Source organism: Leiobunum rupestre, chromosome 9 (assembly GCF_980474605.1).
Source record: "Leiobunum rupestre chromosome 9, qqLeiRupe1.1.hap1, whole genome shotgun sequence".
Taxonomy (NCBI): Eukaryota; Metazoa; Arthropoda; class Arachnida; order Opiliones; family Sclerosomatidae; genus Leiobunum; species Leiobunum rupestre.
In genome coordinates, this window is record NC_143392.1 from 32,121,378 (window position 1) to 32,241,630 (window position 120,253).

Here is a 120,253-nt window from a genome sequence, read left to right on the forward strand (position 1 = left end):
AACTACTCAACACAAAAACCCCGCAATTATTTGAAAAAAAAACATCAGTTCCTATTCTGAATCTGTTCGGTTGTGAAACGTTATTAGAAAATAATTCAGACAACAGGCTGTCACGAGGGAAATTTAAAACAATAACGGATTATCTTCAAAATACAAACAGTGCCACGAAACTAAGAAATCTTCAATCAAATCCTATCAGATTTTTGGGAATTTTAAATTCTAGTTATATTACTGTAACTTAAGACCAAAAATAAATAGACATATCTATTTATTTTTGTTAAGACGTACCTGATATTGTGAATCTTATCAAAGTTCCTAGATTACTGAAACCAACAATGTTACGTATGAAGTTCCCAGTATCACTGAAACATGCAAAGTTTCTAAAGTTAAATCGTAAGACTTCTGCCGCTAGTTTTTCTTCCAATTTAAACAATTCAATTATTGACTAGTTTTTCATACAATCAAAATAACTCGTCTAGCTTTTATCCAACCTGAGTGTTTCAACTATTGAATTTTATTTTTCACTCAACCTTATTAATTCCACGGGTGATGGAGATAGTGAAAGATGGAAAAAAATTTAATGTTTTTACAAAAGCATATCTGTAAAAACAAAGTTCGGCCGAAAATTGGGGTCCCGTAAATTACCCTGAAAACTATACTTGGATTTAATATTTACTGATATAACCGAAGTTGTTGGTCCGCTGAGTCCTAACCTATCCAAAAATATATTTTTTAACGTTATCGGACTTAATTTTAATGAAAAATCAACCACACAAAGCCAAACTACCGGAAGCGGTAAATTGGGCAAATGCCCAACTTCTTGGGCTTCGATTTCAAAAATGTATGAAAGGCTATCAATGGCGATGCATGTACACTCGAACGAGATATCATTTACTCTAGGAGGATTCAAGTGTACCTGGAGAAGAATTCGGGGGGCCACGGGACAGGCGGCTCAAAGCCTCAAACCCTTGGACATAAAACTACAACGGAGCCATCTAGTGGGGAAAATGTGAACTATGACCACGTGGTTGGTTTAGGAACTGGATAAAAAATTATATTTTTATGGCACCTAGAATCGCTACGACAGTTGTCAAAGCAACAATATTTCCCCATAATTAAATTTAAAACTTAACATCAGGGCCATTTTTACGCACAGGCTATCTAGGCTGCAGCCTAGGGGCCCGCACCACAAAATGAAAATGTTAAAAATTTCATATCAGGTTCTTAGTCATAAATTTTTTTTTTAAATACGATTTCAGGATTCCCCCAGAAAGGCCTGCACCACAGGTCAGCCTAGGGGTCTACAGATCCTAGATTCGGCCCTGCTTAACATTCATTGCAACTTTCTTTGAAATTATATAGTTTTCGGGCAAATTTCTTCGACGTGGCCTAAGCTAAAAACCGTTAAAGTTCGAAATACTGTCTAGCAGGCGAATGTTTTGGTAACTCCTAGGTTACTTTGAAGCTTTGTAGGTGGCGCTAAAAACGTTATGTATAAGTATTTGACACACCAGGGCTACGTTCAGTGAAGCTTAACGGTCTTATACCGTTTTACGTTTGCGTTGATTCCGTTGATACTTTTTATCCTGGCCTGTTGAACGCTTTTTTACGATTGTTGTAATTTTTATAAAATATCGTCTGTTGTGTCGTCCGCAGCTAGCCTTCCCGCGTGCTGTGACGTCACGATTCCGTTTAACAACGAAGAAACCGACTGGAAGAGCAGGTTCAAATGTTTCAGCAACGCTACGTCACACCGGAAATGGAAAAAAGCGTACAGTAGAAAACCGGTTCCGAAATACTGCAACGTTTAATTTGTTGCAAGCTACTGAACGTGGCCAGGCGACAGCTGTAGCCGAGCCGCGAGGGAATACAAATTTCTTCTCCAGGTACACTTGAATCCTCCTAGATTTACTCTTCTGGCCCTAACCAAGGATCCTATGCCCTAACCGTTGAAGATATATGCGCGACACGGCGCCATCGGCGGCATCGGCTACACTGTACGTGAAACTAATACACACAAATCCTTAGGATTGTGTGTAAAAAGGGCCAAGTCTAGATTCACACCCCGTGAACGTAACCAACTTTCTGCATCCACACCCCGTGGATCTAGCTCGTATGCTATGTTCACAGTCCCAACCACGTGGCCTTGCATTGACCAATGAAATATCTTCCTTCAATTCTAATTGTTTGGCAGTTTCTTTAAAAATATTTTTCCACGTTTCTGCCTTCTCTTGTCAGACTTTGGGTAAGTAACACCAAAAGTGACATAATTACCAATTGTGTTGCAAATCTTTATACTTTCGTATGCTAAAGGTTTAATGAATGCTCGACTCAAGATCGACCACATAAAAGACTATTTTATTTATTGTCGCCTTTCTGGATCTTTTTTTAGTCTATGGTATTATATCGTAGGTAGATGGCGATAGCATTTCCACAGAACGACGAATAATCAAAAAATACGCTAACTTTGACCAGTGCTACTTAGTTCCTCCGTTCCTCACTACGAGGCGTTATTGGTTGGTTTTAACTTCCTTCCCACCCCAAGGCATACTTTCCCTTCTCCCCTCCCAACTTGTATTTCGCTCGTAACATTCATTAAGAAATAGGTCCGATTGACACACTTTTGGTAATTATGTCACTTTTGGTAACACATATTTTTTAATCCTCTCTAACATAGGTTATTTTAACCAGAGAGTGTAAAGTCGCTTCGCTACAGAGAGGCGCCTCTCATTAAAAAATCCGTGGTACGATTTTATTCGCCGAGAATGTCCACAATTCCCGGGCGTTTGATGGCGCTAGTAGTATCTCCGGCGCGCGCTAGATTAGAGTTTGAGAAGACGCAAAAAAGGAAGTGTTTTAGGTATGTTTGCAAGTTTAATTTATTTTGAAATGTCTTGTTCGGCTAAAAATTGTAAATCGAATAAAAAGGTAACCACGCGTCTGTCTTTTTTATTTTTCAAGTTTCCAAGGGATAAAGACCGGTGAATACGCGTTTTAATTTAATAAGCATTAACATTTCTTAAAACTTAATAGTTCTGCAGTGGCTGCAAAATGTAAACAGTGAAAAGCTCCAAAATAAAACTACAAATTACTTGCACTTTAACCACGTATTTTGCGGTCTTCATTTCACTGACGATTGTTTTATGAATATCAAAACCAAAAACCGGCTTACACCATTAGCTACACCTACTATTTTTTTTGGAAAATTCCAATGAAACCACGGTTTTCCCTAGGTAAACTGAAGGCAAAAACATATCCCGCCATGGTCTCTTACTGCCTTATGTTCATTTATAATTAATTCAAATAGTAGCAAATATAAATGCACCTGAAGATCATATTACAACTACAATCTTGTGTAAGGTAAACGCAGCACTACAAATGCCAAATTATGCCCTCCAAAATCAATTCAACGAAGAAAATGATAATTTATATAAAATATTCACAATGATGAACACTAGCTTTAAATGAATTTTTTTTTACTGGATGAAGTCAATTCCTATGAATTTAAACCCAGAACTATATATTGAATTCTATTCCATTTAAATATATTTGTACTTAACATAATTATAGCCATTCAACTAAACATTTTGACAATAATGAAAACGATAACATTGAAGGTTTCGTCGAGGGGGTAGGCACTTGGAAAAAAATTGTACACCAGATTTCCAAATATTTCCAATATTTCTTGTGGATTTCTAGGAATGTTTATTTTTATTTCTCGCTATTTGTACACCATATTTCTTAAGTGGCTACCCCCTCGGGTTTCGTAGACTTCGGTCCATATGGAAGGTCAAAATAGTACGCAAATCAGGCCCTAGTGTTCATGGTGAATGACATAAAACTGAAATTCAAACCACCAATTGGTTACTTCCTCACAAAAGATGCTTGTCACGAACAGACTTTGAAGATATTGCTTCATGATTGCGTAACTCACCTAAAACGTATTGGCCTTATTGTCAAAGCTGTAGTCTGTGACCAAGGAACAGGCAATCAAAATTTGTTCAAAAGTATGGGGATATCAGTGGAAAAGCCATTCATTGAAATTGATCCTCCACATCTCTTGAAAAGTGTGAGGAACAATTTCAAACGGTATCCCATAATAGTGGAAGGCAATCTAGTTTCTTGGGCAGTCCTAGAACATTTTTTCAAAATAGACCAAGAAATTGGTAAGTTTCAAAGCACACATATGCTGAAACGTAAACATATCAAGTTACCAGCATTTTCTAACATGAAAGTCAGTTTAGCTGCCCAAATTTGCAGTCAAAGTGTTTCTAATTCAAATGGCCTGTTCAATGGGATTAGGAGAGTTTTAACAATTGAAAGCACATACACAGCAGAGTTCCTCTTACACATAAACGGCCTTTTTGATTGCTGCAATAGCAGGACATTAAACAATGAAACACACTGTAAGAGAGCAATGACTGATCAATCCATCCACATACCAATGCTGAAAGAAAAATTGGAAAGGTTTAATACATGGTAGCTTCAGAACTGTAGGTATAAAACCTTACCTTGTATTGAAGGGTGGAAACTATCAATTCAGTCTTTGCTACTCCTATGGAATGATATAATGGATAATTTTGGTTTTAAGTTCTTAGTAACTGGAAGAATTAGTCAAGATTTTTAGAAAACTACTTTGGTTCCATTTTCCAATAAGGAGACAATTGAGATCTTCCAAATCCTCAACAATACCAGGCAGCGTACAGAGCTGCATCAGTCAATAGCCTCTTAAAACCATCAGATTCATATTGAATTGACAATTTGGATGACTTTATTTTAAACAGACTCGTTTAAAGTACCAGCTCCTGTACCATGATGAAAAATTGTCCAAATATGATAACCATTGGGTTTTGCAAGGTAAAGGACAATTCACTGACAAAGATTATATTTAATTAAGATTTGGACAGCCCATAAAATATTCCACTTTAGATTCCACGAATTTCTTTTGATATATTAAAAAAGTACAGTTGATAATAATGAAATGAAATAGGGAGGGATTTTTCTTGTACTTACTTTTATATTTCTTACGAAATCAACTGTTTTACTTAAATAGTTAAAATAATTCAACATCACAGCTGACTGAGCTGAATTCAACTTTAACCTACTGAGAGCAAATTTTATTTTTCTTTGATAAGCAATTTTACAGTGCCATCGTGTGTCCGGGAATTGCAAACACCGTCGTCTGCTTCTTCAACGCTCTCATGGGGAAAAAACGTACCACGAAATTTTAACATTACGGGGATAGGAAGAGGCGCCTCTCTGTAGCGAAGCGACTTTACACTCTCTGTTTTAACTATGTATATTTTAATACCATTCCGTTTTAAATTTTTATAAGTACTTTAAAATAGCCTGTAAGCTTAGGTTGTATAATTTAGATATTATTTTAACTCACAAGGAGTTTAAAATTAAGAAATCCAAACGGTTAATTTCTACGGAACCCCACGCCACGTGTATTCGAATTAAACAAAGGACGTTTAATTCTAATTTAATAATTTCATCCTTTATTATGCCTATGCCCTTTTACATCCTTAATTATTTATATTTAAAACTCCTTGTAAATATAATTTCGATAGAGATTTTGGTCCGCGAGAGAGGGCGCCACGCTATAAATTTTTACCAAGGATGCCTTTTTTTTATTCCCCCCTTCTCTCCCACTAGTGGGTGTGAGGTATTTCTCCATGATTGAATGCACCCCCCTTGCCCGGAAGGTGATGCTTTTGGAAGCATTTCATTTTTACTCTTTTTGATAGAGCCGCCACTTGCTTTAAATTTTTGATGAAAGGTCAGATTGAAACCCAGGAACTTCTTGTTGAAACATGGACCACGGCCATATGATTTTCAGCATATCCTCGATCGAAAATACCCTCTTTCGGCGGCTGTCGAAAATTTCGAACTGCTCGTTGTTTATTGCTGATGGAATGAGAAAGCACTGACTTCACAGCGCCATCTAGATGTTGATAGTTGATGACGTAAAAAATGCGTAATATGTTTTCTAATATGGTGTAACATAATATTGGTGCCACATTTATAAATACAATATTTAATGAAATTTAAACTCAATGAGGATAAAAAAAAGACAATTTTTACTCCTAGATGGCGGCTGCAGTCCACCCAAAAAACCAGTTTTATCTATTTTCATTGGCTCATTCAAATTCCAAGAAAGCGTCTGCCTCATCCATCGCATCACTGATTTTCGGAGACGCATAAAATTGCAGCCTCATTAGTTTTGTTTTAAACTATTTTTTACCTTTTATTATGTATTTAAGTTGTACTTTTAATGTTCCCACGAGTATATTTTAGATACTTTTCGCACGGTAAGATATAAAACAATCCACTATATCTTTGAAAAGTTATAATGTAAGTCGTTAACACGTTATGTATGCAGTCTATTTGCAGTAGGCCTATGCCTTGGCTACTTCTAACTTTCTGTACCTTGTTTGATTCGAACAAAAATTGGCTTTAATACTGATCGCATTTTTAATTTACAGAATTTGTTTGTTTTTCGCCTGAGCTGATGAATGAAGATGAGGGCATGCAATTATGTTATGGAAATTTCATTTTGCTTTGAAATGAATATATAATGCCAACGTTTATAATTTGCATGAGAACCCGCTCAAAACCTAATCACATTGCTATTTATTTACGAACTTACATTGGAAATCCAAAATTTATTTCTTGAAGTACTATGTCTGGCTACAATGACATAATATTTATTAATAGTTTAAAGAAAGATCTGGAATGTAGAAATACAGAGGTAACGTACTAACAATATTTTAGTTACACAAATATTTTGGTAATAACTAAATTAAATTTGTATACAGGATTTGCAAGTTATATACTCATATTTGCATGGCTTGGAAGCCCTATCTTCCTTAAGAGAAGCATCTCTAAGAACCCTTTGCAAGAGTGTGCGGTACGAGTTCCATGAAGCCAATGAAATTTTATATTGGTAAATGTTTTGCTATAATTAAGAAAAATAAGTGAGGGACAGATCATTTCTTTAATTGTTGATTGGTAATTTTGAATCCTGATTCAAATTTCAAAATATGAGTCTGATTTGAAGAGTTGAATGTTAATTTCAAATATTTGGAGCATAAATTGGCTCCATTTTTTAATATAACCAGTTTCTGTGAATCTTAGAATAACATTCTAGATTTTTACCAATTTTTACCTCTAATATCAAAATTTTCAATATTATTTTCTGAAATATAAAGAATGACTGACCTTCTCATGATTTTTGTGTAAATTCTTTGAAGATATACTTTTTATTTGTTTATTGTAGTCGTGGACAACTAAGTACTTGTTGGTATATATTGCTGTCAGGTTCCGTTTTTATTGATGGCTCTATGTTTTTACCACGAACTAGGTATGTCCCAAACTGCACGTTTTGCTTATCTCTACCTTTTACATTGTGGTGGGTGTTTCATAAGGATTGGAACGATTTAATCCAGCAACGAAACAATCACACCAATTTATTAAGTGTTTTTATCATTTTTGCTTCATTTATTTCTGCTTTTAATTAATTGTAAAAAATAGATAAGGGAATGAGCTTATCTAATTAAGAATGTTATTGTTTTAATGGTTTTTTTATTGGTTGCTCTTACTAGGAACTATGTATTTCCTGAAAAAACGCCTGTTTATTTCTGTTTTTAAATCTGTTGGTACATAGACCATCTACCCCAAAAGGGACATATATCGCTGGTAGTAATTTAGATTTTATTATTTCTGGAAAGTGATGCGGCTTGTTTAAGAGCGCGACATCTCACGGCAAGTAGAGGCAGTTTTGAATGTCCAAAGACGAGCACGCTCGACAATAATAAAAAAATTATTGTAGAAACTGGCTCACGCACGACTTTTTTATTTTAATTTCCTTAAAAAAAAGAATTTTCTCGAGCTATTTTCTGTTTGCTGTATAAAAAGCCGCATCACTTTTGATACACCTTTTTTCGAGGTTGATGCGAGTCCTTCTTGGGGCAGGTGGTCTGTGGCTGGTAGATGGCGACACATTGCGAAAAATGAGGTATCGATTAATAAAGAAATAGATAGATGGCGGTAGCTGTTCCTATTTTTAACCGTAATATTTTAAAACGCCGCGTAACCTGTTATCGGAATTACCTATTGTATTTTTTTGTACTATGAAGCCTTCTTATTCGTAATTATTCTACGAATAATATGAAAAGTTACGAAGTGCTTTTCCAATAAGCTAGGCTTAAATTTGTTTTTACCTTTAATTTTTTCAATTTGTAAATAATTCCTAATGCGAGCTCATTATATTTCTTAGGAAATAATGATTTTTAACTACATCATTTTGACCAAAATATTAGTACTCCAAAAAGTAGCTGAACCAGTTAAAATCAAGGTTAAATGAAAATCCGGTATTTTAATATTTTTCGTATCAGTACACAGATTTGTAGATTGAATTCTTTCATGGGGAAACAATTTTTTTTAGAGCAGACTGTTGGAGAACCGAAAATTGATCCTTCACCACCCTTGTGTCTCTTTAGGGAGGTTTTTCGCGCGTTCTAATTCAGAGCCACCCCCTTCTTCAACATATTTCTTTGATATTTTGTTTTCATCTGTATTGGCCCTGGGCCAACTGTACCTTTTCTGCCTATAAACAGTTGCCTCTTCATGTATGACCTTGTTATGTAACTAATATTTCAACCCTGCTAGGACGAAGCTGTTATACTCTTTTCCCAAAATCCCAGTTTTGTGTTTCCCTTAATTCAAACGTATTGGCTAGTTAATTGACTTCCAAAGTATTACCAGAAGTATATAACAAATCTCATAGGAAAAAGTGTGCATCATCCTATGTTATTCGCCGGAGATATCTAGCTGAGCTGGCTTTCTTTTATTTTTCTAAATATTATTCTGATGAAAAAATGGTGCCGGTGTAAATACAGTATATTGTGGTTAAAGGGGTTTTACCTCGAGTTCTTTGGTTTCCTCTTCCATAAAAGCTTCTTGAGGTTAGCGGTAATACTACTTTCCATAAATTCTTCATCGACTGTCTTGTCCCCTTGCTGAACGTTACTGCCAGAACTTTGACAATAGCTTTGGCAGTACAATGATGAAATGGTTTTCAGTCCAGTCGCGGTACCACAAACTCTATATTTGACTTTGTTGGTGAGTTTATGGAAACATCTATTGTAATTGTAGGGAACTGTTGGCTCGCGTGGCATGCAGGGCTTGCCACCATCCTCCAACACATTGTAACCCTTCTGAATCAAAGGCATTGAAAGTCGCTAGATGACTTGGGCCTAATGTGGTGCATAGGGTATTAGCCTAGCTGATTATTGGGAAAATATTTCTACGAATTTTAATTTCTTTGTTTTAAGAATTTTAATTTTTTTATTTCTACGAATTTTAATTTCTTTGATTTAAACTTTTTAATTTTTTAATTATACGAATTTTAATTTCTTTATTTTACGAATTTTAATTTCTTTATTTTACAAATTTTAATTTCATTATTTTACTTATTTTAATTTCATTATTTTACGAATTTTAATTTGTTTATTTTTCAAATTTTAATTTGTTTATTTTTCAAATGTTAATTTTTTTATTTTACAAATTTTTATTTCTTTTTTTTACATTTTAAATGTAGTTTGCACTAAAAATTAACCCACTAAAAAGAATATACACCCCTGGACGTAGGCAATCCTCGTTACATCGGTGCTTAGGTGTAACTGAACAAGACAACACATCAGGGGTGTATTTATAACAACAAGGACGGTTATAACAATGCTTATAAATAACCCCTAATCCTATTGTTTCCGTGGGGAACTTTTTGTTTCGCTCGATGCCTTCGCAATGGGGAGGGGGGAGTAACGAAACCCCCTGTCTTTCTGAGGTAACATTTCTCCCGAAACCCCCCTCCCAAGTCTCTCCTCCGTGCAGTTAGTGTCAGCGGGTAGACTGACTCGTGGTTAGTTACCTGTTTGACCAGACTGGTACCGCGTTTTTACGCGAAGCTGCCCAAGGCGAGAGGAAAGTTTTCGTGTCTGCAGCGATTCCAGCGGAGTAATATTTCCCTCTGGTAGCGGGCGCCAGTTAGATTCGCGCGATTTCAGTCCGGGTCTGGAGAAATTTTATTTTGGAACATCTCTCCTCTTTAAAACGGCCAACCTTTTGCCAAAAAGTGAACTGTCGCTTTTTGGGCCCGAAACATCTAGATTTTTAGGATTAAATCGTGGAATCCGAATGGCTTCTCTGTCTCGGCATGGATAATTTCGGAGTTTCCGAAATGATTTTGCGGGCGTCCCGACTGTAGTCGCGTGTGGTGCTACAACGGACATTTTGCGCTTTTGGGTGATTTTAGTTTGAAGGTCGTTTCGAAGGTCCCTAATCTATTTTGCGCGCCAAAAACTCTCAGGACCCCCCGTCCGAAGGATATGATGTGCAGGTTCGTAGTTTTAATTTCACCGCAAATTAAGTCGGAATAAGTTCTTAAATTATTCAAATTCAAATATTTTTTATTATTTGATTTATTGCTTTTGTAAACGGGCAATTTGGGTTCTGCCAAGTTAATTCTTTGACAGTTTTGTGGGGGGTGTAAATAGGCCTAATAGGTTTTAAAAGTGGACGAAAGTAGCGCTGGTCGAAGAAAATGGACGGTTACGATAAACCTCGTTACGTTTCGTAATAAATTTAGAAGTCTTTTAATGCCTGGTGGGTGTAACTTTATTTAGTGTTACACTCGGATGCACTGCAAACGGCTCTACGCATGACCACTTAAATTTAGGAAATTCCAACGGTTTTACTATACAATAGTAATATTTGTTATACTATTGGAATTTAAACTAGTAGACTAAACTGTTTTTATAGATTTAAATCCTTATCTGCATAAACGAAGGCAAGCTGGTAGCGAATACTATGACGTTATAATATTGAACTGCATTTGACTTCAGTAGCAGCTAGGGGGCCTTGACATCAGGCGTACGTTTGAAAATATTTTCCGAAAATTCAAACTTGTTTCAGCGAATTTTTAATGTTCCCAAATCCCGAATTTAGCCGCTACAAAAAACTCCACATAGAAAATATTATTTTTAACCCGCGGTATCTTGTACGTTAAAATTTTATTTCTCGAAATACTCCTTTGGGCAAATTCCTTTTATCAGCTGGCGCCACCTAGTTTTATTATGTAGTTTTCTTTTCCGACACTCGCTTATCTTGAATAATTAGTCCGGATAATTTAGCAGAAATTAACACGGAAATGTAACGTACTGAGAATGTTTAGAAACGATAAGCCGTAATTATGAATTAATTATAAATCTGGTTAAAGTTGTCTGCTTTCCACGAAATTGAAATTGTTATGATAATTTTATGGTTTCCTAAACACTGTATATTTTTTTAATATTTCGTAATTAAAACGAAGTGATACACCTTTTCTTGTCAGTTTTATTGGCGTTAACGATTCAATCAATTTTATTATTTCATAAATTATGATAGTTAAAATAAAAATAAAATTTCCTGACAATTTTAAATATATGCATATTGTGTCTATTTCGAAATATTTTTAATTTGCGTTAGTCTATTTGTGGATATTTTTATTAAAATGTTAATATTAAATAAATTTTAAATAATTTCTTAATATTTTAATTTAGAAGGTTAGTAGACTATTAAAGGTATACTATTTTTTAATATCTATTTCATTTATAGATCAAAAGTATTTTTCATTCCTTAACTTCAGTCATTCGTGTATAGATGGCGCTAGTAATCCATAAAGGGAATGGATTTTTTTTCTTCAATAAAAACAACCGAGACTTAACTCGTATAGATGTCGCCAGGTGTGACGTTGATATTTAATTATTTTGGTTGTCCTAGAAAGGGAGAGCAGCTAAATTTTGAAGTACTGGTTTCCGTCTTTTACTACGGAATGATATGTTAAGCCATTGAAATAAAACATGTAACTTCGCACGCTAGTGCCAGGTAACATTCTCCCGGTATTGCAAGTTATATTTTATATTGAATAGAATTTTATATTATATCGGGTATTTTATATTGAATTTAATTTTATATTATATCTGGTATTTTATATCGAATTTAATTTTATATTATATCTGGTATTTTATATTGAATTTAATTTTTTTATTATATCTGGTATTTTATATTGAATTTAATTTTATATTATATCTGGTATTTTATATCGAATTTAATTTTATAATATATACTTCCGGAATTTAATATTGAGTTGAATTTTATATTATATACTTCTGGAATTTAATATTGAGTTGAATTTTATGTTATATACTTCCTGAATTTAATATTGAGTTGAATTTTATATTATATACTTCTGGAATTGAATATTAATAAAGATGTGTAAGTTGAAGGCAAATTCTGGTTCGTAAGGAAACTGAATTTCGCGTACCCTCTTAACGAAGCCAGAAGGTAATATATCTTATAATAGATAATAGAATTGCCTATAATGGATCGGGAATGGGGGGCCATTGTTATCTGTAATAACACGCATTGAGTGGCTCCGAGTAAGACGGTAGAACACTCGAGAGATAAATAAAATGTTATTTCCGCACGGACGATCAAATGGCGAAAAATTCCCCCTCGACACTTTCATTCGTAATATTTATTATCTTATTTTGGAGCCTCTTTATAATTGCGCGAGGGGAACTTTCACAATGAGTTCTTTAAACTTTCACTCTCCGATTCCAAAAAGTCTCTCTTTTTAATATATTAGTCGTGAAACAATAGATTTGGATTCGTATAATACGGACGTGGACGTTTCCAAGCTTTGAACTCGCTTTCGGGGGTTCTTGACCTTTTTAGATCGTATCAGGTTCGTCGTTGTCCAGGTGTAAACAACAGCACCCACCCCCTCTCCTACCTCAGCCCCCACCCCCTCTCCTACCTCAGCCCCCACCCCTCTCCTACCTCAGCCCCCGAATTTATATAAAAATAAATAATTGCTGGACTAAAATGTATCTTATTTATGTTAAATATTAAAAAAAAATTAACGTGTATTTTTATTTTCAATTTTCCTATTGTGGTGTTTATTTTTGTAACGTTAACGGTAAATGCGTTGCATACTGTGGTAAAAAAACGGGTAACGATTTGATTTTATTCGAAACATTAACTTTCTTTCGTTTTTATTTCCTTGTAGAAACAGATAGTAATTTTCGTTGTCTACCCTTATAACTATTTTCTTTTTGGAACCACACTTCGGTTTAAGTATTATGTTATTTCATTCAGTTTTCGAAGAAATATTGGAATACTGCCAAATATAAACTTAATAATGCGAATGGCTAGTGCCAAGTCTGGAAATTATATGTTTTTTTAGCTTAAAGGCCGACTACATAAATCTTCGGTTTACTCTGTCTTTCACTGGAAGTAGGCTGCCTGCATGTCACACGTGTATTGCAGTAAGCCTACTTCCAGTGAAAGACAGTAAACCGAAGATTTATGTAGTCGGCCTTTAAGTTCGATTTTTGATAAATAAACTACCGTACGCGAATCTAGAGAACAAGCTTGGTTCTTTTGGGCAGCGCCACGGTGTCTGATTTTGGAAATATTTCTACTCAAATATAAAGAAATATGAACAAAAGGGTTGTTGATTTTTTGATTTAAAAAAATTATTTATTTGATTCAAATCGGATTTTTATTGATTTTAATTGATTTTTTATTTTATTGATTTATGACTGTTTTCTTGATAAATAATTTGAGTGCAGTAATAACGTAAACTATATTTTAAATTAATCTTTATTAAATTTAAGTATCAATTAATAATAAAATTGAATTGCATTTTCTCTGAATTGAAATTTCTAAAGAACCTACTTTCGTACGTTTTCATAAATACATTGATTTAAATCTGATTATTTTATTAAAAAAATCACTGATTTAAATCAATTTGATTTAAATCAGACCACCCTGTTCCTAATATTTTTAGCGATGGTTTTACGATTTGTATTTGGGTAGAAATGTTTCGCGATTCTCCCGCTAGGAGCGCTCGCGGGCGATGCAATTTCAAGATGGGAATCCAAATCAATTTTTTTATCAATTTTAATCATTTATATTACACATGGTAATCGGGCAAAGTCATCCGCGCAAGCCCGAAGTTAGTTAATTGTCCAAGGTCTGATTCTGGAATCTTTCTCCTTCAAAGTGACGTCATTTTCGTCGTGTGTTTTATGTGTCAATTAAGCTCGTGACATCCCTTTGTTATTGTTCTTATCAGTTGTAATCGTGTTTCAAGTAATGCCACGAATTTCTTGCTGTTTCTTCGTTATCATGCCATAATCTATCTTCAAAGGGGAAGTTTTGATAGAGATTACGACCGAATTTCCAAAGAGTTAATGTGGCAATGTTTTGGTTAGGAAGACCTTAATCTCCTAATCTACGCAATTTACACCTGCTGTTGGCTGTTTAGGTTCCGATAAGGCTATATAACTCCCTCGATAATCTCTCACGTGCCATCATAAAACAGTGTTTAATTTTATCAGTTTCACTTCACTTTTAATACGACGTAATTTATTATAGTACTAAACGCGAGATCTGTTAACACGGCATGTTGAATTTGAAATTTATCATTGTTTCCTATTAAAACCAACCGTCCATGTTTCCATGGTGAGTTTTCTACAATTTATCATAGATAATTTTGTATCATTTTTATTTAATTATATTTATATAATTTATAAAATGAAATGAAATGTTTTGTTTAAAGTGCACTATAACAGTACAAAAAATACCTACAAGTTAATACAGTGCAAAGAGGTTTTCAAACAATATTTTTCAGAGCAAAGTTATGTAAAGTAGAGATGTGATAATTTAATAAGGTACAATTTAAATAATGTAATGAATATAATATATAACATTTTTATAATATAATATAATATAATATAATATAATGTATAAAGTAATATAATATAATGTATAAAGTAATATAATATAATATAAGGTAATATAATATAGTGTATAAAGTAATATGATATAATATAATATATAATATATATCATGTAATATACTATATCATGTAATATATTATATCATGTAATATACTATATCATGTAATATACTATATCATGCAATTTAAATAATGTAATGTACTATATTATTATGTAATTTATATTATAGTAATATCAAAGATATTACAACCATTAATTTTCATAGAGGCCTCTGTGGAGCTCAATCTTAAGTTAAATTTAAAACGAAGTCGTCTTTTATTGAATAAAAAATGCTGGGAATATATTTAAAACAAATTCTAAAAAAATAACAATAGTTTGTACAGTTTTCCCATGTCTCTGTCTGTCTCGTGTTCTTTTTTCTGTTGCTTTAAATATTTTTTCTGTTTCGAACTAAAATAAGAAACGAGAGAACCGACCATGCAATGAATGGTAAATTGCGCGCGAGGAATTTGACCTCCAGATGCCTGTTCCGAAAACATTTGGGGGCAAATTTTGCTATGTCACGAGTTTAGTTCGCGCCTAGGAAATAATGTTTTGTAGGAATTGAGGACACCTTATTATAGGAAGGAAATATTGTTATATTTATATTAGTCATATCCCAATATCGAAACGCTTTCTACATAGTGGTGTAGCCGCATTAATGTATTCACATTGATGGGGAGGTGAATAACTTAAATCAAATCTAATCTTCAAATCAGCTACGATGAAATAGACAAAACTCCATTCATTACGATAAATTATAAGTTATAGGTTTATTCGTAAATTTAGTATCCAATATGTTGGGTTTGAAAATTGTGGTATGCTTTTTCACGCTGTTGAAATTTCGCCTTTATCACATTGTATCATCATTTTAGATTTGGAGATCCGATGGGGATTGAAGCGATATTACGAATTAGTTCATGGGAAAAATAGCTTTGATTTTTTAATTAGTTTCTGAATGAAATTTCGATATGCGAATAAAACCCTATGGGTTATTGAACAATATTTTTTTCGAGTACAAGCGGTAACATCGCTCCTATAACACATACCGGTTTAACCAGCTCGAGCATTTTTTCCAAAGGTATTTAAAAGTTCTATATTTTAACTCTGATTTTAAGGTATTAAGAATACCGCCCTGGTTTTGTGCTTACGCTTTTAAAATCCGTTTCTGTCTTGTAGATAATTTTGCAAACAGGGTAGATGTAGAATGAATTACGAAGCGTCTATTTTTCAGTGGTCTTTTTAAATAGAGTGGATTTTAATTTTATTTTTTTAATATACGGAAAACGCTAACTCTACTGAAATTTCTGCTCTACTAGAATTGGCAACAGGGTAGATGTAGAACGACTCGCGACGCGTTTGATTTATTTTTCAGTGATCGTTTTAAATAGTAGGCATTTTAATCAAAAGAAAATATATTGAATATACAGACCCTTATTTTTCAAAATGATAAATGTATTCATTCTACTGATATTTTATTTATTTTATTAGAATTTGGCAACAAGGTAAATGTAGATCAAATCGCGACTCAATTGATCTATATTTTCGATTGATCATTTTAAACAGTGGGTATTTTTGATCAGTAGAAAAATCTACGCAATTTACTGTTCGCAAACCGTACTTCTCAAAATTCCCGAAATTTTGATCGTATTGCTTACGAATTTGTAATATCTAGATGGCGCCACCTTCGATTAGATCTGACAAATCGTCCGTTTGTTTGTTCTCCGTTTAAAATGCCGAGAACACAACAATCGACCTTTAAAGGAGTGGAGTTCAAAGCGTTTATAATTGCGAACTGTCGGGCATTGTGTCCGCTATCCCGCTTAAAGGACAATTTTTTGCCGTCTTCCGGGAGAGCCCACCAACAAAGGTTTTAATAATCGATTCGCGTTCAATAAGTGGTCAGTCGCAGTTGACCAGTACTCCGAGAAGGGGATCGATAGTAACCAATCGTTAATGAGACTGCCAAGAAAGGATGTCGGCTAATGGAAAAGCGTTATAACGAGCCTTCCTTCCGCGACTGTCCGTCAAGCGTCTCAAAATCGAAACTGAAGCCTTTGTTGGGAGGAGGCTCGCAGCCCCTTTTATCTCGCGGGAATCGCGCTAGGTGGCGCTCGACGATAAAGAAAGGGGGTGGCCACGAATGGATGGCCTTTGAAAAGTGACTTTCTCTCAATGGCCGCTTGATGACGCTTTTTTCCTACCGCCGAGAGAGCGAAGGGAATAGCCAGAAATTACTTTAGAAAGACGTTTAGTTTCGAAGCGGTGGGCGGGGCCTTCTCACTCTCTCTCGGCTTCTCCATCGCGTGGTTGTCATGGAAACGACGAATTTACGTCTTACGCTTCAGACCCGGCCTCCCTTTCGAAACCGGTGCGATTGAAACCGTATAGTTTCTGCCTATTTTTAGGATTGTCGTGATTATAAATATAAATGACGATCCGCTTTTAGTTTGCCGAAAGTTCTGATAAATTTATTTTCTCATTAAGACGAAAATTTCATTAAAATTTATAATTTATTTGCCTTTTCATATTTGTTTTTAATTTTAATTCAACGCCAGAATTTTGGAAGGTTACGAAGAATTCAAGGTTGACTAATTAATTTAAATCGGGATTCGAATGTAAGGGGTCGGTACATTGGTTCGAATTTCAATCGTCCGAACGGTGAAACAAATGTTCGAATTTCATTCGTCCGAACCGCCGAAATAACAAATGTTTCAATTGTTCGAATTGGACAACTTGTTTGTTTCATTCGTCCGAATCGGTAGCATCACTTGTCCGAATTCTGTCGCTAAATTAGTATTTCTTATTGCTGTTTTTTTTTGTCCGGATTTTTATTATGTCTAATCATTTTATCCTATTATGTCAATTTTTCCTTTGTCCGATATAGTAAGTGGGAATTGCCTTGAATGTTGTGGATATTTTAGGTTAGGTTAGGTTAGGTTCACGTTAATGTTACTATTTTCTTATTTTAACAATATTTAAAAAAACAACCAATTCCTAATGTTCGAAAAAACGGACAAACGATTATTCGAACAAATGAAATTCGGCAGTAAAGTTAATTTAAATTGAACGACTAAATCACCAACAAAAGTTGTGATAAATTTTTCGGGCAAATGAAAAACGTTTTCGGACACACGATCCTGTTTTCCGGCATTCGGACAAATGTTCATTCGGACATTTGTACCACCGTTCGGACGAATTAAATTCGAACAAATGTACCCAAATCGAATGAAATATGTATTTTTAATAAATCAATGAAAACAGAACAGCTTGATAATTTCGATTAAAATCCTTATATAATGTACTTTAATAGATTATTTATGAAAAAGTCGAAAATAGATTCTGTAAAATTTCTATTCTAAATAAATCAAACAACTAATAGTTATTAAATTTATTTTATATTAAAAACCTGTGTAAGCAAATTAATAATTTTAACAGGATAAAGAATCGTATAAATGATTGAATAAAATGTTTAAAAATCCGTTAGCGTAGCCAGATATTCGATTAGAGTGAGGACTTTTTAAAAATACCGAGTGGTCGAAAAGGGTTGAAAATTTGGTTCAGTCAAAGCTACGAGGGTCAGGTCGAATGGAGGGGGGTGCACATTGAAGACGGTTTTAATCTACTCCACTGAAAATTCTTTAAAAGCAAGTGGCGCCTCCTGTCTAGTTGCACTCGCTCGCACTAGATGTCGTTAGCGTATAAATCAAAACAAGTTGAGTAAGCATAATAATCTAGCCTAAAAGATGTGGCAAACTGGGTCCTTCTCGCGTTGATTGGCTTTTCGGAATCACGTGATTATTAACTTATTAATCACGTGGTTTCGGGAAGCCAATAGATCGCGGACAACTCGCATTTGCTTTAAATTCCTGGAAGGTGCTGCCACCTAGAAGCGCTTTTAGAATCATTTCTGTAAACCTTTTTGCACTTTTTTTTTTATAGAGCCGCCACTTGCTTTATGTAATGAAAACCAATAGCAACCAAATATTGCCAATCAGGTTAGTGTAGTGCGCGTGAAATACTTTTAAGGGTGTTCGCAGTAGAGTTAAATTTTTCCTGTTATAGCAAGTCGCGGCTCTATCAAAAAAATGTAAAAAAGTGTTTACAGAAATGCTTCTAAAAGCGCTTCTAGGTGGCAGCACCTTCCAGGGACTTAAAGCAAAGGCGAGCTGTCTGTAATCTATTGGCTTCCCGAAACCACGTGTTTAACAAGTTAACAATCACGTGATTCCGCAAAGCCAATCAACGCGAGAAGTTCCCAATTTTCCACACCTTTTAGGCTAGATTATTATGCTTACTCAACTTGTTTTGATTTATACGCTAACGACATCTAGTGCGAGCGAGTGCAAGTCGCCGCTAGCTTTAACGGTAATGTTTATTTTGAAGCACGTCAAAACTCCCCCCTTTTTATGACGTCTCGTGATTGAACTGTGTCCGGTAATGTGCTTCAGTGTGTATAATTAACACATAATAATTCAGGCTCATAAATCCTCTAATACATTGACGCTGTAAAACATTAGAGCTCATTTTGCACGCGTGAGGGAGCTCACTTCGTTGGCTTTCGCAGTATACTCTGCCGCCATTTTGTTCCTCCATTACGGAGATGTCTTCGCGCGCGAGATACACGCCGGCGGAAGCGGGACCCTCTTTATCACTCACGCTTCCGTGGCTCCCTCTCTCCGTGAAAATATCGTCCCCTCTCTTCCGCGACTAAGCCTATTTTTAAAGCTCGGGATATTATTAATGTCGCTATCTCCTGCCTTTTTCGCTACAGTTATTTCTCTCCGCGTTTTGACATCAACTGTATTTCCGATTATACCATCATCTCAAGTTTTATAGATTTCGGGCCCATTTTTCGCCGCTCTCTGTCTCGCCTACGTGCGCGGTTTTCCCGTCGTACATACGCGCTACGCGGGGAAGTGGTTTTCCGCGCGAAGGGTGGATTTTAAAAATAGGATATCATGTTTTATAGAGAGGTCAGTCTGCGCTATGTGATTGGATTTAGGGTGGCTCGGATACCTCTTATTTGGTTTTGATCCCCTCCCCACCATTGCCAGTAGTTCCCCTATATTTTTTATATCAGAGCCATCTTCCGGGAAAAATCGTAAGCTCTAGTCGACGAAAATTCACCCGGTAAAAAGCTTGGAACTTAGGCCGGGAGATTTCTGAAGCGCGTTTTACGTAAAAGCCATCTCACGGCAAAAATCGTAAGCTCTAGCCGACGAAAATTCAAACGGAAAATTAGCATGGAATTTTGTCCTGGAATTATCTTACACACTTTTTATATCAGAGCCATCTTCCGGCAAAAATCGTAAGCTCTATCCGTTAAAAATTCAAACGGAAAATTAGCATGGAATTTTGTCCTGGAATTATCTTAACACACTTTTTATATCAGAGCCATCTTCCGGCAAAAATCGTAAGCTCTAGCCGACGAAAATTCAAACGGAAAATTAGCATGGAATTTTGTCCTGGAATTATCTTAACACACTTTTTATATCAGAGCCATCTTCCGGCAAAAATCGTAAGCTCTAGCCGACGAAAATTCAAACGGAAAATTAGCATGGAATTTTGTCCTGGAATTATCTTAACACACTTTTTATATCAGAGCCATCTTCCGGCATAAATCGTAAGCTCTATCCGTTAAAAATTCACCTAGAAAAGAGCTTAGTATTTGGACCGTGAGATGTCTCTACCGTACATACAGAAAATTATTTACGGTTCCACAGTTTTTGTATTTACAATGTTAGGGGGGTTACCATGTTCCCACCCCTTTTACGGAATTTCGAGTTCACGCTTTTGGGAGCGAATACATAATAATAATAATAATGCTCTTTCTAAAAACTGGTTTTACTAGTTAAACATTCTGAAATAATTTTCCAGCTTCTCCACAGCGGTTTCTCGCGGCGCAACCACCATTTGCCAAAATGTAAAATATAGGACTGGACTCGCTTAACGTTCGATTTTCCCTTCGCCCCCCTCTTTCACCCCCCTTTTTTTCCTAATTATTAGTCAATTTTTTTTACTTGGTGGTTTTGAGTGATACGCGCTAGGAATTAAGTTTGAGTAGCACCCCCGTCTCGACCTCTTTTCCCAACTTGAAAAAATGATATCGTACCTGTCTAAGAGGTCCTGCACATTTTCGTTTTGAAATTTACTGTGTCAAGGGCCCTTGGTGTTATATATATATATATATACTTCATTTTGCTTTGTTTTCCGTCTATTATAACGTTTCGGCGTTTTAAACTTTATATAAATATTCATAGAAGATAATAATTTATTTTTAAAACGTGCAGGTTCTAAGTCGAGTTTTCCCTCCGTTTTTGACGGCTGTTAAACTCGGTGGTAATTAAAGATGTTTAAACGATTTCACCTTCGAACGTCGGAGATATAATTCATTATGCAATCATTTAAGGTCTCTATCTTTAAACATTTAAGCTATATTTACGGTCAGTGGCGGATTTACTAATAGGCTTAGTAGGATTAAGCTTAAGGGCCCGCGGATATTGGTAAAAGGTAGGGGCCCCGAGACGAGGGTATAGAGGTAGCAAGGCCAGTACAAGGGGGCCAGTGTTCCTAAAATGGCACCTATTTTGGAATAAAGGTCGGCTAATTTGACGTATAATGGCAAATAGGAAAAATATTTTATTTTAGAATGGAATATACAGGGCTCCCACCAGGTCCCTAAAATGCCTAAAAGCCCCTACTTTTTTTCGAGGTCCCTAAACCACCATTAAATCGGGATTTGGTCACTAAATGACCCTATTTCTAATACATTCGGTGAAAAGTACCATCGGCCTAAAATATTTCGTAGAAAAGCTAAAAAAAAACCCGATTTAATGTGATAGAATTATTACAAAAAATTTATAGTCATTTTTGGGATTGATAAAAGTTTTTTTAGAAATTAAAACTAAGTACTTAGTAATTATAATTATTATAAGTACTTAATTTTTGTGATAAAACATTTTTTAAATTAAAACTAAGTCAGTTTTAAAAATTTGCTGCTTTTAAAAATTTAAATAAAGATCTTATTTTTGTTTATTAAATTGGTCCCTATTTGGTTCCTATTTCACCCTATTTCTAGCCAGAAAAATCCCCTATTTCCCTATTTTTTTTTTTTTGAGATTTTGGTGGGAGCCCTGAATATAACACAAAAATATTTTATTGTTTTACAATTTTTTTCCAAATTTCAATCATCTATCTTCACTTTCATAGCGATTGTCATTACTAAAAATGTTTAGAAATTCACTGAAACGCAGTGCATGTTCACTTAAAACGAAAATAATCATTGCTGAAAATAAATAAAAATATAAGAGAAACAAAATAGCCAAATATGTCATATATTTACGGAAAAAATATAATTATTGGCAACCCTGCTTTGGATAATTACAGAAATAGCCAAAAATTTGTTTATACCGTATTTATTTTGAGAAATTTATTATATTTTAACATTATCTAATATTTGCCACAAAAATCATTATTTTCCATGACACTTTTTGCCATTATTTACCACAATAAATATCAGGTGGTATTTCCCACTCCGGAACACCTATAGGGCCGTAAGAAAACCCAAGCCTAGGGGCCCCTGGAAGAAGTTCATCCGCCACTGATTACACTTATTTATTTTCAAAGTTGTTCCAGGTAGCACCGCGATCGTATAATTCCTATAAAATACTATATTTTGAACCATATTTCAAGAAATTACAATAGGATATAAGATGTTTTATAATGTCCTGTAAGTTTGAGTTAGTCTATGCTTCAGAATTACTTTTATCTAGTTATGGTTGAATTTCCCCCGAGCACGAGAGGGGGTAGGAAAAACGTCGCAGGGGTCAGTTTTAGGGAACCAATGGGAAGAGTTTACTTACAATGCTAATAATCGTCTCAAGGTAGTCATTGTCCATAAATAATAATAATAATCAGCTAAGCTAATACCGAGCTAACACCCAAGGAATTACACAAGTCTAAGTCGACCAGGAGCTTCGACTGAATTAATATATTTTAACAGGGTTCGTACACGACCTGGAAAAGTCAGGGAATTTTAAAATGTTTCCAAAAGGTCAAAGAAAAGTCAGGGAATTTGGAAATGATTCCAAAATGTCAGGGGAAAAGTCAAGGAATTTGAAAATGGTCCCCAAAAAGTAAGGGAATTTTAAAACGACCCCAAAAAAATCAGGCAAATAAATTTTTGAAATAAAATATTTTTCAAGATTTTTACCTCAAACTTTTCATTTATTCTACAAAAATGGTCAGGGAAAACCTGGAAATGTCAGGGAATTTAATTCCGGAAAGATTGTACGAACCCTATTTAATTTAAAATGTTTTATTTATTAATATCGAGGCGAAGTTTGCAATATATAAGTAAATAAATATTTCTTATCAATAGCTATAAACGTAAATTCTGGCATATTTGATTTGGGCAACGGAACTCTACGAATAATAATTCAATTAAACGTCGCTAGAGCCTCGTATAGACGCGGTGGGTACAAAATAAGCCAATTAATCAAAGCATACAGGGTCCAAAATTAATCTCCCTTAATTCCTGACTTCATAATCATCGTGGTTCATTTAGCAAACTTTCGCAATTGGCGATTGGAGTCACCCCCTCATCTGACAGTTCCATTCAAGTCCTAGCTGTAGGGTAAAGTCTGCGCGTTCGGGAGCGACGTCAATTTCGAGTACCTTCCGAGTGTGTTTGCTCGGTGAAAAACCCCCTACAGACTGGCTTTACCTTCTGGCTGGAAAAATATTGGCTTAAAAAGCGGCAGTGGCGATCAATTTGAACGACACGCGCGCCATCTATTTGTTGGGACGCGAGGCAATATTGGGGGGGGGGGGGGTAGGAAGAGGGGACGTCCCTATTTTCTTAGCATCCTCTCTGGCGTTTTCCATCTCCTCTCTATTTCCCATACGGAGGAAGATGGGGAGGAAATGATGGGAAGGTTTTACGTATAAGGGGGGTCGCAGTCCGCTTGGGAAGAGGTGAAGCCCCTGCCATCTCCCTCCCCCGCGAAGACGGCCCTAGCATCCGTGATCAACCCCACGCAGCGGGCTTCAGGGGCCCCCGATAAAGGACCAGAAACGTTTGTCTCTTCCTCTACACACGCGGTTATTTATTGACTACGTGGCTTCTCTTATTTAACGGCTGAATTTGCGCTAAAACTACGTGTACACATTTAGAAAGTCTACTTTTTCAAAGAACCCGGAAAGTTTTTTTTATTCGTTTTATTGAGAACCATTTCTATTCCAGTAGCGCCTGTAGAAGTGTTACCGCCGCGATACACCGGTGTTGAGGAGGGAAGTTAATATCCGGGATATTGACCTACTATTGGGGGTTTTTTGGACTCTGTAGAAGTTCTCAATTTGAACTCTCGTAACCCATAAGCGTAACCGTCAAATATCAAATTTTGCAATCGGTAAATCATTAGATTTTAAAGAGATTAATTTCATTGTGGAAATTGTTCATTATATCGAATACACCCTATTTTATAAAAACTGATTCTATTTTTATACCTTCGTGGCCTCAACTGAATTAGATAAGGTAATCTAAACGTGTGTTAATTCTCGCCAGGAATCCAATAAAAAAAGCATATTAATAGTTGCTGTTTAGTTTGCGAAAGCTTGAGAGATAACGCTCTACGTTATTCTCTAATTAATCTGACATCTTTTTTTTTTTCAAGCTCGTTTTCGCACGCTAAAATAGAGCGTGAGCTGAAGATTTCCATTCATGCCCAGATCCAGCTCACGCTTCGTATTAGCTTGATAAAGCGGTTTATTTTCACGAAACTAAATTTAGCTTTAGCGTTAATTTTTTTTATCACTCGCGCTTGGCGGACATTTAACCTTATCGACAGGTTTATTTTATTTAAATTCCTTAAAGCAATTGGTGGCTCTATCAAAATAAGTAAAAATGGGTTTTCAGAAATGCTTCTAAAAGCGCTTCTAGGCGGCAGCACCTTCCGGGAATTTAAAGCAATGGCGAGTTGTCTGCGATCTATTGGCTTCCCGAAACCACGTGTTTAAAAAGTTAATAATCACGTGATTACGAAAATCCAATCAACGCGAGAAGTTCCCAATTAGCCACACCTTTTAGGCTAGATTTTGATGCTTACTCAACTGGTTTTGATTTATACGCTAACGACATCTAGTGCGAGCGAATGCAACTAGATAGGAGCCGCCACTTGCCTTAAGACAAAATATTAAATATAGATTTTAAATACTTAACAAGACGTATAAAATTGAAAATTTTAAGGGGCAAATCTAACGAAAAGGGGCCCTAAATATTTAAAATTTGCTAAAATTTTCGCTGCGTAACTTTTTAATTAATCAATACTCTACTGAAATTTATTATAGAGAGCATCGAAATTATGGGGTTTTTTTAGAATGAAACACAATATTTCTAAAAGGGCCCGAAAATCCTTCTTGGGCCTCAAAGAAATGAAAATAGAGGGCCCCACGTTCTTGATATACCTCGCCAAATATTCCTGGCACTGACGTTAGTACATTTTTCAATTAGAAGAATTATTAGATAATTTTTCTAATTGACATAATAATGTAAATTAGGCCTAATCCAAACTGTTGCTTGTCTTGAAATTTTTCGTGGCAAATTACTCTTAAGATCTAATTTTGAGACCTCTAGCGACCATGAAAATAACTTTTTCAAAAGCACGAGCTTGAATTGGTGCTTAAAGGGCAACAGAATCTTTTGAAATTTTCCTGTCCTACTCTCGGAGACTACCGCGGGAAATTTTAACGCTTCTGTGTCCCTTAAATCAGAACCGCATTATCCATAAGCAGGGTTCATACAGACCTGGAAAACCTGGAAATATCTGGAATTTCGATTGTCGACAAAAAACACAGGGATATATCAGAGAAATTCCCATTTTTTTTTTTGTAAAAATCGGGGAAATCAGGGAGTTTATGAGGGTTCAGAAAGTTTTCCGTAATAAGTTAACATGAATAAGTTTTCTTATACAAAATTTATCTTCCTTTTTGCACAAATAATCATAATATTTGACTTAATTAATTACACCTTTTATTTGATAATATGGAACTAATTTAGTTTAAATAATAATTATGAAATGAGCAACTGTGTAAATCTGTAGTTAAGTATAGGGAGCTGTTGGCTCGCTTGGCATCCTCCTAGGTGGCATGAAGGGTTTGCCACCACCCTCCTACGCATTGTAACCCGGCCACCCGCTTAAAAGGCATTACAAGGCGCTAGATGACTTGGGCCTAAGGTGGTGCCTCGGGTATTAGCCTAGCTGATTATTATTATTATCATCTTAGTTTTAATTGTGGTTATCTTGCACCTGAAAAAATCAGGGAAATCGGGATGCCATTAATACGACCCTGCCTTAAATTTGATCCATTTTAGAGAGGGTAAAAGATAAAAATAACATTTGTTTTCACCATCCTCTCGCCACCGGTCTCTTTGTTAATTTCTTAATTTTGTTATCTTGTTTTTAATTAGACCACCCACATACGCCAAATCCCAGTTTTTTGTTCGACGTTTTTCAAGTCCTGTATTTTCCCTACCATTGTATGTGACTGAGTTTCAAACAAGGCGTGCGGGAAATTTTTTCCCGAAAATCTATTTCCTGAATGAAATCGATTTTTCGGAACAAGTCGTGATCAAACAAAACAAACTCGATAAATTCGTTATTTTTTTTGTTTCCCACATTCCGTTTTGCTTCGACGAAAATTATTACGGTTATTTTTTATAGCTTTTACAAAAGAATTTTAATCTTTTAGATTTGCAACTATTTATCGCGTAAATTTTGCCTTTTGTAAGGGTTTTGTATTTTGATGGTTGAAGTTGTACCGAAGAGTTACGTAGTGGTACAATAGGTTTTCAACCGTTTTGTGGTCGTAGTTGCACGCTTGGTTAAATGCTTTATAATTTTGGTAATTATGGTTTAATTTTGAATGATTTTTGTTTGCATTTTAGTGGCATGTATAGAAATTCTGATCTATTAGTAGGAATCTTCCTATATTGGTATGAAACTACTATTTCGCAACTTATTCATAGTAGTTCACGTCGAAAGCAACATTTTATTACTATCGGTAGTTTTTTAGTATAATAAATTTCTATTAATCCCAAGTAGTTTAAGACTGATATAGTGTTTAGAATTTATTGGTAAAAAACTACCAATTTGCATACTTTCATTTAGCAGTTTTATTTTTACACGTAGTAGTTAACGTTTTGGTAATTTCGGTATGAAAAGTATTTTATATTATCATTATAAAATTGGAAAATATTTCGAAAATTACAAAAATTCCGCGTTATTAGTAGAAATGTCACTATATTGGTATGAAACTACCAATTTCCAAAATTTATCTTCGTTGATTTATTATTAGGCGTATTCGCCTAGTAGTGAATTCGGTAGGAAAAGTTTATTTTTTATAATACCAAAAATAGTTTAAAATCCGAAACAGGTCAATTGCCATTTTAAACAGGGTTGCCACGATACCTGGAAACCCTGGAATACCTGGAAAAGTCCGGAAATTTGAATATGGATCTAAAAATCAGGGAATTTTAAAAATTAGTCTAAAAATCAGGGAAATTTCAGGGAATTTTAAAAATTAGTCTAAAAATCAGGGAAATTTCAGGGAATTTTGAAAATTAGTCTAAAAATCAGGGAATTTTAAAAATTAGTCTAAAAATCAGGGAAATGTCAGGGAATTTTAAAAATTAGTCTAAAAATCAGGGAAATTTCAGGGAATTTTAAAAATTAGTCTACAATGAGGGAATTTTAAAAATTAGTCTAAAATGAGGGAATTTTAAAAATTAGTCTAAAAATCAGGGAAATTTCAGGGAATTTAATTTGGTTGAAAATAGGAAACTTACTAAAATATAGGTTAAAAAATATAACATTTTGGTACAAAATAAGTTAAGGGAAATCTCCTGAGATGGTCAGGGAAAACCTGGAATAGTCAGGGAATTTGAATCTGTTAAAAATCTGGCAACCCTGTTAAAATTTGTTATATCCATTTTGTTTTCTATTGAATTCGGGATGACACGCGCAATTCATATTTGATTCACCAATTTATTTTAAATTTATCCCCGTACATACATTCCGCGATTTTCCATAAATTATTACCGTTCTAAAAAAATAAATTCTTAAAATAATCCGCGCAATGATTACACGAAGCTAATTCCGAAAACAAAAGCAAACCTACCTCCGTAATGACCTAACATTAAACCCGAATTGAGACTGAGAAAAACCCGCTTTGATCGTCCCCATTACTGTTTCACGAGGATACAGAAGCTGGCCTTTCCTTTTCCATACCAGCGCAAACATCATCATAATCTCATAACCCATTAAAGTTTATGATCCTTTACAAAGTGACATCCCCCTCCGCGCGCGACGAGACAAAAAAGGCAGCGAATTACGTTCGATGTAATCTATTTATATCGCGAAGATAAGTGCAATTAGAATGAAGAATCCATCTTTGGCTGGCTGGCAGCGGGGATCCCCAACCGTGATAGAAAATCGACGGTTCATTAACTTTTCATAATTTTCAACGTCAACAAAATATTCCCTGTAAAATTGTTTCTACTTCCGTACGAGGCTTCACGGCAGTACAGTCTGCGCGTATTATATTTATGGTGTTTTATGTACAGGGTGACCACGTCTACATTTTTTTTTTCTTTATTTTCAGTGTTTAAATATACTTACGCTATTCTCCTATAACTTTCTATACTTACAATATTCTCCTATAACTTTCTATACTTACAATATTCTCCTATAACTCTCTATACTTACAATATTCTCCTATAACTTTCTATACTTACAATATTCTCCTATAACTTTCTATACTTACACTATTCTCCTATAACTTTCTATACATACAATATTCTCCTATAACTTTCTATACTTACAATATTCTCCTATAACTTTCAATACTTACAATATTCTCCTATAACTCTCTATACTTACAATATTCTCCTATAACTTTCTATACTTACACTATTCTCCTATAACTTTCTATACTTACAATATTCTCCTATAACTTTCAATACTTACAATATTCTCCTATAACTTTCTATACTTACAATATTCTCCTATAACTTTCTATACTTACACTATTCTCCTATAACTCTCTATACTTACAATATTCTCCTATAACTTTCTATACTTACACTATTCTCCTATAACTTTCTATACTTACAATATTCTCCTATAACTTTCAATACTTACAATATTCTCCTATAACTTTCTATACTTACACTATTCTCCTATAACTTTCTATACTTACAATATTCTCCTATAACTTTCAATACTTACAATATTCTCCTATAACTTTCTATACTTACAATATTCTCCTATAACTTTCAATACTTACAATATTCTCCTATAACTTTCTATACTTACAATATTCTCCTATAACTCTCTATACTTACAATATTCTCCTATAACTTTCTATACTTACAATATTCTCCTATAACTTTCTATACTTACACTATTCTCCTATAACTTTCTATACATACAATATTCTCCTATAACTTTCTATACTTACAATATTCTCCTATAACTTTCAATACTTACAATATTCTCCTATAACTCTCTATACTTACAATATTCTCCTATAACTTTCTATACTTACACTATTCTCCTATAACTTTCTATACTTACAATATTCTCCTATAACTTTCAATACTTACAATATTCTCCTATAACTTTCTATACTTACAATATTCTCCTATAACTTTCTATACTTACACTATTCTCCTATAACTCTCTATACTTACAATATTCTCCTATAACTTTCTATACTTACACTATTCTCCTATAACTTTCTATACTTACAATATTCTCCTATAACTTTCAATACTTACAATATTCTCCTATAACTTTCTATACTTACACTATTCTCCTATAACTTTCTATACTTACAATATTCTCCTATAACTTTCAATACTTACAATATTCTCCTATAACTTTCTATACTTACAATATTCTCCTATAACTTTCAATACTTACAATATTCTCCTATAACTTTCTATACTTACAATATTCTCCTATAACTCTCTATACTTACAATATTCTCCTATAACTTTCTATACTTACAATATTCTCCTATAACTTTCTATACTTACACTATTCTCCTATAACTTTCTATACATACAATATTCTCCTATAACTTTCTATACTTACAATATTCTCCTATAACTTTCAATACTTACAATATTCTCCTATAACTTTCTATACTTACAATATTCTCCTATAACTTTCTATACTTACACTATTCTCCTATAACTTTCTATACTTACAATATTCTAATATAACTTTCTATACTTACCCTATTATTTTTTTAACTTTCTATACTTACAATATTATCTTTTGAACTTTCTATACTTACACTATTATTCTTTAACTATCTATACTTACAATATTCTCCTATAACATTCTATACTTACAATATTCTCCTATAACATTCTATACTTACAATATTCTCCTATAACTTTCTATACTTACCCTATTATCTTTTTAACTTTCTATACTTACAATATTATCCTATAACTTTCTATACTTACACTATTCTCCTATAACTTTCTATACTTACAATATTCTACTATAACTTTCTATACTTACAATATTATCTTTTAACTTTCTATGCCTGCAATATTGTCCTATAACTTCCTATACTTACCATATTATCTTTATAACTTTCTATACTTACAATATTATCTTTTAACTCTCTATACCTGCAATATTGTCCTATAACTTAATATACTTACCATATTATCTTTATAACTTTCTATACTTACAATATTATCTTTTAACTCTCTATACCTGCAATATTGTCCTATAACTTCCTATACTTACAATATTCTCCTATAGCTATCTTTACTTACAATATTATCCAAGAACTTCCTATACTTACCCTATTCTCCTAGAACTTCCTATAATTACCCTTTTCTCCTAGAACTTCCTATACTTACCCTCTTCTCCTATAGCTTCCTATACTTACCCTATTTTCCTATAACTTCCTATACTTACCCTCTTCTCCTATAGCTTCCTATACTTACCCTATTTTCCTATAACTTCCTATACTTACCCTCTTCTTCTATAGCTTCCTATACTTACCCTATTTTCCTATAACTTCCTATACTTACACTATTTTCCTAGAACTTCCTATACTTACCCTATTCTTCTAGAACCTCCTATACTTACCCTATTCTTTTATAACATCCTATACTTACTCTATTCTTTTATAACATCCTATACTTACTCTATTCTCATATAACTTTTAACTATTATACTTTCACAACTCTCCGGTCACTACGGATGCTTACAATATATTTTTTTTATTTTGGTAAATCTTTCGTACTTTGCCCGTTGCTTCACGCGTATTTAAATTAATCATCTTTCTCTCAGGCAATTATTCCACCAAAGCCCCTTTAAAATCCTTCCATTTTCCCTGCATAAATATTAGAAATAATTATTTTCTGTAATTCCCACAGAAAGTATCCTATATTTCCTTTATTTTCCCAAAAATGATCCTACAAATCTATTTAAAATTTCCTATTAATTGTTGGAATATCGTCGCGGTCACCCTGTATAAAGGCCAGTATTTAAATGTCTAAGAACGGGAACGTAATCGAGTTGGACGACCCCCTTCATAAACGCATCTTCAAACGGGGTAGCCGCGCGGGGGGGCGGAAGAGGAAGCATTTTCGTCGCGGAATAGAGGAAAGCTAGCGAGGGGGGGGGGGGGCGGGGAAGCGAAGCTCCGAGAGCCTGTTTCGAGAGCTGCACACAATCGACGTTGCTCGCTGGATTCAGTCCGCGAGATTTCAATCTCTCCGCGCGCCTACAGATTTGCCATTGCCGAAGAAAAAGCGGAATCTAAACCATTTTATCTTCGCCTAATCTGATCTGATCTGGGATGAAATGACGGATTGGTCCACCATGGACTTTCACTCTTTGGTCACTTTGGTCACCGGCCTGAATCGCCGGCCAACTTTGATCTCGGAAGGATAATTTTCGATCGATTGTCGGTCCGTGTTTTTCTCCACTTAATCGCGTTTTAATTAAGCGTTTTTTACCTTAATTGCCGTTGTCGTCGGAGGATTTTTTTTGGTCGTGAGAATGGAAGCTTTCCGGAGGAGACACAATTCGTTTCGCGACACCAGCAGCGCTAGTCGGAAGGCGGCGATGAGCGCCTCCAACGTCGCCTCGCAACAACCTAAAAGGAGGTTCTCCGTATGGTAAGGGACATACTTCGTTACTTTCGTTTGTACGTTGTGTATTTTTAATGGACGTTGTTGTCAAACCGTACCAGGATGTTATCGCTATATCGAGCTGTCTTTAAACAACCTTGACAATAATCTCTGTTTTTTTAAATAAATAGGTATTAATAATAGCGCGATTGTCCGGATTTAGATTGATTGAACGACTGTCAATCAATGTCACGTCGAATTAATGTTAGGAACGGATTTATCCTTTGGTCAATTAACTTAAATTAGACGGTATCTATTGTACGTGTCAATTTTATGGTATCTTCCCATTCGACCGAATAATTTCATTTTTCCAGCCCAATGGGTTAGGTTAGGTTGGGTTAGTTTACGATTGTACGTGTCAATTTTATAGTATCTTCCCACTCGACCGAATTATTTCATTTTTCCAGCCCAATAGGTTAGGTTAGGTTGGGTTTAGTTTACGATTGTACGTGTCAATTTTATGGTATCTTCCCATTCGACCGAATTATTTAATTTTTCCAGCCCTATAGGTTAGGTTATGTTTTTTTTTAGTTTACGATTGTACGTGTCAGTTTTATGGTATCTTCCATTCGACCGAATTATTTCATTTTTCCAGCCCAATAGGTTAGGTTAGGTTGGGTTAGGTTTAGGACCTCCGTAGACGGTAGGTAGTAAAATGGAATGGAATTTTGGTCGAATGGGACCAAAAATATATTTCATTAAAAATCTCACTGTGTTAGGTTAGGTTTAGGACCTCCGTAGACGGTAGTAAAATGGAATGGAATTTCGGTCGAATGGGACCAAAAATATATTTCATTAAAAATCGCACTGTGTTAGGTTAGGTTTAGGACCTCCGTAGACGGTAGTAAAATGGAATGGAATTTCGGTCGAATGGGACCAAAAATATATTTCATTAAAAATCGCACATTTGGGCTACTTTCGATCGAATGGGACCCCAGAAAACCGTATTCGGTCAAATGGGAATTCGGTCGAATGGGACCAAAGCAATTTAATTGGGTATCCTCGTAATCCGATGTGAAATCTGTCGTGGATTTTGAAATAAGTTTCATTGATTTTCCAATTGATTACCGGCGGTTGAGAAACCCAATGGTGAAGAGTCCTTGGGCAGTTGCGCTGGATAAGCCATTCTTGTTATAGTAAAGAAACTGTATTAGCAAATCTTGCCACCTCATTCCAACAGCATCAACAACGCTTCTTTTATAAATACGTAATGTCCTCGCGGCCTCCCAGCCCGTATATTGATCCTAACGCCAAGGTGCTCTCGCGTCTGGAGAGGGGCCACACTTATCCCAGCGGCTATAGTTTATTAGGTTAACTCCGGAAAGGAAAGACGTTATTTCCTTTTTTCTCGGTCGGCCATGGGAGAAAACGGGCTTAATCAACCTTTGACCTTCTTCTTCCGACTCGGACGCCGCGTGCCCTCTATTGGCGTCGATCGAGAGGGAGGAGGGCTGCACCAAACTGACCCTCCCTTCGGAATATCTGAATCGATTTAGCTCGTATGAACTCCTATTGTCATTGACAGCCATGATCCGGACGCGTTGTCGCTTGACAGTAACGGTTATAGGCGGAGAGCGGGTTAAGTCACCTTTTCCCCCCGCTGCCGGCGGACTGGTCATTAGGTCTTGGCTAGTTGGGCGTCGATTTTACGGGCTACGGAACACTACGCGGGTACAGCCTTTCCGTTTGGTTGTCGAGTGTTTCTCGTACTATTTCCTTCTCGTTATACCACTATTCCATTTATTATGACGGCGATGTTATCCCTGATAGATCATTACCCGTAACCATAAATCTCTCGTATTATCGGCGATGGCCGCAGCGCGTTTTCTTCCGTTTCCTTTCATCGAAGTGGCTGGCTGGCTACCGTCGACGAACGGCTATTCGGATCTCAGTTATCGGTTTTCGATGTTTGTACCTTTATTACGATGCCTATTGGAAGGAAATTTTGTATTTATTTAGCGCGTTTTCAAGCGTGTATTTCGGATTTTAATGATCGGCTGTTAGGGTGGGGTAACTTCCTCGATTAGTCATTTATGACATGTTGTTTTTATATCTTTTCCTACCCGAGTTATCATATGTTGAACCTTTTAATATATTTATCAATTTTACAACCGTTGAACTAGGCTATATAGCTTTGCTGGAACTTAAATGTCAAATATTTCGTAGTGGTGTAGTTCCAAACCAAGGGGTCTGATATTGGAAAATTTTGCATCTCAAAGTGATTTCAGAAATTAGAAACTGATTTTGGGTTTCAGAAATTTGAAACTGATTTTGGGATTTCAGAAATTCGAAACTGATTTTGGGATTTCAGAAATTAGAAACTGATTTTGGGATTTCAGAAATTAGAAACTGATTTTGGGATTTCAGAAATTAGAAACTGATTTTACATTTAAGATTTTTGGAACAGATTTTCGCCCTGATTTCGGGATTTTCAAGTGGATTTCAAGATTACTCCACTTGACTTTGTAAAATGAAAAAAATACGCTTTGTAGGAATATTTACTTATTTATTAGCAATATTTTATCTATGAAATAGTTTTCAAAAATAAACTATATATAACGAAAAAAGGACCGCACTACGTATTCTTTCAAAACGCCTTTTTGTAAAATCTAAGCTAGCCTAGGAAAGTACATATTTCGAGCGAATAATATTAGTATTTATTTTAATATTTCGCTCTAAATGAAACACTTCTGTCTGGATAATCCTTTAAAATTTATTGGTGCCACATCATCTACTTATCCGAAAATAGTACATCCTCCTAAATTCGAATAATTTAAGCATACTGTGTTCTTACAAAAAGATTTTTTCGCAGTCAGAAAAATTCTTAGCGGAAGATTTGATTTCAAAATGATCAAAAAGTAAGGGAATTTAAAAATGACCCAAAAAAAATCAGGTAAATAAATTTTTTAAAGATACATACATAATACAAAAATACAATCAATATTTTTCAAGATTCTATCCAAAACATTCGTTTATTCTACAAAAATGGTCAGGGAAAATTTGGCAATTTGGCCAGGGAAAACCTGGAAATGTCAGGGAATTTAATTCCGGAAATTTTGTACGAACCCTGCACTGTTTTACACGTTAAATATAATTTCTATCTGTTTCGCGATCGTATAGTGTGTCACATCAATATCAGCAACACTACACAATTTGATTTCTGTTGACAAGGTACCTCGAAACTATTCTGATTATTTGGCTCAGAATGGTCAAAAACCAATGATTCTAATTCCGGTCATAGCTTCATAAGAAGTGTCAGAATTAAAATTTTCTGAGCTTCTCAGTTAGAATTCGGACAAACTAGACGTACCTCTGGTCTTAATCAGTGTTACCTAAATGTCACTTTTTTAGAATAAAGTCCATGTCAGTGGCAAATAGTGACTAATAACCAGTAAATGCATTTAAATTATTTAAATAATATCTTTCAGATATGTAGCATCACTTACATGTGAGATAATGTTTCAGTTTTTCACAAAAGAACCATTAAAAACACCTTAAAAATCGTTGAAAAATAGCCAAAAGAAATAACTAGATTGGGCTATAATTGAGTTTCTAGCCCAAAATCTGGCAACTAATCCAGTATATTTGTCTAAAATAGCACGAACATTCGTTATCTTTATTTGTATACCCCCGTACCGTATATTTATACATATTTTTTCTTTGGTATGCTATTTATTTTTATTAAAATGTATTATTTTCCACTATTTGGCATATTAGACAGTAAAAGTCGGTATTTAACAATTTTTGCCACATTATTTTACACCTGACATTTACCACTTTGGTACACTGGTCTTAATACTTTTGAAAGTTAAGATTTTCTCCGTTACGTAACTTCCTTCTAGTTAACAGAAGAAAAAAGGGGAGACGAGGAAAGAGAAAATCAATTTTATCTTCCTCCGCCTCCCTCCCGCATCTTCCTTTTATATAGCACCGTATTATTTATCACAAGCCGTACACCTACAACTTCTCAGTTTTCCATTTTACAAGCAGAAAAAAAGGAGAAAAAGCCTCTCTATTTTTTCCACAAAGGGCAAGGGTGTATTTTGCTGTTGGCGGTGGTGTGGTTTCTGACGCACGACCTTTTTACGTCACTCAAGGTCTCTCTTTTGAAAAGAAATAACGATCGAAAGATATTTCACCTTAAACTATGGAGGGGGGTAAAGTCTGTCTTGGTTCCGTACGATGGCCGGTATCGGGTTAGCTAACCTAGAATTAAGAGCGAATAACTTGAAAACTCAATATTTCCTAGCACGCCTGATAATAATATTTCCTTTACATTGTCTACCGTTTTATTTTATAAGCCCCGCGTTATTGGTCCCGATATTTTTAAACGTATTTTATCTAGAGTTATTATTTTTAAATATAAGGTTTCTATTTGTTATCTCTTAAGCTTGGATAAAAGCTAAAATAATAAAATATTTTTTTAGGAAAGTATGAAACGAAATTGGAAATATTTTTCCTTGTTTTCCGTTTACGCGAAATAAGTTTGATTTCCGCGTTTTTCCGGAATGATGCTTCACCCCCAGCACGTGCGGAATTGGTCCATTTCCTCTCATTTCTGTCCCCTCACTTGACACTTTATTCTTTCCCCCTTTGGCTCCCCCCACTAACGGGACACTTGTATTCTAAGTGGATGTTTTTACTAGTGTAAAGCCGCGTTTACATTATTCCAAATTGCCTAAATTTTTCTTTCATCGTACCAATGAATCACGTGGTGTTGACGTGAAAGTTGGCGCACATTCTGCTTTAAATATATTAAATACCTGTTTGTTAATTATAGGTAGCCAACCATAAGACCACCCAACACCTGTATTATACCAATTTTTACGCTAAAATATAGTTATTAGTTTTTTATAAATAGCTTTTCTGTTATTTTGAAAATGTACAAAATTGTTTTTGTAGCAATGTAAATTCAAAGCCAAATAATTTCCACGACCAACTTAATTTAATTCGGATTAATTTTAATTTTATCTTAGGAAAAAGTCACGTTAAAAATTATTTAAAATCAAAATAAATCGCTTTTTTCAATAAAAATCAATAATTTTATGGTTGTTGTTTAGCAATGAAAATTTACAGAAAAGAAAAAAATATATAATCAGCTAAGCTAATACCCAAGGCACCACCATGGGCCTAAGTGAACTAGAGATTTGTAAAGCTAATTACCACTGGCCTGGTTACAAATACAAATTAAATTTAATTCAGATTTAATTACATTTTGGTGAAATTATCAAGGACTTAAATTACGTACCATGTTTAAAAATTAACCATGAAAACATTTTATTAAAAAAATCCTAATAAATCGATTTTTTTTAATTAAAAAATCAACAGCAGTGATGTACGGACAAAGACTACTAACGCGTAAGCCACCCTGTGTGTCGGAAATATACCCTTTCACCCGCTTCTTTTAATATCGGGAAAAGCGGTTATTGCAAAAATTGTTTACCGTTAGCAAAACAAAAATATTATGTATATAGTGAGATATTGCTTCGTGCTTCCAACGCTTGACATCTCTCGGGGAAATCATGGAATCGTAACTTTGCCGGAGGAACCCACCTCTACATTTCCTTTCATCAAAGCGCCGCTGACCCGTTTGCCGCAACGGTAGAACAAAACCGCTGGCCCTCTTTCCCTTACTCTTACCTAATGTATTTATTAACCCGGCAACTTTGATTTTAATGATTATCATAATCGAAAAAGAAAGACAAGAAAAACTTCAGGAATTTCCAAATTCTTTTATCGCACCGTATCATTATAATATTTTTATTTAACCGTAAACCCTTTATACAAAAAAATCCCATCTGGAAAATACTTTTCTCGACAGTATTTTTTCCTGGTTTCTTCTTCGGGCCTTGTACGGTCGAAAGTTTAAGTTTAATATCTCGCTTTTTATAATCTGTTTCTTTAGCTACCGTTTTACGTTTAACCAGTAGACTGTATACGCTCGTGCTTAAGTACCGTTATGGCGTTCTTTTTTTGTTTGGGATAATAATAGGTTTTTTAAGCCGTTGGGGGTTCATTTTTTCTATCGTGGTGCTGTAATGGAAGCGATAGGCAGTGTTTTGATTACAAGCCCTTGGCTATTTATATCAGTTCAATTTACCCGTTACCTTAGTTGACTTGTTTTGACTAGCCAGAGCTCGGTTGTCGTTTATAAACGGACTACAAAATATAGGGTGCATACTAACACGCCATTACTTGGCTTTTTTAAATAACTAAACAGTTACTGATAACGTTCGTTAATCCTGGTTGCGGAAATGTGAAATTTGGTGATATGGAATTTATGCCGTTTTTCAATAGTTTTAATAATAATAATAATAATAATAATAATCAGCTAGGCTAATTCCCAAGGCACCACCTTAGGCCTAAGTCATCAAGCCACTTTTAAAGCCAATTAATTCAGGTGGCCGGGTTACAATAATTGGTTTGAGTCTATTTGATCGATTCCCAAATGATCGAAAGCTACTGTAGGGTAAAACTACTAGTTTTTGGGAGTAAATCGAAAAGGCAACGGTGCATACGCGCCTACGGCGCGCGTACATCAACCTAACCTAACCTAACCTGACCCTATTTATATATATCAAAAACAACGGGCCGTTATCGTCGATGTCATAAAAAATGCCATCATATAGTGTATAAAGTAAAAATCTCTTCATCTTTGTGGCTTAATACAGTTAAAGCAATTAATTATTCCATCATTATTCCTTCTGCACTTAAGCAATGAATTATTCCATCATTATTCCTTCTGCACTTCATATTGACATTCGGTAAAATAAAAACATAGCAACTGGTACTATAAATACTTTGGAATTCGATCAAATAGTATTCGATCATTTGAAGGTTCGATCTTATGAAACAAATGACAAATGGGATTCGATCAAATGGAATTTCGATCAATTGCAACGTATAATGATCGACTGTCGATTACAAATTTTTCGATCAAATGGACCAACACCCAATAATTAACTATCTCAAATTTTTGTGGTGATCGAAGAGTAAGTTCATTCCGCCTAAAATCAATCAAATCTTTTCATTTTACTTGATGCATATTTTCTATCGCAAATCGAATATCGTTGTTTTTTATTTGTTTACACTCGTAATCCCCTGTCTATAAAAAAGATATGATCTAGCTTTTGAAATCTGGCGCACGTGGCGCGGCCAATCAAATAAAATATTATCATTAGTTAGATCATCGAGAATTTTCTTATTTATAAAATTTTTTCCTGAAAATATTTGACTAATACTGGTATCGGCCAATATCGGCTTAAAGGCCTAGGTTTTCTTCTGCCTGTTTTCCTGTAAGTGTACTTCCCGCCTCGCAAATATCCTGGTGGTAGGCCAACCGCACAACACGTTGGCGGCGGGAAGTACACTTACAGGAAAACAGGCAGAAGAAAATCTAGGCCTTTAAACGACGCCGATATTGGCCGATACCGGTATTAGAAAAATAGGCCGACATATCGGTGCATCTTTTATTAAAGCTCTTCTTGAAAATTAACATTAGCTTTCCTATAATAGCCAAATAGTTCTGTTTAAAGCTAGCTGATAGATTGAAATTAACTTTTATAATCTTAATAACACGGATACCACATCTTATTTATATAGGACTATCTGGTAATTGGAGGCAGTGGTATACATGAATTGTACATCGTCTCGAATAACGCGTTAATTATCGCATCCTTTAGCGGGATATTGACATTAATGGTCATGCTAATTACGAAATTATCGCGTTAATTAAGTTGATGCGCGGCGAAGATTGAGAACCGCGTATCGACTCGTAATTCCTCCCAAAAATAAATGTCATTAAATTTAAACTATTAAAAGGCCTAATTATAATCGTATACTCTGCGAGATTCGTAAAAGATTAAAGCGAGTATTCGCCGTTAATTCCGGGGAATCGTCGCTGGGTCTAATAAGATAAGTTCCATTGTGAAAAGTTTGTTAGATTGCTCTTCTAGAGTCCATAGACTGTGTTCAGTCGAGTGGAAAAGATTAAGAGCTCTCGCGTCTGCTTCTAATGGTCCGGTAGAGATCACAGCGTTGCGATTATCAATATTCATCTTCTTTAATTAGAAACGACCACGATACTCTTTACGTAAGACGAAAAGGTCTCTAGGATTAGCTAGTTTCGGGGTATTAGCGACCATATGGAATCGAAATGCATGGTTAGTTTGACACCCTTAAGCAAGGTCAGGATTAGTTTACAATTAGATTGCAAATCGCCGTGAGAGCCTCGGGGCTTAATTCAATTTGATATTTAAATCCAATTATTTTAAAAAATTCATTGATTTAAATCGTCTATTATACTTCGATGAATTTATGAAAAGGTACAAAAGTAGTTGCCCTAGCAATGCCAACTCGGAGGAAACTAAATTACAATTAGTCATTAAATTTAATTAATATTAATATTAATTTTAATTTAATTATTCGTGAAATTTAATTACAAGTAGTCATGATATATTTCTACAAGTAGTCATTAAATGTTTCTACTAGTCATGAAATGTAATTACAAGTAGTCATGAAATGTAATTACAAGTAGTCATGAAATGTAATTACAAGTAGTCATGAAGTGTAATTACAAGTAGTCATTAAAGTTAATTAACATAATTTTAAATTTTATTTCACTTTACCAGTTTACCACTGCACGTAAATCATTAATCACTTGGTCAAGAAATAAAAGGTATAAATGTTTAAATATCAAGGAAAAATAATTAATTAAATCCATTAAAACAAGAAATACAATTTAAATCAAATCCATTAAAACAAGAAATACAATTTAAATCAAATCCATTAAAACAAAAAATACAATTTAAATCAAATCCATTAAAACAAAAAAATACAATTTAAATCAAATCCATTAAAACAAAAAAATGCTATTTAAATCAAATCCATTAAAACAAAAAATACAATTTAAATCAAAACCAATAAAACCAAAAATACAATGAAATATATAATTTTTTCGGAATAAAATTAAAACCAAAATCAACATGTAGTTCAAAGCGTAGACGTGCTCGTTTCTGAAACGCCGAGTGGTTAAACTTAACCTCTTTAATGCTATTTTAGGGTGAATCTTGAAAAGTCAGGCGCCTTCGCAAATGGTAAATAATCAGCGAATTCCGTCGGCATTGTCAGTCGGCTTAACACTTATGATCCCTAAAAATAACTGGCCCGCGGCAGAAGCCGAGTGTTTTAGTTATCTCTTTTTTTTTGTGCCACTTGGCGAACTTTGCAAAGTAGGTCTGCCGGCCGTCCACACGCGGGATCCGTTCGAAAACCATAACGGTTCTCATCCGTTTCCAGCCGCCCTCGACTGATAAGTTCCTATTTTTATTCACGTTTACCAAATTCCTTCGCTTATTGTATTATTTTAGCAACAATGCGCGCCGGTCTATCAACATTCAAGCGCATCATTTATTATTTGTCCTGCATGCCGCCATCCCATCCGTTTATTTGCACTATGGAATATTCGTTTATCCGCTCTTGTATAAATTTAGGGATTTTTGTAAGCCACCTCCGCTATACTCATCACTTCCGGTTTCGTATTCGCTATCTCTTTTTCAGTTTCCTGTGACCGTGTCGAGTTCTCGTTCGATACAGTCATGTACGATATTCCCAACCACGCGTATTGCAATAAGAACATTTCAACGTTAATTTGCCACTTGTAATACCTATACTCTGTCACGATGAAAAAGCCACATATGGTCATAATATTACAAGAAATGGGGAATAAAATGTAGTAAAGGGCTGCCACACGTCAGGGAATTGAAAAATGGGCCTAAAAAATCAGGGAAAAGTTAGGGAATTGAAAAATGGGCCTAAAAATCAGGGAAAAGTCAGGGAATTGAAAAATGGCCCTAAAAATCAGGGAATTTTAAGAAAATGTAAAACGTCGGGGAATTCAGTTTAATCTTGACATTTTTAAGCTAATTTTACTCTAGATCTATAGGAAATTCTGCTATTATTATTTAGATCCTTCTAAGGTTTTTTAACATTGTAATAACTTTTGTACTGAAATATAAGTTGATTAAATTTATTAACTTTTGATAAATGTAAAAGTTAAAAACTGTCTAATTTTGGCCTGAAAAAATCAGGGAAAATAACTTAAAATGGTGAGGGAAAATAACTTAAAATGGTGAGGGAAAATAACTTAAAATTGTCAGGGAAAATAACTTAAAATGGTCAGGGAAAATAACTTAAAATGGTCAGGGAAAATAACTTAAAATGGTCAGGGAAAATAACTTAAAATGGTCAGGGAAATAACTTAAAATGGTCAGGGAAAATAACTTAAAATGGTCAGGTAAAATAACTTAAAATGGTCATGGAAAATAACTTAAAATGGTCAGGGAAAATAACTTAAAATGGTCAGGGAAAACAGATCTGAGAATATCTGATTGCTGAAACGGACACTCTTAAAATTACGTAGCTGGTTCGTGTGTCAAAGTTGAAGTTGTCTTTTTCCCGCTCAGTTGGTTCCTGAAGAGATGCCATCTCTACCTGCAGGTCCTATAATCGCGTGATGGCTGACTCATATCGGCGTGACAGGCGTTGACGTTACTTAGCAGTTCAAACAATCGTGTTATAGATCAATAAATGGAGAAAGCTTGTTCCGTAGTTTGTTCGGGATGACCACACCTCCTATATTTTATATTCAATGTCCTCGTACAACTTCCTACATAAATATATTATTTTCTTCTATTTCCCGATTTACGGGATTTTACCATAAAAGGTTTTTAGTTTCATTTTACATATATTTCAAGTGGGAATATTGTCCCAGGAAAGGGTTCATATTCTGGGTACGCTTTTTGGGTCTATTTGTCCAAACATTGTCCCAAATGTTCGAACGACCATTTCTCCCGAATACCGGGCCCCCCAGAGGTCCTATAATTCCTGTAAAAGCCTATATTTTCAAAAATGTCCTATAACATCCTATATTTTTAGCAAAAGTCCTATAAAACCACTCAGTTAAATTGCTAGATTTAGCTTTAGGATTAATTCCTATACCAAGTCATCCTAGTCTATACTTTGTTAACATGGTTAGCCACTAGTATATTTTGTGATAAAATGGTTAAATAGTTTCTGAAGTGAAAATCGAAGATTTATTTCTCTAAATATAGATTTTGTTTTTAAATGCAAAAAGTTAGTAAATTAAATAGCATATATAGTCCTATAAAATCCTATAATTTTGTAAAAACAGTCCTATAAAGTCATATATTTTTAGAAATATAATCCTATTTTTCCTATAAAAAAGATTTGAGTGGGCCTTGCAAATATTAAGGTACATTTCTTATTCTAAAATCCAGCTGAAGTAGACGCGTTTAATCTAAATAAACTAACCTATCTTGCCATACAGAACCCAACTCAACCTAACCTTTAACGTTTAATAGTTCTACAAAGCAATAATCATACCAATGCAACAAATTTAAATCAAGTTAAATGTACGAAAGTTAGTTCTTTAGAAAACACGGAACTAGAAAGTTCCTACTTCTTTGGGAAAAAAAAGTGTAAATATAATTTTTTTAAATGACAACTTTTGGTTATTGTTTAAAATAAGTGATAGTGATAGAGACACGGTAATTTTCCCCAACAATGCTTTCCCACGTGGGCGTTTCCTTTTATACGTCACCTAACAGCGCTATTAAAAGCGAAAAAGATAGGGTAAAGTCTTCGGCTACGCTACCACTTAATAGAATAGAATGGATACAGGATCCGAAATGACAAAAGTATAAAAGAAAAAGCTGTAAAAACAGAAGGGCGTCGTCTCCATTGTCACGCTGAAAAATAAAATTATTTCTTTAGGATTTTAGAATCAAAAATATTCCGACTCTGCCTTCGGGAATTTAAGTTTTTATTTTTACGATTCCCGTTATTGATTATGGATTTAAACAAGTGATAAAATGTACCTGCCCTCTGGAAATGTAATTTGGATCAAATACGCGTTTCTAAATTGGACATTCTTATTAAAGTTACTTCAGTCGCGCTTTACTATAAACCCCAAAGCTACGGCGGAGGGATACACCGCGTAATCTCGAGTATAAAAAGTTCAATGAAAAAGCCGTCAAGAAAAGACGTCAATCCAAATAAGTCTTTCCTCATCCAATTATATTTGGAAAAAATTTCTTAATTGATTTTCTTTATTTTAGTTTCACCGGTATTTTTTTCTTTAATATAATTAACGGTATACCGGTACGTTCGTTTGTTGGCTGAATTATTATCATTAGATTTAATTGGGTAGCTTCGGAAAAAAACTTATATACATTTGTACTAATAAGGTAGAAAAAATGTAAGCCTTAATTAAAGATATGGCACCCAATATTTTTTCGGGTTCTAATTAAATTGACACTACTAACACACATTCCATTCTTACACCGAATTTTTACTATTTTTTAATAGCGTAGTTTTTATTATAAATAAAAAATATTTTTCCAATAAGCTCACGCTCACGCTCACGTCTTTTAGAGCGGTAAAATTTTCGCTCTTCTCTTTCCACTCTTTTTTGAGCGGTAAAACTTTCGCTCCTCTCTTTCCGCTCTTTTTTGAGCGGTAAAATTGTCGCTCCTCTCTTTCCACTCTTTTTTGAGCGGTAAAACTTTCGCTCCTCTCTTTCCGCTCTTTTTTGAGCGGTAAAACTTTCGCTCCTCTCTTTCCGCTCTTTTTTTGAGCTGTAAAACTTTCGCTCCTCTCTTTCCGCTCTTTTTTTGAGCGGTAAAATTGGTGCTCCTCTCTTTCCGCTCTTTTTTAAGTGGTATATTTTTCGCTCCTCTCTTTCCGCTCTTTTTTGAGCGGTAAAATTTTCGCTCCTCTCTTTCCGCTCTTTTTTTGAGCTGTAAAATTGGCGTTCCTCTCATTTTTGTTTTACGCTCTTTTAAAAAGATATTTTACCGCTCATTTTCGCTCATAATAACAAATCCGCTCACAATGAGATGAGCGGTGCCCAACACTGCCAATAAGTGTGTAAAATAATTCTATGAATGTCCTATACACGTGTATAAAAAAGTAATTACATTTCTTTAACGAGACTGCGCATTTTGATGTAATCTTATACAACTATTTAATACGCTGATTGGATATTTGTAGCGGAATTTCTCGATTTTTCAGCCCAATTATAACGTACCCTCGGGCAATTTTCTTACCGAGATTTAATCACTATAAACGGTTGCCAGTTTTGTTAAAGATGGGGAAGAAAGTGTAGTCTGCGTGTGCTCTCCTGGTGTAAATAGTCAGATTAGCGAGACCACCGCGTGTCGGTGGTGGTGTGGTGAGATTGGTAATGCCTTAGTACGTCACCCGAAAACGCAATATTTCTTAAGATTTTTTCCTAGAGAAAATAGCCAAATATCCCATTCCCAATATCTTTTAAATTTTCTTATCGAAATTCTACTTTTTTGAAAACCGGCGCCCAAAATAGGTCACGAATGAAGTTTTTTCGCAGATTTTGTCTCTTTAAGTTCTCCATAGAGGGCGCGGCGTCCATTTAAAAAAAATACGAAAAGAACGAGACGTCGCGTTGAATGTTGGTACAAATCGCGTAAACTCTAGAGAAAAATGATTTTAGAATACTGGAAATCAACTTGAAAATTCCGATATCTGGGGAGAAAGTCAGTTTCTGATTTCTGTTATCACTTTGAGATTCGAAATAGAAGGCGCTCAAAAACCGCCAGCCTTTTACTAAAACACTAATATCATTGGCTTTTACGGCTGGCTGGTGTTTTAAAATGAAAATATAATATTACTTTAATAATGCACAAAGTTCGACGTTTTCATATTAAATGTAATATTACTATTCAAACAAAGTTCCGTTAAAAGCATGTTTTATCTTTATTAAAATTATTCCTATAATTTCCTATATTTACCTAAAAATTACTCCTATAATTTCCTATATTTACCTAAAAATTACTCCTATAATTTCCTATATTTACCTAAAAATTACTCCTATAATTTCCTATATTTACCTAAAAATTACTCCTATAAAATTTCCTATATTTACCTAAAAATTACTCCCATAATATCCTATAAAATGATTTAAAAAATTCCTATTTTCCTATAAAATTTCCTATATTTACCTAAAAATTACTCCTATAATGTCCTATATTTACCTTAAAATTACTCCTATTATTTCCTATATTTACCTAAAAATTACTCCTATAATTTCCTATATTTACCTAAAAATTACTCCTATAATTTCCTATATTTACCTAAAAATTACTCCTATAATATCCTATATATTTACCTAAAAATTACTCCTATAATATCCTATAAATTACTCCTATAATATCCTATAAAATGATTAAAAAAATTCCTATTTTCCTATAAAAAGTTGGAGGGTTTCCTGTGGTCACCCTGAGCTATGGACAGACAAACTTTCAAAGGCGTAAGCCACCCTTAAACGCGGGATTTGGACCTAAAATAGTTTGGCCTCGATTATCGGCTTCATTACTTATGGAAGAGGAGTAGAGTGTCTTCTTGGTTCCTTTTGCTTTTGCCATTTCGGATCTGGCATTACCCGCTACACTCTTTCGTCGTGACACTGTATTGCCCAGGGCTGACGTTTATCAACGTAACCCGAAATCATCATTAATGTAGAGGGCTACGCTTAAGATTCCATCCTTTCGCAACTTAGTAACTTTGTAAATCCAAGCCTTCCGCGGTACTTGACCTTTACGCGTGGATGAAGCCTTGTCAAAGGCAGGTATCAATACGTTTAAATAGTAACGAAGGAACGGGTATTTTTCCAATATAGCTCACGACCGTCCGACGTCGTTACAGATTCACGATGGCCACGAGCGAAAAAGAATTATCTAAAAAAGGCAATATCTTCTATTCTCTTATTCGCAAAGTTTTTTCCTGGGATATTTGGATCGTGGAAGCATTTTTTCTGGGGCTTAATACTTTTCGCGGCACCATTTGTCTATCTTATTGGACAGGCACTGTCATTGTAAGCTGGCCAGGCTTCAAAACCATTCGAGAATCGAGAAAAAAAAACCCCGTTGTCAGATCAATCTGACTTTTTATAGAGAAGCTTAGGTATGCTTTTGCGGTCGCGGGATGGAAAAAATATGAAAGGTATTAAGCCCATATCGACAGACATATTTCTCTAAGCTGGATTCACTCCAATACGGTCGTGTATTGCGTGTGGTATACTTATACAGGCGCTCCGTAGTGTTGGTTTTAGAAGGCCTACCCCTGTAATTTAACTTCATCTAGAACACGCGTGTATCGCGGTTCTAACACTTTTACAGGCGTCAGTAGACCCAATATAGACTATAAATCTTGAATTAGTCATTACTTTTTTTAAACAATAGTAACTTAATAACAATACGTATAGCGCTTGTAACATTATCCTTGGCTGTTTTCTTACTACTAGATTTGTTCACCACTGACGAATTAGTAGAAGGATTAGCGCAGGCATAGTCTGGAAATTTCATATTCTTTGATGATTTATTTATTTTTTTATTTTCAGACAATTTTAAACTTAGCCAATAAAAGAATACAGGGTTATGTTGAGAAATTCTACACAAAACACATTTACATCTCAAATTCGAAAAATATTACTTCTCTAATCGAAGCAATAATTTTTTATGGCCACCATTATTTTGCCAAAGTAATCGTTAGTTTTCATCATTTTGAAAAAGTTTTATATTTCGTTAGGCCTTGGCCTACAGTGTAGAAAGCGATTACATTTCCTCGCTATCGTGTGGCGCTATTTCAATATTCTTTTGATGTTATTGAAGAAAGAATTACCATAGTGCGTTCCTTACGTTACTTATGAAAATTAAATAATTGAATATGTAAATAATGTTAATTTAATATAATTTAAACTGTAAATAATGTTAATTTAATATAGTTTAAACTGTAAATAATGATAATTTAATATATTTTAAACTGTAAATAATGTTAATTTAATATAATTTAAACTGTAAATAATGTTAATTTAATATAATTTAAACTGTAAATAATGTTAATTTAATATAATTTAAACTGTAAATAATGATAATTTAATATAATTTAAACTGTAAATAATGATAATTTAATATAATTTAAACTGTAAATAATAATGATCAGCTAAGCTAATAAACCCAAGGAACCACACAAGACTAAGTCAACCAGTGACATCTATAGCCAATTACCGGTGCCCGGGTTAAATTGCCCTACAAGCAGCTCCTTAGACTTACTATTACCGTTAACCTCAACAAGTTTTTATGGAAAGAGGAAACCGGGGAGCTCGTGGAAAACGCCTCTAACCAGTAGGGAGATAACTCACAAACTCAACGCCGAAGGACTCAGGAGTGGTGTCGAGTTTTTACCCAGTGCCACAAGCTGGGATCAAACCCGGCGCCTCTTGCTGCGAGGCGAGAGTATTCACCACCTCAATGTAATTCCAACCGAGGGGTCCAACATTTGCAAGATCTTGAAACTGATTTTTAGCCAGATTTCGGGATTTTCAAATTGCTTTCAAGAAAATCATTTTCCTCTAAGAGTGTACGGGATTTATACGAATGTTGGACCCCTCAATTCTAACTGTAAATAGTAATAATTAATTAATATTTTAGCGAAACGTCGTTAATTACGTTTAGATTAGATAGTTATAACCTTGTTTATTAGATTACGTCATAGATACATTCCGATATGAAAACTCGTTATAAATGAGACGTAAACCTCTGTGTCCACGACCAGACTAATCTATTTTCGATTAAGGCAACCGTGGTGAAGGGGGGGGGTGACAAGGGGTATTAAAATAATATCGTAATGACGAGCCCGGAATCTATAGCAGTTGAATGCGGAATTCCCATTAACAAAGACACCCTTTGAGTCGCCGAGTCACGCTGCGCTATTGCCTTTCGATACAATTGCATTCCTCAACTGAACGCCTTTCTTAGGTGGCCCTCTCCCGAGTCTTCAACGTCGCTTCAGTCAAAGGCGGGACTCACTAAGCCTCGGCGCCCGTATTGATTGGCCGGGAAAGGGATCGCTTTCGTTTAGTTATCTTCGATACCGGTAGAGGGCGGTCATTCTAATCACGAGCCTTTCACGATCTCCACCCCCGGCTTCGCGCGTGCTCTTCTATCTCGCCCCCCCTCCCTCCCCCTTCGCATCTCATTTTTTTTATCTTCGGTTTAATCTCTCAACCCTTTCGCTAGATGTCACTGCGCGTGCCGTAACTCTAAACTCTGGGAGTTTTCCCCTTCGGAATTTCATCCGGTTATCCGATCTCCCGCACCAATAACAATTTGTCATCGAAGATTCCCTCCCCCTCCCCCCTCCCTTATCTTCCTTTCTGGCATATCGAGTTCGCTGATCTCATCTTCCGTATTTTTAATTGGAATATATCTTTTTCGTGGTAGGCAGACATTAGGGAATTGATATTAAAAGAGTATGTTTGTACCGATTGCTTTAAGACTCTTTCGTTGGGTTCAGTCCACTTTATATTTTAATATATAATTCATAATAGATGGGGTGGCGGAGTGGCTAGCACTTTCGCCTCGCAGCAAGAGGAGCCGGGTTCGATCCCAGCTTCTGGCACTGGGTGAAAACTCGGAACAACTCCTTCCGCGTTGAGTTTGCAAGTTCTCTCCCCACTGGTTTAAGGGGTTTTCCCCCGAGATCTTCGGTTTCCCCTTCCATAAAAACTTGTTGAGGTTAACGGTAATAGTTAGTGTAGGGAGCCGTTGGCTCGAACGCGTGGCATGCAGGGCTTGTCACCACCCTCCTACGCATTATAACCCGGCCACCTGAATTAAAGGCTTCAAAAGTCGCTTGATGACTTAGGCCTAAGGTGGTGCCTTGGGTATTAGCCTAGCTGATTATTATTATTATTATTATTATTATTAATCAGCTAGGCTAATACACTAGGCACCATCCTATGCCCAAGTCATCTAGCGACTTTTGTCGACTTTGATTCAAGTGGCCGGGTTAAATGGCGTAGGAGAGGCAAGCCCTTCATGCCACAGGAGACAACAGCTCCCTAATTGCTAATTCAGGGTTGCCACAGGTCAGGGAAAAGTCAGGGATTTAAAAATGGGCCTATAAAGTCAGGTTTTTAAAAATGGGCCTAAAAAGTCAGGGAATTTAAAAAAAAATAAAATTTCAGGGAATTAAATTTTATTTGGACACTTTTTGAAGTCCATTTTACTCTAGATTTATGACAAATTCTATGATTATCATTTATTACCTTTAAAGTTTGGCTAAATTTTTCAACATTTCAATAACTTTTTTACTGAAATATAAATCCATTTAAATTTATTAACTTCTGATAAAAGTAAAATAGGAAAATCTCCTAAAGTGGTGAGGGAAAACAGGGAATTTGAATCTGAAAATTTGGTGGCAACCCTGTAATTTGCGTTTCTTATTTCCCCTTTAATATTGGCTTACTATTTCATTTCAGTCGTCTGCTACAAATTATTTAAAGATGAGATAAGAACTATTTAAAAAATACTGAAATTAAAACCAATAATAAATAAATTTAACTAGGATACACGAAGAAGAGAAGTTATTATTTTATTATTCGATCAATGAAAATGAAATCAGGGAATTTTAAAATGGGCCTTAAAATCAGGGAAAGGTCAGGGAATTTCAAGAATTTGTAAAAGGACAAGGAATTAAGTTTTATCTTGACACTTTTTTAAAGTAATTTTACTTTAGATCTATGACAATTTAATTAAATTATAAAGTTAAAAATTGTCCAATTTTGTCAGGGAATTTGAATCTGAAACTATTGTGGCAAACCTGATGTTCAAATTTGTATCCAACTTGAATCAAGACACGTCCAATTAAGATGCAATTAAGTTTAGATCAAATGATTTTTACGATTTCATGCATCGTAATTGGATCGAGTATAGCGCAATTTTGGATTGTAATTTCAGAATCAAATTTGATTCACAATACTCGTAGTCCATGCTTCAATTTCGTCGTCGTGTACCCTGCTGTACCATACAATATTAGACGGGCATATTGAATACTAGTCGTTTTCTAAAGGCCTTTTCACACGAGCCAACTTTTCAAATCAAAATGCTGAGTCAGCAAAAATGGATCAGTGATCCATTTTTTACTCGCGTACTTTTTTGGTGGATCAACTCATCGAACTTTTATTCACACGAACCAACTAGTTAACTCAACTCAAGTTGACTCATCTAGTTGGGTCAAAAAGTTGGCTCGTGTGAAAAGGCCTTTTGTCTCATGTTAACTACTTTGAATATTTAATGTCGAAATTGTTTTCAATATCTCATGTGATTATTGCTTCAATTTGGTTTCGTTCAAATTACCCCTTCGTTGATTTTAAGTGTTTGGCTATTTCGCCCTAAATATGTACCTAGTCCTATATTTTCCTTCGTATCAGCTGCCACTGTTTATTAAAGATGCACGGATATATCGGCCTATTTTGCAATTATCGGTATCGGTCAATATCGACCGATACCGGCATTAGGAAATATTTTCAGAAAAACATTTAAAAAAAACAAAATTATCAATTAATTAACTATTGATAATATTTTATTTGATTGACCGCGCCACGTACGCCAGATTTCAGAAGCTAGATCATACCTTTTTTAGAGAGGGGGTTACGAGTGTAAACAAATAAAAAGATCATACCTTTTTTTTAGAGAGGGGGTTACGAGTGTAAACAAATAAAAAAACGATATTCGATTCGTGATCGAAAATATGTATCACGTAAAATGAAAAGAAACATATTCGGATATGCTCTGGCAAAATTTTTATCATGAAAAATGAGAATAAAATGGTATAACAGTGCACTGAACCGTCTTTTACAATGATTTCATCATATACACTACTGTTATGATAGATAACTTTGTTAACATCGGCCACGAATAGCCGATATATCGACTGTAACCCATATCGGTGCATCCCTACTGTCATAAGTCTATAATATTGTTCCATTAGTTTGTCACTTTGCGGAATATTTTACTGAGAACTAGTAACGGAGTGACGTCATCACGAGAAGAAAATCTCCCCCTGGCGAGGCGCTGTCAAAGGCTACGTGTGACGCGTTAGCAACAGGGTTCGAATTAAAAAAAAACCCAGCCCAAAAAAACCCAGATCATGAAGCAGACGACACTTGCCTTGAGAATTAAAAGAATAAGGGCTAGATATGCGCAAAGTGTATTCAAGAAACATAATATATTTAATAAACAATAATAATTTAATAAACATAATATATTTAATAAACAATAATAATTTAATAAACATAATATATTTAATATTTTTAAAATAAAAAACCCATAAATACCAAAAAAAAACCACTGATCTGGGTATTTTTTTAAAAACACGTTTTTTTTATCTGTCTTGCGAATAGCTCTCAGTAAAACTTTTGCGTGTGAAGAATAGCAAGTGTCACACTTATGTAACAATATTATACACTTATGCTACTGTTTATTGACATCAACCAGATCTTTCCACGCCATACCTTCGAGAGAACAGTCTCTAAATAAGCGACTATATTTTACGGCGCGTTAAGCTCTGTTTGGCTAGTTTCCCGTAGCATTCAACGACGCCATTGACTAAGAAAGTATACGTATAAACGTTCAACCTTTAAAAACGAGGGGGCGCTGTACGCGTAACGTTTATAGCCACCTTCGCGCGCGCCTAAAGATAAGCCCGAGAAGAAGCGAAAAAAATAAATGAATGCCTACTGGTTTTCATTCACGATTTTGGATCGATGCTAAAGCCAGGCGCTCACTGCAGTTCGTGACGTCTCCGTCCGACCTTTCACGAGCCTTTGCTTCGTAACGGAGACGATGCCTTGTGGAAGGCAGGACGGATACGACACGGAGAGCCAGTGGGCGCCCAGCCTTACAGCGTAGTCTTAGCGAAAGTAAAATACGCGGATCGTACATCCCACGTAATGTCAATTGACGCGGGTTGGTATCCGTTATGGCGTAGTGTGTCGCTGCGGCGTGTCATTGGAGGCTGTCAGTGAGGGTGACGAAGATGTCCTTAGCCTCGTTGGCGTCGTCAAGCCAATCTGTCATAGCGACTAGACAGATTCCGTTTATCTCTCGCTCTTTATCCAACCTACGTCATAGGGCCGCTTAATTTATACAATCATTGCCTCGTCTCCTACGCGCTTTTTTATTCTGTTATTTTTCGTGTCATTTTCATTATTTGTTTTATTGTGGGCAGATCTTTGCCGGTTACGCTCAATTCTCTCTGTACGAAGGGAGGAGATGTTTGCCTAAATTGGACCATTTATTTCGTCAACTTTTTAATTTGCGTTGTTTGGTTGGAGAAAAGGTTTTCGTAAACGGGGGTTTGTGGATGACGTCGTTTTTGTCTGTACGTTAATATTGAAAAGAGTCAGTGGTGTCAAAAAAATGGAAGAAAAATCAGAAATTAAAGGAATGAAAATTTAAGAATGGTTTCGGTATAGTTCGGAATGCCAAGAATGGTCTGAGGATAGCCCGGAATGTCAAGAATGGTTTCAGGGTAGTCTGGGATGTCAAGATTCTTGTCAGGGTAGTTCGGAATGTCAAGATTCTTGTCAGGGTAGTTCGGAATGTCTAGATTCTTGTCAGGGTAGTTCGGAATGTCTAGATTCTTGTCGTGGTAGTTCGGAATGTCAAGATTCTTGTCATGGTAGTTCGTAATGTCTAGATTCTTGTCAGGGTAGTTCGTATAGTCAAGATTCGTGTCATGGTAGTTCGGAATGTCTAGATTCGTGTCAGGGTAGTTCGTAATATCAAGATTCGTGTCAGGGTAGTTCGTAATGTCAAGATTCGTGTCAGGGTAGTTCGGAATGTCAAGATTATTGTCAGGGTAGTCTAGGATGTCAAGAATCTTTTCAGGGTAGATCGAAATATCAAGATTCTTGTCAGGGTAGTTCGGAATGTCAAGATTCTTGTCAGGGTAGTTCGGAATGTCAAGATTCTTGTCAGGGTAGTTCGTAATGTCAAGAATCTTGTCAGGGTAGTCTAGGATGTCAAGAATCTTTTCAGGGTAGATCGAAATATCAAGATTCTTGTCAGGGTAGTTCGGAATGTCAAGATTCTTGTCAGGGTAGTTCGGAATGTCAAGATTCTTGTCAGGGTAGTTCGTAATGTCAAGAATCTTGTCAGGGTAGTCTAGGATGTCAAGAATCTTTTCAGGGTAGTCTAGGATGTCAAGAATCTTTTCAGGGTAGATCGAAATATCAAGATTCTTGTCAGGGTAGTTCGGAATGTCAAGATTCTTGTCAGGGTAGTTCGTAATGTCAAGATTCTTGTCAGGGTAGTTCGTAATGTCAAGAATCTTGTCAGGGTAGTCTAGGATGTCAAGAATCTTTTCAGGGTAGATCGAAATATCAAGATTCTTGTCAGGGTAGTTCGGAATGTCAAGATTCTTGTCAGGGTAGTTCGGAATGTCAAGATTCTTGTCAGGGTAGTTCGTAATGTCAAGATTCTTGTCAGGGTAGTTCGGAATGTCAAGATTCTTGTCAGGGTAGTTCGTAATGTCAAGAATCTTTTCAGGGTAGATCGAAATATCAAGATTCTTGTCAGGAACGTCCAGTTCTCTAGAATTCAGGATGGCCCAGAACGTACTGAAAATCCCTTGACTTACAGAAGATGCTAAACCAGGAGCCCACACCACTGCCGAGAGTGTGGTATCTACATGTATATATCATCCACGACATCTTGTTTTCATCCATTCCAGTAATAAGTAGTGTCGTTGCGTGTTTGGAGCAGATTGGGCTTTATTTGTTTTCGTCCAGTCCATCTCCCCGACGTCGTCAAACTAACTTGACTGTCGTCAAAGCATTCTACGGGACCACGCTTAAGCTCTTTAATAATAACTCTTAAAAAAGGGAACCGCGATGGGAGTCTCCTTGGCCATTAATATCAATTCCACTCGCTTTGCTTTAGAAATTGACTTTCCCAACATATTCGTACACTCCCACAGAACTAAACTTTGACGATAGCCCCAACACCAACGCAACCCCGAGACGTCTAACTCGAACCGTCGTGGGTTTAACAAGCCCCCCGTTCGGGACTGACGACGAACTTTCGCTTTTCCGCGAATGCAAATGGGAGAAAATTTTAAATACTCTTATTGGGCACGTATTCATTTCAATTGCGCGGGTTTTATTAGTCGCTAAACCCGCCGCTAGGGCCGACAGATGGAGCCAGGTTCGCCCCCGTAATTAAGAAGCCAGTCCGAGCCCATTAATTAAGCGGAGCATTAGCATAGAAAATTACTCTCTGGGAAAAGGGGGCCGTTATGAACGCGCCTCGATCTCGCCCCCCCCCGCCCCCTCGCTGGCTAGCGCGCGCTTTAATTTAGCAAGAAAAGGAAAACGGGGGGGGGGGGGGTCGCTATTGCGTAAGCTGTAAATATTAAGATCGGAATGTTTGCCTAATTTCAACTGGGGATGATAGCTCTGCCAGATATATTTTAACCCCGGGACCCACTTCAATACGCCCTCTCCCTTTCGTAATCATCTCCGGCCCAGACCATTAAGGATAAACTGGCCCGTGCGTATTTCATTACCGTGTACCAAGAGGGCGCTACTTACCTCTACCGTATCCTAATTACGCTTCATAATGGAATTTATGTGTGCCAAGATTTTATAGTCTGCCTTTTTCGGAGATTAAGCTTATTCATCGGGATTCTCGGTAACATGGAGGGTCCCAGAGGTCCTATAATTCCTGTAAAATCCTATATTTTCAAAACGTCCTATAAAATGCTATAATTTTGATATTTAGCCCATTTCAAATCCCGCCTCTTACAAGGAGATATCCCGAGACGTTGCTCCCCGATTTGTTTAAAACTCGGGGGTGAAGTAGACCTTCGTGTACCTTGAAAGCTCCCAAAAGTTTCGATGGCCATTCGTTTTGCCATACCAACCAAAAATGATTTTCACAACTCAAGTTTAAAATTTATTTACGTAGAATGCGAACCCTTACTATTTTACCGAATTTTATTGTTTTGACCATTTTTATCGATTTTACCCAATTTTATCGATTTTACCCAATTTTATCGATTTTACCCAATTTTATCGATTTTACCCAATTTTATCGATTTTACCCAATTTTATCGATTTTACCCAATTTTATCGATTTTACCCAATTTTATCGATTTTACCCAATTTTATCGATTTTACCCAATTTTATCGATTTTACCCAATTTTATCGATTTTACCCAATTTTATCGATTTTACCCAATTTTATCGATTTTACCCAATTTTATCGATTTTACCCAATTTTATCGAATTTACCCAATTTTATCGATTTTACCCAATTTTATAAATTTTACCCAATTGTTATGCCAAAAATTAAAATTACAGCCGTGATTTTCCCATGCTATGTTACATAGAGAAAGATTACACTTGAGTTGTGAAAAACAATATTTGGTTGTCATGGAAAAACGAACGGCCATTGAAACTTTTCCCTTTAGGACCTTTCAAGGTACACGAAGGTCTACTCAACTCTTGAGTTTGAAAAAAATCGGATTTATCTATAGGATAAATTCCTATACCAAGTCATTCTAGTCTATACTTTTTGTTCTTGTTAAGATGGTTAGCTACTAGTATATGTTTGTGATAAAATGGTTAAGTGAAAATTAAAGATTTATTTCACTATATATAGATTTGGTTTTTAAATGCATGAAGTTAGTAAATGAAATGAAAAAATAATCCTATAAAGTTCTATATTTTTAGAAATATAATCCTCATTTTCCTATAACAAATTTGAATATTTGAGTGCATATGGTTGTAAACTATGGATAAATTGGTAAGGGGTGTAAACCGGGACTAAAATGGGCGGTGACTCTTGGTAAAGGGTGTAAACCGGGAGTAAAGTGGGCGGGGAAACTTGGTAAAGGGTGTAAACCGGGAGTAAAGTGGGCGGGGACTCTTGGTAAAGGGTGTAAACCGAGAGTAAAGTGGGCGGGGACTCTTGGTAAAGGGTGTAAACCGAGAGTAAAGTGGGCGGGGAAACTTGGTAAAGGGTGTAAACCGGGAGTAAAGTGGGCGGGGAAACTTGGTAAAGGGTGTTAACCGGGAGTAAAATGGGCGGGGAATCTTGGTAAAGGGTGTTAACCGGGAGTAAAATGGGCGGGGAATCTTGGTAAAGGGTGTAAACCGGGAGTAAAATGGGCGGGGAATCTTGGTAAAGAGTGTAAAACGTGGATAAAATAGGCGGGGACTCTTGGTAAAGGGCGTAAAGCGTGGATAAAATAGTCGTAACGATGTGTACCTTTAGATAATCAGTAGCAGGTAGGCTCTTGTATAAAATTAATGGCTAGTATACTTTGAAATAATATTTGACTTCTTCGAGAAAATCGTGGATTATCTTTAACGAAATATTTTGTTATAAACATTAAAACTTAAGTTCCTTTCCGAGAAAAAAACTAAACACCAAAGCTCAGAAAGGAAAAAATAATTGTAAAGTTTCCGAAAAACGTTTCTGTAAAAACTTGAAATAAAACTTATTTGAAGCGCATCCTACGGAGAAGCCTCCGCTTTTATAAGAGCGTCTCTCCGGGTTATCCATTTAGGGCCACATTTGATTACCCCCGGAAAAGTGGCGGAGAGGCCCCAGCGTCGAAACGAGCCAACATCGTGGGCATCTGCTGGTTCCGACTCGCTGCGGGAAAAAGGTGCATTTTATCGCCTCTTTCTTTTAATACCGGCCAAAGGTTTTTACTGTCAGGGATGACTCACCTACTCCCCAGATGGCTCTGTACGCGCGAGGAGGCTTCTGGTCCGCTATAAATAGACCCCTCCCTCTTTTCTTTCTCTTCTCTTTGACCCCCCCCCCTCCGTCCAGTACGTAACTTTCTTTGTGTGATACGCCGCTAGAGGGAGGTTGGTGAGTAGGCTCAGCAGACGACAGTCATCCTCGAGACGGAAAAGGCGCTCTTTTGTTTTATATTCGCTTTCGATGGATAACGGTATATCACCTAAGCCAAGGACGAAACTAAAAATATATTGTAATTTTTCTTTCGCCACCCCGCTGTGGTTATGCTTCGGTTACTCCCCTTAAGAATTACGCTTTATTTATCGTTCGCGTACGCCGCGCCATCTGTATTTTATGGATCGAACTAGGGACGTTGAAGATAGGGAAGAAATTTAACATGAATTGACGCGCCTTGTACGCGTAAAAATAGGCTATTTGCAGCATACCGATGTTCGGGGAGAAGATTATTTACAGGGTTTGGTCTACAAACGCTATTTTTAGGTGATTTTTATTAACGTTCCACAAACTTGGTGTTTTAACTACCATCCGGGCCCCTAAGTTGAGTTTTAGTAAGGTCCCCTTTATTTACTTTACTTTACGGCCCCCACTTACTCTCCTACCTACCGTACCTATCGCCTATGCCTTAAACGAAGATAAATATTTGAATTTAATAAGCCTTTCTATAAAGTAACAATGGCCTTATTGTTTTGATGTTTCTGTTGCGTCACGGGAGACGTATAGATGACTTTTTCAGGAACCCCAGAGGTCGTATAATTCCTATAAAATCCTATATTTTTAGCAAAATCCCCCAAAAGTCCTATAAAATCCTATAATTTTGATATTTTTCCCATTTCAAATCCAACCACTCAGTTAAATTGCTAGTATTAGCTATATTATAAATTCCTATACCAAGTCATTTTAGTCTATACTTTTTGTTCTTGTTAAGATGCTTAGCTATATTTTGATGATTAAATGCTTAAATAGTTTCTATTTTTTAAGTGCAAATCAAAGATTTATTTATCTAAATATAGATTTTGTTTTTAAATGCATAAAGTTAGTAAATTAAATAGCATATATAGTCCTATAAAATCCTATAATTTTGTTAAAAAAAAGTCCTATAAAGTCCTATATTTTTTGAAATATAATCCTATTTTACCTATAACAAATTTGAAGATTTGAGTGGGGGCCCTGGTCACGGGTGACGTATCGATGACGTTTTACTACGAAAAGCCTTGGACATCAGGGTAAATTCGACGAGGCACCCTGTTTTTAAGCATAAACTGAACTGAATGCGCTACATAAAAACCAGTTCAGCAAGCGTAGCTTATTTTATAGAAAGGCCTATTAATTTTAAATGGATTTCAGAACTATATCCTAAATCAAGAATTTACTCTGTAAATAGTTTTTAAATTAAAAAACCTTATTTTGGAATCTAATGAACAATCTTTTTATTTATTTATGGATTTGGTGTACCTAAGAGCCGGTAGTCGGCGCCACATTCTTTCCAGTTTATTTCCCCGTAAGTCGGTAATCCCCAAAGGCTGTTGTTATTTTGCGAGGCCCCTTTGGAAAAATTCCTTAAACTTCTTTGATCCACTTCGAGTTTGTTTTACGGGGTAATACGATTTCTTACCCGCCCACTATACGCGTTATACGACTATATGATATCGTCCGAAAAACCGGCTTAGCCCTAAAAATACCGAACAAAATAGGATCACCAAACTCGTGGAGAGCGAAATTTTGATTTAGTTTTCTGTAAAGGGGGAAAATAAAAATAAAAAATCAAATATACAAGGCGTAAAACGGGAATAGCGCTTCTGGGTAAGATAGGAGTAAAAAAAACCTCCTTTGATATAAAAAATTAAATTATTATTGTAATTTCACGACCGCTTAAGCTCCTAAGTACATTCCAGGACCCAAGAGAGGGTATTGACTTCAAAGAGTATACATAGTTATTTCTCGAAATGTATATTATAATAATAAAAATACGAGCGACCTAGTTTGGAAACTTATATTTTACGTTTTCCTATTTTATCCCACTTGTCGACATCTCGTAGTGTTATGGATTTTTTTGTACGTAATAGTTGACGGCGGTTGTCAATAATATTATGTTACAAGAACAATTGGTTTTTATCTTTTGCCTCAATCGTTCATCATGCGTCGTATTGATTTGTGGTATACAAATAGATAAATATTAATAAGCTGTGGTTTTAAAAAGGAATGTTTATTTGCGTAATGTAGTTAATTTTACTTCCTGGTTTTTCGGCTGAATTCTTCGTAATTCTAAAGATAGCTCGGATGTATTTGTTTATTTAAAGGACGTTAGATACGCGATTCAAACAGGCCTTTTTCTTTTAAATCGGTAAACAACTTATAGTTTTCTTTGAATCGCTTAGTTTAACATTGAAGTATGTATAAAAATAGCGTTTTTGCTACGTTTAAAAAACCACCAGAAAGATTTTAATTTTCATGACGCATTTTGTCGGGGTGGCTTACGATGGTCTTTTGAAATGTCTGTCTTTCCAAACGCGTTTTATAACCTTGAACGTTTCTTCTTGACAACAAAGAACCTTCATTCTTTCGCTTCCGAATCGGAAATGACTAAAACTGACGAAGCTCTCATCCGTCTTTTCAATTCTCATTTATTTTTCGTTAATTCTAAGAGATGGCGCTCGCGTCGATTTTCCGGCTTTTAGCGCGCGGCAGTCTTTGAAAGTCTCCCGTTAAAGGTTAGAGGTTATTCCGTAGATGGGTTTTTAGGCTGTATTTGCATAAAGGATCCATTGGCGTTTCCCCGTTTAATTCAATTATCCCTCACCAGGAGACTCACTTTATTTTAGTTTCCTTTTAAGCGTGGAAATGAAGCAACGTTTTTAGTCTACAGATTACCACCACTTTACATTCTTTTCCAATAAATAAATTAGAAAGATTTCCGGATCATCACGTTTTATTGAACCTTTTCGATATTGAATTTGAGTTCCTGATTTTTAAGATATTCAAAACTAAATTATCAATTTTTATATGAATATTTAATTCCTTAATTATAACCAAAATAAGTAATATTTTGTACTATTTCATAATATTTTTATGTCCCAATAATAAATAATATTTCTTTATATTTAATATTTTTTGATGTTCAGAAAAAAATAATATTTCATACTATTTAATATTATTTTTGATATGCAGAAATAAGTAATATTTCATACTATTTAAAATTATTTTTTGATATCCAGAAATAACTAATATTTCATACTACTTAATATTAATTCTGACTTCCTAAAATAACTAATATTTCATACTACTTAATATTAATTTTGACTTCCTAAAATAAGTAATATTTCGTACTATTTAATATTTTTAATGCCAGAAAGTAATATTTAACTATATTTATTTTTTACCTCCAGAAACAAGTAATATTTCGTACTATTTAATATTATATTTGGATACGCAGAAATAAGTAATATTTCATACAGTTTAATAACTAATATTTTATACTTTTGAAATTTATTTTTGACTTATAAATATAAGTAATATTTCGTGCTATTTAACAATATTTTTTATGTTTGAAAATAACTAATATTTCGTGCTATTAAATATTATTTTTTGATATCATTTATAGCACATTTTTATCGTAATTTTTTTCATTTATATAAAAGTACATCATTATTTATCTGCAAATACATTACCAAGCACATTGTATAGCACATTTTTATTAAATGTTATACAACATTGGGAAGTGTTCCAGGTTAAAATATATGCATCGTGAATATTACAGCGCGCGTAGGACGTCGAGAGCGTGGTTTGATCAATAATTTACCTCCTTGGAAACCGCCTCTCTCTCCACTGCCTTCCCACCGCGACGCGGACAACTTGACTTGGCAGTTAACGAGGTTGGGTTTGTTATCTCCCACCCACCTTCAAGAACACTGCGAACTATGACTGACTCACGGCGCCACTGGCTGGCTATTGTCAAAGACACATATTGCGTGCTTTTATTAGTTGAAGCCTGGAAAGCGAATGAACTTCTAATAGGCTGGCCGGGTTTTCCCGCTCCGTTTGATTGTTTTTTTCTCGCTTAACCGCGGCGCAATGGATGGAAGCTTCACTGCCCGGCTTTTACGCCCTCTCGCCTTGGTCCAAGCTCTCGCCATCTACCGGGAAAAAGAGTAACTACCCAGAGCGCTTTTAGAAGCTGGCCGATGTTTCCTCCGGGGACTTTGCAGCTATAATCAAAGATTCTCTAATTTGATACGCGGGTTACGTATGAACCGCGTAGACCGCGCCTTGTCCCCGCCTTTAACGGTAGAGTACGGTAAGGGCGGATGACGAAGAATACGTCCATTAATTCTAGAGGCTTAGATGACAATTAGTTTTGGCCCTGTTCCGGGGTGTTGCCCTTTTCTAGACTCAAAGCGTATTTTCACTGTCAATTCGTTTTGTCCACTAGAAATAAAAAGTTAACTTTTTTACTATCGTCGAACAAGCCAAGCCGCTAAGGGAGATTTCGCCGGACTCGCTACATCGTTACATCAGTTTCCGCTAGACTGTAGCACTCGTTGTCGATATCACTCGGCTATTTTTATTTAAACTCCCTCGATACCGTTCGCAATTAATCCAGGATCTTAATCTTGGATTCCCCATTGGAATTACACCAACGAGGGAATTGATGGAAACCAGCTTACTTATCTAACTGGCTATTAAATAAACCGATACCCTAATGCCACTAATAATAGGCGCTTAAATAAAACATCTTCCCAGAAATTGGCAAGAAGTAATATTTCCGAGAGCCAGGACTCATAAGTTATTATTTATATAGTGCTTGGTGAAGTATTGGAAAGCTGGAAACTTTCTCGAACGTAACATCGGTTTTTTGCTAAGCCTTAACATACCTGGTTAAAAGGAAACACTTGTTGCATACCGTACTGCAAACGAAATATGTTTAGTTCTAAAGGAATGAGTTTTCATCTTTTTCCAAAAGATAATTTTATACAAAATGAATTAACTCTTCCTCCATGGGAAGCTTTAAAATTGCCCGGTATTATAAAAATATTACATATAATTTTAATTATTTATACCATAAGAGGATGATAATAATAATAATATTATCTTCTTATACTTAGTTTTAAAAACATTATATATTTTACCTTAAAATATATTATCGAAAATTAACATTAGTATGTTCCTTATACACGTGAGCCGACGCGTTTCTTACCTGACGCAAAATTCTCATGAGGGCAAAAACGCGTCTCCAATAGCTTAAATATGACTTTTTGGCTAGCCATTCTAACCGTTTAACCGACCGACCGGAAATAGCTCCTTCCCAGAAGAATTTGGAGAGGGGAGTAGAAACCGAGTATCTTTTATTGAAGCGTCCATTGCCTAATAAGCAAACGAAAAGTTTTAAAAAAAAATCGTTTGCCTTATACCACTCTGTAGGCGGGTTTTTTTTCGCCTGTTCTGGTGCTAATAGGCGATAGCATAAATTGCAAGGAATAATGGGGAAAATGTTAACGCCATCAAACCGTAGAAACCTTTAAAAATGGTCACGTGGTTATAAAATTGCTTAAACGTTTGATTTGGGTACATTTGTTCGAATTTCATTCGTCCGAACGGTGGTACAAATGTCCGAATGCCGGAAAACAGGATCGTATGTCCGAAAACGTATTTCATTTGCCCGAAACATTTATCACAACTTCTGTTAGTGATTTAGTCGTTCAATTTATGTTAACTTTACTGGCGAATTTCATTTGTTCGAATAATTAGGAATTGTTTTTTTTTAAATATTGTTAATATAAGAAAATAGTAACATTCACGTGAACCTAACCTAAAATATCCACAGCATTCAACGCAATTCCCACTTACTATATCGGCCAAAGGAAAAATGGACATAATAGGATAAAATGATTGGACATTATATAAAAACAGCAATAAGAAATACTAATTTAGCGACAGAATTCGGACAAGTGATGCTACCGATTCGGACGAATGAAACAAACAAGTTGTCCAATTCGAACAATTGAAACATTTGTTATTTCGGCGGTTCGGACGAATGAAATTCGAACATTTGTTCCACCGTTCGGACGATTGAAATTCGAACAAATGTACCTACCCCAAACGTTTACTTTTTAAAGAATTTTGTGTTAAGTTATGTTTTTAAGAATTTATACTTTTTTAATAGAAAAAAAAATTGTTAAACTTAATTTAACGACGACTCGGACATAAGTATTAATATTTCGATAGTGATGAACATTTTAACAAGTTAACTACTACAAATTTATGATATCGCCTATTTATACAACATAAATTTCAGAGATTCAAGAAATGTATAAAATGCAAAATAATAATATTGTTTATGTTATTTCTCTATAACTATTTTACATTTGGTTCAAATTTAATTGTATCTAAATTAATTAAATATTTAGCATAACCTAAAATACGGACTTACAAGTCGCAAGCTGACTTAGTCTGACACTATACTACTGTGGCTGTCAATGAAATGTTAAGCCTTAGTTCACAAGGCTATAAACTGTTAAACATCAGCGAAACCGTGCAAAATTTTCTTCATATTTCAATCCCCACCTTATATGACTAGTTAAGTAAACGAAATACTTTTATACTTTAAAGATTTGATATAAGAAATTTAACAATATTAATTAATTTTAATCCGCCGTATTTTGTAAATACTTACACTCGATAGCAGACGACATACCGAGCTCAAGAATCGAGCGAGGGTAAAAACAAGGAGTAATATATATAATGTTGATCTAAATCATCCTTGCAAAGGTGTATTGTCGGTGTGGAATAAACAATTTAATAGGTAATTAATTTAATTAAGGTTCAATATAGTTGCGACTAAATGGAAATGGTAATAAAATAAAGAAGGTTTACTTTTGAAAGGATTTGGAACGAGCTCATTTATGCAATAATTTATATTCGAAGGACACCTCTTTCTCGTCAAGTCGCCGTGTGCCATTGATTAAATTAGTGGAAATTCCATCACGCGCCTCTACCGCCCTGGTTTTAGCCTATATATTCCCTCTTTCGTGGCCTTCGACAAAATCTTTCCAAAGTCATTTCGAGAATTTATCCCTTTAAAATTGCTGATTTTCGAAAATGTTTAATAGGCAGTGCCACATAACGACGTTTTGCTAAAATTATTATCTAGAGACGTTTAAGTCCATAAGCGTATTCCCTGTATTAATACTATTATTCCGTGGTGTAACACTCATTATGACCTAATTAATATTATTTTTAAAAATTACGTAAAGATTAAGCACCGTAGTTTTCGATTATTATTAAATTTTGTTACAAATTAACAGAGTTCTAAACATCTAACGTTTGCAGTCGTTGATTGGTTTTGTTTTGGCTGAGTGTAACTGAGTGGCGGCGTAAGGGGGGGGGGGGAGGCGAGGGGAGCGGTCCACCCAGGGTACTAGGGGTGCCATCCATCGTAGAAGCTCGAGGGGGGGTGCAAATCAGAACGATTAAACTTGAAGAATGTTTTTGGGCTCGAGGGGGGGGGGGTGCAAAACTTCTGCACGGTCCCGGGGGGTGTCACAAAGCATTGCCGCCCCGGGGACCCAGCTAAGCAACTGATGCTTTGCGTTTTATAATAACGAAAATCCAGTAATTTCAAAACTTCTCCCGTTGGCCGCTACGTGTTACTATGGAAACTGAAATGACTAATTATTACCCCCTCCTCCTATTTTAAAAACTCTATACTTTTTTTTGGGTAGCAAAAAAAAACTAATAATTTATTCAGCATATTTTATCAGTTTTCAATAATTTCCTAAGGCCGTTGTAATTTGTAAGACACCATCCGAGTGGGTACCCGTAATCGATATGGCAAGATTAAGTAGCGAAATGTAATACTTTATATTCCAGTGATGGGCACTTTTGTTAAAGAACCGCTCAGCTCGCGCTCGCTCGTGTGATATACGCTTTTTTTGCGGTAAAATCATAGCTCCACTCTTTCTTGAGCGGTAAATTTTTGTGGTTTTTTGAGCCGCAAAATCATCGCTCCACTCTTTTTGAGCGATAAAATTTTTGTTGTTTTTTGAGCGGTAAAGTCATCGCTCCATTCTTTTCTTGAGCGGTATTTTTTTATGTTTTTTGAGCGAGATAATTTTTGTTGTTTTTTTGAGCGGTAAAATCATCGCTCCTCTCTTTTCGAGCGTTTTTTTTTTATGTTTTTTTGAGGGGGATAATTTTTGTTGTTTTTTGAGCGGTAAAATCATCGCTCCTCTCTTTTCGAGCGTTTTTTTTATGTTTTTTTGAGGGGGATAATTTTTGTTGTTTTTTGAGCGGTAAAATCATCGCTCCACTCTTTCTTGAGCGGTAAATTATTTGTTATTTTTTGGCTCCTTTCATTTCGGTTTTCCGCTCTTTTAGAACGATATTTTACCGCTTAATTTCGCTCCAACTGATTAAAACCGCTCCAAATGAGAGGAGCTCGCCCATCACTGATATATTATCGACAACCTCTACAGCGAACGCGACGAGCGCGGGGAAAATAAATGCAAATGATCTTGGTCATCGAATGAGGCGTATCGAATTAACGTCTCGCGTCAGCTCGCCCGGAAAAAGGAGTTGTCCAGCTCATCCATGGACGAAATCCAAGCGCCGTGTAGAGAGTACGCCCCGTCTTCGCGAAAAGACGGTAACTGTACGAAATGTCGGCCCATTAAGAATTCAAATTTTCTCCCCAACGAGAAGTTCGTTACCCGTATCGAATATGTATTTATTTCAACTTCGGGATAATGACTATGTTGAAACGATTTTCAGCGTCGCTTTTAATCCACCTCACGCTCGAACCGTAGGCGCCTCCTCTTAAAAGTCAATCAAATCGGTACCGTATCTCATTGGTTCCCCATAACTGACGTCATACGACGTGATTGAAACACGCGATTTTTTTGGGCTGTGTGGAATAAAGGGATTTTGAATTGAAAATCATTGTTTTGTGGGATTTTTTTAACCTTAAAATCGTTTTCAAATTGGTTTTTGAAAAACCACTGATTTTTCGTAAAAAAGGGAACTATAAGGTTGCCTCGATCGCACGGTTTATTATCCAAATATTACGGCTTTTGCGTTGCTAGGTAAAATCGTGACGTCAGCCAGATGAGATCATATTGAAAATCAACGGAGGCTCATCTGGGTGACGTCATCAATTTTAACTCGTACAGAAATTTTTTCAAACATCTTCGTGGTCGAGACCCCCTTGGGCTAGCCCTAGCCTAGCCTAGCCTAGCCTAGCCTAGCCTAGCCTAGCCTAGCCTAGTACACAGTGATGCAGATCATGCAGCTCATAAGCATAGCTAGACACATAGAATTACACAAATTAGCAATGTATTAAATTAAATTGAAATGAATCAAATTGAATATTGTTTTTTATTTTCTAATAGTTTTTTAAATTTAATTAATACGAAACTAAAAAATATTTGGCATGTTTTCCGTTGAGTCTTGGGGTTTGGCCGAAGGGGGATAGACTATAGTACCCGCGGATCGTAGAAATCAATTGATCCATTCTATCTCGTATTCAAAGTTTGAAATGGTGGAAATATAAGTTGTAATAAGCGTCGCAATTTCCGTCCATTACCGGTTCCTAGTTTCAATGGCCATTAATAGGCGGTAATGAATCTCTGTTTCTTGGGAAAATACGAGGCTCGATTGACTGGTGTCGGGGATCGAAAACGGGTCTGCCGCGTTCTTCGGTCGTGGGAACTTCAGCCCTCTCTTGACCAAACGAGAAAATTAGAAATTCTTCTCATCCATCTCTTATAAGTCCTTCCCCTCTAGAGCCGCGCCAACTCTCGCTGGAGTATCACTTCGCTCTTAGGTATATATATATCCAGCTCGCGGTTGTTTTTCGGGGTGAACTTGCCCGCTAACTTCCCCCCCCCCCCCGTAGAACTCCCGCTTTTTTTTCGTCTTAAGGCGTTGAAGTTACGTAAGAAAAATGGCGGGCTATTACCAAAACCGAAAACTGGAGTAGAGCGCCCGCGTAAGATATTCAAACAAGAGGACACGTGTCTTAATTCAAAAGTACCCCTCTTATATATATTATCCATTCTAACTGAGGGGTCCGACATTTTGACAATATTTCGTATGGTATTTTGGATCTCAGATACTGATTTTAAGATTAGGCCACCATGGATGTATATCACAATTTCCGTGTTGAGTCTCCCTGTTAGGTTGTAAAATTTAAAAAATATATATAAATACCACGGGGCTGCCACACGTCAGGGATATCAGGGAATTTAAAAATGGGCGTAAAAGGTCAGGGAATTTTAAGAATTTGTAAAAATTCTGGGAAAAGTTTGGGAATTAAATTTTATCTTGTCACTTTTTGAAGGTAATTTTACTCTAGATCTATGACAAATTCCGCGATTATCATTTATTTTCTTGAAAGTTTGGCAAATTTTTTCAACATTGCAATAACCTTATATAAGTCCATTTAAAATTAAAATTTTTGTCTTCAAAAGTCAGGGAAAATCTCTTAAAATGGTCAGGGAATTTGAATCTAAAAATTTAGTGGCAACCCTGTACCAAGTCAGTCTAGGAATTTAGTTTAAAGGGCAACGCAAGTGACCACGCAGGGGGGTAAATTATCTTATAGATAAAAAGAACGACTGCGCATGCGCTATCTGCCATAGCCTTTCCCTCTGTAAAAAAGCGAAACCATATTTGCCGAATTTATTTTGTATAAATGCGCCTCTCGCGGTTTTTACGCAAAATCCACGCATTCTTTAGTCGCGAAAATGGCCGAGGAAAGTGAAGTCTCCGTGCTTACCGACAAATCGGATCCTAAACTTCTACAAAATAAATGTAATAAAAAAAGATAAATATTCTGTCGGGGTATAATGATAGGGAAATTGTTAAGGGAGACGGGATATAGGAGTGTGTGTGATGTTGAATTTTCTTAATCCAATGTAAGGCTAGCGGCAGAGATTTACCGCGTCCAAGGCCTAATGTTTCAACTTCCATTATTAAAAATATTCAATTCCCAAATAATTTTATTCCAAAACATTGTTAAATCGAAAATATCAAAGTCCAACTCTCGGAAACTAACCCAGTTCTTTTCTCCATAATAAATAAATTAAGCTAGGCCTAAATTCCTGGGTTCGTTGATTGCGAGCTAACTCAGCGAAGAAAATCGAAAAATTCGCGAATGAGAGCGAAATTGCGCCACGTGGCTACACCAAGAAGAATAAGGCTTTCGCGCTGTATAAAATCATCCTTGAAAAACCTACTTACGGCTTGTTGAAGAAAACATAGTTCCCCCCCCCCCCCCCCTGCATGACCACTTGCGTTGCCCTTTAAGTAAAGATCTATTTGGTTCCAATTTTGAAAAAATGTGTCCCTATTTTAAGCTATTTTTGTTGCACAAAGTACCTATTTTACCCTGTTTTTATTGCACAAAGTACCTATTTTCCATATTTAAAAAAAAATTGGTGGGAAACCTGTAATTTTAAATTTTATAACGCGAGACGTTGTCAGACAAACAGCCACCCAGCCACCATGAGACAACCTCATCAGTCGGGTTACGAAGCGAATGAAGCCGAAAATTATCCTCAGCTTCAGCAATATAGAGGGGGGGGGGAGTGAACTCTGGTACTAACGTACTGTATATACTGTGTAGAGAGAATATATAATGTATATTATAGTTGTAGTAGTGGTATGAACTGCGCGAGTGGGGGCCAAAGTGTTCTGTTGAATCTCTTATACATGATAAAGATAGAATCAGAGGGAGGCGGCCATCGTACCGAGTAGAATCTCGAAGAAAAATAAGGAGGTTGTGTATACATTTTTGCTCGACGCAGTAATAACATCGGCCGCGATGATTTTGGGAATTTCGTGGCGAGGCCAATGCCTTCGCGCAGAAGCGAGTGATTCCTCCACCCGAACGGCATTCCGAGTGATACTTACGGAGACCCCCTAGTGTCGTGTTTGCCGAAATCCCCGCTCACCCTCGAACCGCGTACAAACATCCCGATAACCATTGTTTTCGACGCGAGTTAGCCAAACGATTTACCACTTTTGACATCTTAATTTACGTACTCCGCTTCCCCTCAGTCCCCTTTGCCGCGCGCGCGCTCGTCTCCGAATGCATCGAATGACGTCACCAAACATCTGCCTCGTTCCGTACGACAAATTCGCGATGTACCTTCGCTCAGATTATTCCTAAGCGTTGCTTTTAATTCAAGGTTTTTTACCAACCATCGAAAGAATAATCGCCGGTGTACTCGCGAAACTATTCTAGCGTGGAAGTCGTTTGACTGCGGTTGCGCGTGTTCGTTACGGCGACGTTCGTTGTAATCGTCTTCGCGTTGTCCACACAAACACGGTGTAAAAATGGTTTTGGTGTCTTTCCTGTAATGGTACGCGTTGGGAGTCGGTGAAGATTTTTAATTGGTAGGGAAAATAGCGCGGCTAAAACCGAAAGGGTGTGGCTAACTAGGCCCTTTTTTCGGTGGATTTTTTTTATCTTTTTCTTTAGGCGGCTAAAACGTCGGATAAGCCAGCGTACTCAGTTTAGCGGCCGCGGTTTGCAGTCGAAGCCGTCGCGCAAGTTTTCTCGTGGCTACATTTTTTTTTTCTCGTAAAAACGTTTTATCGATTTCTGTTTAATTAACGGTTACTTTTTACATATTTTTTTTAAAAATTTGGACGTTTTCTTATCGCGGATAGTTTCGTATTTGGACAGTCGTCGAATGTGCGCGTGTCACTGTTGGATAAATTCGGTTCGCGATCATGCGTCGCCTCGAGGTGGTTTCTTCCGTCGTGTCTATTGAGAGCTGATTCTTTGGCTCGAGGGCCATGGCGTTCCCAAAAACGGGTCCTAGGAAGCAGGACCAAATTATGAATGGTCTTCTGGCTGAATTACAGAAAAATCAACTGTTTCTAAGGTTATTTATTTTGAATATTTCGATCGTACCGCTACGTCGTTGTACATTCCATTTTACGATGTCCTCGTTTACCCAACCGTTTGCGATTGTTACGGATCTTGAGTCGTGATCAGGGTCATTTTTGTATAAGTGCGGCATTGCCAGGAAGGCTTTGTTCATTTTATTGGGGCCATAAGATAAATAATGGTTGTTTATAGAGCACTAATATCTCGAAATTAATGTTTGATTTTTGCAACTTTTTTTAGCTATTTTCGTCCGCCGAATTAGCGATTAAACTCTGGAGTTAATTATTATTCATATTGGTGGTTTATAGAGCGCTAATATGTTTAAATTAAAGAATTGGCAAAAGTTAAACGTTAATTTAAACATATTAGCGCTCTATAAACCACCATTATTTAATATTTAATATGAATAATAATTAACTCCAGAGTTTAATCGGTAATTCGATGAACGAAAGTAGATTAAAAAACTTAAAAAAAAAAGTTATTTCGGCGTATTAACGCTCTATAAATCACCATTATTTAATATTTTATATGAATAATAATTAACCGTCGATTTTAATCGGTAATTCGACGGACGAAAGTAGATTAAAGAAATGGCAAAAGTTAAACGTTAATCGATTTCGTCCGTCGAATTACCGATTAAAAGCGACAGTTAATTATTATTCATATTAAATATTAAAGATTTATAGAGCGCTAATACGCCGAAATTAACTTTTGTTTTTTGAAAGTTCTTTAATCTATTTTCGTCCGTCGAATTACCTATTAAACTCGGGCGACGGGAGTTTATTATTATTCATATTAATATAAAATATTGGAGGTTTATAGAACGCTAATATGTGTAAATTATCGTTTAATACTTGCCATTTCTTTAATCTACTTTCGTCCGTCGAATTACCGATAAACTCGGGAGTTAATTGTTAATATTAAATATTAAATGGTGTTTTATAGAGCACTAATATGCTGAAATTAACGCTTATGTTTTTCCATTTCTTTAATCTACTTTCGTCCGTCGAATTACAGATTAAAATAATTTGATAAATTATTAATCTTAAATAATTAGTATTGGCTCGCGTACTCGGCATTTTTCGAAAATGACTAAAATTTATTTTTGTTTACTATCGAAAACACTGTTACATTAAGTGTCCTTTTACCTTTGAAACGAAAGAAATTATAAAGCACGTAATAAATATTTCACATAATGTTAATTTATATTTATTACGCGGATAGTTTGTACTTAATTTTATTCCCCACTTTCTTTAAATGGCTTTAAAATTTCCGCTCTACTATCGCAATCACTAATAAAATGTACAATTTATTATTCGACCTTTGAATATAATCATTAATTTTTTAAATCTTTTTCGTCTTTTTCAGTTTCGGCAAACGTTCCGGAGGTGGTGGTCGGCGTATGAACGAATGTTTGATATTGGAACCTTCCGAGATGATTGTGGTGAGTGATCAATCCTTTTTTATTTCCATACAAATATCTCGATTTGCCGTCCATTTTCTAATCAAGCTAAAAGTTTCCACGGATCGTTGAACTACTTAGCTTTCCATCCCGGTAGCGACTGCTAAGTGAAAATCGCTCCGCGCGCTATAAAACCTTTTCGATCGTTGCCCCTCCCCCCCCCCCCATTTCGCTATTTGTAGCATCATATGTAACATAATTACTCAAGTGTGCCTCTGTTTAACATCTCTGTATTAAAAATTTAAATGAGACCTTGTTTCATAGCCACCAAAGAAAATACGGACTAACGTCGCGTAAAACTGGTTTTAACTTCCTTCCCTCCCCAGAACTAGTTTTGATGACGATAGGGAAGTGACGTCAATTACGTCATATCCTCGCAACAAGGTCTCATTGAGATAAAGTTCTTTCCGGCACACTTATGAGTAATTATGTTACATATGGTAGCATCTTTTGGGGTCCCTCGATTATTAGTTTTAGGTGGAGCTATTGGCTGAATTTATCGATGGGAGTGGTTGGGCGCGCTGGACAAACATGCAACCCTCGCTATTATCACAACAGGAGGTGATGGTCCACCTGTTTTCCTCGCACGCTCTTCATTGATTATATTCCCAATTACAACGTGAGGGGATTTTACCAGAGTTCAACCCGTCTTAGAAAGCTAACCTAAACTAAACCTAAGTGTTTTGGTAAATATTATACCTAACGGTTTCTACTGAATCGCGGAAAGTGTTAGATTTCGCGTGTTTCGCTGCATTTTGGATTTGGGTTATTTACGAAGATACTTATATGGTTTTGTACCCATGAGTGTCGTATAGACTTGGAACTTTCCAGGGCCTATTTTAGTGGGCAGTTCTGCCGTATTTGGGTAGTTTAGTACTACCTAAGAATATTTAGTTTGGAAGCAATTTTGGGTAGTGGTAAAATTTGGTTTTGATAATTTAATTTTGGCAAAAGTGACATAATTACCTATCTAATCCTATTGTTGGTTAATTTTTTTTAATTTTTGGTAGTCTCAAATTATTTTTAAAATAAGCATTTTATCCTTCGTAAGGTTATTCGCGACCGAAAACTATCGCAACGCCCCCTTTGGTTCGCCATTGAAACCTAGATAGTTAGCGGCTAAAGCAGACGCTATTAGTTTTTGCTCATCGTTGTTGGTAAATTTGACTTTAAAAATAATGATACTTGCATTTTAATATAATTTTGGCATAATTTGCTTATATTTCGATAAGTTCATTTAATTTGTCTGTAGCAGACGGTAGATCTTAGGCGCTACCTCGGAGAAGCTAGCGCCGTTACGCCACCTAGTCTCGTTTCGGTCGCGAATTCCTGTTATTTTTCGTACTCCAAACACGCACTCGAATAACCAAAAGTAGAGAAGCATTTAACGAGATAATAGATTTAAATATGAAACCTCTACCTTCGGCTATTTTCCCGCAGACAAAATTTATCGCGTGTATTACTTTGTACAAAATAAAAATATTACATATTTACCGATTTGCAACACCCATATTTTTCTTTAATAATTTTTAAAAGTCACTATGATGTATTTAGCACCGCACTGCGAAGGTACATGCTTCAAACAAAATATCAGTAGCAGTAGTAATCTCCAAGATATATGTTATTTACTTCTGGTATGACTCACCGCTACCGTATTTGTTGAAAGATAAAACGCATGTGCAAACATGTGATTTCCGGGTAACCGTTTAAATATACATTTTACCTTTGTTAATAGTTGTATCTCGCGACTTTAAACGAGATGTTATACAAATTTTAAAGTGGGTTTTCCTGTTAGGGAGCGTCAATTTCAATTTCTTCATACCGTCCCGTTTAAGCAACTTCTTATCGTGAAACCTTCATATAAAATATTCATCTATTCTTAAACGTAAAAATAAGATTTTTACTGAAATAATTACTTATAAACGGGGAATATTTTACAGGGTTGCCACACGTCAGGGACATTAAATATGGGTCTAAAAAGTCAGGGAATTCGTAAAAATACAGGGAAAATTCAATTTTATGTTGACACTTTTTGTAGGTAATTTTACTTTAGATCTATGACAAATTTTCTGGTTATTAGTTCCTTGACAGTTTTGCTAATTTTTTTATCGTTGCAATATCTTTTGTACTGAAATATAGGTTACTTTAAATTTTAATTTATTAACTTTAAACAATTTTTATTTTATATTTTTCTTTTATTTTAATCTCTTAAAATGGTCTGGGAAAACAGGGAATGTCCAGGGAATTTGAAGCTGAAAATATTGCGGCAGCCCTTTTTTATCACCCGGTTACCATGGCAATTGCGATGACGTCACGGTTTTAAAGAGAAGGAATTTTAATTGTAAGGTTTCATACTAAACCATCTTTCAGCGTGATAATCAACTGTATCTCCGTGGAAAATAACACGAAATCCCACCGCCAATTCTATTCCCGACCAAATCTAAATCGCCCCCGCATTTAGCGTGTCTGTCTGTGGCGCCTCTACAACCTGTACAACGTAATTTTTTTCGCTCCTACCCCCAATGCAACTTGTCGTTGAAATCTACGTGGGTCTTTTGGCTGAGGCGTTTTTGGTCAGGGCTACCTTGTTATTGAAAGGTCGTTGCACGATGGACCTTAAATTTCGTTACTTTAATAATATTATCTATTCAGTTGGACTATAAATGGTTTCTTTTATTTGACCATAATCTAAATTTCCAAAAAGATAACGCTTTTATTATGAAAGATCAGGGTTATATATTTTCAACAGTTTTCCTTGATATATATATGCATATATTTATCTCAATAAGATAATTTTATAATATTTTTTCGATAAAACTTCCTGGTTTGCTGCAACTTTATTGACTTTATTGTAGCCAGATTTGTTATAGATAATTTTACAGATCCTCATAAATAGAATATTATAATTTTTTTTCTTAATTAATAATATACTATTTGCCAAAGCTATACCTAAATCTAGATTTCTCCAAAATGGTTCCAAGTTTTTGCGGTTGTTGTATAGGGAGCAGACGGTTCTACGTTACACGACGTCACCCATGCTTTTTCCTATTGAAAAAAATTATACCCAATATGGTAGCCACAGCCAAAGCTACAACACAATAACAAATGCCGTACAAGTTACAACACAAAACCTTAAGTGAATTTTTTCAATTTGGTTTTTACTCGATTTTTTGTCGAGGCGATTAAAAAATCGGGTCCATGGCTTAGTTTTCTGATCTGATGTTCTAAACTTTGGTACTAATGTTTTAAAGCTAGAGATGCACCGATATTAACAAAGTTATCTATCATAACATTATTGTATATCATAAAATCATTGTAAAAGACGGTTCGGTTCAGTGCACTGTCTAACCATTTTATTCTAATTTTTCATGAAAAAAGTTTGCAAGAGCATATCCGAATGTTTATTTTCATTTTACGTTATACATATTTTCTATCACAAATCGAATATTGTTGTTATTTGTTTACACTCGTAACCCCCTGTCTATAAAAAAGGTATGATCTAGCTTTTGAAGTTTAAGTTTTCCGGTGAATATTTTTCCAATATCGGCTTCGTTTAAGCCGATATTGACCAATACCGATATTACAATAATAGGCCGATATATCGGTGCATCATTAGTTTTAACCAATAGAATCGTCCCACGTCAATATTTTAAAATAACGTGACGTCACTACTATTCTTGCGGTCTACCTGTTTAATTTTATAGCAAGTGTTGCCAAATCTTAAACAAAACCTTCATGGATAGATAAACACAACTATAAATAATATTTTGTTTTATACAAATAGTTGTTTCTATTCGCGACCGAAACGAGTCTAGGTGGCGTAACGGCGCTAGCTTCTCCGAGGTATGATCTAGCGTCTGCTACAGGCAAAATAAAAAATCATGAGAACGTTTTTTATTAAATAAACTTATCAAATATAAGCCAACGATGCAAAAACTATATTAAAATGAAAGTATAATTATCTATAAAGTTCAATTTACCAATAACGATGAGGAAAAACTAATGGCGCCTGCTTTAGCCGCTATCTAGCTTTCAATGGCGAACCAAAGGGGGCGTAGCGATAGTTTTCGGCAAATATTCCTCTGGCGACTGTAGCGCGCGCTCGAAGACTTGTGAACAGTAGCGTAGCCAGGATTTTGTTTCGGGGGGGGGGGGGGGGAGCACACCATTGAAAAAAAGTAAAAAAATAAAAATATTGGTACGTACGACCATACGTTTCGGGGGGGCATGTGCCCTCTGTGCCACATTAAAAAAGGAAGAAGAAACGAACTATTAGATGACTTAGCGTAAAATAATCTTTTCCGTTGTTTGTCTAAGATCAAAGTGTAGTACCTTTTTGCATCGGTTCATCTCATCCACCATTAATATCTACAGAGGGTTAACGGTAATAGTAAGTGTAGGGAACTGTTGGCTCTCGTGACATGAAGGGCTTGCCACCACCCTCCTACGCATTGTAACCCGGCCACCTAAATTAATGGCTTTAAAAGTCGCCTAGATGACTTGGGCCTAGGATGGTGCCTTGGGTATTAGCCTAGCTGATTATTATAAAAGTAATATATGTTTAAACTTTTTAAATATCTGTCGAACAGCCAAGGCTAGAAAATGGTAAAGTATTCCTAAGCATTTTAAATGATTATTTAAAAAGGTAAACTTGGTTATATTTGTATATGATATTTACGGTGACTTGTCTGTAAATATCATTAATTTTAATTAAATACGCAAATAAAACCAAGTTTACCATTTTTAATAATCATCATTAGCATATTGGACTTACCACAAACAACTAAGCCTCAAGCATTTTTATTAATGCAGCTTTGTTTATTATTTATGTAACGACACACAACCACCTGCGTGTTCATTAAGAGTAGTTTTCAGTAATCATTCTTTACGTCCCTCATTTAATATACGTCGCATAATTTAATCTTGGCAAGCTAGGTTTTTTCTTGATAATTAACTTTGGAATGTTATAATAAAAAAGATAAATATAAAACTTTGCCGACAAACGCGTACCGTTAAGAACACTATTCTTTGTTAAGTGTAAGACTAAGGTATTTTTTCTCTTTACAAAATTTGTTTTATTACAATAGTAAGGCGTAAATATAGGAACGCCTATTGTCTTAGTTTATTACTAGGAAGCGCGGAATACTATCGAGCCGTGGTCTTATTACATAACGCGGCTCTTCGAATAATTAATTGTTTGATGATAGGGAAGACAGAACTGTGCCGCGAGCCCTAAATTTATTTCCCCTTTTTTTACTGGGTCGGGTTACATTTTTTTGTCCATTTTGTTTTTGGAAAGTTTTTTCTTTTTCAATTGAATAGTCCTTGGAGGAAGAATGCGAAAATTAATGCCTGTACTTCGGGAACAGCGCCTTTAACAACTTTAGTTCGCGCGACTCGATCTAGATGGCGCCAGTGGGCTCGTTTTTTTCTTCGTCCCTTTAAAAAAAATGAAAGGGAGTATCTTCGTGAAAGAGAACCTTTGATGGTCGATTCGCACATGGCTCTCTGCATTTTAGTCGCGCGCTGTTCGTTCTAAGAAATAAAAGTGAAAACCCGGAATTTTTGGGCGAAGGGGTAGACTAATAATTTGTTAAATTGAGATTGTTTTTAGTATAGTCTAGACTACTAAATTAGTCGTTTAAACAAATCTTAATTTTGTAGGGCGGCTTTATTACTTGATTATATCTAGAAAGTTCTCATTTTACTTCTATATTTTCGGGGGGAGGGAAGGTTGACCATACCTGATATAATTTCTAATTTTTCTCCTATAATTTCTAATTTTTCTCCTATAATTTCTAATTTTTCTCCTATAATTTCTAATTTTTCTCCTATAATTTCTAATTTTTCTCCTATAATTTCTAATTTTTCTCGTATAATTTCCAAATTTTTCTCGTATAATTTCTAATTTTTCTCGTATAATTTCCAAATTTTTCTCGTATAATTTCTAATTTTTCTCGTATAATTTCTAATTTTTCTCGTATAATTTCTTTTTTTTCTCGTATAATTTCTAATTTTTCTCGTATAATTTCTAATTTTTCTCGTATAATTTCTAATTTTTCTCGTATAATTTCTAATTTTTCTCGTATAATTTCTAATTTTTCTCGTATAATTTCTAATTTTTCTCGTATAATTTCTAATTTTTCTCGTATAATTTCTAATTTTTCTCGTATAATTTCTAATTTTTCTCGTATAATTTCTAATTTTTCTCGTATAATTTCTAATTTTTCTCGTATAATTTCTAATATTTCTCGTATAATTTCTAATTTTTCTCGTATAATTTCTAATTTTTCTCGTATAATTTCTAATTTTTCTCGTATAATTTCTAATTTTTCTCGTATAATTTCTAATTTTTCTCGTATAATTTCTAATTTTTCTCGTATAATTTCTAATTTTTCTCCTATAATTTCTAATTTTTCTCCTATAATTTCTAATTTTTCTCGTATAATTTCTAATTTTTCTCGTATAATTTCTAATTTTTCTCGTATAATATCTAATTTTTCTCGTATAATATCTAATTTTTCTCGTATAATTTCTAATTTTTCTCGTATAATTTCTAATTTTTCTCGTATAATTTCTAATTTTTCTCGTATAATTTCTAATTTTTCTCGTATAATTTTTTTTTTCTCGTATAATTTCTAATTTTTCTCGTATAATTTCTAATTTTTCTCGTATAATTTCTAATTTTTCTCGTATAATTTCTAATTTTTCTCGTATAATTTCTAATTTTTCTCGTCCTATAATTTCTAATTTTTCTCGTCCTATAATTTCTAATTTTTCTCGTCCTATAATTTCTAATTTTTCTCGTCCTATAATTTCTAATTTTTCTCGTCCTATAATTTCTAATTTTTCTCGTCCTATAATTTCTAATTTTTCTCGTCCTATAATTTCTAATTTTTCTCGTCCTATAATTTCTAATTTTTCTCGTATAATTTCTAATTTTTCTCGTATAATTTCTAATTTTTCTCGTATAATTTCTAATTTTTCTCGTATAATTTCTAATTTTTCTCGTATAATTTCTAATTTTTCTCGTATAATTTCTAATTTTTCTCGTATAATTTCTAATTTTTCTCGTATAATTTCTAATTTTTCTCGTATAATTTCTAATTTTTCTCGTATAATTTCTAATTTTTCTCGTATAATTTCTAATTTTTCTCGTATAATTTCTAATTTTTCTCGTATAATTTCTAATTTTTCTCGTATAATTTCTAATTTTTCTCGTATAATTTCTAATTTTTCTCGTATAATTTCTAATTTTTCTCGTATAATTTCTAATTTTTCTCCTATAATTTCTAATTTTTCTCCTATAATTTCTAATTTTTCTCGTATAATTTCTAATTTTTCTCGTATAATTTCTAATTTTTCTCGTATAATATCTAATTTTTCTCGTATAATATCTAATTTTTCTCGTATAATTTCTAATTTTTCTCGTATAATTTCTAATTTTTCTCGTATAATTTTTTTTTTCTCGTATAATTTCTAATTTTTCTCGTCCTATAATTTCTAATTTTTCTCGTCCTATAATTTCTAATTTTTCTCGTCCTATAATTTCTAATTTTTCTCGTCCTATAATTTCTAATTTTTCTCGTCCTATAATTTCTAATTTTTCTCGTCCTATAATTTCTAATTTTTCTCGTCCTATAATTTCTAATTTTTCTCGTATTTCTAATTTTATGGGAATTTTTCGTAATTGACCTGTTGCAATATTTGAAACCTATATTTCCCAGTAATTTTTGAAAAGTTATATATTTCCCTTGAAATATCCTGTAAAATCCTATTAATCGTCTGTATACAAATGAAATAAAATGTTTTAGGCTTTTTTGTGATTACCTTTGGTCCAGTTATAAAAAAAGATAAATAAAGCGTCTCCCCTACTCAAAGTGAATTCTCTGTAACGTACCATCCTCGTTTATCGACCCCGCCTATATTTGTAACCCCATCTAGTGGACGTCCGCGTAACTGAATCTATTTCGATTTTAATCCGAACACTGTCTTATACAATAATTGGTTAAACTGACAGTAAATACGTTTAAAAAGTCCTTTAATCTTTGCCAAATACTGTTTTACCATCGTGATACAACCTTGGCCGCCTAGCGGCGAAACCAGTAAGCCTCGGCTCCCGCTCGGATAGATTGCTCTGCTCTCGGCGGTGTCCTTTAATTTAATTTCGGCCCGAGAACACTTGTCCATCTATGGTTCTACCCGTCACTTGATTTCATTTTTCCGCTTCGTCGGGCCCGGGCTCCTTCCCTGGCCTTTCGTCCAATAGTGCCACGACACTTGGCCCAAATCTAATAAAGTCCCCAATGGATACGAGCCCCTTTCTGGCTGTTAAAAATAGCCGCTCTCTCTCTCGATTTTCCCGTCTGAGATGCTTATTGAATTAGAAAAGAATTCCCCTTTTGGAAATCACTTCCAAGGAGAGGATGTCTGCTTAGTGTTTGTAACGGCGGTATTAATAGAAGGATGACCTATATGCCAAATCAAATTCACGTGAAATTAAGCTTACGCGCGAAAGGGTCGTTTGGCCTTTGCTAGTTAATTTTTGACTAAATTTAGGTCTTTTTACCCGAAGAACGCTGATAAGACCAATGTTTCGTAGATTCCTAAATACAGGCCCCCATGGGGCGGCTTTTGGGGCCTATACCCTCCTGTATTTTTAGCGAAATCCTCAAAAAGTCCTATAATTTTGATGGTTTGATCATTTCAAATCCCGCCACTCAGTTAAATTGCTAGATTTATATATAGGATAAATTCCTATACAAAGTCATTCTAGTCTATACTTTTGTTATTGTTAACATGGTTAGCTACTAGTATATTCTTGTGATAAAATGGTTAAATAGTTTAGATTTTTAAAGTGAAAATCAAAGATTTATTTAATTAAATATAGATTTGGTTTTTAAATGCATAAAGTTATAGTAAATGAAATAGCGTATAAAGTCCTATAAATTCTGTAATTTTGAAAAATAGTCCTATAAAGTCCTATATTTTTTAGAAATATAATCCTATTTTTCCTATAAATATTTTAAGAAATGAGTGGGGGGGCTGTAAATAAATGTTGTATTATTGATGGCAATTTAAAGCCCTAAATATAATGGTTAATAGTAGGGCTGTGCGAGTACTCTAACATCATCGAGTACTCTACCTTTTTTGAGATCGAGTACTCGAACTCGACCTAGAAAAAGTTAATGGAGAATACTCGTCGATTACCGAGTACCAAAAAATTGCATATTAGTGTACCCGATTACTCTAATAAGCTGCTCTCTAAAGTCGAGTATTGGTTTTTCTATCCTCATTGTTTCAAAGTTCAAAGAGGGGTTTTTACATTTTTTTGGGGGGCCATAAACAGTACCTACGAAGTTGTGGAAACTGTGGTTCATTTAAATTAAAGGAATATTTTTCAGCAATCAGCATTGAATGTTACTTTATACACCTTTTAAATTTCCTAATTACTTGAATAAAACCAACTCCAATCAAGTTACTCAAGTACTTGATAACCCGACTGGTTAAAAATATTACTCGAGGTGTTTTTTTAGTTACTCGACTCGAATAAGAGAAAGTTTCCCCTTAATCAAGTCAATTACTCGACTCGACTTCAATATTACTCGACTCGAATACTCAATAATCAACTCGGTTGCCTAAAACCACTAATCGCACAGTCCTAGTTAATAGACTCGAAAAACTATACAGAATAAATTACAAGTTTATAGGGATGTTTTTACTTTTTATTGTTTTGATTTGATAGGTTAAACCCGCGCCAGTGTAGCTTTATTGCGCACAGACTGTTTACCCTAACCTGTCTCTTAGGTATGCTTTACCCATCGACACTTTACGCTTTGATTTGTGAAGCCTAATTGATTTTACATTGTCATGATTATAAATAATTAAACCTCTCACTGCATTGTTAGCGGATTTTCAAAACAAATTACTCGGCGAATCCTCATTTGATATATTAATATTCATGAACGAATTTGCTTCGCTAGCGTTAAATATAGGTTATCTTTGGAGGTGTATATATGCAAATTTAAAACGGTCAATGGCGTTTAACTGAAATATCACTTCATTAGTTTCAAAGCCAAGTAACTCAACTTAAGCGACTTTGGAGTTTTTCGAAAGATCAGTTCAACCTTTTCAATCCTATTTATTTAAATTATTTATTTTTGAGATGCATGATTTTATACCGCCAACGTCAAACTTTAGAAACGTCTTGTTTTCGACACGGAGCAAAGAAATTGACGCGACCTAGGACTAGCGAATCTAGTGAGCGCTATATAGTCTTTGTAAAAGTAGTTTGCTCTCCAAAACGTCGGTTGGCAAACCTGAAACGTAGGTATAGATCATCCTTGGTTTAAAAAGCGGACAAGGCTTAAGGTTTTTCAAAACGTAATGAGGAAATTATACGGAGATATCGCCTTCAGAATCACAATTATTGGTCATTAGTATGTATATTTATGATAGCAAATAATAGTTTTAACATTTATTTTACCTTTATAATGTAGAAATTAGCAAATTCAATCAAAACAGGCGAGTCTCTCAATAGTTGATTTTATAAAATAAAAAGTGGTCTTGCCCAACTTGTTAAAATGTTGCTCTTACGTCACAAGACCCAGCTTTATTAGTGTATTCTTCGCACGAGCGATTTGCACGCGCTCTAGAAAAAACTATATTCCTCGCGACTGTAGCGCGCGCTCGTAGGCTTGTGAAAGTAAGAGACTGTGACGTCAGAGCAACATTTCAACAAGAAGGCCACGTTAGTTTATAAAAAGAACTATTTAAAAATCCCCAGTAAAATCCTATGGGAATTCTACGATCTAAAATGTAAAGAACCGTCGGCATTTTTCAAATGTTTTCTCCGCTACTGCTCGCGTATGAATCCAATCATTCTAATGTTAGAAATTTTGTACATCTGTTTTCAAGTGGTTTCAATATTTAATTGATAAAAGTTATTAAAGCTACTATACGTGATTTCAAGTGCTTTCACTTCTGATTTGTACACCTGAAGTCCCGCGGTATGAATATATCGAGAGGACTATCTTTTCTGGCCACATATCGCCTTAACAAATCTGTATCCCTCCGAATACCTCTATTTCGAAAGCGAGACGTTTCACGATTTTGGGCGAGTTAAAGGCTTCTGATAATGGTTAAATTCAAGAAATACTTTTAGACGATAACTAATCGCTTATCTCGCGATTAATTAAAAGGGCCAATTTTTTACATCTTTAATTAAGTCTTTATCAAGATTTTAAGGGCAAGGTTATTGATAAGTTTTCCGTCAATAATATATATTATACTGGGCGCCATACGTTCAATTAAGCTTTCAGCCATTCAACATTTACATTTTTAAGCGGGCTTACTTTACAGTGGCTGGAAAGGAAAGGTTTACATACTATACTCTCTCCTAGGCACAAACTTTACTGTCACCTAACCCCCAATTTTGTGTGTTTAGTTGTTTACAAAGAATATTTATTATTTTGCCGTTTCGTGAAACTCATTAGTATTTTTAACGGAAATGTACGGGTTTAAATTCCTTTTAAATTGAACTAGAATGGAAATAATAATTTTTATAATTTATTTATACGTTTATTATATCCAGATTTTAAACTCGGCGTGGAAATTTCAAAGATTTTATTTCTTATTAAATTTGACATTTAAATGTCAGGGTTGTCAAATTTAAATAAATTTAATTTCATTCGATATTAAATGAATTTTTTTTCAAAAAAGCATCGATTTAAATCACTTATTGTTCAATGCATTTAATAAAAGTTGGCTTTTTAGCAATTTCAATTCGGAGCAAACTAAATTTTAATTTGATTGCAACTTAAATTTAGTCTTTAATTATAAGTTAAATTTAATAAAAAAATAAGTTTAAATGTAGATTGCTACCGCTGCACTCAAATTGTTAATCAATTTATCAAGACAAGCGTTAAAAATCATTTAGAATGTAGTTTTTTACCACTGCACTTACATTATCAATCAATTTGTCAAAACAAAGATGCACAAAACGTTAAAAAAAATATATATAAAAATAAACAATGGCAAATTTGAAACTTAGTTTTACACAATTATAATCCTTTGGAGGAATTATTTCATTTTATAAAATTTGTATTGCGAAAACAATTGAGGTGCATAAAAAATTCTCAAGGTCATTTGAAAATCGGGCCGTAGAACAATGGCTAAAATGTTCATCATCCATCATTAACCAAAAATCAAGAAATGTTTAAAGAAATATAAATTACATGTTCGAGTGAGAAGACCCCTTTTAACGTTTAAATGGGATAGTCCAAACCGCGGCGTTCATTAGTTTAGCTTTCAATATAATCACCATTCACTGTAATTGTCTTTTAATGACCCCATTTCTTCAGAAATCGAAAAATGGCAATTTCGGGTTTTTTACGTTGATAAGGTAAGGCCTTTATTCCCACGTGGATTTATATTTCGCTTCGAAAAGTTGTCGGTACAGAGGCGACATCTGCCGACAAAAGAGGGAAACTTTCTAAAAAATTTTAAAAATGTGTATCGAACTTTTCGAACCCCATGTAGACTTCCGTTAGCTTTAAAGGCTGACATCCGGACTCAAAACGGAAGGAAATTACCTAATTTATTATTTTGAACTGACGGTGTCGACGGTTTTACGTGCTGAGCTGTGATTATATTTAAAATTGATTAATAATAATAATTTAATATTTGTGCTCCATAATTTTTGTCTTTTACAAAGTTTCATATTTATGGTAGATCAACAAATTGGCCCCCAGGTTTCATAGAAGCTAATTAAGTTAAAAATAAATAATTTAATGTATCTTCCCTTTAATTGTCTATATCTTCTTGGGTGTTTTGACGGTCGATATTTATAAGGTTGTTTAAGAACGTAATAGCTTTTAATTATTATTGAATTATAAATGGATTTACAATGTATATAGTGGCAAAGTTCAGCTCTCATTTAGTAGGCTTCATTTATTGTATAGACAGGATGAAAGAAAAAATAAATCCGTTTGAAGGGGCCGAGATTTGGCAACGGAGAAGGGGCGGAGGGGGGGGGCTACTACAATAATAACGTAAAAGGGCCACCGCGGCGTTGTTAAAGTTCGGAGCGCCAGTCGGTGGAACCCGTAGCAGCAGCAGAAGCTAGCTTTAACAACAGGAAACGGATCGTTACCATTCCGCGCGGAGGAAGTCGGCGCGGGGGGTGTCCGCCAGTTACTAGACGCCATTTCTGGCAGGGGCTCTCGCCTGAGAACATTTTCTCTCTCTCTCTCTCTCTCTGGCCTTTGGGGAGGGAATCCGCGCCCCCCTCTCCTTCTTTCATCCCAAAAGAAACGCGTCTGTCTGCTATTCATCTTTTGACGAAAAGCAGGTAGGGCTTTAGCGCGAGTGTCGCGCCGGGTTTCTCGTTTTCCCGGTGCGCTTACTTGGCCCAGGAAAAAACAAATCTTTTAATGGCGAATTCATTGTTTCGGTACAGTCGGTTTAGTTGTTTTTAACGGACAGAAACGCGCGTATCTGTTGAAGTGAGACGCCGCGCATTTGGGGTTTGCCCTAACTAGGAAGTTGTTGGCTTGTCTTAGCCGCGCTCGCGCCGACTCCGATCTTTTGGGGGAAATAAAGGCGCGAACCGTGATTTCGGACTGCGAGAAGGATACGGTGAACGCGTTTTTAGTTTCGCCGTGTTCCTCGAGATTGCTGCCACTTCTTTCCAGTCGAGTTTTCGTAAGACCCGTTTTTTTCTCGCTTCCCCGTCGTATTACCATATTAAAGCGACGAATGTATCATTATGATAAGCGAGTTAGGCCTAGTGGGTCGAAAAACTGGGACGACGTGTTTATTCCAAAAACGCATATTTTCTAAGCCTCGCGACCAGTTCGGGATTCCCCGTCGAAATATCGCGACTTCTGTAAGTTTTCTTCTAAGATGCTTTCCAAACATTTTTGCGCGGTGTACTTCGATTTGAAGAAAAGTCTCGGATTAACCTAAATTTGGAATTCTTTATCCCTAGTGCGGGTTTAGCGTGTTTCTCTTTTACAGACTAAACGAGTTTGGTGTGTGAAATAAAAAATTAAGCCTTATTTTTGGATTAAAACCTTTTATCATCCGTATTTCCCAAACTTTGTTAGAAGCGTGTGAAAGATGGAGGAGATAAGGGTGAGTGTTAATTCCACGTAAATGTTTGTGTTGAACTAACAACTGGTTTCGGTAAATTATTTTTTACGAACGCGAGCCACATTTTCTCGGAACTAATGAGGGAAAGGTTGTCAGGTTTATCGAAGAGCCGTGTTTTTCACGTACACGTAAATGTTACTGTCGTGAGAACCTCGTACTTCCTGTAGGCCTTGCCTCGGTATGAATCATTTTCGGACGAGTCGAATGTATTCCCATAGGAGAGGGTGGGGAACCCTCGATACAAAAGAACGCGTGGAGGGGGGGTGAAAGCGATTTCGGTTGGCTCAAAGTTTTTGAATTCCTTCGCTTTCCTAAGTACATTTTCGCATTCTCAAAGGGTGGATGCATTTAAGAATCGTAATTTTTCTACTATTTAAATGTCGTGAAAGTCGTACATTCATTTGGTTGAGGGAGTATCTGGCTCCGTTTAATTTCTTTTTCTCGATTTTGCCATTACCCCCCTCCTCCTTTCGAGGAGTTCCGACCCCCCGTACTTCCCTGTTTCTAAGCCGCGCTTATCCAAGAGATTTTAAATATTACGATCTCCCTCCCTGCATTTTCTTATGGCGTTTTCTTTACTTCCAATAGAACTCTGATGTACGTGTATACGGTTCTTTCGCCATTGTCTGAATTCTCGTTTTCCCTCCTCCTGTTTATTTTTGTGGCAACCCCTCTGAGATATCGTTGCGCTTAAGTTTTCTTTTTAAATTATTTTGCTTACTTGTTAAAGCAAATTACATAATTGGGGCGGTTTACAACCGGTTTGAGTTCGTAATTGCCAATCATAAATTATTCTTTGAGCTTGGAATTAGATCGTAAAGATCAGTGGTTTTATGTAAGACGTCCAATTTATATATACTCCCCGTTCATTTTACAACTACTAGGTAACGGTACACTGAATTATAGTCTAAATTTGACCTATTTAATAAAACCATCTTGTACTCTTTGACCTTTAGGGCACCTTTTGTAATAGTATTATTATTACTTTCGGATTATTTTTAAGATAATTTTCAGTTACTAGGATATAATAATAATCAGCTAGGCTAATACCCAAGGCACCACCTTAGGCCCAAGTCATCTAGCGACTTATTATGCCTTTAAACAGGTGGCCGGTTTACAATGCGTAGGAGGGTGGTAGCAAGCGCTATATTTATTATAATTTCCCCCTTTAATTTTAAATTACGAGCCAATTGTAGTATTAAGTTTAACCCATTTTATTGACCTTAAGGAAACCCATTGCGGGTATTACAAAATTATTAAAAAAAATAATTCCATTCAAAGATAATATTTAGTTATTAGGATATTAATATTATACCCCCTATGTTTAATTTTATAAGAGAAAAATGTTGTATTAATTTTAACTCATTTAGTGAAACCCTCTTGTACCCTTTGACCTTTGTAGAATTATTAATAAGGGATTATTTGTAAATAATTGTCAGTTACTATTTATCCTTGATTAAGTTTAATCCATTTAGTGAAACCCTCTTGTACCCTTTAACCTTTAGAACCCCATTGCAGTATTACAAAAATTAAAAATTAAATTCCATTCAAAGATAATATATAGTTACTAGGATATTAATAATATAACCCCTATGTTTTATTAATTTTAACCCATTTACTGAAACTTTCTTGTGCCCTTTGACATTTAGGCCTCCTTTGCCGTATTAAATAATGTGCCTATTATTTTGGGATTTCGAAAATAATTTTTAATCACTACGATATTTCGTTGCTAAAAGGCGTGGGAAGAATCATACGCGTATATACATTTAATTGGAGTTTCTATGGGGTAATCTGATGGCGCTTTCGGCTGGCGCATTGATTCTTGGGCCGCCCACTCGCGTTGTATTCCTCTAATAACACAGTTCCTGTCCGTGTTTACGGCAAAAGCGATCATTCTGGGAAAAGGTCAAAGGTGACAGCTGGAAATGAGTGGGCAGAAATAAGAGCCCGAGAGGCGAAAGGTCCCTCTTCCCTTTACCATCAGTCCCAAACGCTTTTGCTTCTGGTGTAGACTGAAATCAGGTGTCCGGTAAACCCGTCTTTTAATAATTTAATACATTTTCTGGACTGCAATATGTGAGCGTGAACTCAGGGAATTTAAAAAAAATCCTAAAGTCTAAAGCAGCGTTCAGACTATGTGGAAATATTACGTTAGCATCGGTCGTGTCGTTTCGGTTATGTTGGTCGCGTCGGTTCGTTCATTTCACTGTTCAGAAAGGAACCAACCTTGCACGGAGATTAACATAAAGTGATTGTTCATCCAATCAGAGCTCAGTAATAACGGCATAAAAATTTAAATAATTTTTTATCCACCTCTGATTGGTTATAGTATTTCGATGGTTCTAAAGGTCGCCACTACCTAGAGTCAGCGCTGATGAGGCATAAGGCTAATTGTCTGCTATGAACATTTTGAGCGCAACGAAATGAAAAAATGTAAGACACGCGCGAAAATTTAAAGTCTCTGTTGAGAAGTCTGAACGGTGTAAGAAATCGAAAGAACCGACATGATCGACGCAAACGTAATATTTTCACATAGTCTGAACGCTGCTTGAGAATTTTATTACATTGGAAATTTATTGTGAAAATTGTGATCCTTAAAGGTTGCATTACATTTTTTTCTCCAGGCCCGTACTGGCCAGGTCGAAAAGGCCACCGGCTCAAGGGGGCCCCAAATTGTTTATAATAAATTTTTCCTAAAGGTCCTTTAGACGCGTTTGACGTTTCGAATTAATGTGCACGTAGAATCTAGTACTCTTTAATCGTTGTTTGTTGTCCTATAAATAACCAATTAGATTTTTATTTCAAAGGAGCCAGTCCGGGCATGTTTTTATCAAAACATAACCCGAAGAAGTCACCTTTGTACTAAAATATACATAAATTCATCAACTTTTGATAAAAGTAAAATACAAAATAGTTAAATTCTGCCCTTAAAGTCAGGGAAAATCATAATGTATAAAAATTAACCAGGAAATTTTAATCTCAATATTATGGTGACTCAAATTTCATACTCTTTTAAAACATTCCTTTGACTTTTGAAATACCAGTTTTTTTAAATAAAAAAAGTAAAAGACTATGTTTATAGACTTTTCCTGGCAAAGAATGCCGATGATATCGCATTTTTCCGATTCCAAAAATACAACTATCTAATTTATCCGTCTGGCGAATCTATTTTTACGACGTTTCTAGTTCTACACTTCTCCCATTTCTGGCAGAAATTCCTGTAATATTCTCCACGAAGAAACCGATTGTTGTCGTAATTTTTCCCTTTTCCTCAATTCGTAGCCGAAAAAAAATAGTTTTCCATACGAATCGAGGGAAATATTTGTCCAGCGCTTTTTGGCAAATAAGTCTTTGAGCCGTTACTTACAGTCTTACTACTTACAGGACATCAACCCTTACCACTTTTTATCCTTCTCGCCTGTTATTTTAACGTGTTGTTGTCTTTTCGCCTTCGGGAATATATTTTTAGGAATCTTCCCAATATAATTCTACGTTTGACGAAAAACTTTTCGAAGTACCGAAAATTCTTCGCGTTTCTTTTTCGCAATTCTATTTTTCTTTCCTTTTGCCAAAAGTGGTGTATCCGACTGCCCAGCGGTCCTATAAAATCCTATCTCATATTATCCTTTAAAGTTCCAAAAGTTCGACTTAGTATACGTTTCGGAAATATTTATTTAGCGACATAATTTGTAACCTAAATCTATCGCTTATTTCGAACTACCATTGACAATTGGATGTTATGGCCTATGTTTCACTGTCAAATAATTGTTGTAGCCGTATTAAAAAATTACGTTTAATTTTTAAAAGCTGAAATTTGCCATGAAAAATTTACCTGTTTAAAAAATGTTAGTCCTATATTATCCTATATAATAAAAAGGTGTCCTGTATAGTCCTATATTATCCTGTATAATAAAATAGTCCTGTATAGTCCTATATTATGCTTATAATAAAATGTATCCCGTATATTCTAATATTATCCCGTTTATTCTAATATTATCCCGTTTATTCTAATATTATCCCGTATATTCTAATATTATCCCGTTTATTCTAATATTATCCCGTATAATAAAATGTCCTTCATAGTCTAATATTATCCTATAAAGAATTGAAATTATTGGCTAGGCTTCCTTCTTGGGGCTAGAGACAGACAACAATATCGTAAACGCTAGACCTTATTTATTATAAAATTTGCATTTCATAGTGGTTTAAGAAATAACTTAAAAAACAATTGATGAATATAAAACGGTAACACAGCCCTTCTTTTAGGGTTAACCAAGGCTTAAGGTCTCCCTACAGTCTCAGTCGGGTAGGTTTGATAAATGACCCCTTTCCATTTTCAACAGTTTATCAAGGCAGGTCGGGGCGGAGTTTTAGCCACGCCCTCGCTTTTCCGGCGACCTCCGTGACCCCGGCGCGGGGTAACTTCCGGTCTGTCACCTAACGCGAAACGGCCATTAGGGTGTACGGGTGTATTTTTCACTCGACTCCGTCATTGGCGAGCCTTGGCCAATTAGTCGTTTGGTCGCGAGAACTTTTCCCCAGCGGCGATTATAACTATAACTAATGTCCTCTTTTATTAAAAGACTTCTGCCTCTTCCAGAAATTATCCTGGATTTTCTGTGAAAATTCTCCATATTTCAGTACAGCCCTTAGGAAAATTGCTGTAGGCTAGCTTATCAGGCTACTCTTACGACCCGATTCGTAATGTGAGAAAATAAGAATTTTCATGCCTTGTTGCGTTTTCTATATAAGGGTCTTTCTGTTTTAACAAGCTACGGATTACAGGGGGGGTTAAATCTTCTTACCCCTCCTTCAGTTGTATGTTAGGTACGATGGTATCCGCTGCGCGTAGATTCTACTGGGCCTTCGTGAACGTTTCGTCAATCTAACTTGGTATCGCTATCAATGCGTACCCGTTAAAACTTCTACTAGGTTTAATTTAAGCTCTATATTACACGCTTTCTGAATTATATTACTGGACCTATGGAGGTGTGAAATTGTCTTTTTAATATTGGAGGATGGAAGTTGTTCAAGATGGTGACCACGGCTCAAAGGCTGACCTTGTTAGGAGGGGGGTAAAGAGTAACGCTAAGCGTTCCACTATAAATATGACGTTACTTCAAATCAGAAGTATATGATATTTCTCTTACTAGAGAAGTGTCAGTATTTATCAATTATTTTAAGAGGAACATGCAATATTTTCCCGATGTTAATAGTTCATGATCATATATCAGGGTTGCCACACGTCAAGGGAAAGTCGGGGAATTTTTAAAAATGGGCCTAAAATGTCGGAATTAAAAAAAATGGGCCTAAAATGTCGTGGATTTTTTTTTAAAAATGGGCTTAAAATATCGGGGAATTTTTTAAAAAAATGGGCTTAAAATGTCGGAATTTATCTTGGCACTTTTTGTATGTAAATTTACTGTAGATTCTAAATTATCTGATTATTAGTTCCTTGAAAGTTTGGCTATTTTTTTATCGTTTCAATAACCTTTGTACTGAAATATAAGTTGATTTAAATTTAAATGTAATTAAATTTTGTCCCTAAAAATTCCGGGAAAATCTTTTAAAATGGTCATGGAATTTGAATCTGATAATATTGTGGACACCCTGTTTATCCAAAAGATTTGAATAACATGAATATTTAAAATATAGGAATAATTACTATTTAAATAATCCAAACTAAAGTTCCAATTACTTATGTCTTAAGTGTACGCTGTGTAGTTTAGACTTTAATTTTCTCCTGGTAAAGGATCACCGTTTTAATTTTTCCGCCCGACAACGTTTCGCATTTTGAATTTTGCTATTAGCTAATCGAGCGAAATAGCGAGAGATTAACGCCTTTAATCCTTTATCCTTTCATCCCCTTTTTACGTCGTCAGAGATAAAATTTATCTATAGGCGCGTTCACATTAGACACTCTGGGAACGTTTTAAATCTGTTTCCAAAGATCAAATCAGTTTTGGCAATAGCCAGCCACACTGAATTAATCCGGTTTTAACCACCGAATAAAATCCATGGTTTTACTAATTAAAAAATAATTGAGAGTTATTGAAAAAACTAAAGCACTTTTTTTTGTAAGTAATGAGAGCTAGATATAAGCAATTACTGTATCTTAAAATTCATTTTGCGCGTGAAAATGGGGTGGCTGAGTGGTTAGCACTTTCGCCTCGCAGTAAGAGGAGCCGGGTTCGATCCCAACTTGTGGCCCTCGGTGAAAACTCGAAACAACTCCTTCCGCGTTGAGTTTGCAAGTTCTCTCCCCACTGGTTTAAGGGGTTTTCCCCCGACATCTTCGGTTTCCCCTTCCGTAAAAACTTGTTGAGGTTAACGGTAATAGTTAGTGTAGGGAGCTGTTGGCTTGCAGGGCTTGCCACCACCCTCCTACGCATTGTAAACCGGCCACCTGAATTAAAGGCCTTAAAAGTCGCTCGATGACTTAGGCCTAGGGTGGTGCCAATGGTATTAGCCTAGCTGATGATTATTATTATTAAATACGCCGCCATGTTAGGGTATAAAAGGAGGTAAATAAATCTGCTATACCTTACGATGTAAAGGTACTGTAATGAGGGCTAGATATAAGCAATTTGAGCATTTTTTATTAATGTATTTAACCGTTTTAAGCCACCGGTTACAGCCGGTTTTAACCATACTGGATTTTTAAATTTCTAAAAAAGCCAGTGTTTTTTCCAACCCTGGATCAAATTAAACATTTTTAATAGGCATTCGATAAATACATTCGACATCCAAAATTTTAACAATTTAATCTTTCGAAACCTTTTCATAAGTGTCTAGTGTGAACGTGGTTTAAGTCGGCTTCTTTGCCGGTCCGGTGTTTGTCGGCCTGTACTATCGGTGCACGGGATTTAAGCGCTATTTTTAAAGCCCAATGGCATATTCACCTGGCTTTGAATGTAACGAGAGGTAGCGAGCTGGGAAGAGCAATTTTTCAGGGACAGAAATAGGAAAGCGAATGAAATTCTATTGCCAAGGTCGCGTGTGTGTCTTCTCTATCTGGGAGGTTTTGTAGCTGCGCTCGCTTTTGTTATCAAAACGCGGCTAAATCCGGGAGGCAATGTCCTATTTTTTTCCATTCTCGTTTGGGCTTAGGCCAATATCTTACCTAAAGATCGCATTTCACTTTCCACGAACGTCATTACGGTTTCCACCGTATTAGTTTCTTCCTATCGGTAGCCCGTCTGTTTTTCGCTACTCTTTTATCCTTCTTAATGAGTCTAGTCATTACTGATCATTAGAATTGGCACTTAATTCCGTGGCAGATGTTTTTGAGTGTGGTCTGGTCCGTTTTGTAAATACGTTGATGCAGATTTTGATAAATTACGGGGTTCCCAGCTATACGTTATTGTCGTATAAGGTTATAAATCTGAGATGATCCTATAAAATCCTATCGTTAAATTTTTGTTCTATAAATCTGAGATGGTCGTATAAAATCCTGTCATTCCATTTTGGTGTTAGAAATCGGAGATGTTCCTATAAATTTATATCGTAACATTTTTGGAAAATATTCAGAATTGTCTGATTTCAATCAAGAATCTTTTTAAAATCATTAATTTAAACCACCTATTACACTTCAATTCATTTATAGCAATGCTAATTAAGCGGCATATTCAATTAAATTCAATGAAGATTAATTTCAGTTTACATTACGGCTGCACTCAAATTCTTAATCAATTGGTTTAGAAAAACCAAATAATCAATAAAAATTCGATTTAAAAAAATCAACCCTAAAACTATTATTTAAAAACTATAATTTTAGGATTTATCTTAAAATTCCTATAAATATTTGTGGACTATTGATTTCTTAGTCTCAACCTCACCTAACGCCTCTGTTAAAGGCTGAAAGTAGGGTCCCTTACGACACGCTTATTCTGTAGATAACATACATTTCCAATAGCCATTGTAACGGTCCACCGAATCTTTGGAAAAGTTAACTTGGCGACTTTTAACGCGTTTTATTTATCTGTTTTGCGGTGTTTTTGGCCCTTTTTACGTTGCCGTACCGTATCCCAAACCACGTAAACACAATCGTTCAATCGGACCAGTTCCCAAACTCTGACGATTAAGGGACGAACAAACCTTTTAAACCCGGTAATTTATTGAATTGACGCGACGAAAACTGCTCTTAAGTTGGAAACGATGTAGCGCTAAAATGGACGCGATGTCTCTCTGGAGATGACGTCCCTGCGGGGGGGGGGGGGTCATTCCTTGGGTCCCTGGAGGATTAGCGCCTTTTAGTCGGCTTCTTTCCAAGGCGGCACCGGAGCGCTAGCCCTTGTCTCGTTCTCCATCACCCTATCACGCCACGAAACTTAAATATCGATTTTGTCCAACGCCCTGACCACTTGGCCTCGCCAATGGCCCTCGTTTTGGGATTTCCCCAGCCAGCGTACCGCTTAATCTGAGTCAAACCTGGTCGACTGACTGAATCACGTTAGACGCTGTTTTGCATTTAATCGAACACTGCGGGGAAGCGACTACTGTGTTGTTATTGAAACTATCATCGGCAAAGGCCGTAATTTACGGGAGGACCTTCGCGTTTTTGACATGTAAAAGCATAGCGTCTATAATAACCTAAATCCAGTGTTAGTTTGTCGTTGTTTACGTTTTGTCGGGGGTGGGTGATGTTTGGTTTGATCCTTCTGGCGAAAGGCGTCGAATCGTATCCTGGTCCGATTACGTCGTACAAAAAGGTATTTCTTACGTGCCTTTTTGCACCCATTTTTTTACATTATATATAACTGCTTTTTGGATGTTTTGGATTAGTGTTGTTCATTTTCCGGGAAAATTTTCCACAAATCGGGAAAATAAAAAATTGAAACATAAATTATTTTTTAAGGGTTTTTTAATTTTAACTTTTTATCGATATAAAATGTCTAATAACAGTAAAAATACTACAAAACATTAATACTGTTACATTGTTAATCAGTTTAAAGCTAGTCTTTACTTTTAGATTCGACAAAATGAGGCGAAAATGCCGCTTTATTTAAATTTGCAAACAATATTAGAGTAATTATAGAATGAAAACTTTTTTATTTTTCGGAAAAACCTGAAATTTTCCGGGGAAAAGGCCTCGGTCATTTTCCGGAAAATATTCCGACTTACAACACTATTTTGGATGAAATCGTGTTTGATTTTTTAACTCGATGAATGTTGTTTTCTGAGCGAAAACGAGTTGATTCAATTTAGGTTTCAATGGAAGCGCTATTGTAGTTGTTCATTCAAGGTTATTTGATTGAAAAGACGATATTTGACTAGTTTTTTTAGGCTGTTTGCATTATTAGTGTTATGTACCTCCAAGAATTTATGGTAATCTCTCCATAAATATTCCACATGGTTGCCACACGTCAGGGAATTTAAAAATGGCCCTAAAAAGTCATGGAATTTTAAGAATTTTTAAAAGTCAGGGAATTCAGTTTTATCTTTACACTTTGTTAAAGTAATTTTACTCTAGATTTATGGCATTATATTATTTAGATCCTTGAAAGGTTTTTTAACGTTCAAATAACTTAAGTACTGGAATACAAGTTGATTAAATTTATTAACTTATAAATGTTAAAGTTAAAAATTGTCTAATTTGGGCCTTACAAAGTGAAGGAAAATAACTTAAAATGGTCCGGGAATTTGAATCTGAAAATATTGTGTCCCGGATATTTATACCTTGAATAAAAAATATGTAAAATATATTTAGCGTGGCCTAGATTAAGATCTTTATTTCACACCTCAATCTTTAACAATGTTATAAGGTAGGATTCTAACAGATGTTAGTACCTCGCGCGTTAGTGTTCCCGATTTATATCGAGCAAGGTACAGACACTCACGCTGCAGTAAAAAAAAACACCTTATTTATTTGGCGCAAAAGTTTTTTCTAATATCTCCCCTTTAAAGAAAATGGTAGCGAAGGAACCTTTGCCAAAAAATGTTGTTTTCTCTCGAGAAAGAATTGTGGATTTTTTTATCTCTAGATCGATTCAGAAGTCAGCGTTGCGTGTCCAGCGCCATTAAATAACACGTTTTGCAGCGTGGCTAATGATTGCAGCATTGTAATATACTTTCGGAAAGGGGCGCGCGCTTATTTTTTACGTAGCCAAGCCCGGAAGGTTTTGTTTTTATCACCCCGAACGAACTACGAATGTACGCGCGCAAGCTTCACCCTTCTCCGCGACTTAACCTTCGCTAGCGTTTTAACTAACGCCGTAGCTGTAATGTTTCTACTACGTAGCGTATTAAGAGGCCCACTATGGAAATAATTGAATATGTATCTCATTAAATTATTATATACCCAACATTTGTATTATTTTTAGACGAATTTTTCCACATGCGAGAATAATTGGTTTTTCTCGGTTAAACTAATTTCTGGTTCAACAACTTCGAGTGACCTTCTTACCAAAGTTTGGCAATTCAATATCGCTTTATACAGGGAGTTTCAAAAGGTTATGCAAATATTTGAAGTAGTTGCAGGAGATGAGTTGGGAAGTATGCCTGTTTTCCCCCCATTTTATATTTATTTTCCTTTTGATTTTAAAAACCCCTTTTGAAACAGGGGGAAACCATTTAAATATGGATTCTCAGGAGTTAATACAGAAATAAAATTTCAGAAACATCAACACAGAGTTAATGTAGACATTATAAACCCTAAAAATTAAGAAATTAAACATATATACACAAATATACATGGTTCTTATATTCTCCAACTCCCTCTGGCAGGCCACTAGCAGAAACTGCTTGGTTTTGCGCTCTTTGCAGCCTGCTTCCTTCAAATCTTTGCATAACCTTTTGACACACTCTGTATATTAGAAAAAATATTGAATTTTTGGTTTTAAAATGAGAGTTCTTGTACGGTTGTTGACTTATTTCGATGAGCTATATTCTATGGAATTTGATATTTTAGTCTTCATTCTCGAGAATCTTGATAAAAATAAAACAAAAGTTTATCATCTTCGAAATTCTAATTTTTTTTACCCAAAGAAGAATTTTAACGTGATTCTTCTTAGCTTATCGGTTGTTCTTCGTGGATTTCCGAGTGTTGACGTCGGAGTATTGGTTCCCGCTTAGAGGATTGACCACTTTTTTTTTGCCGCGGTCCCGAAACCGATACGCTTACGAAGCACGTTTATCGGCACGACTTCTTTATCGTTTTCATTGCCGACGCTAATATCCTAACTGCCTTTAGTAGCCGTTTAGCGGATAAAAGTCCGCAGTTTCGTAGAAAGTTCGAATATTAGGGTGGGGAAAAATAGAAGTGTCCATTATGTACGGGTTTAATCGTCTTGGGGCGCAATATCGACGTGATTTTGATGTATTGAATGGAAAAGGAATCAACGAAACCAGTTGGATAGACATTGATTGGGTTCTACCTATTTTCAATATTGAAAAATTCGGAGAATATTATGTAACTTCTGTTTATAATGTTGATTGCAGGCAGCCCAGCGGTCCTAAAATTCATATAAAATACCTATATTTTTAAACCTATCCTATATTATCCTTTGGTCACCAAAATCCTTTTATCTGTGTACAGGGTTTTCAAAAGGATAGGCAAAATTTTTAAGGAGTTGTAGGAGGTGAGTTGAGAAGTATGCCTGTTTTTTCCTATTTTCCTACGATGAGTTTAAAGAGCGGTAGAGAGCTTCAAAGTGTGGCCTACTAGCCCCGGGAAGTAGGCTGCAACAAGCGCTAAACCAAGCAGCAGGGACTTTAAATATTGTTTAAGTTTACTTTTTTACGCTGGTTACCTCGATTTGTTTACAAAGTCCTTTTTTACCTATCACACGAGCCCAAACCTTAATATTCGCGTTTCCCCGCTGCTTGGTTTTGCGCTTGTTGCAGCCTACTTCCAGGAGCTAGTAGGCCACACTTTGAAGCCTTGGATTAACAATAGTAGTGCCTACCTGGATATATCACTCTAGCATTCCGCGTGCATTTCCTAAGTGTTTGTTACGGGTTCTGCCTTGTAGAAGGCTACGTGTTACGGGAGTTTCGGAAATTCTCGCAACAGTCATTTGCTTGTCAGTTTTTTCCTAGTGATATATCCAAGTTGAAGCTCTCTGGCGCTCTTTTAACTCATCGTAGGAAAATGGGAAAAAACGGCATACTTCTCAACTCACCCCCTACAACTCCTTGAAATTTTTGCATAACCTTATAACGGTTAATCATTATCCATGATTAAATTGAATTGTTTTGGGGAAAAATGTAAACAAAGAAATTTACCGGTTAATATTTCGGAAAATGATTAAAAAATATCTATTATTCGTAAAATTTTGAGCGTTTTATCGAAAAAAACATCGTTTTTCCGATTAATTTTACAAATTTATCAAAAAATTAATCGGTTAATACAGAAACATAAATTACTTGATCAAAACGTTTTACGAATAATTTTGAGAGCTTTATCTATTGAATAAAAGTTAACCATCCTTGACCTCTACTTATGAAACACCCTACCCTGTATATATAATTTTCATTTCGTAATTTATAGGAATTATTACGTATTTTAACCTAAAATTTGCGAATAAAATCCCATATCCCATTTAATAAATTTTTGTACTGTATATGTATAATCCTATAAATTGACTAAAATAATCCTATTTTTCCTATAAGGAATTAAAAAATTTAATTGATGGCCACATTTTGTCTGCTCAAGTATTAAAAAAAAATCACCTTTTTAGTATTAATAAGCGTATTGTTTTTAAGTATATTTAAGTATTAAGACTCGGTTCGTGGTTTTTACTAAGGAGTCATTCACCAAGGTGTATAAATTCAAACCTTAACCCAGTTTTCCGATACCGGTACCGAGTAGTAATAAGTGAAAGTGGGTCTTTGCAACTGAACGGGAAATATGAAGAAATATACCTGTTTCCGCACACCCCCGTCTCCAGAAAGAAAGAAAAAAAAGCTCATTGTCCGACTTTAATCGTCGTTCCGTAATACCTCGCACCTTAGCAATCATATTTTAAGTCTTATTTTCCACTCGTTTATCATTCTCGAATTATTCCCGACCCACTGAACTTCGCCATCCACGACAAGAATTTTCGAAATGAAATATCCGTTTAATTTTTCTACCAAATTTTCTAACTTTCACCTCTCTCCATTCAACGTCCTACAAACGGTGGGGTTGAAAACAAAATTAAAATGAAGAAGCCAGGAACCTAAAAAAGCGTTTTTGACGAGTTGGCCTAGCTCCAAGTAGGCTTACACGCACGCCTGGGAAGTTGGTTTTCTCGTACTTAGAGGATGTTCGAACTCGTTGATCCCACTATGGGCTTTTTCGGACCTCCTACGTTAGCCCTAAAAAAAGGAGCAATTATTAGTGCTGACTGTCGTGTCCGTTGAATGGATCTATCCTTGAACGTGCCCAAAATATCTTCCCACCGACGTTCATACCCACCGCTTTTTTGACTTTCAACAAACTCTATACCTTTACTTTTTACTTACAGTGACTTACTTAAGCTACTCTGAATATTTTTCCTCTTATAACTTGCGAAATTTATCGCGTACACATTTTACTTTACCATGAACAGGGTTCATACAAACCTGGAGAACCTGGAAATATCAGTTAAACCGATTCTTTCCAAAAAATCAGGGCGATATCAGGGAAATTTTAAATATTTAACCTAAACCTGGAGATATCAGGGAAATAGTGTTCGTACGGGGTCAAAATAAAGTCGGGGTCGGGGTGGGTCTAACCCCGCGAAAAACAAGTCGGGGTCGGGGATGGAAAATTCTTTGTACTTATTAAGAATAGAAAAATTATAAAAATACCGAAATTTTAATGTTTAAAATTAGATAGTGTATCTTGTGTAAGCCAGCTTCTGAGCCTAGGGACTATTAGTAATAGCCTTATTCGATAGCTACGCCGCAAAATTTTCGTTTTGAAAACGAAAACATTTGGGAGAGTTGGCCGTTTCGATCTATCGAAATCTGGCAGCCTTGCCTGCCTTCCGGCCTGTATCTCCATACCCAAAATGGCCGAAGATTACGCCGCCGAAAATATTTTACAAAACTGATCGGCGGCATTTTTGACCGTTATTTTGTATTATCGACTAAGACTATAGTAAAAATAGATAAGATAGGTAGATTTTAAAATAGAGGTCTATAGCTTAGGCATTGTAATTGTTTAAATAAGTTGTTTTATAAATTCACAAGTTATTTACAAACATTGTAACTCCACACTCCTTAGCTGAGACTGAGAGAGCCCGAAACAACGGCAATTATGAAACTAAAACTTAAAATCGACTCAAGTCCGAATCAAGCGTTAAGCGAGAACCACGTCAGCGGCATCAGCCGAAGGTCATTCGGATCATTCTATTGTTGCCCACGAAAAAAGGGAGAGAAGGAACCTATCTATTTTATATTTTTAGGATTTAACGGGGTGCGTCGGCGCGAAAATATAAAATTACACTACGAAAACATAACCCCGAAAAGTGGAAAACCCCGACTTGATTTGCGACAGTCGGGGTCGGGGTCGGGGTCGGGGTCGGGGTCGGGGTCGGGGTCGGGGTCGGGGTCGGGGTCCCCGTACGAACACTACAGGGAAATTTTAAATATTTAACCAAAACCTGGATATATCGGGGAAATTCATTTGAGACTGGAAGCGCCTCAATAATTATATATATTTTTTTTCGATTAAACGAAAACATACGGTGCTTTAGCACCTGGAAATATCAGGGAAATTTCCAGGAGAAAACCTGGAAATATCAGGGAAATTTCCAGGAGAAAACCTGGAAATATCAGGGAAATTAATTTTCCGAATGTTGTATGAACCCTGATGAACGTTAACAAGAATTTGAGTCTTCCCAGTGTTAACTAAATGTCAACTTTTTTTTTGTAGAATAAAGTCAATGCCAGTGGCAAATAGTGACTAATAATCAGTAAATGCATTTACTAAGTAATTACAAGTTTATTTAACAAACTTTTATTATCATCAAAAGAATTTAATAATCCAAATTCAACAGTTTAAACATTTGTTTAAAAACACCCTTTCCAAACTCAGGAAAAATCTTTGAAAAATAGCCAAAAGAAATAACTAGATTGGACTATAATTGCATTTTCTAGCCCGAAACCTGGCAACTAATCTAGTATTGATGGCTTTAAAAGTCGCTTTTTTACTTAGGCCTAAGGTGGTGCCTTGGGTATTAGCCTAGCTGATTATTATTTGTCTAAAATAGCAGAAATATATGTTTTCTTTGGTATGTTTTTTTTTTTAATTTTTTATTATTTGCCACTATTTGGCATATTAGGCAGTAAAAGTATTATTCGCCATGTCGGTATTTGCCACATTATTTGACACCTGACATTTACCACTTCGGAACACTTGAGTCTTCCATAAATTCGAATATTGCGCGTACTACTGCTAATTGGTTGTTAATCATTGTTAAGTAGAAAGTAATATTAGTATGAAATGATCTACTACCTAAGAATATCCATTTTCAACACTGTATCACGACATCTAGTATCGGCCCAAAGAACATTTAATCTTTCGATTAAACGTATTTAATTAGTTATTAAACTGTAGTTCTTAAAACGTGTAATTAAAACTGAATATTATCAATTTAATTATTTGAATACACCATAAATAGTTAAATAATTGGTAGGTTATCAATTACCGCGTCAAGAAAAATATTTTAACGATGAAGTTAAAATCAATTTGACTTGGACGTTCTTAGTCACCTAAATAAGTTCTTGATTTAGATTTATTTAATTTAGTGACAAATGGACGAATAGACTGCTTAAATGATTAAATTTGCATATTTAGTCTAATTTTCATAGCCCTAATTAAGCCCGCCATTATGCCGACGACATTTTTCATTTTAAACGTCCCCATTTTAAACCAGACGAAGTCTTGTTTGGGAGGTTCTAGACGCGTAACCCAGTTAGATCACCTTAATTGTTTCCAAATGATAATTCATCCACTTTTTTTAAAAATGAGAATTAATTTGTCTTCGTCGTCTGGAACTTTGGATACGCGAAAGGGGCGTAATTTTGAACAATTAACTGCGAAAATAATTATCCATTTGCAAATCTTGTAGTCAGGCGGAAAATGTTAAGTTTTTGACGTAGGGGAACACGATTTCTAACTCTAATTGATACAATTACATCGAAATTACTTTGGTTTCGATAACGTTTCGATCGATTTAGATGGCTACGTCTACCGATAACGGCGTTGAAGATAGTCCGGGGGAAAATCCCAGATACGGAAAATCTCGTTTCTTCGAGGTTTTTGACATATCTTTATAACCTATCTATCAATCCCTCTGTATTATTGATAATCAAAGTAACGTTGAGAAATATCCAACTGCATTCCATTGTCTATCGCATTTGAAGTCGAGATCCTCAGTGGAATACTTTGGGATTAAAATAGTGGGCTCGGAACGATGGTCGTTTTGATCTACCGAAAAAGCAGATCTAGGAATAGAAATGTAAGAGGAATCCTATTGTTTATTATTCAGGGTTGCCACAGGTCAGGGAATATGAAAAGTCAGACCAAGTTTTGGAAATCGTTTAAAATTTAAAGAATTGTTTTAAAATGGGGGAATTTAATAAAATTTTTTAAATGGGTGAATTTAAAGAATTTTTTTAAAATTGGGGAAATTAAAGAAATTTTTTTAAAATGGGGAATTTAAGGAATTTTTATTGGGGAAAAATACCACGAAATTTGAATTTATCTTAAATTTTAGGACGATGATTTTGTGTTAATTTTAATATAGTTCTGTAATAAACTTTGCTTATGAAGTTAAAAGTTGAAGGGTCAAGGGGAAAGTCACGGGATTTAAATATTATGGCCATTATTTAGATTGTCGTTATTACGTCCGTTTAGAAACATAATGTTTGGGCTAATGAAATGACTACGCGCCTTTATCATAACTTCCTTCGTAGATAGCCCTACGTTGCTGGTTGGTTTTGAAACCTCCTAAGAAAAAGGAAATTAAAATAGACTGAAAAGGGCGTAAACGTGTAGACGTAGCTTTATCGTACGCGGACTGTTGGCCTACACGTTTCCCTTCGCGCGTGCTTAAACTCTATAATATGGCTTTCCGTTAACGAAATACATTAAAACGGAACTGTAGATATGGAAAACCAACCTCGTTTTAGAAAACCTCTCCCATTTTTATTTCCTCGTTGAAAATACGTTTTTGACTTTCAAATTGCGCAATTTTTTATTTTCAAATTGAGCAACATTTTTTGTATGATTTCGTTATTCGCTTTTTTCGTCATTAAAATCGCATCGTTGAAACGAGATAGGTCTAAACGTTTCCGTGATTTTTTTTGTTTTATATTTAACTTCAATACCGTTTCGAAATATAATAGGTTTTTTATGATGAGATGCTCTTTGTTGAGGCTGAACGATCTAGAATTTCTTCTATTCCCGATCAAGGTTAATTAGTTTCTAAGGGATTTTCTATCGATTTATAACGACGATTTCAAATTTCGGTTTCCTTTTGGTTTCTTCCCATGTTAGGTGGACTATCCGGAGGGTCAGTTGATGCGGCCCGGTCAGCGACAGTCTTGCACTACCATGAACCTGGAGAAACTCCTGGCTCTAGAGCAAGAGGAAGTGACCGTCGCCGCGGATGGCACCGAAGATATGTCCCATCAATTACAGGTATGTACTTTCCAATATTTACCAACTTTTCCGTCGTCTATTAATAACTGTAATCGGCGGTGGAAAAGACGCGGACCGTACCCAATCCCCGCCGGTTAATAAGCGTGAAATTTTAAATATTTCCCCAAAATAGATCCGCGTTTACTTTTTCCTTAACCGTGCTATCAGAAGTAAATAATGTATATCTTATATCATAAGTATGCATCTTATGTTATTTGCTTGAAACGTGTATCTACGCAGACTCCCGCTGATTTTTTATAATATGCCTCGGTAGAATAAATAGAACGGTGTTAAATACGTCATTAATTAGTCTTGAATCACGACTGATACTTCATGGTATTTTTAAAAACATTTATTTAAAAGTTTTCGCTAGCTTTCGGGCACGAGACCCCTTGTCAAGCGTACGTTGTAAAATTAATATCAGCATTTTCTTTCTTTTTTAATTTTACCCCCCCCCCCCCCCCCAATTTTTAATGCAAATTTTTCCCTTATCTAAATTCTCTTATATTTTTTATAGCCACTGCTTCTTTAAAATCTCTTTTAAAATAATGTTGTTCTTTATAGACAATCTCACCATTTTCGAAGTCTAAATTATGTCCATATATGGTTTGCAATACCGTTATATTTATTCCCCATTTTTATACACTTATCTTTTCTTACTTTAAATTTTCTTTTAATTTAATTAATAGATTTTAAACCATGGTAACAAATTTTAATTTATATTATCAAATACGTCATATTGTGACTACATTTTTATGGTTAGTAAATAGCCCTACGATAAAATTTTAGCCTATTTTGGTCAAAATTTCATTCTCATATAAAAACTCCTCAAGCCTGCGAAGTTAACGTTTCATTTTAAATTCCCACATGAATACTTTATATTTTAAATTTCTGGTAAATATCTTTCCTGGTTAGTGGCAAGGCTTGATTTTCTTTTGTGTCGTTATCGGCACAATCGTCGTTGTCACCGGGAGAAACTTATATTATCGGCGTCTGTTCCTCTTCGACATCTTGCGTGTAGTCCGGAGCCCATTAAAAGGCACCGTTGATCGTCCTATCACCTCTCCGGATCCACTTTACACCTTTTTTCCAACATCTCTCCTTTACTACACTCCCGACTCTGGCAAATCTAGAGAACGTGTTGCGAAAGCCGATGAGCTCTTGGCTTTTGCTTTCACGGGATATCGTCCTTCTCGCGAACTCTCGCGACTTCGAATTCTTCTTCCCTTTCCTTTGATACGAGCGCGGGTTTTGATTCCGCGTTATCTCTTTCGATGGAGGATGAAGATATAACCCTCGTTATAAAAGCCCTCTAGACCCTTTTTTCGAACCAGAAAAAATCTCCTTCAAAGTGGTTTTTGGGGAAAATGACGAATGCGTTAGGGTCGGGGGTATTTGGAACTTGAAACCTAAAAGGACCCGGAGTACAGGAATCCACGCTTCTGTGGTCGTCTAGAAAAGATTGGACTAGGATTTGGCGGGGAAAAAATTCAAATATAGAAAGCGAAAATTAAATAATTTCTTTTATTCGTTGGAAATTAATCTCATCACCATCTAGGCCATAAAAATGGTTCAAAATTTACCGCCCTTAAAACTTTTCCTAACCATGTAAAATGTTAAAATTTTATATTAATCAGATGATGATAATAATAATAATCAGCTAGGAACCACCTTGGGAGCCTAAGTCATCAAGCGACTTTTAAAGGCATTAATTCAGGTGGTTGGGGTGACAATGCGTAGGAGGGTGGTGGCAAGCCCTTCATGCCACGCGAGCCAACAGCTCTCTACACTCACTATTACCGTTAACCTCAACAAGTTTTGATGGAAGGGGAAACCGAAGAACTAGAGGGAAAACCAAGTACCATCTTAACCATAAAAATGGTTCAAAATTTTAAAATTACACTGCGTAGAAATAAAAAGTTTTGTTAAATTCCATGAGTTCCTTCTTTTAAATATTTTATTATAAATTCATCTACCATGGTATTAATAGGTTTTAAAGTCTTAAATGTGTACTATTTAATAAATTATTTTTATCTGCGTATTAGTTGTAGCAAAATCGGCGGTAGTAGGTACATGTTTTAAGCAAGATGGGTAGATGATTACTTATAGTAATAATATTATATACTTCAGATCTTGTGTAGTTTCTCTACTCCAGTCGTATCTCGGACACGCTAAATCTTCTATTGTTATCTGAAATTCCCTGAACTTCGTCAGGGCTAGGAACGAGAGATTGAAGGCGGGGGGTGCTTGTAGGAATTTTTTTTAAAGCTGTTTTCCAACGCCCAGTCGTTGCGTACTGAGACTTGTAGGAGGATTGTTTACCGAAATAGGGGAAGTTTATTAATTTATTTTTCCACGGTGGGTTTATTAACGACTTTCCGACTCCAGAAGGTTGACTCCGCCGTGAAAAATGAGGTATTTTACAAGGTTTTGTTTGTTATTTCTGGCGGCAGAGTTTCGTCTGATAAACAAACAAATGACCTCCCTGGTAAACTAAAATGGAGAAAAAGTAAGGGCCATTTCCACGTACCCCGCGGAAAAATTTCTTTATTTAACTCAAAAGATAAAACGACAGTTTACTCGAAAGTTGGGGGTTGAGTGAAGTCTGCGCGGTCTAGCTCGTTTAAATCTTTAGGGCGATGGTCTTTGACTCCTGCCATCGGCGGAGACCGTCACACAGTTCTTGGACGTCTGGGATCGATCCGTCCGCTAGCAACCTCCTAGGATACAGTGTCATTCCGCAACTCCCACCCATCACTGGGAAAACGACCATTCCTTCTTGGCGGGCGTACGCCCCCAATTCGCTTCGCATAAAAGGGAATTTTTTATATTCTTTTGCCCCTTTTTTTATCTCTTCCCTTCCATAGATCCCCTCTTTCGTTTCCAATTTTCCATGTAAAAATCTACTCTTCGCCATTTCATTTTTTTTTCATATTTTATACTTTTGGGATGGCAGTATGAAAAATCTAATATAAAATTCACTACACCCCCTCTTTTATTATGGAGCGACGCGCGTGCTTCTATTTTTTTATCGGGAATTTTGGTTTCCATTTTTATTTCATTCCTAGCTTCACTATTTTTTTCATCAATTTCTGTGTTCTTTAGATGCTAGGAACCGATATGTCGGATGAATCGATTATGTTGCGAATTACTTTGCAGTAGAAACTGTTTTATTTACTTCTGGTAAAGCCGTCACGTGGGTAAAATGTGTTATCCCCGCCCCCTCTCCCGAGAGCTGACCTTTTGAAACTTGTTTTCGACCCCTCTCTTGTCCGGCGCCAGGTGGACACGTGCTTTTGCAATGATTCATCCTGCGCTGGCGTCTTTGTTAAGTTTCTCGATTTGACCTTCAGTTCTTCTAATGGGTTCCAAATGGAAATATTTGTGTAGGAATCCACTTTCTCTTATAAGTTTGTTCTCGAAAAAAACCAAACTCTTATACGTATTTTAGGCAGTGTAGAAACCTTTAGTCCTAATTTTAAATTTAAAACGGAAAATGCCATGTGAAAAATTAATTGTAAGTTATCAGGAGATCGTTAACTTTGTGGTTTTTGTTGCATGATTTTATTTTATTTACAGTTGGATCTTCCTTACATCCAAACAATGCTCCACCGCGGAGAAGTGCTGCTCAAATCCAGTCGGAGTTCACATAGCAGCGACACATCTTCGGCTTATTCAGGCTCAGATACGATGCAGTCAGTCCAGTCCTCCTTAGAAGATCAAGAAGTTGATTTCTCCGGACTAACGGAGAGCATGGTGGACTCTGACGAAGAGGAAGAGTTAGCTGACTCCATAGATAGTTTAACAGTTAGGGACACTGTCCGAGAATGTTTAGACAAGGAACCAGCCGACCGCACGGAAGATGATATTGAGATTTTATTAGAGTTTATGCAGCATTTGCCTGTACGTGGCTCATTTTGTAAAATTTGAGTTTTTCACTTAAAATTAACCTTACAATACCTCTTTTGGTTAGGCATTTGCCAATCTGACATTAACAGTAAGGCGAGCCCTGTGCGCTGTGATGGTTTTTGCTGTTGTCGATAAAGCGGGAACAATTGTGATGAATGATAAAGAGGAGCTGGACTCCTGGTCTGTGATTGTAAATGGGCATGTTGAAGTGGTTCATGCGGATGGCAATGTTCAAGAACTCCATTTGGGTGATAGGTATGCTGCTTTAAATTATTGTATTTCTGTTTATGTCAACTCAATTGTTAAAATTATAAATTTGTTTAATTAGCTTTGGTGTCAGTCCCACTATGGATAAAATGTTCCATCAAGGAGTTATGAAAACGAAAGTAGATGACTGCCAGTTTGTCTGTATTGCCCAAAGTGATTATTACCGAATACTCCACCAAGGGGAAGAAAATACGAGAAAGCACGAGGAAGATGGTCAAGTGGTCCTGGTGACTGAACACAGAATTTTGGATGGAGGAAGTAGAAGAGGACATGTGGTCATTAGGGTAAGTCATTCTTTCTCATTTTCTCCGAACTATGCGTCTTGGGGGAGGAGTTTATTTTATTCTTCGTTGTTACTGGGGAAGCGAAAGCTTGATGGTATTTTTCAATGGTTTCTTTAGTCCATTGTTTTTGTGACAGGAAACTTAATAAAAAAAATGATTACCTCTACAGTTTAACCGCTAGAGTATAAAGAGGAAATAACTTTAGGAATTCCCCACCCTCATTTTTCAAAATGCCCTAACAGGAAATGTTTAAAGAATTCACGCCCCTTCTGTCCTCTTCCCCCGTAAGGGGCCAAATTTAGTATTTTGTGGGTAGCATAGCGAATTCAGTCTTTGGAGATCAGATTTCCACTGATTATTTTTTACCCATAATGAAATTAACATTCAACTAGTAGTCATTGTCCCCCAAAATTCCTGGGTTGTGTATCAAATGGTTTTTTATTTGGTATTCTAGGGTACATCAGATCGCTTAATGGCCCAACTTGTAGAAGAAAACCCAATGGATCCTAGTTACGTAGAGGATTTTCTACTTACTCATCGCACTTTTGTACCAAGTGCACTTTTCGTAGCCAATATGCTTTTAGAATGGTTTGAAGATCCTCACCTCAGGGACAAAGTAACTAGGGTTGTCCTACTCTGGGTCAACAACCATTTCACAGATTTTGAAACTGATCCTGATATGATGGAATTCCTAGAAAAGTTTGAAGCTGGTTTGGAACGAGAGGTATTATTTCTCAGAATGACACTCTTGGGGGACGTTATTCTGACTTGTTTGTTTTCAATTATCAGAAAATGCAGGGACAGCTGAGGTTGTTAAATATTGCCTGCGCAACAAAAGCTAGGAGTCGAACAATAACTTTAGCCAGATCAACCAGAGATGAACCCTTACATTTCACTATTTTGGGTGGCTACGAACGCGGGTTTGGAATTTTCATTTCAAAAGTGGAAAAAGGTTCCAAATCTGAAGAAGTTGGCCTCAAAAGAGGAGATCAGGTAGATTGGTTTTCTTAAAATTTTAACACATACATTTTCTTGTTTATTTTAATCTTCTGTCTTTAAAAGGTATTAGAAGTCAATGGCCAAAGTTTTGAACATGTTATCCAAGCCAAAGCACTTGAAATTCTTAAAGGTTCTACTCACTTAAGCATAACAGTCAGGTCCAATTTATTAGGTTCGGCATTTTGCAAACAGATCTTGTAGCTTGTTCACGAATGTATAAATAATTGTTATTTTCAATTCTAGTGTTCAAAGAAATGCTCAACACGCCTGACACATCACCTAGACCCCGAGGAAGGAAAGCATCTGAAATTGCCAGATTACAACCAGATCCAAGGGCCAGGTTATCTTCCTCCCACTTAGAATGGAACAATGTTGTTGGACTTCCTATCGGTGTTGGTGGTTTTCCACTAGGAGTGTTAGGCGTTGGACCAACAGTCTTCCCACCTGGTTCACCACCAATCAAAGGAACTCCGGGTGTGTGTATAGTCCCAAATTCAACCTTGTCTTCCAACTCCACCGGTGACTGCAAGAAAGATGACAAGAAGGGTTTCATGACATTAGGGCATCGGGCCAGGTTAAAGAAAGCTCTTGCCAAGATAAACATCATTCCTAAAGCTCTAAATAAGTATGCTTCGCATTGCTACGTCAAATAAAGAAGTGCACCAACTAATTTTTATTATCATTCAGTGAGACACCTTTAAATAGTTCTGACGATAGTCTATATCCTGGTTCAACAACAGGAGGTCATCAAAATTGCACCCGCAACTCTCCTCTGCATACTGGTGCCTCCACTGGGTCAAATGGAACGGGAATACTCTACCATAGTCACAGCAATCCAGACTTAACAGCAATCCCAGCTTTCTACGAGCATGATTTCCAATTAGACTATCCGGAACACGTCTTAAAAGTGTACAGGGCAGATCAAACTTGTAAATATCTCCTTATTCACAAAGAAACTACAGCCAGAGAAGTGGTCATGCTATCTCTCAGGGAGTTTGGTATCACTGATTCTAGCAGGTACAAAGCACACACTCGTATGGGGGTTATTTAATTGCTAACAACTTTTGCATCGTAATTCCACAGTAATTACTCATTATGCGAAGTTACTGTTGGTGAAGGGGGAGTTATCAAACAGAGGAGACTTCCAGATCAAATGCAAAATTTGGCTGAAAGAATAGGGCTAAACAGCCGGTATTTCTTGAAGAATAATGCGTCGCAAGAAGCGTTGGTGACGGATGACATGGCACCTGTAATTATACTAATTTATAGCTTTTACTTTTGAAGATATTTTTCAGTATTCTGAAGAAATTAACTTTCTTTAAGGAGCTTCTGAGAGAAAGTCAAGTTCATTTTCTTCAGCTAAACAGTGTGGAGGTGGCGACTCAGCTAACGCTGGAAGATTTCAGCATATTTCGACAGATTGAACCTACTGAATATATTGACGATCTGTTTGAAGTGAAATCCAAATACGGATACCCCATGCTCGCCAAATTTGCCGAGCTTGTAAATAGAGAAATGTTTTGGGTTGTATCTGAAATCTGCGGAGAGCCCAATATTTTAAGGAGGATGAAAATCATCAAGCATTTTATCAAAGTTGCCAGTGAGTCCTTATCCTATTTAAACTGATATTCTTTCGTATTTTGTCTAAATGACTGTGTTGTTTCTAGGACAATGTAAAGAGTGCAAGAATTTCAATTCCATGTTTGCCATTTTGAGTGGCCTTGGACATAGAACTGTGTCTAGGTTAAGGCTAACCTGGGAAAAACTACCCACCAAGTACCTGAAAATGTTCGAAGTGAGTCTTTTTTCGCAAATTGTTTATTGGTTAATTTTAGGCGCTGTACTAAATTTTTTTTCATTCATAGGATCTGCAAGATCTGATGGATCCTTCTCGTAATATGTGTAAATATCGTAATCTCATCAACAGTGAACACACTCAACCTCCCATTGTAAGTTCTAGGGCAATTTGTTGAAATTTCCATAAAACTTTTAACACTAATATTAATTTTTCTGTTCAGATCCCTTTTTATCCCGTTGTAAAGAAAGATCTCACTTTTATCAATCTCGGTAATGACACTTTTGTGAACAGACTAGTTAACTTTGAGAAGTTAAGAATGATTGCCAAGGAAGTTCGCTCACTCATGAATATGTGCTCAGCCCCATATGTAAGTTTATTGCTATACAATTTCGATGATTGTTATTTAATTTTAAAATTTGTGCTTTTGTAGGATCTGTTTAGTATGCTGGAGTTAGGAGGAGCACATTTATCCGCAGCGATGGCTTCCTTAAACAGTTTCGTCACAGCCACTAACGCAGCCACAGTCAAAAGGAGAAAAAAAAGTGCAGCCCAACCAAATACAAAGAAAATGTTTGAAGAAGTAAATTTTTTTTCGATTAAATAATTACTTTGAGAGGTAACAGCCAACCCATTAGTCGAAGTTTCTGTGTTAACCTACGAGCAAAAGATATTTGTATGGTTTGAGTGCCCTTTTTGGAATAGTTTTTGCATTGAAGCCAATATAAAAAACTGAGGGCCCACCACACTCATTATAGCCTTGCTCACAGAATTTTGGCGAATGGGTTGGCCGTGGTGAGGCTTGGTTATTGACTTAAGTTTTGGGTTTTTATAGGCTCAAATGGTCAGGAGGGTCAAAGCTTACTTATCAAATCTCAAAGTCATTACTGATGAAGAAAAACTGAGAGAAATGTCCATGGAATGCGAACCAGTTACTGGACCAAGTAAGTTTCAGCACCCACTTTGACGTAGTATTTTGGGAATACTTGATTAAATGTTTTCAATTTTAGTGGCCAACTCTATAACAGCACCTTCGCGTAAACGCCATCCATCACCGACTCTTTCCACCGCAAGCAGCACCAGCAGCACGTCCGAAGGAAAGAAGTCCATAAATTCTGGTCCTAAATTTGGTAAGAGTGTTTTCCTTTCTTATATGTGTGTTAAACCATAACCGCATGAGTTTTGGCCTATGTTTCAACTGGGTGTGTAAACGTTCTTTAGGCGCTGATTCTCCTCAAGCAGTTAGAAAGCTTTTATCTCTATCAGATCAAACAAAAATCCGACCTCATCAACCTCCGAGGCATCACCATTCTCTATCTCCATCTCCATCACCCAATGCTCATAGGAAAAGGTCAGATATTCGGCCAGTTCAAGGACATGGGAGGTCTCACAGTGACACTGTTAGCGCAGTCGCAGCCGCCACAGTAGGACCAGCCGTAATGCCCGTTGATCTGTCTGTGGAGAGCTCCAGCGTTACTACTTTAAATAATATGCCACTACGAAAATCTCATACATCTGGTAATTTTTTAAGTTTATTTTTAATTGAGGCTTGTTTGTCTCTTATACAGGGTTGCCATGGTACCTGGAGTTCCTGGAAAAGTCCGGGAATTTTAAAAATTAGTCTAAAAATCAGGGAAATGTCAGGGAATTTCATTTAGGTTGCAAATAGAAATCCTTTACTAAAATTTAGGGTGAAAATTCAAAATTTTCATATAAAATAAGTCGGGGAAAATCTGGTAAAGTCAGGGATTTTGAATGTGAAATAACTGTGGCAACCCTGCTTATAGCTGTTAACCCATCATTAAAGCTGGTTTCTCACTCGACCGAAAATATGACGGAAAGACGATAATAAACGCCGAGCTGAAAATTGATTCCCATTACATTTACCGCTAACGTTCAACTTTCCGCTGTTAATTTTCCGTCGAGTGTGAAACCAGCTTTATCGTACTAATCATATGTGGGAACTTCTTTCATCGAGTTTTTGTCATTGTGCCTTTGGAATGTTTGTTTTGGCTTTTTGAATGGTATTGCCGCATGATTTCCTCTCACTGTTTAATATTTTTTTTAAACTATTAGTTATAAATTTTATAACTAATTCCATCTAACACGCTTATTAATCGAATGTCTTCAGCATTTTTCAAGCGCCAAATATCGAAAATTCTATACACCAGAAGTTACTCTTTAGACTTTTAAAGATAATCAGGATTTACGCGAAATGGAAATTGAAGATTTTTTCCAACTGTTTCATATTGAATAGTTTATACATGAGAATTTACATGTAAAAGTACAAAATTTGAGCATTTAAGTCTCTCCCTCCCTTGTTTTTTAAATTTCTATGAAATACATGTAGTATAAATATTTTAGTTCGGTTAAAAGTTAACTAATAAAAATTCTTAGTGCACATTTTTTTTTTTCTTCAATTGGCTTGGCTTTCAGTTGCTAAATTCAATTTCTTTGGGTTATAAATTGAAAATTTAGTAATATATTGATTTGTTGAACTTGAAATGCTTTGGAATATTTATTAAATGTAAAGCGGGTATTCTCTTAGAGATATTTTACAGTATAGCTTCACGGAGTTGGTTTAATTTTGCCAAATCACATTTCCAACCCAACAAAGCGCTTGATGGTTAAATCTGCTTTTAAATTTCGCTTTTCCATTGCCCATGCAATATTTCTACATTGATATTAGGGACTTCCTATTTATAAAAATCCCCGTGGCTTTTGATCCTTGTATGATTTAAGATTATTTGATTGTGTTTTGGGAATGAAGAGAAAGTGCATGAGTAGACGGAGTTTTGCATTTGTGATTTTGCTCATTTGTAGGCTCTGTAACATCGACTGATAGCTGCGGTAGCTACCACAATCAACACACTTCCCACTTGCCCTGCCATCCTCCCCCGTTGCCCCCTCATTCCATGCCTCCTTCGTCCCACTCCTCTTCCTCCTCTTACGACACTGATTCCGGGCATGCCACCTCTTCCGCCAGTTTTGACAGCCACAGTATCAGTTCGATAAGTTCCAACAATTCTCCTCTGGCGCAAAGAAGACCATTATTAGGTATGCTAATAGATCTAGAAACGTGGCTAGACTGTCATTTGTAAGCTTCGCACGAAATACTTTCGCGCCTCTTTTGTATATTTCTTTTCTCTTTATCAACTGTATGTGTTCTCTTTTGTTTACGCACTTGCAAATTTTAATCTAAACTTTTTCTCGCTACCAAAAGTTTTATGTACGTATAAACAATTTATTAAAGACTCTTTACCAAAAAAAAAACATTCTCCGCTGGCATTCTCTGAGCCGCTTTCTTCTCTTTGTACTTCCAGTATCTCATTCGCCGCCTACTATGAGGATAAGACCACCATTTCCTCACGCTGTTCCCGTATTGCCCGCTATCATTCCAGGCATGTTACGTAATTTCATTCTTAAAGGGCCACTGAATCATTTGAAAACTCGTAGCTCCTCCCCTTCCGTACCTCGTGATAACGGATACAACCAATGATAGTTTTCAAGACCCATTTTCGAAATTCAGAACATTTCGTGGCCCTTTAATATCGTTTTTTTTTTATCAATGGGATGTTTTTATTTTGAATTGTTCGAACGCTCGCAGCAAACGTAGTCGCTTCTCAGCTGATTAGACCATTTTTGTTTTGTTTTCTCGATTAGGGCTTACGCCGTTAGCGGGGATAATGGCGCCCCCTCCACCGCCAGGCCCTTTGCGGGAAGGCGTGCCCTTCCCCCCTGTTAGGAGCCGGAAACCCCCCGATTATATGGTAGCTGCACAGATGGCCGCTCGCAATAGGCAAATGGCCCGCTTGGGTAGAGCTCATAGTCACGAAGGGGTCACCACTAACTACTACAATAGTGATGCCACCGATCCCGAGGAAGATGGTAAGCCTAAATGTTCGTGGCTAAATGCCACTGTGGGTACTCTGTTACGGGGTAGATATAGACGGAGTTTCCTACTGACGATTATAGCGCCGCGGAGTACCGACGAGGATCGAAGACGTAAAGATCCTATAGATGGCGCTATTTTCATTTCGTTTCTGACGTCATTGTATTACTACTCCGCCTATTCTACTCCAATATCTGTTCAATCGTCTCTCTGGGTCTTTTCCATTTTTCTCCTTTAGTTTTAAGGTGTCATTAGCTTACCGCTGTTTGCCGCTTGATGCTAATGTAGTGTTTTTGCATATGTTTGGAGTGTAAGTGAACATTATCAACTTATTAACTGGTCCATTCTTATTAGTGTTTTTCTTTAAACATGGGTAAAAGCATGAATAAAATCTGATAAATCCTTAGTTTTGTAAAAGCATGGTAGTTAAGGGTAGGTTCTTCTTTCATTGTAATGCCCTCATTTGGTTGTGGTTTATTTCATACTTAATAGTTCTTTTTATAAAACAACCTTGGCCATCTTGTTAAAATGTTGCCTCCCCGCTTCAGCTGTGGATCCGTTTTCTCTCCCACTAAAGAGCTTATGAACTCATTCTTAGGCATTGGCTGAACTATTCCAGGGCAACATTTCAACAAGTTGGGCAAGCGTAAAGACATTTTATAAAATCAACTATTGTTTTTAAATAATGGTGGGTTGGTTCTGGTACAACTGTTTTGGCTTTTTCTGTCCTAAACCTTACCTGTATTTTGGTTCAGAGTTTCTTCAGAGTCAGAAATTGCACTCCTTAACCTTACTTCTGGTTTCATTCCTACTCTTACAAACCTTCAGTGGTATTATCATATGTAACATAATAAAAATAAGTATGACAATTAACGAGATTTGCAACCAAACTGATTTTAATAGTTATTGCGTAATATCTGGTTTACGATAGATAGGCGGAATATTAGGCTAAAATGATAAAAATTAAGTCTTTCTCGGCGCCACGCGGGCTTCAAAACAAAGCCAAAAAGTAGTCATCCTAAACGGTAAGTCGCGAGTCCAAAGAAAAAAGGTTCGGGTAGAAAATTAGCATTAAAGCAATAGGAAGTGTCATACTTATTGTTAGTATGTTACTTATGGTATTATCAATAATGTATTTATTCGTACTTAAGGAGTTTTAGCGTTGCTTCTAATCCAGTATGAATTTAAAGTTCAGCCCAGTATGTCATTGGTTGCCTAAAACTTGAGAATTTCGACATGATTTAAGCGAACCTGGCTGACGTTTACTCATGCCGGCAGGGGGAATTTGACCATGATGCTCGTAGAACGTCTTGACATAATTACTTGCAATGATTCGCGGGCATTATGGTTGAAGGGCCCACCAAGAGTGGGGTGGGGAACGTCATCAGGGTGGGCTTAAATTGGATGTCAGCTCTAACAGGGTTGCCACACGTAAGGGAATTCAAAGACATTGTTAAAGTCAGGGAATACAATTTGATCTTGACACTTTTTGTAGGTAATTTTACTTTAGATCTATGACAAATTCTATGATTATCCTTGAAAGTTTGGATAATTTCAACATTGCAATAACCTTTTTACTGAAATATAAGTATTTAAATTAATTAACTTCTGATAAAAGTAAACCATTTTGACCTTAAAAAGTCAAGGAAATTCTAAAATGGTCGGAATAGTCAGGGAATTTGTATCTGAAAATTTTGTGGCAACCCTGATTGGTTTATTTTTAGCTGACTCTTCAAGCGGGACTCTTGAGGGGGGGGGGGGGATTAGGAGCAAAAATTGTCTGGACTTAATCAATTTCCCTAACTATGAATATGTTCTTAGTAAAAATAAATACGTTCTTGGTATTATGATTCCATTAAACGCTTCTTGTTCAGTTTGATTACTTTTTCTTGTAATATTTCATCTGGTTTTGGTTCGTGATTCATTTATACAACCCCAATATTCTCCCACTCCAACCTTCACCCAGGATTCAAATTTGTCTTAAATTGGTCCAATTTGTGTTTTTCAGACGAGGATGAAACCCAAGTGTCTGCCGTTTAGCAGAGTACGCTGGGGATGCTGATTTTTCTATAAAAAGCCATCCAAAGTACAATATCTTGTATTTATCTTAAAATTTCAAAAAAAGGCAACAATATTTCAAAAACCAGAAGTTCCACAAAATGTTTTTAGAACTTTTTGAGAGGGAAGAATCTACTAGTCACAATGAGAGCTTTTTTAATGGAAAAGTGAATTTAAATGAGAAAGAGATTAAATTAAGGCTATATTCAGATTTTTTTTAAACAAAGGAAGAAAATAATTGGTTTGATTTCTTGTTTCTGAGAAATCAAAACCTGAGTTGTGTAAATAATTCGATGTTTTTAAGAGACATTTTTGTATAGATTTTCCGTAATTCTGTGATCCGCAGATTTTATTTCGAAAAAAAAACCCAAGTTGGTGAAATAGCAGTGGCTGTTAGAGTAATTGTATAATGTAGTAATCCGGTTTGCGAGTATCCGTTGATTTGTTTTTGCTGGCAGAGGCTGTACGCTAATTGATTGTGGGGAAATAATCAACCAAAGATTTTTAAATAATTAGGTTTTTATAAGTTTCGCGAGGAGGAGGTAAAAAGGGAATTTAAACAATGGTACGTTCAAATTTTTATAAGGTGATGATAAAAAAAATTATGTAGTTTATATAATTTTTTGATGTTGCGTTTAATAATAATCACGGGACTTGGCAGACAATTTAGAATAAATAAATATATTTTTAGCTATTCTATCAAAGAGAAAGTAAATTTATAGTATTATTTCCAATCCTTTTTATATATATTATAAAAACAAGAAGGCATAATTTCCGGCAATTTGAAAATAATTTGGCTGGTTAATTTTAGTTAACATAATAGTAATATAGTGAGCTTTCTTACTCCGAAAGACTTGTAATTGTATAGAAAAGGAGTATTTTGTTTTTTTGCCATGACATTATTTGTTTTTGTACATTCAAAAAGGAGCTGTACATTATGTTTGTATATGTATATATTCACAGTGCCTTTATCTATTTCATTTTATTTCCTCCCCCCTATCCGTAATTTTTTGTTTTGGACTCTTGAGCGATATTTGGCCATAGCCCAAATGAAGAAATACATTAAAATACAAAAACTTTTTAATTTTATGAAGTTTGTTTTTTCTCCTATTGGCTTACACAACTCTACTGTCTCCTAACAAAAAACCTAGTAAACACAATTTTATTACATTCGAGATAATTAAATTTATCATTTATTTATATTACATCATTACATCTTATGGTAATGTAAGAGACACTTACTGGTATATCTCCTCAACGAATGTTTGCGGGGGGTTTATAGTAAGTGTACAATCCCCAAGTACACTTAAGACTTTAGTATGGCAATTACTAAAAACAGCAGTTTTGGTCGTGAAAATGAAACCTGAATAATCGCAGGCTCGAATTGGATTCTTTAAGTTTTTACATTTTCCATCCATAAAATGGAAATAAATGTTATTGTAAATATAGGGCTATGCAAGAATAACTCGTAGTTATTTAGCGGTCTTTATCCTTGAGAAACCTTGAAAAGATATATACAAGAGTTTTATTTTATTTAACGAACCGGCGAATACATTTATAAACCTGTTTAAATATGAAATGAAGCCCGCTATAAGGTTGGCGAAATTAGTGGCGCCATCTAAGAAACGATTGCTAAACACCATCTGGTTCTTTGTTATCTAATTCTGTATGATGTACATGGTGTGAAGGCCTCCGCTGCCATATACACCAATAAAGTCTTTCTTCTTTTTGAAAAAAAAAAAAGAACTGGTTCTTCTACTACGTACTAGACTGTCGCGCCACGAGTGAGTATTGTCGGAAGTTTGACCTTAGGTTTGTATCAAAGATAATTTAAACTCGTACCCTAGATTCGAATACTGAGAGCTTTCCCATTGACGGTTTTGTTACGAAGCGTTTACCTTTTCCGGCACGTGACCTCAGAAAAATCGGGCTCCCTTGGTTGCGGCACGGCCAACTTCGATCACGCGCTGCCTATATAGCGCGTGATCGAAGTTGGCTGTGGTTGCGGTAAGGCGCAAACCACGGAGCGAATTTTTTCTGAGTTCCGGCGGGAAGTGGGTAAACGCTATCGGCAACGCGCGAGAGAGTGATTTCGAATCTAGGGTACGAGTTTAAATTATCTTTGGTAGTATCGCTCTGTAGCTTTGGGCTATGGCCGCCATTTTGAGGGCAGTTTTTTATCTATAGGAAAATGGGTGACGTCGACATACGTCACGTCAATATTACTCTGTAGGAATTGACATACTTATAGTTATGTTACAACAAAAGTAATTGAGGGCAAGTATTGGACTAAGGAATTCTATTGGAGGGGTAAAATATTATTAAAAATTTGGCTTATATCAAAATCCCTGATTTCAGGGATTTTTTATAAACGTGTACTACTCCGCGGTAAAAAGTAGTTTTAATGTAGCAAAACTAAACTTTCCTAGCTTACTTCCATAAAAAAAATATAAATAATAATAAGTAAATTCAAAAAGCATTGCTGTAATATATTTCAAAAATAAAATAATTCTTTTACCTATAAATTTACATTGTTGAGAAACCTGACTTTCAAACTAAGGTAGCGACTTGTAAGTTGTAAGTGTTTCCAAAATTATATTACACAGTATTTTAAGTAATTATTTATTTCCATAGGTAAAATATTTCATAAAAGAATTAAAGCTTATCAGAATGCAATAATTACTCAGGCCTATTTAGTATTATCAAAACATGATTTATTAATACTTAGTAAGAATAACTATGTTGAGACGATCATCGGGTATCATAGTCGTCTTGTGGTATTATCAAACACAAGACACCAGAGGATCATATTTTTTATCTTAATGCAAACAAGGATTATCCTTGGAGCAAGTGGCGGCTCTGGTCTAGTTACATTTGATCTCACTAGATGCCGTTAGCGTATTAATCAAAACCAGTTGAGTAAGCATCAAAATCTGGCCTAACAGGTGTGGCAAATAGCTCTTTCTATAAAATAATATATACGCATAAATGTACAAAAAGTGTTATTTTTTGGAGCGCGCGCTTCCAAATATTTCCGTGTAGAGGGACTCGTGCGTTTTCGCGCGAGCTTGACAAAAACAAAAATATGCTCGCGCTCTCTAACTTTAACTGCACGATGAATCTATCGTAATCACGT

The 120,253-nt window shown here is 35.7% G+C and overlaps 1 protein-coding gene across 3 annotated transcripts; it reads left to right on the forward strand.

Annotated features, from left to right (window-relative positions):
* The first annotated feature begins 6,140 nt into the window (after positions 1–6,140).
* Positions 6,141–118,154, forward strand: LOC149927153 (rap guanine nucleotide exchange factor 6-like). 3 transcript variants are annotated; one of them, XM_090159035.1, is made up of 27 exons: positions 6,141–6,314; positions 6,489–6,754; positions 6,822–6,949; positions 7,283–7,366; positions 72,052–72,127; positions 103,770–103,913; positions 107,493–107,816; positions 107,887–108,077; positions 108,151–108,373; positions 108,828–109,097; positions 109,163–109,366; positions 109,436–109,544; positions 109,616–109,997; positions 110,060–110,389; positions 110,456–110,621; positions 110,696–110,972; positions 111,040–111,167; positions 111,238–111,321; positions 111,391–111,537; positions 111,601–111,750; positions 112,003–112,111; positions 112,178–112,297; positions 112,434–112,685; positions 113,991–114,224; positions 114,491–114,568; positions 114,831–115,055; positions 117,068–118,154. In XM_090159035.1, exons 2-27 carry the CDS (start codon positions 6,686–6,688, stop codon positions 117,097–117,099), a joined length of 4,536 nt encoding a protein of 1,511 aa, XP_090015161.1. In that variant the 5' UTR covers positions 6,141–6,314; positions 6,489–6,685; the 3' UTR covers positions 117,100–118,154. The 3 variants fall into 3 exon arrangements, with proteins under 3 accessions (XP_090015161.1, XP_090015160.1, XP_090015159.1); XM_090159034.1 differs by having other exon boundaries at positions 6,142–6,314; positions 110,699–110,972; positions 112,389–112,685; positions 117,068–118,153; XM_090159033.1 differs by having other exon boundaries at positions 6,143–6,314; positions 112,389–112,685; positions 117,068–118,153.
* The last annotated feature ends 2,099 nt before the right edge of the window (positions 118,155–120,253 follow it).

Bases quoted from the DNA above. Each gene is read 5' to 3' on its own strand.
- LOC149927153 (XM_090159033.1), top strand. From the start codon at position 6,686: ATGTCTGGCTACAATGACATAATATTTATTAATAGTTTAAAGAAAGAT. The intron at 111,322-111,390 runs GTAAGTTCTAGG...TTTTCTGTTCAG, and splicing joins AACACACTCAACCTCCCATT to ATCCCTTTTTATCCCGTTGT. The intron at 115,056-117,067 runs GTAAGCCTAAAT...TGTGTTTTTCAG, and splicing joins CACCGATCCCGAGGAAGATG to ACGAGGATGAAACCCAAGTG.